The sequence below is a fragment of the Parasteatoda tepidariorum genome, chromosome 1 (genome assembly GCF_982258835.1).
Source record: "Parasteatoda tepidariorum strain Cologne lab strain chromosome 1, Ptep-v5.0, whole genome shotgun sequence".
NCBI classification, from domain to species: domain Eukaryota; kingdom Metazoa; phylum Arthropoda; class Arachnida; order Araneae; family Theridiidae; genus Parasteatoda; species Parasteatoda tepidariorum.
Window position 1 is genome coordinate 61,281,820 of NC_141755.1, and position 131,759 is coordinate 61,413,578.

Below are 131,759 nucleotides of genomic sequence, written 5' to 3' on the forward strand. Positions count from 1 at the left end.
GAAAAAAATAAGTATTTATTTAAAAAAAAAAAAAAAAAAAAAAAAAAAAAAAAAAAAAAAAAGCAGATTTTTACGGCTTTAAATATATTCTTCGTGGAGCCACTACACAATATTTATAAAGCACAGTGTTTCTCAAAGGAAAACTTTTATTTTTATCCTTAAAGAAAAATCCTTTTATATATTTTTTCAACGCATGCTAAAAAATAAAAAAACTATATATGCATGCTTGTTTTATTCTTTGGAGATATAAGCCCCTAACTATGTACCTTATCCCTCAAAATAGAATCACACATACTTGAGACAGCAAATACAAGTTGAAATTAAAACACCCACTCGCAACTGAAACTTGTGGAGAAAGTGGAAAGTAAGGCGCAAGCGCCAGTTACAAATAAAGAAGAATAAAATGTCCAACTATTTAGCGCCCCCTACCGTATTGCGTCGACAGAACGCAGCTTGGAATTGAATATAGTGAGATGCGCTCATGAAACCCGCACAACGGGGTCGAGTTTTGACTTCGGTCTTTCTTTGAAAAGCGAATCGCGAACTATTGATAAGTGATTTGGAAATGTTTTTGAGCATGTTAAAGTTAACAAGAAACATTCATATTTTTGCAACTGATGCCTATTGCATTATGCTTTACAATGCATTAGAATTTATAGAAAAATAAGATAAAATATTATTTATTTAAAACTATAACAAATATTTCTAACTTTGGAATCATAAATATTATTTCTTAACATTATATTATGTCATTTCGATTCGCGGCTAAATTAAAAGTTTAAAAATTTATGAAGAATTTTAAAACAAGTTTAAAATTAGAGTAATGAGATAAAGTTATGTTCTACATACCTGAACGAACTTATCATTCTATCTTGAAATTAAGTAAAGAGCTTAAGAATGTTTCGCTAGATTATTTGCACATGAATGAGGGTATGATGCACAATACAATACGCATGTTTAAATCCAGAAATGTTGCTTAACATTTAAAACTTTATTTATTATTTTTTTTATTTCATTGGTATAAGACTATCAAACCATTATTTGTAGATTAAAATTGTGCTAAGTATATTATATGCATTCAATAAACATTATGTATTTTTGGAGAAAAACTAATTCCATGATGAATTTATTTGTAATTATTCAAATTCAAAGCATTTGAAACCTTAAGATTGGCTCGCTAATGACGCACCGGTATTAATTAAATTTATCTATACGAAAAAACATTTAGATTAACGAATGTCTAGAAACGAAACTTGATAAATGATAAAGACAGATTTATTGCGAGTATGCCAATACAATGGTATAAAAAAATTGAAATATTATGCTAAAATTAATAAATAATTGAAATAAATTATCATGGAGGATTTCATGGAGATGAATGAGACAGTATCTGTTCAGAATGCAACAGAGGAAGTTCCAGAACGTAATGTATTTATTCTACCGTGGTGGCAGCAATTAGTCTGGACTCTAATATTCGGAAGCATGATATTTGTTGCTACAGGTGGTAATGTGATAGTCATGTGGATCGTCCTAGCTCATAAGCGCATGAGAAGCGTCACGAACTATTTCTTAGTCAACTTGAGTTTTGCTGACACAATGGTATCCACGTTGAATGTCATCTTCAACTTTATCTACATGCTAGATGGAGACTGGCCATTCGGAGAGGCTTACTGCAAAATATCTAATTTCATCGCCATAGTGTCCGTTGCGGCATCTGTTTTCACTCTGATGGCCATATCTATAGACAGGTAAGATATAAGACTTCAGTTAAAGAAAAATGTTCCGTTTTGCATGTTTTAATGTCAAATTTTCAGTCAGTGCCTATTCAAAACTATATTCCTTTTTTTTTTTGTTTGATGTTCTTTTATTATAACCTTTACCAACCATATAACCAAATACTTATAGTGTTAATTTAATAGTTCAAATATGAAAGAATTAATTATTCTATGATTATTAAAGCTAGATCAAACAAAGCCAGTTTTTTTAGAAACTAAATGAACATTTCTTTAACCTATGACTAATCAATTGCTCGAGCATTTAGTTATAGGAAGTACTTGCTTAACAACTACATTTAATTTAGCAATAAGAGCAATTCAGAAAAATATTATTCAATTTGCAAGAGCTATCAATTTCAAATGATTGGAATCTCGCTTTAAATTTTTTAGAATCTTTACGAGCTATGGTCAATTACAGTTGTATTCGGTGGCTTAACCAGAGCCACTGAACAGACAATAACAGTAATATATGTTCAATAAACTGCATATCTTCTTAATATGTTCAATAAACTACAATCAGCCGAAGTAATAAATGTATATGAAATATAGTTCATTCATTTCTATTATATCTGTAATTTAGTTATATAAAAAAATATTTTTTCGATAATTAGAGTGATTAACTTTAACTTAATTATAAAATTCCTGAACTTTTCATATTTATTTTGGATTTTCCATTGTGAATTTTAAGTGCTTGTATCTCTTAAAAAGTAAACACTTATAAATCTTATTTTGTCAACTATTGTAAAAATTACAAAAGAACGCAACATTTATATTCATTCTATATACGTACTTGTTTAAAATTGATATGTAACTGCTTCATAAAGTTAGAAAATCGTAAGCGTTAAAAAATGTTTTGTTCGGAATCATTGATGCTCTATGTCATGTTTTCTCATAGAAATGCTTTACTTAGAGTGATTAATGTATATTTCTGTTATATCAAAATACCTAAAAAGACAAGACACTAAAAATGGTCAGATATCTTAGCATTTCTAAAAATTGAAGTGAAAATTTTATTGTAAAAATTTCATTGTTAAATCTTAACTATCCCGTAAGAAATAAATTTTGCACATGAAATACAAACATACAACGATATGTTGTTAATGTTGTTATCAAGGAATAAACTGTTTGTTTTGGATCAAAATTGGGACTTATCGGAACCTTTTTTAAGACCTTTAAAGAAAAATAAATTTTAAGTTAACCTTAATATAATTGGCTGTTTTATTGGTAGAGTGATTCTTATAAACAAATGCAAAATATGGAATTAGTGAGCGAATGCTTTTCAATAAAGATAAGTTACAGATACTTAAATTATTTCGCAGAGCGTAAACTACGAATGTAATTAATGTGAAAAGAATCCTTAATGCTAAAAATCATTAAATTAATGCTTTTGGAGTGGATGTTAAAGAGTCATATTTGTCCGTAGAAATCACAATCTTCACAAAACATTAATTACGTTTTTGAATAAATGTTCCACATTTCTCTGCATAAAATATTATTATTTTATAAAAACCTTTATTTTCCATTTCTTTTACAACAAACACGTTTAACTCTCAACTATATTGGAAATTTTATTCTTGCTTTAATTCTATAGTTACATGTTAGTTGGCGGAAAAAATTTTTAAATTTCAAATTTCAGTTAAAGAGAAAAGTTTTAAAAAATCAAAATATTATTTAAAACATTAATATAAACTAGTGGGCTTCGCCCCCAGCTCGTTAACGCTCGCCAACCCCAGAAAATTGCTACGGAATTTTATATGGTTGGCTTCGCACACCAAGCTCGCTTCGCTCGCTAGTACCTTAGGTATATTGCAAATGCACAAAATTCTAAGAATTCAAAACGATCTTTCAAATCCATATAACAACTCTTTTTTTAAAAAAAAATTACATATTTTTAGTAAATACTAAGTCATTAAAATAAATTTGAATTCAAACATGTAATTCGTTAAACCTATTAGAAATGTGCTATAGTGCGTAAAAGCGTAACAGCACGACTGAGACTAATTTTTCAATGAATAACTAATAACAATAATAAAACAAATAAATTCGTGATATAAATCAAAAATCGTAGAAAAAATTCGATATATATAAATTCATGAAAAAAAGTGCTTTCGACAAAATACTAAAATAGAGATCTATCGACAAAGACTACTCACTTCTGCCTAGCTTAATAGTATGGGATTGCAGCAGCTGATGCTCTCTCAGGTTATTTCAATTTCCGTTTTTAAAAGGGCTATATGTTGAGCCACCTCAGCTAGATTTGGCGGCAATCATTGGTCGATTTTCTAGCGTTGCCATTCGGGGTGGTGTAATGAGGCGTTTTTTTGTCGCCGTGTAAGTAAAATATATATATAGATAGATTTTTACCAACTAAAATTTTGACTGTTTTCAGTAACGAGTTGTAATTACGAGTTGTAATTTCTCATATACACTATATTTACGCACACATTTTTGAATGAATTTTTGCTTTTTATCGTGAACAGTACACTAACACGACACAATTTTTTAAGTATTATGATAATTAAAAGTGCACTTACATAGTTTTGTGTTCCGTTCTAGCGTTAAATTATCATCTTTTTTAATAGGTTTACATAGGTTTGTTGTCTTAAATAATTCTAATTGCTTTTGCATAGTACATATAATATATATATATATATAAAATATTAAAAGATCTTTTTAAGAAATATTTAAAAATTTAAAACAAATAAGTTGAAAAATTAAATAAGGAAAAAATATATTCTCGTCATCAGCTCGCACGATTATATCCGAAAAAATCTATATCTGAAGATCCGAAATATGTTGTATTAAAAAGGCCAAAGTAAAATACATCAATACAATATTGTATTGAATTTTATTTATTTCAAATTCATAAATATTTCTTATGATAATTTTTTAATATTTTTTTCTTTACTTTTTAAAAAATCTTTATATATTTTTCCATCTATTCTCTATATTTTTAACTTATTTTATGAGTTCTATGTACTCGCAGCTTATGCGCAGTAAATAAAACGTATTCCTATATATATATATTTATGTGAGTTCGTGCTTAATTTTGACTCGAAATAATAAACTCAAAAATTTGTCTACATTCTAAAACATATATATTAAATGAAAGAAAAATGGAGGGGAAAAAATAATGTCCAGAACGGAATAGCCAGGCTTTACCCCTGTTCGGGTATTTATAGTGCTCTCTGAATGTATTCCAATATTACCGAAGCGGAAAACATTTGAATACATAAGGGAAAAGTTACGAAAAATAAATAAAATAAAATAACATGAAATATTGAATGACCTAGTAAAAATCTGAATAACTTGCAGCTGTAACACCTATGTAGGAAAGTAAAATGAAGTTATGATCAGCACTGGGGGTGATAAATTTTGGCAATACCAGGTTTTCATGAATATCCTTCGGATTACATGATAAAGTGATCTTTATAATACTGGTAAGACATTTCAGATGAGAAAATATAATTGGTCGCCATGCGGCATAAAATACGCTTTTACGAAAAGTAAAATATCAATCTCTACTCGGCCTTCAGAAATTCAACAAGTTTGATTTAGAGAAGTCACTATTGAACCCTATTAAATTTATAAATTATTAAATTGCATCTGTTTCATATTTTTCTTTTGATAGGGATATCAATAAAGTAAACGGAATGATACTTCTATAGTTCAAACAATTAACCGGACGACTTCATATACTCGCTTTGAACATTTGAAGCCATTTAAATCATAATACTTTACAATTTACAACTATTTTAATACGGTATTTCCTTAAATTTATCCTTTTTAAACTTAATTCCTCCATATTATGAACTTTGAAGAGATTTTGCGATAATTTAATATTTTATCAAATATATAGTTTATTATTTTGTCCAGCAACATGTTTTGATCATCACTTTTTTTAATATATTAGTTACTTACTAAGAAATGTTTTATGGACGCTGAAAAAATATAATTGTAAAAGCAGCACTAGTTAGAAATCATGATCAAGAAATAACAATTTTGGAGTTCAGAATTTTGAAAGGTGGTCTTGGATATCTGTTTGATCTGCATAGATTAAGCATTCTTAAATGTTAGTCTTCATAGATTGGTATGCATAGATTGAGGATTCTTAGATTTGAAAATGCTGGAAACTCCTGCAGCCTGTAATGAACTGTTGATGAATGAGATTCTATAACTCATATGTGTTACTTGTCGACAGTTTTTTGATACAGAAAATATTTTAACACTTCCATTTTCAATCCAATCGTTTTCATACATTTGCATACATATGGATTTTAAATGTTATAAATCATTACAAACGTATGCACAGACCATCAACCAAAACTTAAAACTATACTAAGCCATCACTTATACTTAGGGCGGTCGTAACCAAGTGGTTTGAGGTCCCGGTTCAAAGGAGCCAGAATTCGATTCTCGATCCTTCTAAGACCTACTGATTACACGCAATATACGTGCTCGTGAAATTTGCTGAATCAAAATTCCTAAGGTCGATCGCTGATCAGTACCATAGGTACAGGGATCTGGAGAAAATTTTCTTTCCCTTTTGATCTAAGAAAAAGAAGTAGCTTCGCGATTGAGTGGTGATGCCATTTGTCACCCATGTGGTGCTCTCTTGTCAAGCAAAAGGAAAACTTCGCAACTGGCCAATTTCTGACGACCATAGTTTGTCCAACTGTCATTACAAACAGCAACATTAAAACTTGTACATTGACGACGCAGTTCTAAGAATGTTTTTATTGTTTTTGACTGCCTCGTGTTAGTTTTTTGACCAACTTAATATTTCCTTTGCAAAATTCCGGTAAAGTTTTTAAAAAGAAAAGCTCTGAAATATGTTACAATGCTCTGAGCTGGTTGACATCAAAACGTATAGTATTAGGAAATGTATCGTGGCATTATCGCCAAAATGGATCCATCAGCAAAATAAGTGTTTCCTGATAGTTAAAAAAAATTCTTAGTTATTCTGACACGGAACAAAACTTACGTTATTATGATTTATAAGACTCTTAAAACAATTATAAACTATTAAAAATCATCCAGAAGATTGTGAAATTACTGAGTTTTAGTTCATTTCTTACATTGAGAAAAAAGTATGGCTAAAACTGCCAGAATGTTGTAAACTTTATTGTGTTTCTGGTTCTATGGGGGCACCAAAAAGCTCGGTAATTTTTATCAAAGTGCTTTAATAATTTTAGAAAAATTAACAATAAAATAAGATTTTATAATATGCGATAAAATTCGGTGAAAGCTGAAAAATTTGGTAATTTTAATCATGATACCGTAGAGCATGGCATAAAACCTTTATTCAGTTAAATTTACTTTCACTTTTTGTATTTACTAAATGCATGGTAAAAAGAACTGTAATTTTGAACTCTATAATTGCCGATGAACCGTTATCGTATGATTGAAAAAATTGCTAAAAGAAAGGTTTCAATACCGTATAGTTCGGTTTTGATTACCATAATTATGGTTTGTTTTACCAGAAATGTTGTTACTATTCAGAATGTTAATTTTACCAATTTTTTTTTCTCTGCCTACATTTCAATAATCATTTTGTTATGAAATCTGAATTGCTTTTACACGCGTGTGTAAGGCACCACATTCTGAGAGTGATCTAACACTTTTTAATCTAATTTTAAAGGTATTTTTAATAAGTGGTGGGATGGAATTGGGTTTAGAACGCTCGCTTGTAATGCAGATTTACTTTTAATTTCTATTCCCGACTCAGATTTCTACCCATTATTTCCCATTTATATTCTCTATGATTATGTTTTCTAATCAATTTTGTCGAGGTGTTGTATTAACATAACGATGGTACGAAATTCGTATCATTAAACAGGCGAATATAACAACTTCCACAGTTTGAGGAAACGTTCGCTTTAAAATATTTTGCGAAAAGCAGTAATATATCTATAAAAAAGAAAATTTTTCAAACTTGAAGTACCCATTTTCTTACGGTGTATATTTATGGTTTACATTTAAAAAACTAAATACGGTTCCTAATATGTTCTTAAGGAAAAGTGAGTGAACCGTCATGCGTTTGCACTAGAGGATAACTTCCTAAGAACGCGTTTTTCCACTCCATTATAATTTGAGAAAAATATGATTTTTGTGTGGGTATTTATGAGGGTATAAATGGAGTTTTCCATACATAAAATCTTTATGTGGTTAATACTGTTGTGTTTTTTTACAGTAAACATAAGGTAAATATAAAATATCTATAAATACTTTTAAAAAAATCAACTTTTGCAGAAGAAAGGCAAAGAATTGTTTCTTACATTACTGTTCGAGACTTTTAAATTTTGATCATTGAAATAGCATAATAATAGATTGTAAAAAAGTTTTAACGCTGGTTTCATTTAAAGATGACGGCAAAAAGACTTCTAGTATTTTTTATTTTTCTGTTTTTTTTTAAAAAAAATTCCGTATTATGTACGGAATGATATACTGAGGAATTTTAAAAAAACTGATTTTAAGTAATGATGCACTGAGCGTTTTCAAAGAAATGTTTCTTGCAAAATTAAAACAATATTTGCTCGCATACATGTGACAGGGCATAAACTTTTTCTTCCAAAATTCCTCTTCTTAGTTCAAAAACTTTTCGACAGATCGAGTTCAAGAAATAAACCTGTGACCGAATAAAAGAAAAGCAAATAAAAAAAACAACAAAAAAAATTCTCGAAATATTTAAGGTTATGAAAATCACATGTTGGTTACATGAACAATTTTTCAAATTTCATCTTAACTAAAAGTAAGGAATTTAGGTGAAAAAAATTACTCCCCTTGTCGGAGAACTTTTTGAGATGTTTTCTTTTAATTTCATCGTAAACCTTCATTGAAATAATAGTACTTATTTTAATATGGAATATTTAAACATTTCCCTTAATTTATAAAAAAATTCTACACTTTTTTAAATAAATTATTTTTAAAATATTAAACTTAGACGTACTTTGTTCCGAGTTTTTAAAATTATTTGCAGGAATTTCAAGGCAAAAGCAAAATTTCATGCTCGTTCTTTCGCGAATAACATTTTCCATTTTGAAAAATCAATGGAATGAGAATTATTCACTTATTAAAGTCTAATTTATTATCAGACAAAAAAACTAGCACTTTTACTGCTAACTGCTTCAGTTGAAGTCTTTCGAGTGAGCAGTTTGCTAAAGGCAATAGCAATCCCTGAGATTTAAGTACTTTTTCCCGCAATAAGTATTTAGCTGTACATTACGGTTAACACATTATAGTATTGTAATCAATCCATTACTATAATTTTGTCCACTTCAGAATGGAACCTAGCATTTTTTTTCTTTTTACTCTCAATATATATTATTTATATTTATCAACTAAGCGAAGTTTCACAGCACCACAATTTGATAGTTATACTGTCTATTTAAGAAAATAAATAAATAAAATAAAACAAGGAACGAGTGACATAAATACTTTATATTTAAATAAAAACTTTCTTTTAAGCAACAAGAACGTTGAGAAAAGTAATAGTTCAGTTGCAAAAAGTACATGTCAAAGCAAGGACCAAATATGTCACAATCAGTATGCAAAAATGTCACCTCTCTGGCAACATTTGAAAGAAATTTAAGACAGAAAATTATTGATAAAATGAAAATAATATTTCACTTTCCTTGTTGCTAAGTAACTTAATATGAGATTTCTTTGAGAATTGGATATAAACGAGACAAACAGTTTCAGTCCATAAACATGAGAAAGCAAGTATACATCCAAATTCATTAGCCGATAGCTTGTTCCAGAAATGCTTATTCGCATATAGGTCACACCATTAGTTTTCGCTTGACGCATGCACCATGGCAGTCAGAGGGTTAAATACTTTCGTGACTGTGTTCAAATGTTTATAGAAGTTGTAATTAAGCTTTATAACCGTTTGCCGAAGATATATATCATAATTGAATTTAAAATGAAGCATTCCCGATACTATTTCTTCACGTAACTTATTTAAATTAATAATTTATCAATATTATTGAAGATTTTCTCAATTTTAATTAATCATATTGTAATTGTTTTATAAAAACATCAAGGTATTGTAAATATTTCCTTTAATTCCTATTAAGTCTTAGTACACAACTGTATAAATTTTACAAACTGAAACTTTATTTTAAAAGAATTCGGATAAAAGTGGAGTCCCTGAAATATTAGACAAGAAATATTGAAACAGAAAAGTCTTGCAAAGAGAAGTTAAAAATATTGTACTTAAAATATTCCGAGGCATTTTATTCTCAAAGCTTAGCAGAAAGGATTTCTTTTTTTTTTCTTATCGTTTGCTACACAATTTTTGCTGTCATGGTCGTATTTTTCACGTGGCATGAAAAATGATGTCATGTTTTGTGGTGAATAATAATCTAAGAGCTTAGTAAGGAACGGGAAAACGTGAAGTATGCATGTTAGCGTTGCATAGAGAAGATTTCCAACAAATGGTATCACGAACAACTAAACTTTGCTGCAGAAGATTTTAATATGTTTCTTTGGTAAAAGTAGTAGTTCAAAGTAATATAAGCGCACGTACATACAGAGCGAAATATATGGAATATATGTTTTGTTATTAAGGAGAACTGCACATTAAAAAAATTGTACACTGTAAAAAAAAGAAAATAAATTTTAATTTCTGTAAAAATGAAAGAAAGCACTTTTTACAGTGAAAAATAATTGTCTAACAATAAAAGTAAGTTATTTCTGTTTTTTTTTTTAATGTTAACCGTAAGCTACAAAAAATCCGTTATTTTACAGACGCTCTCTGTATGTTTGGCTGCTTAAAGCTTTTCTTCACTAAAAAGTTTTTCTCTGTTTTCACCCTAATCATAAGAGGATTAAAACTGTCAACTATAATACTGGTTTTTGTAATGCAGTTTCGCTTTCTGTAAGGAAACTTCATCTTCGTTTCAAATCATTTCACGATTATTTTTTTACTGACTCTTACTTTTAAGCAATTATTTTTTCTAAGTTTCAACATCCTTGTAAGTGTTGTGATTCGACTTTATTATCAAACTGATACTCTACCCATTTGTTATCTATGTTTGGACAAACATTTTTGTTCAATTTAATTGCAAGATATTTTAATAAAGGTGGACCACAATAGTTTAAAACTTATTTGTGCTTACATATGACTTTTAAGATAAAGTCATTTTAAGATTTTTTTTATTAAAAAGCGCAAGAGTGTCCATGCCTCAGAGGTCAATACGCTCACATTCCATTAAGGTGACCCGGGTTTTAATCCCGGCATTGAGTGGTAAAAAACTAAATCGTGCTCTCGGCTTGTTCCACTCACAGTACTTGGCAGCATGGCAATAGTTATTTTACAGAGAGTCTTTTGTTAAAATAACCGATGTTTTATCAAAAAAGTACTCATTTGCTTAAAGAACTGTTTATACCGACACAACAGCTGACACTTTTCCTTTCATGTGAAATTTACAGATTTTTTTACAGTGTGCATCTGTATTGATTTATTTTCTAATTTCCACTCACAGTACTTTGTATCATCGCAATAGCTATTTTACAGCGAGTCTTTTGTTAAAATAACCGAATTTTTATCAAAACATTACTCATTTGCTTAAAAAACTGTTTATACTGACACAACAGCTCACACTTTTCCTTTCATGTGAAATTAACAGATTTTTTTACAGTTCGTATCTGTATTAATTTATTTTCGAATTTAAAGTGTATTTCATTGAGCAAACATGGCGATATGGACATAATTTTATGAAATAAAAGAACAGATTGCGAACTTCTTCAAATATTTCTACCAAAAAATATGAATCGTTCTATGGTAGTAATCTGCAAGTTAGTGAAAGTACGATTAGTTAAAAACCTGAAATTTAAAATCTCAATGTGTGTTTAATTCAGTAATCTTCGTTCAAAGTTTTCCTAATCAAAATTTTCAAATTAAAAATTACCATAATTTTTCTTAAATATGAAGTTCTTGCTTTTTATAAAATGAATTTCAATGAAACTATTTTTTTTATTAATGCTTGTAACTGAATTTTCTTTTATGATAAAATTTTTTCTCAAAATTGGACTTTTTGCGGGTTTTTTCCTCCAAAAATTATAATTAAAAACATAATTAGCAAAACACCATATATTTTACCGAATATGTACAAAATGAACTTTTATAGATCAAATATTCTTTTTCAGCTTTTTACAATTAAAAAATTATATAAAAAAGTTTTCCATATATGTTCTAATAATAATAATAATAATAACAATAATGCATATTTTACTTGGAGACGTTTCGTTTTGTTGCCTATTATAATAATTACTTGAACAAAACAAATAAGATTTTGTCTACAATTTTTTTTTTCTTCATGCAAATATTAAAAAAAAGGTACCAAATTTAGTCGTGTATCGCTAAACTTTAAATGCCCTAATAGTTCGTAAATAAGTATAATCACAATAGCCTGTATATACATGTTCAATAATATATAATTTATAATATATAATAATTAGTTTCATGGATATTTTTTTACAAAAATTCCAATTAATTTAAACAAAAAATATTTTTAACAAAAAAAAATTTCAACATATTTTATAACATTTTTTCAATGAGAATGTCCGTAAAATGAATTATTATATACTAATCATTATATAATAAGAAAATATTTTAAATAATAAGAAAATATTTAAAATGAAAATAAGTATTCAAAATATTTCATTTTGAATAAAAATATCTTTCGTATAAAATAGTTTTAGAAAGTGCTTCAATAATTTTGAATTGGTCTAACTTTCGTTTGATTCTAAGAAATTTCCGATAAAAAGAGATTTTAGAAAAAAGTCATATTGATAAATCAATATTAAAATGGTGAAAGTAATAGATTTATGTTTGTGATAAGTGTTTTCATCAATAACAATTTTTCCTTCCGTTTTCATAGACATTTTAGAAATTTACTGAAAGAAAATGAAACGTAAAATACATTAACGTATCCCTCCTTGCTCAGAAACACGATAACCTTGGATAGGCCATGGCTTTCCAAAGAATTTTCTTCTAGGTTTCTTCATTTTTGTCCATGGTCTTCCAATTAGTCATTCTTAAAATGACGAGATCCCTTTTTAAGCAGTCAGTGTCATCTGAGGTTGGGTCGACCTCAGATGCCTGGCTAAGAATATTTTCCGTGTTGGACGTTCTTTGTTCATTCTAATTACATGAGCAGCCCATTTAATTCTTTCGATTCTAAATTCAAGAGTTTGTGCCATAAACCATCAACTTGTATTTTACCAAATATCTTACATAATTACCAAATATCTATATTACTCTTAGTATCCGCTGCTCAAAGACTCCAACAACATTTTCATCTTTTTGTATCATTGTCCAAGTTCCTGATGAGTATGTGAGTATATGTCTGATTAGAGATTTATAAATTAATAGCTTGGTCTTCCTTTTAATTAAGTTAGATATATCTTAAATCTGTAAAAGCATCTGTTGGCAGCATTGTATCTGCTCTGAATTTCAAATGTGATGTTGTTGTCAAATACTAACCTTGGAGTCCAACTATCTAAAGCTATCAATTTTTGCTAATTTATATGTACCAATTGGTCGATATTATGTCTGGTAAAGATGCGTTGTTATCTCTCTTTTATTCCCTATTCTACCTCAAATGATGAGAGGAGGTAATACTATCTGGGTTAGTATTAGATGAACTCTGATCCTCAATTTGTAAGCTCTCTGCATGAAGTAAATTATTAAAGTGTTCATTCCCCCCCTGGAGAATTTTAGTTTTAATTTTGTCTGTCAAGAAAACTGCCCGGCTGTTTGGGTCGGAACCAGCAGCGTCATATATAATTTAATTAAAAAATGTGGTTTAGTAGAATTGGAAAATAAAAAATACAATAAAAACACATATTCATACATCATTTATACACGTTTAAAATACATCTACAAGTATTTTAAACCTCTTCAAATAAAGGCCAGTCTCATTCTGTTAGAAAATAAATTAAAATAAAAATAAAATTCACAGGTGACGTTCTGATATTGGCGTTGGTTGCACGTTTAAGTATTTCTTAATTTTTCTTACTTTTATCAGTGACGCTATATTTTGTTCTTAAACGTTCTGACAAATACTATGCTAAGTGTATTATAAAATCAATATTGATGTAGCTGATTAAGAAGAAATACTTCACTAAATTATTTCCACAAATACGATTCTAGTAAATTCTCATAAAATATAATGCAAGCATATGAAGAATCTCCTCCGAACATCTTCAACAAAGCATCTTTCTAACAGCACTCCCAAACTTTCCTTCTTTACCTTTAAGCTTTCCTTACAATGCGGAAGCTTTTGTTGACAAAATATGATACTACAAAGTTTATAGTTACTATAATATTTGATACTTTCGGTTTATAATATTCTTAATATCTTGTGAAAAGGTTAAACATGTCATACTTACAATTACTAGATATTTCAAGGTGTAAGTTTTTACAGAAATTTACTGAAGGAAACAAAACCAGGTAATTTTCAAAAGTCTGTTTTAGAAACATCAATAAAAACGCACGCCTTGTAAAACGTGTATCTTTTTCAATATATATTTGTTAAACGCAATTTATTTTCATTTATAGCATTTAGCATTTATAACATTTAGTGTCATTTAAAGCATTAAACATTCTTAAATAATGTTTCTTATTATTTCTTTTTGAAATTGATTTTCAATTCTTAGTAAACATTCGCTGGAACAGAGTTGGCCGTTGATTACAGTAATCGATTACAACTGTAATTGATTACAGATAATTACAACTATGTAATCAATTACTTGTAATCACGATTACAAGTAATCAATTACTTGTAATCGTGATTACAACTTTCAAAAAATTTTGATTAGAGCTGTAATCATGATTACAATTTTGATTACAGTAATCAATTACTTGTAATCACGATTACAAGTAATCAATTACTTGTAATCGTGATTACAACTTTCAAAAAATTTTGATTACAGCTGTAATCATGATTACAATTTTGATTACAGTAATCAATTACTTGTAATCATGATTACAAGTAATTGCGATTACAAGTAATCACAACAAAAACGATTACAAGTAATTATGATTACAAGTAATCAAAATATATGATTACATGTAATCATGATTACATGTAATTTGATTACATGTAATTGTGATTACTTGTAATCAAACTATACGATTACAAGTTATTACGATTGTATACTATAGTCAAATTTTTTATGTAAGTATTCATGTGTTTACATATTTTTATGTACATAGAATGTACGCACGCATGAACGTACAATTTGTGATTCCTATACATACAATGTATGCACAAACGTTGTTTGTACGTACAATATTTATAATTATATTGTAATATACTTAATGCAATGCGCATATGCTTAGTACATATAATTATGCATTTATGATACATGTACGCATGTATGTTAGTTTGTACAAAAAGGCAATGTTTTGTATCTTTGTATACATAGACAATGTATGTATGAACGTATATGAAAATAATGTTTATGCGTTTGCATGCTTTTATGTACTTAAGTGCATATATTGTATAAATTTACGATAATAGCACGTATATACAATGTACGTTTGTATATAAAATTGTACGTATTTGCGTACAATATGTAAAAATGTTATTTAAAGGTACAATATATGCACATAGTTGCGTAAATAAAATGCGTACATGTATACATGCATATTTATATGTACATTAATATATGTGCAAGCAAAGTATGTACTTATGTACAACTTACGTATGTACTTGTATAACTACATACTTTGTTAATACTTATGCGCATGTAATGCATAGATGTACAAAAAAATAGTTATATGCACAATGTATGCATGTGCATACAACGTATACATGAACATAATTACAAGTAATGTACAAATACGTGCGTACATTTAAATATATGTAATTACAATATACACATACATTGTGCATACATTAAAAAAATTTATATGAGTAAAGTTATTAAAATTTGTTTTAAAATTATTCTAAGGTATATGAAACTCGACCTCATATTTTTTAGAAAGCAAACGATAATTTCATTTTGAATTTCTAAATATTAATTCCACACATAAAATTTACCGTTTTTCTTACCATTTAAAAAATTTCTTTGAATCATGCATAATGTTATAAAAAAAATAAATCTGTATTGTCAAACATTTCATGAAAATACCTGAAAATAATTTTTTATTCAGAGAATTTCAAAATGATATAGAACAATTAAAGCTGAAAACTAAATTTAAATATCGTTTGATTTTGTCATTTAACTTGCTTGAGTCATTAAAAGTTAACTTACATGCATTTTATTTATTGCATTGTACACATATTTAGACATAAATGTAATGTACATATGTATACGTGTAATGTATGTACACATGTACAATGTATGTACTTACATTCATGTATTGTACGTGCATATATAGTACATATGGATATGCATACATGGAACATACGTGTATTGTACATGTGTGGATACATTCATTGTAATATATACATTGCACCATATGCATAGATAGAGATAGCATGCATGTGCACATGTAAAATTTGTACGAAAGAATTATGCCCAATATATTTATGCACATACGTACTGTATATGTACACATATATGTACATTATATGAACATTATATGTTCATTTCATCATATGTACATTATATGAATATACATCTGTACGCTATATGTATATACATCTGTACGCTATATGTATATACATCTGTACAATATATGCATCTCAAATGTGTGTACGTACGTTATGCATGTCGAATGCATGTATGAATATATGTGAAATATAAATACGCCCAATGTACGTACAATAGTTCACAAATGTATTATGCATATTTGGATACTTACATTGAGCATGAACATATTATGTACATGCACATAAATACACTGGACATGCATATCATGTACATGTATACATACATATATTGTACATCCTACAGATATACCTATATTGTACATGCATACATATATTGTACTGTTCATAAATAAATTGCACATACATGCATGGGGCATACATTGTACAGACAATGTATGTATGTTCGTACAAACACAAGTACTTCTATATACATGCGTACATGAACATAGATATACATTTTACATACACAAATATTTGCATAAAATGCATATATTCATTGTGTATAAATGTACATGCCTACATTGTTTGCACATACATACGTAATTATTATCTATATACATACGTACATATATTTTATACCTACAATATAAGTGTATGTACATGTGTGTGATACTAAAATGTCTGAACATATGCACTAGATAAAATCATATGTACATACATTTCAGTTACATTCATTTGTACGTATACAAATACGTACAAAATGCAGTGCGTGTTAATACGTGCAAAATGTATCATTATAAAATACATTCTACTATCTACTGTAAAATATAATCATTTATAAGAATACAATAGTCTTGTAATCGTGTAATTAGATTGCATGTAATCATGATTACATGTAATCATATATTTTGATTACTTGTAATCATAATTACTTGTAATCGTTTTTGTTGTGATTACTTGTAATCGCAATTACTTGGAATCATGATTACAAGTAATTGATTACTGTAATCAAAATTGTAATCATGATTACAGCTGTAATCAAAATTTTTTGAAAATTGTAATCATGATTACAAGTAATTGATTATTGTAATCGACTATGTAATCATGATTACAGCTGTAATCAAACTTTGTAATCACGATTACAAGTAATTGATTACTGTAATCAATATTGTAATCATGATTACAGCTGTAATCAAAATTTTTGAAAATTGTAATCATGATTACAAGTAATTGATTACTGTAATCAAAAAATGTAATCGATTGCATTTTTGGCCAACTCTGCGCTGGAACTCAATAAAAAGAATGCTATAAGTGTGCTATAAGAATGAGCCTTATGTCAAAAGCCTCCAAATTTTATTTTATGCAATGTGCAAAATCAAAAAACGGTTTATTATAATAAATAAGATTTTACGTACAGATATGAATTCTTAATGGTCAGATGGATAGAATTAATTTGCATTGACGGCAGTAAGTCCATGGTTTGATCTTCATTAAGATCCCCACCCTTCTACTCACCCACTTTCTATATAATACCATGGGGAATAACTTTATTTATGCAGGAAAACCTATACCATGCAAGGAGAGGTCACGGCATCGGAAAATCTCTTTGCAATGAAACTAGTATATAAGACAGGACATAAAATTTCATTTTCAAAGGTAGAAGCAGGGCAAAAAATTTTGCACGCTGTTTTTTTAAAGATTAATGTGAGAAATTTTTAAACTTTCATCTGATATAGTTTTAGAACTTTTCGCTTGCAAAAACCATAAAAGAATGTAGGATCTGAAAACTGTAGCACAAAATCCTAAACTCTTAAACAAATTTGGGAAACATGTTGAAAATGTTTCATTGAACTTCACCAACATCTGAGCCCATGTTAATTAAATTAATATAAACTTAAATTCTACCCTTTATGATAACATAATATCCACTCATTCATCAAAGAGATTTGGATTTAATTACACGAAGGTTTAATTACACATATTTTAAATAAGGTCCCAAATTTTAGTCGTTTCTGTAGTCGTGGGAAGATGAAAATTGATGAAAATTTTCATAGATTTCAACATATATGATGACATAAATTTCTATCTTTTCATGATGTACATCAATACGCATGTCCGCTTAAAGTCTTAAGAACGTGTCACAATTTTCAATATTTGTCCGCAACAAACTCTGAGAATAATATGGCAGTTTGAAACATACTAATTTACAAGACAAAACTTATTCGCTAGCCTTGAATAATTGATCACCAGTAGCGAGCCAGCGAATTGAAATTCCACACGATGCTTTTAGGGTAATCCATACTCAAAGTAATAGAACGCACTAGCCAGCCAATTTCGAGAAAGATACATTTGAAAATTCAAGCATATGGGCACCTTTACATATCTTTATATATTATAGTTTGGGAATGGCACAGTGGTCTGGTGGCAAGGAATCCAAATAATAACGAGACACTTGAAATTTGAATCGCAAAATGGACTTTTCTTGTTCTCCCTGATAAAACATTTCTTTTTTGTTTACTAAATGTTTTAATATAATTTTGTTTAATGAACTGTAAATTTTAGTCTATTAGATATTTCTTGGTATTTAAATAGCAGTAACTATTTAATCTTTCAATAAAATGATAAGGATAAAATACATTATTTATAAATAATGCTAATAATAGCTAGTTAGATTTTGGCTAGTTAATTTTATTATAATTTTTTTAATGAACAATAGTTTAGATTGCGATTCATGAGAAAGAATTAGAAATAAAAAAAATACATACATCTTGCATAGACTATAAGCAATAATTTTTTGCATGAACAACATTTCATAAAGTTGATTTGCCTAATATCATGCATCATTTACATTTTAAAAGATTAAAAATTGGCGATGGAAAATAAATATGAACTGTCGTTTTGGTTACATTGTTATCTTCTCGAGAATTTTACGCCACAAGTTCGTATCAGAATAGTACTTAATCTGACACTCACTCACTTCCACTTTACAATCTAACTTTTTAATTGTTAAAACCACTCTTCCTAAATATTATTATTTTAACAAATATTTTTTATCGAATTATTGTAGCTTAAATGTCAAGCAATATCTCATAACTAATGGAATGCAAATCCTTAAGTTATGAGATATTCCTTGCATCGAATTAGTTGAAATATAATTCATTCTCGTATTCTTCCTTTACTAAACTTAGATTTATTATTTGTTAATGTATTTTATTGCAGCCAATATAAATATTTTTGTCTTGAGTACCTAGCAACGTTGATGCATAATTTGTTTGTTTATGCTCCACGAGGTTTTGTGCCTGTCTTTGTGCAAAATCTCTGTATACACATATAATGAACGAATTGATATCTTTGAAATAGAATCTCTGTGAAAGAATTTCGAATGTGTCACTTGAGATAATTAATACTTGATGGACATGCCTTACTCGAAATAGAACGGAAAGAACAGTTGCTAACGTAACCAAATGTCACTTTTCAGCAACCATTCAAGATCGCGATGCCCCACTACGTCACTTGCAGGTATCCCATTACATGAACCGCTCCGCAAACGTCTTCACGTTCGCTGCTGCTAACAAACTGCACTATTTGTGAAAATGAGATTTGACTATTTTATTTATGATCATTATTTATTTTTACATAAACTAATAATTTATTTTTACATATAACTAATTTATTTACGACAGTATAGATAAAGCAAAAGAACTGAAGCTGCTTGTTAAGATGTATCAAATGCTCAAAGCTATTTATTCAGGAAAAGTAGAGTTTTTTGTCTGAATTTCTTAACCTAAAATATTGCCTGCTTGAATTAAATTAGTATATAGAGATTATCTCCTCGAATCATTAAGATTAAGTACTAGAAGGTGGAGATCAGATCATTACATCAAAAGTTCATCAAGGTGGTCCGGTTTTTATCTTGTCCGCTATATATTGCTTAAGACACAATAACAAACTTGCAGTTCAACAAGAGCTCAACAAAACTACTTCGAACATTGAATATAAGATAACATATACCTAATTTACCAAGTATTATAGCGTGCAGTTTTTTGTGCACGGTGGTCTCCATTTTCTGTTCAACAAATCATCTACATAAAGTTTGTAGTCTTTCAAAACTAAACGCAGACATGAAACTTTAAAAATTAGTGTTTTTCGCATGATGGTCAAAATGACCATTTTTGTTTCAGGTATTTCTATGATTAACTATAATTGCAAAAAACATAAAGATATCAAAGTCTTATACAGTGTACTTTGACGCAATTTGGGAATGGTAAAAAAACTTGGAGCTTTAAAGCTCAGTTGTACCTTTAAAGCTATCATAAAAAATTAAAGTTAAAAAAGATTAAAACAACCCAAATTGTGCTTCTTGTTTAAAACTATATGACAGAATTGTAGAATCTTCTGAATTTTTAATTTTAAATCTCATAAAAATATAATATATTAAATCAATCTATTCAAACAATATATTTACGTATTAAATTTAAACAAATATAATATATTTCCACCGAAACTTATTTGTAATTATAAACAACTACAACACATTGTCAGCAATTAGCAATTTCGGAATAAAATATATTTATATTTTCTAGCTTTTCGCTTTATTTCATCAAATAAATCCTGAAAAATCAAATACGCATCTGGACCATTGATTTATTTATGCATAACGAAACTTTAATCTAAGGTTGGAAAGACGAACCCTTTCAGACATCGGTGATTAACGGGACATATCCATATCTTTTAACGACCATCCTGTAATTTTGCCTCCGTTTAAAATATTTAATAGAATTGATGAATTTTCTGAACATTTAATTTTAAATCACCGAAGGATTTTAAGAGGCTTATAAAGAATGAAGTTGAACATTTAAAAGTTTTCTCGTAGTGATATAAAAATGACATTTTAATAAAATAAAAAGGACCATTAAAAGTATTTTTGACCACGTTAAATGGATAAGTGAATTCTTTTTCTTAAATTTAATGTAAAGGAGATGTATTAATATGTTCAATTACGATTATACAATAAGGTATGCTACGATTATACAATTTGAGATACAAATACAATAATAATGAAAATTGAAGGCCGGGATAGCCTGATCGGTTGGGCGATGGGTCCATGTCCGAGAGTTCGTGGGTTTGAACCCCGCCGGCCGAAGATTTCCCGTGTAGTTGGTGACTGATGCACGCTAAAATTCTGTCGAGTCGCATAAAATTCTGTCGAGTCGCGAGTTCCCATAACAAATCCATACCTCTGGGATTACTGGATTGGAGATCGATTGTTCTCTGATTCAGGTCAAAATTACGATCCGTGGATGAATGAATGGGTCCGCCTTATAAACAAGTGAGACGTTTGGTGAGGAAGAAGTCGAATTCTTGGCAACAGATGGCGCCACTGAAAAAAAAGAATCACTCTCTCTGTGTTAAATTTACTCGGTTTCACCAAGCAGGCTTGACCGTGTGGCAAGTGGCATTCAAACCAACCAACCATGAAAATTGAAGAGAAAGAGTATACAATATCAAAATATGGAACATATGCAATGGAAAGTATGCAACACCGCCAAGCTGCCATTGTCACAACTGGAAGAATATTTGGACAAAAAATTTAAGATGAAATAAAATAATTGTTTACCTCGGAAGTGAACTAAAAGGATCGCAAAAGCAGAAAAATACTTCCTGCCATGTTTGTCAGTGCATCCACTTTAATTTCATTTAAATATTTTTCCCTTTTTGAAATTCCAGTTGCTAGTTATTTTCAAAAAATCTTATTATATATATGTTTTGACACACACTGTTTAATCTACTAAAAAGAATGTAGTATTTAATAAGTAAATTCGAATATTGAGAGCCAGAGGAAAAGTTGTAGTAAAGAAAAATAGCATCAAAAAATTTCATATTTTTTGTCTGTATGTGCCTGATTAATAAACTTTTTCTCTTCATCGCAATAATTAATAAAATTACTCCGCTAATGCCCCTCTGCTACCAGTTCGTGGACATTTGTGTGCTAAAGAAATTAACACTTCATCCGAGCATTTGATTTTTATTCTGTCACGTTAATAGAATTTTCCATCTCTTACGATTACTGAAAGCTTAAGAGATAGAAGGAATTAAGCAACATTGCATTGTGTAGTAAAATTCCCATAGAGAACTTTGCCAAGCATATTGTAAAAGAACTTGAGGTTGAATTATTAAATTATAAAGGTTCTCCTGAACAATTATTAATACTGAAGTTATTTCACTCTTTGCTGATACTATTATAAATTTGCATGCACAAAATATTATTTCCCTTCACGCACTTATGAAATATGCATTAAAAAGTAATTGAATATAATTTTATGATATTATTAAAAATATATTGATAAAAAATATTTTGATTGCAAACTTATTGCTACTCTGTTTAATTCATATAAATGCAAAACATGCAAGTGAAAAAAATGTTCCTCTGTACAGAGGGTAAAAAAAAACAAAAATTCCTGAATAACTTTTGATCTATTGATTGACTCAATCTAAATTGGGTCCCGCAGTTTTAATATCGTAAATACTCTGCTCCCAGTAGAGCACCGACGTCAAGCATTACTAGCTGTCCAGAAGCACCTCTTTTATCTGCATGTACAAGGACCGCAAGTGCATGGTATCGGCGTCCCACAGTGGACTGATCGTTAAGACACGGTTCCCAGCAAATCACCGAAGTCAAGCATCACTGGCTGCGGTCAGTGTGCGGGTGGATGACCACTTGGATCAGTCTGCGCAGGGACCGAGGGTGTGCGATATTGGTTCTCGTTAAACTGTGCTGCCGTAAAGTGCTCGACTTCACGTGCAGGTCGTTGTGGTGCCTATGTGCTCTGCAGAGGATCAAAGTTGTGATGGTATGTCTTCGGATCATCCTTAAGGATGTTTCCCAGACCGTCGCCAATAGCCTACTGTGCAGCTCTAGTGTGACGTAAATGAACTACAACAAAAACATGGTAACGGCTCTCGTTAAACTGTATTAAAAGTAAAATGCAAAATGCTTGACTCCGCCCGCAGGCCGTAAGGCTACCAAACCGAGGGAGCAATCTCCTCTGCAGAAGATCAAAATTGTGATGACTTGTCTTCAGATTATCTTCAGGGTTGCTTCCCACATCGTCGCAAACAGCCAATTGTGCTGCTCTAGTGCGAAGTAAATCAAGTATGTACGTGCCTACCTGATCTTAATAGGTCTTGCTAATTAATTTCTGCAGAAGATATATTTATGTTACGAAATCAGACACAAAAACGTACCTCCTATGAATAAACATACCTTTTTTCAACCGATTTGGATTTTTGACACTTCAAATATGGTAGTGGATGATACTATAATTGAATAAGCAATATTTATAATTGGGAGAAATGTTTTGATTCGTTTCATCAGATTTGTAGATATGGCGAAATACGATGAAAGGGGATCAAACATTCCAAGGGATCAAACAAAGGCTACTCTCCTGCATAACACTATTGTGTGTATAACCCATATTTTTCAAATTATGGCTATCTGCACTATGTTAAGGGAAGTGTCGAGAATCCAAATCCAGATTCATTTTGAGAAACGTTCTCATTGTGACTGATTTCGTGACTTAAAATACTGCCTTCACTAATCATTTAGCATATTTAAAATAAGGCCCTAGTACCATTAAGAGTAAATCCTAATGCTTGAAAATACGGACACTGGAACAAAAGTTTAATATGTTGTTCACTTTTTTTTTTGTTCATTGTACACTATCCAACGGATTTACATTTAATATCGGGTTCATTTCTCAGCACATTCAAAGCTACTAAATTATTTAAAACTATCATAAATTAAATAAAAACTTTTTATTGTATTTAGCAATTCGCTGCAATTAATTTTTAAAAAGGGAGAAACTATTAATAATTTAACAACTATTTGTGAATACAGATGATCAACATGCTGTAAGTTCGATGTTTTAAAGAATTGAAACGAAAAACTTTTTTATGTACATTGAAAAATAAAAAATCCTACTATTTGTAAATGTTGCTGTCCTTTAACGTTGCACTAGATTAATTGTACGAATCTCTTCACAATTTTCTTTTCAGCTTAGTTTTAATAGGCTTATTCCATTAAGGTAGAAAAACTTCTGGCTAATAAGAAAAAATCTGAAGAATTTTTCATTACGCTTGCCTAAGTATGCTGTCCCGTTAGTATGAGTCTTACATTATGCTGACGCTTTTTTTTTAAATAATGAAAGTTCTTGAGATCTAAAACTAATTATTAATTAACGTGAAGTACAGTGACTCTTTTATATACTTATAATTAATTTTTAATGAATGATGCAACGAAAGATTACTGTAAGAAGATTGTACATGCGGTTAAAAAAAGTAGACTAATGCTTCGACAGAGAAAACTTTACGTTTTTGAATTTAAACATTTCTGTAGAAAATAACATTTTGAGCAATTAGGATTAACTTAAAAATATTAAAAAAAGAGATATATCATAGAAATTACACGTATCTGCTAATAAAATGTATTTGTTTTTTACAATTCATCATTGAATATATGGTTATTTCATAGCAAAGAATAAGGATAGCAGATATAAATTATAAAACAACTTATCTAGTAGTCGAAATAATGAATATGTTTTTATAAATCATGCATTAATGAACATAATTAACTAATTTTAAGAAGGATTTGAAGTGTGGAAAATGTATTATATTTTTTGCGTAAATGAATACGATTTATCAAAATGATCTATGATTTCATTTAATTTAAATATTTGTTGAATCTGGTATTCTTTAAAAGGAATTTAAACTGAAGTTGTTCAATGAAAATAATGTCTCTGAGAGGGTTTTAAGATGCATCGTGTGAGTCTACGCTCCTATAGCTAAAATGTAATCATATATCATAAGTTATAATTCATTCTGTATTTAGAACTTAAACAGAGAACGGATTTAGAGATGTATAAGCTGACTTCACTTCACTTACCTGTCCACTGAGAATTCTTCAATGATCAATCAGTAAGATAGCAACCAATAGGAATACGTTTCAATTAGAATGGGAATGTGTATCGCCCAATAAGAAGGGCGCAAATAGCTAGTTGCCCTTTAAAAGAACAAAATTACGGCAATTGATTGATTTATTCCACTCTAAGATGTAGTTCAGCGTCAGGCTAGGCTAAATTTGAAAAGGGTGAAAATATTTTTAAAGCACATTACATACACAAAATTATTCAAATTATGATCTTAATAGTTAATAGTTAAAATTTTGTATTTTTTGTACAAGTTTCTTCAAATATCTTTTGGTTATCTATATGACTTTTTTTTAATTTCAATATTCTGTGAATACAGCGGATTCACCCGAGATTACAAAAGCTTGATGTTCAACAATAATAAATCATTTGAAAATATTTTAAGATGTATTGTGTGATTCAAAAACTCTATTACTAAAGCATAATATTTTACAATTTATTTTTTATTCGATGATTAGATTTCAAACAAAAAAAAATATGCAACATTTAAAAAGAAAATATATTTTTGAAATCTGTCAAATATAAATGCACTTAAAAGTTTGAAAATTGATGGGTGATTTTCAATAATATATTTATTAATATTTAGTATGTTAGATACTTGTTTAATATCGAATTCAGATATGAGCTTAAGTCTTTGTTTAATACAACGTGTTTCGCCGCTGAAGTGTGCATATTTTTAATACATGAGTTGTTGATATTTGTACCCTTTTCACGTCGTTTCAGTTTGTTTCACAGTATTCTTTGTCAATAAAATATAGGCCATGCAAAAGCAAGTAGCTCAACGAAAACGATAACTTTGAAAGTGTTTTAAGATGTATCATGTGAGTCAACGTTTCCCTGAAATAGTTCCTTGTTCCGGAACTGCATATTTTCACTTAGATGAACACAGGCAGCCTAGATAAATACCAGGACGTTATTAAGAAACTTTAATGTGACAATAACGGGGGATGTACCCTCTTCTCGTTCGCATGAGGTGGCTGCTGTGTGTAAAGAAAAATATATGAGCTGTGCGAGTTTTCTCTGCAAACAAATACTGGGTTCTGAAAGGGAAAGATAATTTTGGACATGCAAATGAAGTAGAATAGGAAAAGTATTTCTTCAGGCAGAAATGCAGATTTTAGGATTCTTAAAAGCACATGTGGCAGTGCGCTTATTTAAAGTAATACATTCTGGAAAAAAAGTTATTTTATGGAATTTTTTATTTATTTATAATAAAGATCAGAAAAGAAAGATTATACAAAGAAAAATATAGTTTAACAGTTATCTTAGAAAACAGAAGGCGTACGTAATGTCTCTGTTTGTCTTTTTCATTCAAATGAAACGTTCTACTCCCACTACCCATCTTATGCAAAATTTAGCGAATAAAGTATTAAGGGGAACAAAATTTCACAAAAAAGTATCACTTAAATTGGGCCCCTGAATTACTTTGTAACGTAGAAATACGTGATATTGATAAAGTGATAATAAATGTTATTTTTGAATTAATATAATGTGCAGGAAATTCTACTATAAATAAAATTGTAAACTACTATAAATAACACATTTGTCAAAAAGTATTTTAAGTGAGAAACCAAAAGAAAAAGAAAACAAAAACTTTTTAATTGCGAAATTTGATTTTATTCACCAATATCTATTTAAAAAACATTACATTCAATCAAAATTTTCTCTAACATTTCTTATTATCTTTTGTTCTCCTTTGAGATTTGCAAACAAGTAATAGTTGCTAGGGAAATCAGAAAGTAAGCTGGTGGGATAAATATCAGAAGCTCCGTTTTTGAAGTTTTAATAAAACACTGTCTTAATGAAATAGCACTTTATTCTTGCTGCGTAGAACTTCATTTTTCCTTGATTTCTCTCTTCAATTTGTTGTTTCCTGTTTCTATGTAGTGGATTAATGTTTTATCATACAATAGTAAAAAATTATTTGGCGCAACTTTTTCAGCTGTGTTTTTGACTACTTTTGATTGGCCCCCTGACCGATGATTATGACCTGACCTCATGCATTACTACAGATCGAATTCAAATGTCTTGCTTATTCCTCCTAATAACATCAAATAGTACTCTTATTCATCAATACGCTGTTGTTTTTGTTCTTCTTTGAACAAACTCAGAACCGATTCGAAAACTTACCTCCAAAAACATACCACCGTTATAGCGTTGAGTTAGTATTAATGGACGAGGCAAAACCACTGTTACTGCAAGCAATCTGTGATTCTATTCTGCTACACTAGAGAGAATATTGCACAGCAACTCATTTTATGACTATAACACAACAAACTGTGCGCTGCCTGTGAAAATACCGCCAGATGAAGACAATAACAATTTTTAGGGCAAGATATATATACAAATTATATCTACACAAAAATATCTACACGTTAAATACTGCCTTCTAGAATTCCCTTTCAGAGTTCTAGTACACACAAGATCTTTCGCGCCATCTTAAATAGAATGTGTTTACTGTACTTGGTTATTTTTTATCACTATGTTTATAACTTTGATATACTGGCTTGAAGCTCAGTACTTCACTGATGATGCAAAAGCACTGTAACAAGCTGGTTAAATACACATTCGGCTTATTTGTGTGCATAAGGCATTAATACACAAATAGTCAGTAAGATGCAATTGAAAGTGCTTGAATGCACTCGTACTTGATGCCTACGTTAAAAAATGGAGGAAAAATATACACTTCAGTTTGCAAATAAGGAACTATTACATTTATGCGGGGTTTTTTATTAACTGCGATACGTAGGTTAGTATTAGAATCACCCTTATATTTCTTTAACATCCTTTAGAAGCCCTATTGAGCTTGAAAGGTATTTTTCGCTATCAATTGATGTGTTAAATCAACTCTCACTATTTGATTTAATTCAATGTTCTCTCACCACTCTTTATTTCTCTTCAAAACTTTTCTCCGAAACATCGATACCTCAATAAATAATGGTCAAGATGTCATGAAATTTTGGTAGACGTCTCTCGATAGTCTGTACTATTCAAGAAGAAAAAGAAAAGGAAAAAATAATGTAAAAAAGCTGTTTTGTAAATCCATTAAAATATTTTCTAGTTTTTCAACATGACATTGTTTGGATTAAAAAATAGGCTCATTACTTAATTATCTTTTAACTTTCATGCAATGCTCAAAAATAAGTTCTTGTGGGAATAGTGATACTGTTTCATAATCTTTTTTTGGTGCAGGTATATTTTTTTTGTTTTAGCTCAGCTGTAAATTTTGAAATTGCACTAAAACATAACATCATTTCGCCCCCTCCAATGATTTTACATCACTTTATTTATAAAAACATACTTCACTAGAACTATTTTCATTTAATAATGGTTATTCACAGGTGTCGCAATACTAATATTGTAACAGCTATATTTTACCACAATCATAATTTTTGCTTTTCAACAGAATAATTAATGGCACTATTATTTCTAGAATAATTTTTCATCACAATGTTTGACAAATCTTTTTTTTTCTGTTTCTCAAAGCCCTGTTTTAAATTATATCGTTGTAATTGGCACTTAGTGCGAAATTCCGATGCTTTCTTTATGATTTACTGTTTTTTCCGTAATAATTTATCTTTCAATTCTTCAGAATAAGGATAAATTCTCCAAGAAAAGGTAACTACACACATTATTGGGGAACTTTTGCATAAGGTTTGTCTTACGTTACACGTATCGCTAACTATGTTTTCTACAGCCTAGCGTTACTACCCATTCTAATAAATAATATTTTGCATCGCCAGATTGCATAGAAACGTTGCTTTTAGCGTTTGGGGGGACAAAAGAATGTCGATCGTATATAACCAACGAGGTATTTATTTTCTTCTCCGAGAAGGTATAGCTTCGGATAATTGTGAACATCTTAAGGGGGGAGTTTATTGACTATGTCAAACTTCATCTAAAAAAGGAGTTCAAGATAGAATCAAGTTAACTTGTCTAATATACTAGTGAATTATATAGGGGAGAGTCGGGTACCCCGCCCAATTAAGGAGTATTGCTTATATTTCTGTATAATATTGAGCAATAATTTTTGCATGTTTCTATTGTTTTATCATCTAATTAAATAATGTAAAAAGAATAAACCAAAAAAAGAATAGTTTAACTTAAAAAAATAGAAATTTAAAAAAACATGTTTTTCAGCTCTTTTCAAAATGTGTCGGGTAGCCCCACCCAGTTACAAAAATTATGTTTTTTTACTGTTTTTTCAAGTGTAAATGAAATTGACCAATGTATTGACAATAGATAAACCTCGTTTATCAGTTTTATCACAAAATTATTTTATTTATTACATTATTTTAGTGAATTCTATCATTTAATAACAATCATTTCATAACAATAATATTTGCTGTTAAAAATGCATAAAACATTCAAATTTGAAGCAATAAAATAATAATCTTTGCAACCGTACATTTTATGACGAAATAAAATTGGGCTGTGATACCCGACATGCATGTGAGCGGGGCTACCCGAAATCCAATTATTTTGTAAATTTGTAATTACTCGAACAATTTTTCACGTACAAACTTCTTTCTTTGTGCAAATTAAATTTAAGACTACATATTTTAATACCGTATGCATAGAAAAAATTATTTTTTTTTAGTATTAAAATGAAGTTTAATCGAAACATTCAACCAATTTTTCTAAATTTCTTGACTACTGTATTCAACATATTTTCAAAACTATTGTTTACCATGCATAAATACTTGAAACTTTGAAAATAATGTTTTTTTAATATAACAATTAATGTCCGATGGCCCATTGACTTGAAAAAGTATTCTATACATATGAAATTAACAGTGGTATACTCCCCTAATTTTAATATATAATTTTGACACTCCCGACACTCCCCTAATTTTAATATATAATTTTGTATTTAATATTTATAGTGGTAGTTACGCTACACTCCTCTTCTAGAATTTTATCTGTGATAGAATTCGATGAACGAATACCACTTGCTGATTAATGCTATTTATTAATTTTTTTCACTCATTATTTTCTTTTTCCTCACTTATGCCCGGGAGAATTTTTTTTAACTTCACTAGATTCTTGAGCGCCATTTTGTTGGCACCGTTTAATGTGGACCATCTTTTAATCTTGGCGAGTTCATATCACGTCCGGGTCACCAATAAGGGGAAAGTTTATTAACCATGTAATCCTTCATCTATCAAAATGTACCTTAAGATGGAATCAAGTCAGCGTCTTATATACTAATGAATTGGTATTTAATAGTTTTAATGTTAGTTACGCCATAATCTAAAGCCTCTTAAGGATGCGCATGCAAATGTAACCAAGGCTACTGAATTCAATTTTCAATACGAATTATACAGCACCACGTTGAACTACCTTTAAATCAAATCAAAGCTTAATACCGTCTCGCCCCCCTCAGGGGGCATCCGGAGAATACTGTAGGCTCTAAGTGCGCATACGTGACCTCTCAGCAAAAGAAAAAGAGGATTCAAAAAGGTAGGCTTGGTGGCGATCCATGGCAGCGCCAGAGTTTGAGTGTTCAAACATAATAGGCAAGACATCAATTTAAAAAAAAAAATTAAAAAAAAAAAAAAAAAAAAAAAAAAAAAAAACATTGAAAAAAGGTAACAAGCATATTGTGATGATGGAAAAATACCAGAATTTGCCCAAAGCCCATGAAAACTGATAAAATTTAAAAAAAAAGAGTTACGGCGAGGCAGCCGTAAAGAAAAATCTACAAAAAAGAGGAAACTCAAACATAAATAGTTAGAAAATTTGACAAAATTTTGAACCATAAATTAAATGAAAATTCGAAAATCATTTCTGAAGAACACAAATACAGTATTTGCGAAGGTTACAAGATAAAAATTAAATAAGTAAAAAATAATAATAAATGTATTTAAAAAAATAAATAAATATATTTAAAAAAAAGTAAATGATAATAATAATAATGTTATTAGCATTCAGAAAATTGTTAACAGTGAGATACAATCAATGCCCTACATGAAATGTAGAGCTCGTTAATTGTAAAGCACACATTTGTTGACGCCGTCTAGTCAAGTTCCCTTGTAAGGAAAAGGCGTTCCATTATTATAATGACTCCCTGTTTGACTTTCTTCTGCTTCCAAAAAAATTAAATCGGGTGTAATTTAAATGTTCAGGAAAAAATTTTTGTCGAAGGTCTTGAAATTTACTGCAATTTATTAAAATATGTTCCAGATTTTCAAAAGTATTGCAGGAGTCACAGAGTGCTTCCTTGCCAAAAACCTTTAAATCAAATATAGAAAAGAAGACAAACTCGAATCTGAGAAGTGAGAGCTTAACTCTTATATTTTATTGTCAACATTACCTACTTCTGATGATTCTTTCCTGAATTCGAAATTAATTCAATCAGAAATTATAATAATAAATAAAAATATATTGGAGTTATTTTAGTTTTATTAATTTTGTTGGTATATAATCTTTCAGTTTTGTGCTTGATTTTGTACTGCTGCTCAGTACTAATTAATTGAATATTTTCTTCTTTTTCACCCCGTATGTAGACTGGATAATCAGCTAGTTATTTATATTTAAAAGAAATTACTAAACTAGAGAAAAATGCTTTGGAAAACGTAAACAAATGGCTTTCTTCTTATTATCAATCTCCTGTAATTCTACAGCCCTTTGAAGGCTCTGGCTTGTTCTACACTGTTTCACATAGCCCTCAAACACCTCAAATATTAATGTGTGTTAATACGATATGATATCTATACACATTAATATTTGAGGCCTCTGAGAAATAACGTTAAGGGTTAGGTTTGGTGAGAATATTAATGTGTGATCGGCCAACTTGTGATTATCAATATTTTTCTACACCTATGCAATTTCTCCCGTATTTCGTTAATAAACTTTATATTAATTAGATTTTTAGAATCACGTTTAGGGCCATAATTCTAAGCAATATAAATAAGGGGTTTTAAATAGTGGTCAAAATACCGTTCTGGTGACGTTATTTCCGCGTGGCTCAAATATTTACTTATGTTCGCTTAATATAGGAAACTAAATATAAAATGTTTTCCTGAAAATTAAAATCATGCAATTAACTCTCCGTAAAACTCATTTTTGTTTCAAAAAAAGCTATAAGCTAGCTGAAGTCATGAATAAATTATTTTAAATAAGCGAAACAGTTATAAATATAATTGCAACAATGCACAATAGTAGCTGGGAAATTCGCCTCTCAAGCATCCCTCTCAAATGATACAGAGTTGAATGCTTAAGTGTTGACAATGACCTTCCTTGTGTATCACACCATTGGTGTGCTAATAAATGTTACTGCAGTCGAATAAATGGTGCAAAAGTTTTACCCGGTACAGAGAGGCAAATACATATGGAATGCATTCATATTAATCATATAGTTAGAAGATTTTATATACGTCTCTCATAAAGTTAAAAATCCTGCATTGTTTACAATACCGAAAATCGATTATGCACAGAGTGATCAAATATTTCAAACATAGCCTAGTGATTGTACAATGACAAACCGGGTACAATGCCCGATGATAAACCTGGAAATTCAGAAAGATGGTCATTCCCTATCTATAATTAGCATGATTATAATTTATTAGTATTAATTTAAAGTAATTCTCGTGTATCTGTGCCACACGTAGTTATGCTTTCTTTATCTTTTACAATTATGTTTAGAAATCCTTATGTATTTTTAATAATAGTTTTATTAAATAAGACTCAAGGTGAAATGAATGAACGAAGTCATCTCAAATAGCCAACGTAAACAGTTCCTGGATAAGGGGAGTGATTGCGAAATTTAAACTGAGCCTCCATGTTTTATGAATTCCAGAATGTGAGAAGAAACAAATATTGTCTATATAGTTTATTTATTGCTCAAAAGCTTCCTACTGACGAAACATTTAATGCTGACATTTATTCAAATTATTAACGTTTTAACGGTTGCAATCTTGGTGCCTCAAACTGAGGACAAAAGTTGTAGTTGATTGGTTATTTAAACAATGCGCATAAAATTTCAAATAGCTAACGTAAACAGTTCCTGGATTAGGGGAGCGACTCCGAAATTGAAACTGAGCCTCCATGTTTTATGAATTCCAGAATGTAAGAGGAAGCAAATATTGTCTATATAGTTTATTTATTGTTTAAAAGCTTCCTACACACGAAACATTTAATGCTAACATTTATTTGAATTATTAAAGTTTTAACGGTTGCAATCTTGGTGCCTCAAACTGAGGAAAGAAGTTGTAGTTGATTGGTTATTTAAACAATGCCCATAAAACTTTCATGCAGCTTCAACGCATATTAAAAACTATTACTTAGTATGTACTACTAAGGTCCAGTGTCTGGATGCCGCTAAAAATGCACAACTCTATTTTAAAGAAACGGCGATAATCTAACTATTAGTAGTAATATAACTTACGAATACCATTAATATTATAGTTCTGATTAATAAAAAAACTGAAGGACCAGCTATAAATTTCCAATAATTACACACCCTACGCCGATGATCCTTAATATATCCAAAATGCCACTGTACACTGAGGTGATTTTTACGTAGAGGTATTGAATTGTATAGCCGCAGTGATAAAATATCAGTTCAGCTATTTTCTCTGGAAAAATTAAAGATTTCATTATGCCATTTTTCGGGAGGGGGAAAAACAATTTTTGTCATTAAACTTTTCCACATTGCAATCATTCAGTCATATCAGAAAAAAACATCTAAAAATAAGATTAGTGTCCTTTTGACTCTATAGTTAACTCAAAGAACCGTGAAATTTGGGCATACATTTAACAGATGTGTTTTACCTATTTTTTTAACAAATTTTTAATTTTTTTTTAAACAAATGTGTTTGAATGCATATTTGATTATTTAGTTTTTGAACATGCGCATTAGATACACCAAACCCACCTTAGATACATTAAAGCAAAAAGTGAAAGAGAAAAATAAAGCTAAAATTTTGAATAATTAATGTGTGCTAAAATTTATTATTGAATTACAACTTCAAGAACAAATGAAAGGTTAATAATGGTTATTCATTTCTTGTTTATCTCAATTAAAAATTTAAGTCGCGTTAAATAATTAGTTATGTGTTAAGCATTTATTTAATTTCATTTCGTAAGGTTGTCTTTAGTAATGATTTAAGCAGCGTTAAATAATTAGTTACACTTTATGAATTTGCTTAGATTCATTTTGTTAAGATGTCTTAAGTAATAATCTAAGTGGAGTTAAATAACTAATTTCACGTTAAGCATACTTAAACAAAAATTCTGTGTTTTTATATAAATAAAAACTTATTTACGAAGAAATTTAGATTTATTTTTAATTCTTTTATTAAACGGCTATGGAACTTTTAAACATAAACATTACTATGGTGCCACATATTGTGTCATATCGATTATTGATGACGGAGCTTGTCTTTTTAATGTTATGCAATAGTTATGTGTTGGTTCTAGAGGTTCCTGACGAATTAGTGCAAGTAATTTAACATTGGGAGGAGTTTTCTTATCTTATCTCACGTTAGTGACGGAAATAATTTTAATATTTGAGCAAAAAAATTTATTATCCACAACTTCAAAACACAACAGGGATCTTTCTCTCTCACTTTATGTCAGATTTAGTTTATGATGCTGTTTAATTTCTTTACCTTGAGTACGTATTCATAGATCACGAAATTCTGTAAGTACGTTTCAGAAGAAATCAAACCTATGGCAGAAAATAGCGTATAGTTTCAGAAATATTTATGATAGTTGAAATTGTTAAAGTTTAATTTAAATCGAAAACGGAATAGTTCTGGGACTTTTTTAAAAAACATTTGTGATTTGTTACCATAAAACTACTGTTGAGTTATTTCAGGGTTCTTTTGGGCTTTTTTTTTTTGTTATATCTAATGTGTATGGATTTTGTCATTTTATCGTTCATGATTAATAGCTGATTTCGACTCTTTTGTCATTAAGCTATTCGCTTATTTAATCATTATAACATATCATATATTTCATTTTATTTTGGAGTGTTTGTATTAAAAAATAACTAAATTTGGTAAATAAATAAAACTAAAGGAAATTGTTTTATTTTTTCTAATCTTTAGTTGTGTAAAATAAGGAATCTGCTAAAACGTTTAAGCTCAGCAATTCGTCCCCATATACAACTACCAAACTAGCAAAGTGTTGTGTCCATATGTCAAGAGCTGAATGAATTTCGACTGTTTCTATCTCTTTCTTTTTAGTTCCAAATGTCACTACTAATATCTCTGAAAACTATCTCAAGGCATGTTTCAGCACCATATATGGTGCTGAAACGTGATGACATAGAAAATTAAACGGCCGGAAACCTGAAGTGTTTCAAAATAAATGAAGGAATCAGCCTCGTGATCTATAACAACAAGTGTTTATAAACCATTCGGGAAAATTTGCAATCTGTCAAAAAGAACACGATTAAAATCGTTGCACCCGTTGGTAGAGAATGCTCATACAGACGGACTTCTATGCGTAGAAAGATTTAAACTATTATGTATTTCTAGTATAAAGGAACACACTTTTTCTTTTCAAACAAAAGATATGGATGACGATATAATAAATTTATTGTGTACTAAAATTGCGATTTAAAAAAAAATTACTGTATATATATATTACTTAGAATAAGTATAGCATTGTAATGGATTAAATTTAAGAAGATTTGTAAATAAAAAAGATTAAATTTGAGATTGGTTAAATGCAGATTAGATGTATATGTAGATTAAATTTAAGAAGATTTATAAATAAAAATTATCGGGAATTGTTTATCTTCGTATATAGAAGCTTTGTCTTTTTGCTTAACTGCGTCACACTTAACTCTTTCCGTCAGTAATTAAGTTTCTAAGACATCTTAAAGCCTTGTTTGACTCCCGTTGACACGTCAGTTAAGTCTTCCAGACGATGAAAAGATGTTTCGAATGAGAAAGTGGGGATGATATATTACCGTTAAATGGTGAGTTTAGACATGTTAATTACCCAAAGGTAACTTGACCTTACGCTAATGATCTTAATGATGAAGATTTACTTTCAACTCATTAAAAAATTGTTTAATTTCAATACATTACTGTTTTCATTCTTAAGAGCTTTTTTTCAGAAAGAGAAGGGTATAATTTATTGATGACCATCCATGCGTTTAAGTAGCTTAATAATAAAATATATTATTAAAATTATTTATCATTAAAAGAGATTATTAGAATTAAAATTACAATTACATTTACATATTGAAAGTAAAATTAATTTTTTCTAAGTAAAAATAAAGATTGAAACTAAAAATATTCACAAATATTTCACTGTAGAATCAAAACTACTGCAGAAGAAAATTAACCGGGGTAAAATAATTCGCTTATTTATATTTTGTAAAATTCGACGTTTAGTGATCAAATGATTAGTTAAGTAAAAAAAAGACAATTGTACATGTTTTGGCATTAAAGGGTCTACACTAAGAAAAAAGTACTGTAAAAACTACCAGAATATGGTAAAATTTTCCGTATTTCTGGATCTATATGAATCCGTGTCTGGATCTATATGAAAACGAAAATGTTACGTAACTGAGGTTATACTGAAACGCATCAGTAATGATTTTGATAAAATTCGAAATGAAATATGGTTTTACTATATACTTTTTAAATGTTGTTATATACTTTGGTAAATGTGGTAAATTTCGTTACTATTTTATCATGATACTTCAGAGCATGGCAAAAAGAAAACAATGTATTTGGCTACAATTACTTCTTAGTTTTATATTTTTTACAAACGTTTGGTAATACAGTACATTATTTTGTCAGAGTTTTTTTTTCATTCCAATTCACGTCATTTGCAGGCTATTAGTGCAGCATTCCTTCTTTTTATGTATTTACATAGACATTTGAACATTTTACACATTTGCTAAAGCACTCTATTTCATTTTAGAAACAAAAAAGTTTTTTTTAATAACAAAAATTGTATGTTCTAAATGCTTCAAAAGTGTGATATTCCTGTTGCACTATATAATTCTACTACATTAAATAAACTTAGTTAAAATTTAAAATTTTACTTTAACGCTTCTCAACAATTTAAAATTTAAAACATCGATTCTAGGCATAAAATATAAATATCAATTAAAATAGTAAGAATACATTTAAGCTCATTAAGGAAAGATATAAACTTAATATTATATTATAAAATATATTATTTTTTATTATTTAGATGATTGGTTAATTATTAATTATTTATATGATCAGTTTATTTATAATTTAAAAGTAATAATATATGGATTAGAATATTAATATTTTTTTTATTAAATATTATGTTTCATTCCTGAACAAAAAACTCATATCTTATATTTTTCAGGAAAAAAAAATACAATGAAAGTCTAATAGTATTACAGTATTGTTTTTAAAATTTAAAACGTTTTTCGAAAGCAAAATGAGGCCAAACTATTTCTTTGAGCGAAGTAATTAAGAAAAATATGAATTAATGACTTAAATCAAATTTGTGGACGTCTCGTTTTTCTTTCTGTTCTAATAATACTATAATTCCCTGAAACTCTTAGCTTTTTTGCTCATTAAAAAGGCAATCTGAGTAAGAGTTTCAAGCAGTAAATTAAAATTTCGCCGGGTCTTATATTTGAATTGAATATTTTACTTTTGTAAAAACCATGCATTTCAATAATTGTTAATTTATTTAACATTAGAAAGATCACGATATAGAATTCATTTGAATAAAAAAAATGAATAAACTTACAATAATATGATAGAAATGGTTGATTTATAATTTAAATTTACTTTTAAAGAAAATACAAGATTTCAAAATGTTAAAAAGAAAATTCAGTATTTACTACAACAAAATTAATGTAAAATCATCTATCTTTGAAATATATAGAATTAGCTGACCACCAGATTTCCATAAATGGTGAAACAATAAAAAAAAATCAATACTATAAAGCCCTATGAAATCACACCCAAAACTTAAAGACAAATACAGACACAAATAAAAACTTAAATAATATCAATGTCTTCTTAATTAATTATTATTCGTTGCCCTTTGTGGTGACTTAATGTTATTAGATTTAACAAGACTCATTTTTAGTTTATTCAAGAATCATTTATAGTTGTTTTCAAGATTCATTTATAGTTGCTTTCAAGATTGATTCATCCAGCATCTCTGGTAAATTGCTGTTGCTCTAGTCCTGCTCATGATATTTCTAATTTACAACAATCAAGCAGTTTTCTTTTATCCTTATACCTTTTATCCTGAGGCGTAATAAATCTATTTCCATAGTATCTACAATAGATATGAACAGATTTTGTTCAGTTTTGATTGACACCAAATTTACTCATAAAATACTTTGTATATCCATATTAGTATATTTTAGATCTAATCAAATAAAGTATCTAAAATTAAAATATTATGTTATTTAATGTTTTTCTCGTTACTACAAATATACTATATTCATTAAAAAAAATTTGTTCAGTTTGATATAATGACTTCTACAACTTTTGTTCTAGTCGCAGAATTTACTCTATAGTTTCATACTAGCTATAATAACTACAAATGAAACTGTATTATGTTTTCACAATTTACACGAAAATATCTTATGTCCAACGCCAATAAACAAACGTATTGTTTGTTTGCAATTTATTTCAATTAGAATGGCTGAGTAAAAATTTGGAGTCTCTTTATCTCACGTTATCTGAAAATCGAGTCTCGTTTATCGAAGAATTGGGTCACAAAAAAGAATATATTGAATGTAAAAATAGCACTAATTGCAATCACAGTATCCTTTAATTCATAATGCTTCTAAACCATAAAATCTATAAAAATGAGGCATTAAATATTAAAGTAATAGAAAATTTTGAGAGTATTTAAAAAAACTAGGTGTTTTTTAGGGGAAATATTTTTAAAACATTCACTGTATCCGGATTTTTCTTAAATTAAGTTAAATAGAGTTAATTATTTATAAAATAAGCTTTAGCTCTCATGCGCACATTTTAATGTAAAGTCCATTACGGTGAACAATGCAGCCTCTCTTAATTGCTTTTCTCTCAAACAAATCTGTTAAAATCACACACAGGAGCAATAATGGTTCTAAGCAACAAAAAAAATCTGTTAGCGTTCACAAAAATGTGATAAAATGTTTCCCATAAAACCTTTTTTTTTCTTTCTTACAGAATAAGACAATACTTGTCTTTTACTTCCATTAACGTAATGGAAAGTTGGTAATGAACAGTAATAAAGATAGGTTCGATACATAGGATTAATTAAGTAATATGTATAGTTTTATTTGGGAATAATTATTAGTACACACATTCTCAGCATTTGAATTAAAAAAAAATATATATATATATACATATAATATTTTGAGGTTACATGTTTATTTATATAGGTTGAAAGGTAATCGCCGTTGTTAATTTGTAATGTACCTGACTAATTGTAAAAATAGTCAGTATTTTTAATGAATCCTGACACTTTTTGGTTTATTGTAATAGGTGAATATATATTTAGGCTAATTATTAAACATATAATTCGTTGATCAATTAGCCTTGTTTATTTCAGCAAGATTGCAATACGTCATAAGTAGTGACGACGTATTGTAATGAAATTATAGGTTTATTGCAATCAGCCTAAGCAAATTTTGTCTGATTGAATAATTCATCACAGATTCGCTATTTGAAATATTGGCTGATTTTAATCAGACTAAAATTATCAGACAGATAAAAAACATTTCAATGACTTTTTATATTAACCATTTCAAAATGCTAAAGATTTTGCATAATTTTTGAAATAGCTCTATGATATTTTAATTAGCTAACGACATATATACAATCATAAGGAATAGAATAATATAAGGGAGGATTAATATGTGCGATAGTCGTTCTTTTTATTTATTTTTTATCAGAATATGCTTGAACATTTTTAGAGCTTTTATATATTGGGCGTGGGGATAAAAAAAAGAAGAATAACCTCTTTGCTTCAGTGGAAGAAAAATGATTAAAAAATCATATTTCAAAAGCAAAAATTTGTGTTTCGAAAAAGAAGAGACCTTTCTAAGCTGTAGAGAGTTAAAGGTAAATGTTTTAAAGACATTTAGAAACTTCCTATACGGCCTATTCCTATTATGGCTTAGTTGTTCAAAAAATGGCAAATACAATATGCTTCAAGCGAGCTGTATTCGAAAGTTTCAAAATATTTTGAAAACATTTTTACAGAACTCTCTGAAGTTGTAAGGTCCGTGCCATTCTACAGCACAAATTAAAAATTTTATATTTTTGAAATAGGATTAGAAAATAGAATTCTTTTTACTTTATTTTCAGATATTATATATAGAAGCTCTAAAAATGTCAACCATACTAGTGAGACCAATAGCTTTATATGACAGTGAATTCTGGGCAATTAACAAAGCAGACGAAGAGAAATTGATGACTTTCGACAGAAAAATATTAAGAAAAATTTTTGGTGCAGTACGAGGAAAGGAAACCTGGAAAATTCGCTACAATCATGAATTGCAATCAAAATACAAAGAACCCAACATAAGAAATGATAAAGGTTTCTCAAATAAGATGGCTAGGACATGTATTTAAATATATTGATGAAAATCCCGTTAAAAAAATAACCTTCCTAATACCAGGCGGTAAAATAAAAAAAAGGAAGACCTAGAACATGACTGTTAAATGGAGCAGTGAGCTGTTCAGAGGATTTGGGAGTTAATAGATGGATAACAATAGCAGCAAATAAATCTAGATGGGGCAAACTGACTGAGACGGCCTTGGCCGATAACCGGCTGTAGTGCCTAAGAAAAAAAAATGTCCACGCTCATTCTTTCGAAATTTGGTTAACAAATATTTCACTAAGATCGATTAACCAATAATTCCATTATCAAATATTGTTATAGGATATAAACTGCCTGGAAAAAAATTCGATAAAAATGTGCTCATATGGAATAATTCCCAGCAAAAAAATGTCCTCATTGGATTGGTATTTTTTTTTCTTAAATAAAATACTATTTGTTTTTAATGTTTATTTACATAAGTTGGAAACCAAAGATTGCAAACATTATAAAATTGCAAACATAAAATAAAAAATTAAATTACGCTAATTTTTAATTAAATAAATAACATTTTCACATTTCTCATATTCTTCCGAGATGATTCTTCTGGGAATCATGAAAAAATTTTGTAACATTCGGTGATTCAATTCCTGCTTATGTTCACAATGTGTATTTTTGTTATAAAATTAAAGAAAAAAAATTCAAACAAATGGATTGCTTTTAAGTGAATAGAATATTTTTAAAGGTCTGGGCATGACATACAGAAAATATTTTTCTTCTTAATGTGTTCTTCTTTTTCCTGTTTTAAGCATAATTCCCAGGGCTAACTGAGGGAAACTTCAGTTTTAGGTCTTCTACCTTGAATCATATTGTTATTGAGATTATGTATGATTATATGCTTCTTTGACCATATCGCTATACTCAATAGGTCAATAAATAGGGTTCTCAAATTCCACTATACATATTTTGCAGTTCTTTTGACACAATGTTTCACAATTTTGAGAAACTTTCTTGTTCTGCTTACGATAGTACGCTGCAACGCGAACATTGGTTTCCGGATCACATGGCTATTTCTCTATGTAAAAAATAGATTATATACATTTTTAAATGTATTTTCTACTTATTTACGCCTCATCTATTAAAATATTTCGAAATTAAAGGATCAAAATTAAACAAACAGTTAGACGAAGCTGAAACATTCTAACTGAAATATCTCATAAAATATTTGAAACGCAGTAAAAACTTTATGAATTTAGGATTTAATGTTAGAAGCAAACGAAACACTAGCAAAGAGAGATTTTGTGCTCTGTTTCAGGATGATTAGAATTATTTATTAAAACGTAAACGTATTTTTTAGTGCTGCACGATCCTTAACTACGAACGTAATTTCATGAAATATATTCTTACTATAGAACGTATTAGAAGAACAAAGCAGTTGAATCAAAAATCCCCTTGAAAATGAATTGTATCCCTATGAAAGCTTTTCCTTTTAATATAAGACCGTTTCATTTTTTTAAACTATAAATTGCAGTTGGTCTTACTCTTTCTCAAAGGATCATAAATATTCCATTTGCAATTAAAAAATATTCTTAAAACTAATGGGAAATCATTCTTATAACTATTAGACGTTTAAAATATATTACCTTCAAAAAATATGGCGTCATGTAATGGATCCATCAAGATATTTAAATTTTTCCTTATTTTTACATTCATGTTACAATTACTTAAACAAAAACTTTTTAGCAAGTTTCCTACATACGTTTCTGGAATATAGCAGCGAGGCAAGCAAAGTTGCGTAGCTTTCTTCTGATACTAGCTGTTAAAATATATTTCAAACTGTGCCCAGTCTTTAACCCTTCACCGGAGGGAAAACCCCACAGTTTGTTAGTATAAAACTATAGTTTCATTTATTGCGCATAAGCTGCAAGTAAACAGAACTCATTAGATAAGTTCAAAATGAAGATAAAACAAAGGAAAATTATAGACATGTGAAAAAGGGGGGGAAAGAAAAATAATAATGAAAAAAATAACAAACAACTGGAAAAAGAAAAAGGATGAAATTTTTTTAAAAAATCCGGAAAATAAAAGATATAATCTTTTCATCAGCCCACACGATTATATCCACAATGCAGTAAGAACGACGCTTTGAAGCAAAACTCCTCTAGTTACGGTCAATTTGCGCTATTGTTTTCATATTTTGCAATCTGGCAATCTTGTTACAAAAATATTTTTTTAATCATTCTCGAAAAATTTCCCGTTCATGTAGTTGCATCTGGGTTCGCTACTCTCTTTATAGATTTTGTTTTGTTCTGTTTTTTCTTTTTATTTTATTTTATTTTCTGTTTTTACGTGTTATTTTTGCTTATTGTGTTCTATTTTATTTGTTGCAGTTTTCGTAAAAAAATTTTTAAGTTCTCCTCACACTTTTGTATTAATATATTTTTTTGCTTTGACTACATTGATACAATATCAGAAAGCACTCTTTTTTGCGGATATAATCGTGTGGGCTGATGAAAAGATTATATCTTTTATTTTCCAGATTTTTTGAAAAAATTTCATCCTTTTTTTTTCCAGTTGTTTGTTATTTTTTTTCATTATTATTTTTCTTCCCCCCCCCCTTTTTCCATATGTCTATAATTTTCCTTTGTTTTATCTTCATTTTGAATTTATATATATATATATATATATATATATATATATATATATATATATATTAATTATAATATTCAGTCTTCCAAATTTATCAATAACGAGAAGGAGTTTTCTTCGGGTATTGAGTGCCTTAAAATAGTCATGTATTACTACTGATTCGCATGAATGTATTCGGAAATCGGAAACTTTTAAATATTTATCTTACTTAAATCCACTGTTCAAACTTGTAAGAAGGTCTCTTTGTTCTTAGAAGAAGGAAACTAAAAATAGAATATCTGTTTAAACTTTTAGTTTCATGCCATTACTTTCTACAGATTAATTTGCTTCTATTTTATTTTCAATTGTTGACGAACATAAGAAGGGAACTCTTGTTTTATCTGCAGATAAAAGTTTGTGATTCCTAATTCATTTATTCTCAAGTTTTCCAGTATTTTACAGAAGCACGACATTTTGAGAACTATATCTTGTGATATGTTTACTTGCTTTGTTTATGGCACACGCAGCATTTATAAATTAAATTTGTAACATTGTTTTTTCTTATGTTATTGAAAAAGGTAAGAAATAGAATTTTAAAGTATTATTTCTAGAAGCAAATTTCAATTTTTGCTGAGAATTATTTATTATTATTTTCGTTTAAAAGCTAATTTTTATTTCCATATTATATTAATTATATTACATAGATTAATTGTTTCTTTATTTTCATTTTTTGATTGCTTCAATAATTTTAATGCACTATTCTAATTTTTTTAAAGCATACTTTACACTTTATTTTATTAGAAGACGAGCGATTTATTTCTATAAATGAAAAATACTATTTCAAAATGTTTTACAAAATGTGAGTTTTTCAAGACATTATTTCGACACAATTGATATGACGATCAAAATTAGAAGTTTAATTTGAGCTAAATTATATTCTCGAATTCAGATATTATTTGATTTATACTGAACATAAATTTATAGTTAAAAAATTGCTATTGATGTTTTTTTAAATAAAAATTAAACTTTTTAAATTTAAAATAAATAACCGAATACAATTTACAATCCATATAAAATATTTAAAATAATATTCATATGTATATTGTTGTTTTTTCTAGACTAGACATCTCTATGATGGTCAAGTTTTGAGTTTAGGTTCTATTGTAATATATGTTGACTTAATATGAAATTTAAATTATGAAGAAAACATTTTAAATATGATCTATCATAATTATGAAACTATGCAGCATTTCTTTGCGATATGTTTAACAAAAATTAGAAACCGAGCTATTTATTTATATATACATATATAAGTTCATATATACATATATAAGTTATTTATATATACATAATATTTCAAGTATTATTTAAAATTTTGTTTAATTTCTAGACTAGACAATTTTATGTTTGTCAAGCTTTGAGTTTAGGTTCTAATGTAAAATATATTGAGTGGATATAAAACTTAATTTTAAAAAAGTCATAAAAGGAAAAAATATAAAATATGATCTCTTTTTAATTATGGAACTAAGCAGCATTTCTTTGCTGTACAATGTTTTAGCGAAAATATGAAACCAAACTATTTCTTTATATTCCGGAAAAAAATTTAAGAGCTGCATTAAAAATTTTGTTAATTACATGAAATCGAAAATTAAGATATTTCAATGATCTTACAGTTTTGCCAATATCAGTTTATTCTAACCATAAATTTAAGCTGACATTATAAGTTTATACAAACTTTCTTGCGTTTGTGCTAACAAACAGGTTACACAGTGAAAAAAATTATCGTGAAATTACCTTATTATATATTAATGACATTTCCGTTATAAAAAAAAAGCACATAATTTAGATTAATGAAACCAAAATATTATTTTGGTTAATTTTTCCACTCATATGGTAACAGTGTACCGGAAATTCTAGTAATCAAAATTATTGTTCTTATTACCACACATTTAAAGAAACATATAGCAATTTAATCGAATAAATGGTTTTTATGCCATCCTCTAAGGTATCATGATAAAATTACCGAAGTTTACCACATTATAAGATTCAAATTATAATATTCAGATTATAAATCCATACTTTGTTAATTTTATACAATCATTACCAAAGTGCTTCGGTAAAAATATTCGAGTATTTTGATTTTTCCATAGAACAGTAAACACAATAAATTTTAGCATATTCTGGTAGCTTTGACCATGCCTTTTTTCCTTGAGAAAAGTCTAACAATATTTTAAGCTGCAGTTGATATTTTTACAGAATCTTTTACAAAATAAAATTCCTTAAATCGTTCGAAATAAAGTATGAAGCTCTAACTCATTCTGGACAAATGATATAAGTTATACCATTATCTCTCGGCAAATAAATAAATAGAGAAAATACTTTATTCCTGCTTGAAACTTCAAACTGCCCATAATATTTCAGGAAATGTTATAAATGTGCTGCTTTTAAGAACATTCCCCCGTAAAATATGTTTTCTTCGCACTTAGTGGCCATGCGTCGTCCATAACTTATTTTTTCCAAGATATTCGCCGAATTGTTCGTTAGGAGGCTATCGGCCTATAAAAACTGCCTCATTCTTTAACAATCCTTTACCAAAGCGAGACAAAAAATCGGCTATTTTATAGCAGTTTTTATTTATTTGTTTTTTATTGCGACTCCTTTTCTTCCTAAGTTAGATCAGCAAAGGTTTATAACGTATAAGGGGAGTCGTAAAATTTGAAATGAATGGGTCGTTTCTACAAATTGCTTATTTCCGTTATCATAATTGTTTTTCCATCTCATTAAAAATATAGATACAATGACAATAAGACGTAAAATGTACTAATAAAAAATATACCCGAAATGTCACTTGACAATCAGGCTTAATCTTTTCGTATAGGTAGTTATTTATTTTTTTTCAGTTAAAAGCATTAGTATAAAATGTATTTTTTATATATTTCAAAATGATAATGAAAAATGAATGCATCCAAAACTACAATTTTTATCTTAAATACAGGTCACTAAATTTCATTCTTGTTGAAGAGAAATTAAGCGGGGACCGTAAAAGGCACCATAAAAAAACTAAACTAATCAGTAAACGCAGAACTAACTTAAATCAACAAGTTTCATAAAGGATAAAGATCTCTTTAAAATGGATTGGTAAAATTTTGTTCGTCAATAACGTCAGTTGCACTGTAAAAAATAAATAACCAAATTTTACGAAACTTTCTTCGTTTTTGACGAACCCGTTTTCTGGTATATGCTCCAAGCAAACATTTCGTCAAAGTTACGAAATAACTATTGTCACTTCTTCAAGGAAACGATTTTCGTCAATAGTAGCGAAATAATTCGTCATTCCATTTTTTTTTCATTCAAATCTGGTATTGACTAATATATCTAACTTTCCTAAAAATCACTTTATTCTACGAACCTTATAGCTAAGCCAACCTTAATAGCACAAGAAAGACAAATTAAACAGAAAGATAACTCACCCATGCCTGAAACAGGATTCGAAGCAGGGATCTTCCTGGTAAGAGGCTAACTCCTTGACTACCATACAACCCGGTGGGTTAATTTCGTTTCTTTATTTTCGATCGTCAATTCTTCATCCTAGTTTCGTCATTCTAGTTAACAATTTCCCACAATACACTACGATGAGGTTTCGAGTCAAAGAACCATTTTTGTCATACATTTGAAAGTTCTCGTTTCGTCACAATTCACGCGATTTCATGACAAAATAATTCACATAATTAATAAAATATAGCTCAAGGACTACCATCAAAAGTGATAGTTTTATTTCTGAAAGTGTGAGAGCATAGGTTTAAAAAAAAACTCAACACTTGAGAATTTTTCAATTACCCTTCTTCTTAGTTGCCCATTTTTTTGGCAAAACAAGTTTTTGTAGCACTTTTTCCTTAGACTCAATCTCACATGATACATTAATTTTCGAAAAATTAGTAAATAATAGAAACTGTTTGCTCTCGTTTTCTATGTCGCAATTACATTATGGGAATGTTTTTTTTAATGTAACCAAAACTATAGTTTGTCTGTTTTTGCGATACTCTTTGTTTTTATGATGTTTAAGTTATTCTGTTTTTATGCTAGTCTAATTTTAATTGAATTTTACGTTAATGTGGGTCATATGAGGTTACAGAAAATTTGCAACTCAAAAGCTACATGATATTAATCGAGTTAATTAAGGAATGTTGACTGCGCATGAAATGATGTGTGTTCTTCTGTAAATAAAATTATTATGTTTGCCAAGTCAATCGGTTTTCTATTAAAAAAATAACATACGATTAAAGTCAGGGGCTGATCCAGAAATTTTTCCTGGGGGGGGGTCATAGACTCAGTCCCCCCCCCCACAATTGATTTCTTTTATAAAGAAAATATTTTTTTAAATATTTAAAAAAAAAACTGGGGTTTTAAATACTAGTTTTGTCATTTATTTTTTTTATAATGAACAGTAGAACAATACATAAATAATTCAAGTATTCAAAATCTTTAAATAAGAAATGTAATGCGTTTTTTAGACACTTTGGCAAATACAATCTTTGGTTAAACCTGTTGTAGAGCGCTTCAACATTGTTAACGTTTACAATGAAACTATGACGTATTTCGTTATAATCTTTTGGATTATGATTTTTGAAACAGTGAAGAGCATAATTAGATGAAAAAAAAAATCGATTTTTCCGACCTACCTACCTGTATATGCCCCCTTAATTAATTTCTAAAATATTTTATTTCTTTTGTAAACTATTAAAAAAAATTATTTTTTTTTTAAATTTTGGGGTGGGGTCATGACTCCTATGACCCCCCGCTTGATCCGCCACTGATTAAAGTGAGTCTACTAATTTAACGTAAATAGAAAATGATATTTTGATGAATAAATAAGCTCATTCAATTGAATTTTGCATTAAGTATTAGCACTTGACATAGCGGAATTACTTGACAACATTTCATATTAAGAATGATAAATTACCCCCAAGATAGACTTTTAATATTCTACGCACCCTCGAGCTAAAATGTCGAACATATCTCAGAAATTCCATCCTTCATAGGCAATATATAATCTTCTCATTCGTTGCTTAAAAATAAGTAGAAACCATGAAACGTGCAAAATTAATCTCTCGAGTACTCTTCCTTTCAAGCTTACAGAAACTGATTAATTGATGTTTACCATACACACTTAGCCGCAGATTACTTCTTTAACACTTCTGCCCACATTTCCTTCTGAATTTCTCAAATTTATCTCGAAGATTTTCATTCATCTGGGACAAAGGCATAAATTTGTCCTTCACTTTGTCTTCTTCCAGGGAAAAATTTAGTCAACGGTTGTTTATTAATGCCGCGTCTGAATTGTAGGAGGCAAAAGAATTTCATAAAGCCGCAAGATATATAAAAGATTACGCTTCTCCTAACACTTGTAGAATATAAATGTAATTAGAAGTTTCAAATCCACCCTTGGGCGCTGGAGTTGCTGTTGCATTCTTATCTGCGGTTAAAACTGGAAATACTTTTTCAATATTAACTGTTGATAGAATGATGACAAAATTATTCGGGACAAAATTAATATTCAGGACAAAATTTAAATAAGTGTTATGATGTTATTCCATAAATAAAAATTCGCACTTCTAGTATAAATGAACGAGCGGTTATACAAATTTTAAAGCTCAATAAGAAACAGCTTATCAAAGGTTCACTTGGTGGAATAAAATACAGTATGGGTTTGGAAATTTAAAAAAAAAATTCATTAAAAACTGATTTTGAATATCCTCTATTTGTAAAATTATTTGGCTCTGAATCAAATATATAGAATTATTATTTAGAAAAGAAGAAGCATTTCCCTGGTTAAAAGTCAAAATAGTTGAACAATCTGATGAAATTTCATGCTTTTAAAGCATTTATAAAGCTTATATTTGTCAATATTTCAATATTTTTTGTTGTTGGTCTAGTATATGAGTAAATAAAGTTTATACAGATTGCTTTTGCGTGCACTAGCAGCAATATATATAATTTTTAAAGACTATTTTTTGTTCTGCGAAAGTGAAGTATTTCTAATATTTTGTTTATCAATCTAAATTTAAAAACTTAGAGTCCCATCGTAGCTGAAGTTTTGAGTATTTAATTGAACGTTACATTTTGTTTTACTGCGTAAAAAGTATAAGGCTTAGAAATCTGAAATTATGAATGTCTGCTAAAAATTTTGCAGGGAGTATGATGAGATAAAAGAAATTAAAGTTTGATTATTAGTTCGAGAGAATTATTAACTGTTAAATTTGAAGTTAAAGATACCATGTAGGCTAATCAACGGCCCACTGAAATGCAAACTATAGAGTTCGTTTGTGAACTTAACGTGAACAAATTCCAATTTGTTCGAAAGTTATTTCAGTTTTAAGTGCTTTTTCATCAAATTTTTTTCACTTTTCTGAACGACTTATAATGCATTCTTTAGAACGAAAAATATGCATTTGTCTCTCTTGAGATCTTCATTTTATGAATTGCACTTGACTTGGCGGCAAAAACAACCACAAAAAATGAATAAATAAAATAAAAATAAAACAGAAAAATATAATATGTTGCAGGATTAAATAAAAAATATAAAAGACCTAAGAGAGTTAAAAGTGATTTCCAATTCTCATTAATATACAATCTATGGTAATCGTTATAGATTGTTAACAAGTAAAGTTATTACTCGTAACAAGTAAAGTTTTCATTTATTACTTCCTGTGGAGCACATTTTGTAATTCTGTATTCAGACGTTTAGTTTTGTTTCAAGTACAGTTTATTATTTTTTCGTATCCAATTAATCATATATCTCGTTACGATTAGCAGTTTAAGAAAATTAACTTTAAAATATATATATTTACTCTTAAGGAAAAAGAATTATTAGAATAAAAGACAACTACGGGAGTTGGTGAGTGAAGCCTACTAGCGACATAAATTAAGGTTATTCATCTTAATTAAGATGATGCTTTATTGGGCATTTCAAACCATTTTTTCAACTTTGAACATTCCACTTATAAACATTTCGCATAACGTTTTAAATCATTCGAAAGAGGATATAGTTTTGTCAAATAAACTCTCAGACTATCAAAATAAAATGTTAGGACTATTAAATTTCGACACCTCCCTCTTTTAGCTTCTGATCAAAGTTCTACGATAGCAAAAGCTGCACGTGACATTTGTACGGGGTTTGGAAAGGGTGCCTTTTAGTTTCAATTACTTTCCACTCTTTTTTATCGTTTTTAAATTTCAAGAGCGAAGTTTTGTTCAATAATGGGGCAGAATTGAGAATTAGGTCAAATAATTTTTCGAGTAAAAAACAAGCATTTCTTAAATTGAGAAAAAAGTATGGTTTCAACTACCAAAATATGGTAAAATTTGCCATGTTTCTGACTAAATAGGTAATTTGTTCCGAGATGCTTTGAAAGTCATTTACGGGAAAATTAATAATGAAATATCGATTATATGATAAAATTTGTTAAATAAGGTAAAATTCATTAATTTTATCATGGTACCTTAGAGACTGGCATATAAACCATTTAAGTGAGGTAAATTGAATTTTCAGTTTATTATTTTTTTATTAGATGTGTGATAATAAGAGCTATAGATTTGAAAACTAGAATTTCCGGTAAACCGTTACCATATGAGCGGCAAAATTTTTTACCATATGAGCGGCAAAATTTTTTTACCAGAAATGTTATTAACATACGGTTGCATTAATGTTCCAATTTTTTTTCTCCGTGTATCAATGAGGAATAAAAAATCTTGTTGAGTTTCAAGAAGAAAACAAAAGATAACACAATATTTATTAATTATTTGTGAATTATTATTCAATAATTATCTCTCTAAAAAAAGTAAAAAAAAGAAGTGAGACAAGCTACGGAATAAGTAAGTCCCGGTGTATTGGCAAGAAATACTTGTTGCAGAGGAGAATGAACTGAAACTAAGATTGAAATATTACTTGAGTTGCGAGCTTTTTAATGAGGCAGTTACAATTTGTTCACATGCGTGTTCAGAATTAGATTTTAAAAAAAAAGAAGCACAATTATAAAATAAGAGATATATCTAGATCGAATTTTCCCATGCATAATAAAAACGTTAAAACCAGTCATCAAAAAATTCTTTTAGCAAATTTTGAACTGGGCAGTTTTAATTATAGAATTTTAATTAGAGAATTTTAATTAAAAACCTTACAAAAACATGAGTCAGACGTTTATCTAGAATGACCTTGCAATATTTAATGTATAATATCCAATTATTAAAACATTTCTGCAAATATACACTTTGAATTATTTTCAAACACGAGCTGTTAACTCATTTAAACATGCAGCTGTGCTATCTATGCAAATTAAATAGCCTAGGAATGAAATGAGAAACATTGAAAATGCGTTTATCTAAGGGAAAAATAGTTTACGATTTCATTTGTGTGTAGATTATGTTTTCAATTTAAAAGTCAATCTCAACACATTCTAAAGGAAAACAATGGAAGATTCCTTCAAAAATCCAACATTTGTTCTTTTTCTTTAAATTTTTACAAAAAAATTCTATCTTAAGCTTGAAAAAGATTGCAACATGTAATGAAACATTCCTCATGAGGCTCAAAATAAGGAAACTAATGAAAAAGTGAAAAGCATTAAAATGTTTATTTTTAGTCGCTTGAAATCACTAGGTTGTACCCAGCTGAAAAAATAGAGAAACATGCAGAAGTTTGATAGAGAGTCTTGCCAAAAACCATTCTGAAATTTAAAACAATATATGATGTGTAAACCGAAATAGCAGAGTATTTTGAATTTCCGTATAGGGGTGGTAAATAACGAGTATACTTCTTTAAAAGAAAACTTATATGTATAAAAACCTTAATAAAACCTTAATCTTATCTCAAATTTCTAAACTTTAAACATATATAAATCCTTAATCTCTGAACCTTAAATATATAAAAATAGCTCTATGGAACAAAGCTTAACTACAGACTTCTCTTAGGTTTAATATAAAATGTTAATTAGGAGAAAAAAGGAAACATTCCTATCCGTCATAATAATTTCGAAAGTTGAGTCAAAATTAAAGCAGTAAAAATATCTACAACAAACATTATTAAACTGGTTTCTACATTACTCCTGTGGATTTCGCACTGCTTAATCTTTAATGTTTGAAGGCAGCACAATAAATTCCTTTCAAATTAAATAAATAAATGAGCAATTAAATATTAGACAATAACACTAGAAGGAAGAATTTTTTATTCCTCTGTAAATCAAAAAATAACTTACGGAAAGGGTTTAGTATTTTTGAATTTTTATAATTTCATCAAATTTAAGTGTTTATTTAATCATTCACGTGTTAGCCTTAAAAAACGCATACATAGATTCTTACACCTAGAAAGACGGGGTGGGTCACAGTGGCCCCTTATGCATTTTAATAAGTATTCCTAGACCTCTGGAAGTTTTAGGCTTGAGGCACTTTTTGGTATATCTAGTACTCTAGTTTCATTAAGAAAGCAAGAGTTTTTCACCAAATCTAGAATTATTGTTTATAGATAATAGGTAACTCAGTTGTCTCAAAAATGAATGCTTATGTGTAAATAAAAAGGCTTTGTTCCGTTCAGTTAAATATATTAGTTAACCAAATCGAAAAAAGTACCATAGAATTTAGATGATCAAGTCTATATTTTTTATTAAATTATGATTATATTTAAACATTCTGAATATCTGATTGATCTGCACACACACCATCTGAGACGAGCCAAACTGATATTTTCAGTGTTTTGAGGTATACAGCAATGTTTAGTCATTCCAGTGTTAAACTGGCTATTTGAGACGATGATTCTACTATTATGAATGAACATCTTCTCCAAAATTTTCTAACCATTATTCTTGCCTTTTCATACATGTTTTTTTTTTGTCTCTAATTCGAACATACTGCTTTTCAAATTTGAGGGTGTTTTCTTGGCCATTTAATGTCACGCGAATACCAATTTAAGGAATTATATTTTAAGTTAATGCCAATTTTTGAGCTAAATAGAACTATTTGAAACGGTTGATTCTCATCATAATTTTTGTTCATAGTTTTATTCATGTTAACTTTCGGTCTACTTATAGTACCGAGTAACATCTGTTCGTACGATTTGGTGTTGTTCTAAATCATTGTATGGCTCTTCTAAGTATGGTCTTCATCTCCACTCAAAAAGAATGTACAGATAATATGTATTAACAACTTCCCTTTTTAAACAGACAGCATAATTATTTTTAAGCTTCGTGCCATTTGAAACAAAAAAATTTCAGCAGATTTTGATTATCTTAATTTTTAGTAGTATCTTATTGTGAATCTTTGTTTCCATTCTTAAAAAAGTTACTCTGGAATTTTGCATTTTCTTATTTTATTATTTTGACTTTGGTTTCCTTTTTCAGAAAATAAGTTTTAAACAAAAACTTATTCAAGCCCTAAAGTATTCAAGCCCTACTTGAATACTGGCTGGTGAAATATATTTTTCCCCTTCTAGTTTTGCTGGAATTGCCTGAAATAAGTATGCTATCATCAACAGAATTAAAATACCTTTGATGTTTTTCATTTTTCTAATTTCTTTTTACTCGGCTTTAATGTCTTAATTATTAATTCCAAAACAGAAGTTAATAATTTAGAAATTATATGTTAATAATTTAGATAATAGTGTGGGAAAACGTCTGTTGTAGAATTTCAATACATCTCTATACATGGCTTAAATTGAAAATCTTTATTTGTTCCAATACTGCACTAATGTGTGATTATATCGAGTATCTAAAAATAGTCAATGATTTGAAGGAAAAAGGTAAAGGAAAATGGGAGAAAAACAAAGGTATTCTGCTTAGTTACCCAGTTTCTATTTTCCAAAAGTTTAAATATCAATTACATATAGCTCGAAACAGATGACGCAGCTTATTGAAAACAGCAAACGATTGACGCTGGCGATTATAAGACAAGTACAAAAAAATTCTGTTGGAGTGGTCCAACTTGCAACTGAAAATATTATTTTTTAACTATTCCCGAACTTAGCGCTATCTATTCACTGATTTTTGTTCATTGTAGACACAACTGGTGGAATAAACCATAAACCATTTTGCATAACATTTTTGATACATAACATTTTTTGCTACATAAGTGTCATCAGACTGCTTCATGCAGCAGCTGTTGATGATGTTAGTTTTAAAACCAGAAAAGATCGTTTTGTAGTTTTTCTCAGTTATCAGCAAATATAGTTCTAATTTTAGAACATAAATAATTCCCTAATTTAGAAAACCAATACCTAGTTTCCTAAGCAGAACTTGGTATACCGTACCTTCCTATCTTCTTTAGTTTTTCTTCAATAGATTTTTCAAATCATCCGTCATTTTTGGGACATCCGGTATAAAACAGATGATAAAACTAAAGTACTTTTAAGTTTTGTTTAAAATACTTATTTTTAAATTACTTTTATAAAACAAAAATACACTTGAGGAATACTGCTAAAAAAGGTTTAAAAAATCTTCCTCGCGTAAATATATAGTATTAAAAAGTTACACTTTAAGTTTAAAAAAAAGTTTTAGATTTTCTTCTACAATTACTAAATGCATCAAGAATGCATAATATAAAACTTCGTTTCCCAGACTGTTTTTTCTGTACTTTTATGTCATGTTAATATTTGATGACATTTAAATTATAGTTTCGTAAGTTTAACTCACAAGTAAAATTTTCATTTCAAAGTTCTCAAGAAAAACAGAACATTTGTAATCACAACTAATTAACTATGTTCTCATAAATTAAACTAATTATGAATGCATTTCTAAAAATATGAGATCTCATGTTTCTTCTTATTGCTTTGTGCAAGCAGAATCAAAATAATCCTATTTTGTGTTAAGAAATATAAGTTTATAAAAAACCATTTCATGAGATAAATCCTCTTTAAATCTCATTTTATCTGCTGCATTGAATAAGTTTATATTTTTCATGCGTGAGTAGTTTTTTTAGAAAGGAGTAGAATAAAAGGTATTTCAAAATGAAGTCTTAATGCATTTTTTTAACTCAAAACAAGTGCTATTTGAAGACAAGCTTGCTATTTGAAAGCTTGCTATTTAAAAAAAAAAAAACACTTTGTAAAAAGGGGTAAATAAAAATATTACTCAATTTATTTTATACGAAATAGAACTTCCTAATTTTAAATGCAATGTAAGTTGAATTCTCGGAAACAAAATTTCCTTGCATTCAAAATTAAATTATGTGTAAAATATTTTTAAATTCGAATGCTATAATTTATTTAGGTAAAAATACAATATAAAATTTAAAAGTTTCCTATTAACGTTTAAAATATTGCTAGTTGCTGGAATGTACTACAAGATCTCCAATAACATGCAAATTATGAATCAAAATAATCTTCTACAAAGGTGCCTTTTTAAAGTAGGTATAAAATTTATTTTGAGACATTTTTTCTGTTCAGTAAAATGAGGTTTCATTTTGAACATAAAAAATACATTTTTTATCAGTCGAATAAAACGATATGAAATGAATGACGAGGATTTGGAAATAATTTTTGAATCATTCTTCAGAAAATAAAAAAAGACTCAGTTGACCTCATTTGATTACACTTTTATATCATATACGGATTATTTTCAAAATTTAATAGAGTTTAGTTTAATGCAATGTTAATTTATACAAATAATTGTTACGTTATTCCTCCTCTGACGTAAATAGATAACTTCGCTTTCTTATTCATTACTGCAAAAAAGAATGAAACTTTAAGTAGACTTATGTGAAAAGCACCGCAAAACATAGATCAAGTAAAGAAAAGGGCATACTATAGTTTCGGTTCTCTGGGCAAAAACCTTCCTCAGTGTCTAAACACCTTATAATGACAACTTTGAGATTAAAAAAATACCTAAAAGCTATGACTATTGACCAGGGACAAACTGAACGTTCTCTCAAGCTTTGACTTGAAAATCATGAAAGGTATTTCAAAAATCAGGATTTGAAATGATCATCCATTGTCATAGATGATCAGAGTTTGAATATTAAATTTTTGGGTCTATCAAATGTTTTGTTAATCAAGTGCTTGAGATTTCTCCTGTTAAAATTATTCAGCACTGCTATTCATCTACCAAACTAGACTACTGGGAATCACTCTATATTTTTAAAAGTTCTAATAATTTAGTTAATGATATTTCTAATAACCAATTTTACCCGTTTCTGAAAATCTATTCTAATTTAATCTCTTGCCATCTGGGATTCCTGACAAACACTCTCACACATGTTTCTTTTACCCCTTCTTTTTATTATCTTGTTCAAGCTTGTTGTTCTATCTTGATTGGTTAAGCTGCTTGGCACGTGTTTATATTTTAACATTTCTAACGTCATTTGGTGTTTAGATAGTGAGAAATGCTCTTGTCTTGTGAACCGAAACAACAGTATATTCATTGATGTACTTTGATTTGTGCTTTATTAACGTTATTTCTAGAAACAGTGTTTTATGAAAAGATAATATTATCTTCATTTATATTCCTCATGTATGTTTTACCTTTGTTGAAAAAAAAGTCTGAAAGATCTTAAGGATTATCTTTCATATTTTCGATGTATGTTTTGTTATCACTTTTATTTCTCGAAACAAAGTACTTTTAATAAAATATGAAATTATTAAGTTAATAAGATAACATCATAGTCTTTCATATCACCAATATCCTTCACTCAAAGATTTATTATGCATTTTTTTATCGAAATTCCCTTGTTCACAAAAATCACTTTTTCACCGTATTTTTTATAAACAAAATATATTCAAAGCGAATGATATTCTGTCAGTCTTTGTAAAGAACTGACTGCATACTGCTGACAGTGATAGATGATTTCTTTCATCAAATTACTAAATAGCCTTACATTATAAATTACAGTTTTCTTAACATCCACTGTCCATTATGCATTTTTCATTTTTTTTAACCCATGTTTAATATTCTTTTAAAGAATTTATTTTGCGTACGAGCACAAAGCAATTCGAGAAATTATTTTTAAACTTTAATAACTTATTTCATACACATTTTAAATGAATTTGTTGCCTGGGGACAAAATTATAGAAAAGGAAAGAAATGTTCAGCGTACAAAACAAATGGACCATCCTGAATAACTTTTGATCTATTGATCGGATCTTCACGTTCTGGGATTCAATCTCAATGGCTCAAAGAGGTAACCCCAAATATGTTAATTAATAAGTGAGGACGATATTTTAAGTTTTATAATCTGACCCAAAAACGTACTTTCTCTGAATAAACGTAGCTTTTTTACGTTGGATTTGGATTTCTGACCATAACGTATAGAGGATAGTGGCAATCTGGGAAATATCAACCTAATAGTTTGGTTAGGAGAGCGCTTCAGAGTTTGGATCCCTTAATGTTAATTTTTCTTTCTGGGTATTTAGCTATATCTCAAAGAAATTTTAAGCGAATTGAAAATTTTTTGTGCAAAATTATAAAATTTGCTTATCTAAAGATAATTCCACTTAAAAAATTACTTTTAGTAAATATTAATTGTTTTTATCATTTTATTTAAGAATGGTCAACAAAAATTTCGAATTATTATGTATAATTTTTGCATCATTTTTAGAAAAATAATTTTATGAGGCAAATTATCTGTTAAATAGTTCCTGAGGAATGGAATTTCTAAAAAGAAGATATTTAAAATTCGATTTTTCAGGAATTATTCAACTTATTGGCTCAAATTTTGTATTTTGCCATGTAAAATTACTTTGAAATAATACTTTAAAATAATACTTTAAAATAATGTAAAACATTGTATGTCTTCCTATTCAAAATTTTTTCCAATACTATTTAATGACAGAATAAAAATTAGTAAATCTTTGCGAAAATTTATTTTTTAAATGGGATTGCCTTTGGGTAAACGAATCTGATAATTTCATGCAAACACTTTTCAATTCGCTCAAAAAGTTCTTGAGATAGAGAGAAATACGCAAAAAGTAAAATTTCCTCCTCTCCCCCTCTATTTTGGGGTCTTATTTTGGGTATTTATTTCGAGTAGTTTAATGAAACATCTACCCTCATTCCATAGAACAAGTAGTTCAAGAGTAAAGTTTCTGTATTTGCTATACAATAGATACATACAGTAAAAAGATTCATATGCATTCTGCTCTGGTTGAAATGTCGGATCATTTTATCACTAAACTTTGATACAATTTTAATACCCTGAAAAATTAACCATATTACCCTACTTTTTGGTCTTTAATACCCAATTCCATTGTTCAGTTAGAACGAAAACATGATCCAATTTAACAACTTATTAACATTGTTCCGTATTAAGATGCATGGTACTGATAATAGGGTTGAAAGTTGATCAGATTTTTTAAGCGATTATTATAAACTAATTAAACTGTATAATTCGATTATTTGGATGTAAATTTATAGACTTTTTTCTGCATGTCAAGAGATAACTAGATATTCTTTTAATTAACGAATTTCTTACGTTTAAAGGAACACAAATATACATTTTTTTTTAAATTTTATATTTACTTATTATCAAATAAAATGTTCTTTATCCTTTTTAGTTACTTAGAGAGCCATTTTAAACCAATGGTCAAAGAAGCCGTCTTCAACCCGGAGAAACCGAGTACATGCAATATTCGTGTTTATAAAATCTAAAGAATTGAAAGTCCTGTGGTTGGTCTCTGAGTCGAACCATGGGTACAAGGTTCGACTCAGAAATCTGAAGGGGAAGGAAATTTCCTTCCCCTTCAGATTTATGTCTAAATTGTAGCAGAGTCCTCACGAATGAGAGGTGCTGCTATCTATCCGGGAGATGTCTGACCAGAAATTTACTTTCACCCTTGCAGCGTTTGCTTGCCAAATGAAAGGTGCACATTCCGGACTTAATTCGCAAAAGACTAATGGCTGGTGAGCTAGGATTGCCCAAGTGCCATTAGAAGCAACAAATTAGTTAAATTTTATAATATAAGTCTATAAATATAAGTCTTATTTCTTGTTTTTCATAAAGAAAATATAAAATTAATGTATTAAATGATCGTAATAAATCGCGTACAATAATACGAAGGACTTCTTCAACTTAAGAGTAAAAGTTTTTTGATGGTCACTCATTCCAAAGTGAGAAAGACACATCATTGATATAAATCAAGATCGGAGACAAATGTGGAAAATAGTTATTTTATGACAGAGAGATATCTTTTGAGAGATGTTAGTAGCAGATCCATTTCTAAGAACGTCGGGAAGCTAAAATAGCGAAAAGAGTTCTCTAGCTTATTTATTTTATCCATCCAAGCGATAAAGCCGCAGCATAGAATAAATACATTAATATTTAAAAGTCATGCATTCGAATATTTTTTTAATATTTCATATAAAGGAAACTAAAAGGCGGTGTTGCAGTTCAGAAGCGGATTTAATTTATGAATTCTATAAATATTTAAAAAAAAAGTTAAGAGTTGTCATGACTTTTTCCATAATTAGGTAAAAAAATATATTCCGAGCTAACATTTAAATATATTGTCGCCTTTTTAAAAGTAGTAAATACAATTTTAGAAGCATTAATAATTGGAAAATCTTTGTGAAAAGACGTCAGCAGTTTGCATATTGTTGAGTCAGATAATGAGATTCTATGATATATGAGCAATTCTACAAGTAAACGCTAATAAGGCGTCCAAAAAAATTTAAAAAATTGTTTAGGGGGCACACTATTTCTACATGAATTTTCTTCTTTTTTACACCCTAAAAAGGCAAGAAAAAATCGTGAACATGAAATTTTTTCTTTGTGACATACTTTAAATGTGACATACTCTTTCTGACATACTCAGATAAATCTGAGCCATTTATTCAGATAAAACGATTTTTACATAAATATAATATTATTATACTCTCTAAAGTGTATTTATAGAGATTTCATACTATAAGATTATATTTTAGTATAAAAATTGGCGTTTATTTGTAGAATTGCTCATATCGTCGCTTCGAAACTAAACCGTGGTAACTTAAAACAGCAAGTTTTTCAGAAGAGCAATTTCTAACTTTCCGCGCTAATGCTAATCGCGCCAATGCGATGACGATTTATCTGCTCTCTAAATTAATTTTATGGAACTATGAAGATAACACTTTGTTTCTCTAAAAGGGTGATTTTTTTTTTTACACAAAATTACACAAATATCTTATTTTTCGATTTTTTTGAGTTACTACGGTTTAGTTTCAAAGCGACGATATGAGCAATTCTACAAATAACCGCAAATTAGGCGGCCAAACAAAAATGAAAAATTTTTTTCGGGGGGGGGGGGGCACGCTATTTCTACATGAATTTTCTTCTTTTTTACACCCTAAAAAAGCAAGAAAAAATATTAAACATGAAATTTTTTCGTTGTGACATACTTTAAATGACAAAATACCAATTTAAAATTTTTCCCGATTTTTTCAATTTAGGAACGTTGATTAATTTTTTTTTATTTTTGATTTTTATGCTAAAATATAATCTTATAGTGCAAAATCTCTATAAATACATGTTAGAGAGACATTATAATAATATTATATTTATGTAAAAATCGTTTTATCTGAATAAATGGCTCAGATTTATCTGAGTATGTCAGAAAGAGTATGTCACATTTAAAGTATGTCACAAAGAAAAAATTTCATGTTCACGATTTTTTCTTGCCTTTTTAGGGTGTAAAAAAGAAGAAAATTCATGTAGAAATAGTGTGTCCCCCAAACAATATTTTAAATTTTTTTGGACGCCTAATTGGTGTTTATTTGTAGAATTGCTGATATGCAAATCACGTAACTTAAGACCTGGTACATATTTAATTAAATGTAATTGGAGTAATGAAGGTATAGTAAACAATAAAAAGATTCGATCTAGCTTACGAATAGCGATGCCTTAATGTAATATCGCATTGGCTCAATGGTTTACTTGAAATGTCACTGCGAAGAACTGGAGTTCGATTCTCAGTGGTATCTTGAAGCCAACCCAGCTTAAAATCGATAAGTGTTAGCTCGTCTGGAAGTAAATGCAACTTCTAAGCAATGTTGAGCACAATGCCACAACTACGGCATTGGTTACGAAATTGTGGAGTCTTTAAATCCTTGATACCTCTAGTTTGCAATGAGCTGTCCCATAGATGTTTTAATATAATGTCTTAATACTTAAAAAAATTAATACTTACAAAAATAGTACTAAATTCCACTGGTTCAAAGCGCACAAAGGATATGAGGGCAATGAGGAAGCTGATGGACAGGCCAAATTAGCTTGCCAAAAATCAACAATAGATCTATATGACATACCATCAAAACAGACAACAAGAATAGAACTTACGAAGAATAACCCTTTAACATGGCAGCTAAGATGGGACAGTGATGATACAAAAGGCCGACACACTTGCCAATTTATCCCAAAAGTCAGTAATCGAAAAATCTACTCTAACTTCTATATCAATAAATTTCTAACTAACCATGGAGCCCTAGGTAGTTATCAGTCAAAATTGTTCGGAAAAGACCCGAACTGTAAAGTTTGTAAAACTTATGAAGATATCGAACACATACTTACTGTCTGTCCAGTTTATGATGATTTAAGAATTAAATTTTCCCCAAGAAATGTGAACTTTGATACCATTAAAGAAAACTGGAACCAAAGGAAACCAAACAAAGGAATTGAAGAGATTTTTAAAAGACTTTTTGGAAACAGAATTTAGGATCTGGCCTAAACCGATCCTTCAGCAGTATTCGCTGGATACCCCGAAATGGGGGCGAGACAGGGTAAAGCCGAACTAATACAATGTCTCAAAATAATGTTCAAATTTCTGTTGTTACGGAATTTAATAAACGGAATTTATAAAGCGAGAAATATATTTGCTAGAAAAAGAGATATTAAGAAAATAAATTAAATACCGAAACTCATATGAATGAGCATTGCAATTAAAACAGTGACAGAGAAACACATAAATGTTGAACAGAAGAAAGAAATTAAAAAAATAAAATTATATAGGATAAATCAAAAGGTATTCTTGATAATAAGAAAATTTTACTTCAAAATTATGGGTAAGAAGTCGACATGCTGTAAGCGCTCTAAAATAAGCATATATTCTCAAGAATCATAAGTTTATTATAGTAATTATAATTAAGTTTATTATCGTAAGTTTACTGACCATTTTTAACTAGTTAAAGTGCTCAAAATTTAGCAAAAGCTTTCTAGTATAAGTTTCAATCTTCTCCAAGTTTCAAGCAGAACATATGGCCATATTATCATCAGAAAGAAGTTATCATTAATCAAAACTGCAACCATTTTCCCACATGAAAGAAACTAAGAAACACAAAAATTAGAAAACAAATAATAAGATGAAAATTTTCCAAGCTACTTTTTAAAAATTTGAGAAAATATTTTTTTTTATTAAAATTCAAACGAAAAATGAAGCAAACATCACAAATGTTACAAACTTTCATCACCACTGAACATTTCCTATAAATACTTCGAAAGTACTGCACTCACGGTTTTCATTTTTGGGTAACAAAAATATAATTCTTTTCTCTTTTTTTAAATTCTCTCTCAAAACATGTTTTTACTTATTGTTTATAAATTTTTTATTGTTATTAAATATGAATATTTGCTTTTATTACTTTATTTTTTGATTTTTTTATTATGTGTTACATTTATTACTTTTTTGAATGATATGCTGTTTAAAACGAGGACATTATATTAACGTTTAAAAGTTAATCTTTATTTTCTGGGTTATTCAAGCTTTATCTAGAGATATATATTGCTAAAATAAATGAACGGCGTGTAACGACAATTTAATTCCATGTGAAAGTCAAGCGTTTAATTAATTTATACTGAGAGTTGTACTTTCCCCGAGCAACAAAATGAGCTGATGAGTTTGTAAATTCACTTAATGTTTCGAAGGCTGTGATGCATTAAAACAGAATGAGTTCTCAACTTTTAATTTTTTAACTACCTTTCTCTGCGAGAGAGCTATGAAAACCACTTTCATCAGCGAAGATTAAATTCTTCTCGCTCAAATGATTTTAACCCTTTTCCTTTCAATTGGAGGAGCCTTATAAAATAAAATACACGAATCTTCATTAAGATATTAGATTATCGCCCTGCTGAATATTAACTTCAAGTCTCGTCTTTATCGAAATAAGCCTGAAGTGCAACCAAATTTTCTTTGATCTTTTTAGTGCTTCTTTATTCCAGCAAAAGGAGGAAATAGAGTGCAGTAAGTTTCAGCAACGCATATGTTTAACTTTGTCTCAAAATGTGAATAACATTTTTTATTTTTAAATTTTCTTAATTGAATTAAATTCTTTTGGATCAAAGTTAAATTTCAAATTTAAAAACATTTACTAGATAGTTCAGGGTTAATAATTAAACTTATATTCGTTGGGTAAAACTTTTTCTCACTTAAAATAAATAAAATAAAATATGAAAAACTGAACATTTTAAATCTAATTTTTTATTCGATATTTTTTTTCGAACAACATATGGTATGAATGCATGATGAAGTGCAAGCAAAGCTTAAAATCAAGCAATCAAGGTGAAGTTTGCACCACCTTCCGTGGTTAAAAATAAACTCGTTGACTGAGGTACCAGCTCAAGAACCCTCCACCATTCCTGAAAGATGATGAGCCTTCCATGGATTTCATTTCTTGGCTCTTAAAATATAAATCCCTGAAAAAGAGCTCTTGATAGTTGACCTAGTTTAGTGGTTTGCTTGTACATGTAAAACTTTGATGAGAACTACATAAAGAGTTAAAAACTAACGTCCCAGAAGGTCGGAACTCTGCTGCATGAGAATTGCCACAGCTCTAGAATTGCCACAGTTATGAGAGTAGTGAAGTACAATACAAAGTACCATATAACTAATTTAATGAGCTATTCGTGGTTTCACTTTAAATATGGCATGTACTTCGACAAGACTTAATCTTTGAGGCAAGCATATGACTATCGGTTGGATCAACCAGGCAGCTTTCACGTTCAGAGAACGTTCGAACCACTTCGAATCCTAAAAATTTGCACAACAGCAAAAAACGCGGATGCTGGACACTGCACAGGTAGTAAAGTATAATACAAAGTACCATATAACTAATTTAATGAGCTATTCGTGGTTTCACTTTAAATATGGCATGTACTTCGACAAGGCTTAATCTTTGAGGCAAGCATATGACTATCGGTTGGATCAACCAGGTAGCTTTCACGTTCAGAGAACGTTCGAACCACTTCGAATCCTAAAAATTTGCACAACAGCAAAAAACGTGGATGCTGGACACTGCACAGGTAGTAAAGTATAATACAAAGTACCATATAACTAATTTAATGAGCTATTCGTGGTTTCACTTTAAATATGGCATGTACTTCGACAAGGCTTAATCTTTGAGGCAAGCATATGACTATCGGTTGGATCAACCAGGTAGCTTTCACGTTCAGAGAACGTTCAAACCACTTCGTATCCTAAAAATTTGTACAACAGCAAAAACGTGGACGCTAGACACCGCACTAAGGCCAAGTACTGGTACATAAAGAGATAGTAGAATAGATATGGTAAATTACATAAAAAAGATATTTTTATTTTTTCATTTTTGGTCAACTAAATAAAATATTTCAGATTGCCGTTCACATTTATAGCGCTTATAAAATCATTAGTGATTAAATAAATAATCTTTATCTCTGCGACTTTTATGGTGTGTAGTCTGCCACGCAATTGAAAAAAAAACTTAAGTGATTCTTGATAGATTTTGAGAAAAGTGGAATTGCTAATGCTATCAGCAATCAAGTAGAATTTCAGATAAACTGATAAAAGAATAAACTTTTGAAAAAAAATCTTTTTTCAACACAAGATGTAGCTTAAGCGAAAAAAAAATTCATATGAAAATATATATATATATATATATATATATATATATCAATTTTGATTTTGAATTTGTCACTTACATTAATATTTATATTGCATGGCAGTAATTTAGGTTTTTTTCATGCTGAAGTAGATGCACATAATCTTAATAAAAGGAAAAGTTTGCCTGTGTGTCCATATGTCTAAATCTGACACTGTTTTACTGCAACTTTTGTGCTAAGGTGTTTGAACAGCTGGTTCAAGGAGTAATTTTATCTCCCGATTTAAAATCCTTTTGAATTTTCTGAGGAACTTCGCGAATATAAATTATTTTCATAAATTTCTCGTCAGGTACTGTACGAATTTAAACTTCAAAAAAATCTGTTTATTCAAATAGTTAAAAGATAACATCAATAATGTTTGATGACTCATATCACAACTCTATTTTATCAAAAATGGAATTTATTACAAATTTTTTAAAATTTTTTTTAATTCCTTATCAGAAAAGCTCGATGATTAAAGTGACTTGCATGTGAAAGCCAACTGATCACCGAATTAGAATTTCTAAGTTTATTTGAAACTACTTTTTCGGTTTATAACAGGACAACTGAAACGTGTTTCTGTGAGATTAAATAATTTGAAATCAATGCTAATTGAAATGCAGAATAATTAGTCATTTATTAAACAGCAAGCTTAATATAGAAGAGTTTTCGCTGGATTGTAGACTCTATTACTAACGCCAACGATTACTGATTAATTTTTGGTAATAGGTATTACTGTTATTGTGGTAATGGATACTATTTTAATTTGTAAATAAATTTCTAACATAAAAGATATCATAAAAGACATGCGAAACCTATAATAACACAACTATATTGCCGTTTTTGGTTTCTGTAACTAATTCCAGAAAGGGATAAGTAATGGAGAAAGTTTCTCGATTTGGGACACTTTGATTGACATAAATAGGTTGATAGCAATAGCCTCAAACCAAATGTGGCTGAATATAATATTTCTTTCGATTGGATGAAATTTATAAAAATACTCTTGTTTTGCATAATATAGTATCTGGAAGTCACCAGGAAAATAAAAATAAAATAATACAATAATAAATAAATTTTTAAAAAATGTTAGCTGTATCAATTGCACCACTTATATTTTCCCTTTTGTGCATGCTTTCGAAGTGTTGATTAATGTCAATTTATTAATTATTTTTGCCGTGCATCAGCAGGTATTCAGCTACTTTTATTTAAAAAAACAGATAATAGTTTATTTATATTCGTTGTGTATTGAATGAAAAAATAACTCGATAAAATTTATTGCAAATGCAGTGGACAAAATAAACTTTTGTTTTCTCAAATCCAGAATTGAGTGAACATCTCACGATCTCCAAAGTGCGCCATTTTAGTTTCAAGAAAGAGCAAACTACACTGAGTACGTAAATTGCATTTGTGTTATGTGCTTGGATATACTGTTTGTTGACATAAAGGGCTTCTGCAGAAAGTTTGTTGGTGGCCGCATCTTCTCTTCTGTTTCTTTATCTAAAAATAAAAGCATTACCAAGTTTAGTGTATTATTGTCCAAATGTAGTTAGAAAACAAAGGAATAATAGAAATTGAGAACGAAAACAGCATCCATTGATGTTCGAATTATTTATGTATTTCAAATATAGGGTATTTATATGATGCTAGTAATAAAAAAAAACAATATATAACATGAATTATTTTTAGAAATTTAAAAAGAATATATCAATCTCGATAATCTCAATATCATCTTCACTGTTTATATTAAACAAAACTTTCTAAACTTGGGGAATAAATGTATGTGTTTTTTAAAAAAAATGTATTTTTTGAAACTAGCAAGATATTTATTTTTAATTATTATTATACGTGGACTTTAAACGCTTGTTTTAAGAAAAAAGTCCAAAGTAAACAGTCGTTCCTTATATGTAATATTGAAGTACTGAACAAAACGTAAAAATAATAGGAAACTAAATAATAATTTTACGCACTTCAGGAAAAAGATAGGATGAAAGATGAAAAAATGTTAGGAAACAAAAACCATGTTTGAGTTATGAAAAAAAACTAGTTTAAATTTTTGAACAAAAAAAAAAGAGAGAAAATGTTAATTTTCAATTAACTAAGAAGTAGAGTCACAAGTAAAGTAGAGTCAGAAATCATTTATACTTTACCCTACCTTAACTAACATTTTCGATAATATTGGTTAAAGTGTAATGGATTCCCTATTATAATTTAACTAAATTTGAAGATGAATTAGTTATTCGCTGAAAAGGGCTAGTAATCATTTATAAATTAGTTACTGAGGAAGATCGAAATTACTGTCGATGTTGTCCTGTAAATGTCGTTAATCACATAGGAACTTTGGTATACGTTAAATCCCTCAGAATATCTGTTAAATATTTCTCACAGTCACCAGCATATATAAAAAATCAACATGTACTGAAGACTTGAATATTGAAGAATTTGTTTCTCTTTCTCTTTACATTCATATATATATATATATATATATATATATATATATATATATATATATATATATATATATATATATATATATATATATATATATATATATATATATATATATATATATATAGCGCAGTAAGAACAAAACCGAACTAAAGACGGAAACAAAAAGAAAACGAAAGTATATATCTTTTACTTAATGTTCAGTTTTTTGAGTGCTCCTCACACTATTGTACTGATATATTTTGCTTTGGCTATACTAATACAAGATTAGAAAGCACTCCCTTTTGCGGATATAATCGTGTGGGCTGATGAAGAGATTATATCTTTTCTTTGTTTATTTTTCTGGATTTTTAATGTATATATATATATTTTTTTTTATTATTATTTTTCTTAAGATATCAGAAATTATATTTTTTAAATACTTTTGAATAATATTTTTAATAATTTTCCATATTTTCTCATTATTCAGCTTATTTCATGAGTTCTATATACTAGCAGCTTATGTACAGTTAATAAAACTTATTAATTTTCCTCGTTTTTCTCTTTGTTTTTATTGTGCTATATATATATATATATATATATATATATTTTTTTTTTTTGACAGTTTAGCCTTTTAAAAATATTGTACTAAAATATGGATTTGATTTTCGCAAAAATATAAAAATTACAACATAATATGTTGAACGAGCTGGACGCGCTGCGTGACCAGACGAACTTTGGCGATCAATTAAATAATGGATTTCCTCACTCCTATCAAAACATTTTTGCAAAAACGTTTATTATAACTATTTCATTGAAATATTTTTTTTAAAAATTTTCGTATGGAAAGGAATTCATGGTACTTTCAATAATAATAGTAGAAATTGCAGCTTATATAGCCATAACAGTTAATAATGAAGGTTGCAAAGGGTTATTGACAGATTTTTGAACAATTAGAAATAAATGTAAGCCCAGCAGCCACAGAATTTGTTTGTAATGAAGATCACTGCAAAATTTCCAATGCTATTCTAGAAACCTGTGAGGTGACACATAAAGGTAGATAGACGAGAAAAAAGGCTAGAGTATCACTTTTGACTGTTGAAAATGGTAGAGAAGATACATCTCGTTAACTCCTCACTTAGTTGCAATTTGCCTTTATAGTTAGTTGCAAAATTCTATATATTTATATGGATTATTGATCAAAAACTTTATATACAACTATGTTATTTTTACATGCTGTATATCTAACTTGTACAGTTTTGAATCACTTAAAATTTAGACGAGGTGTTCACAATAAATAATTCGTTGCATATAGTGATTTTTTAATTGGAATGACTGGTTTTGAGTAATCCACGGAAATATAACTTATTTTATGCAATTTTTTACTTTTTTTTCAAAACTCTTCTCTTTTATTTCTTCTTAAAAAAATATACTACTTGCAACCGAAACTACATTTATGTAGTTCAAAAAAATCATTACCGGAATTAAGTTTGGATTTTTTTTTCAACTTTGACTACAGCAATTATGAAAAATTTTAAACATTTGTTTGAAACATTTTTTCTTTCAAATTTGACTACAGCAAGTTACGGATAATTTAAAAAATTTGTTCAAAACATTTTTTTTTCAGCTTTGACTACAGCAAGTTACGGATAATTTAAAAAATTAGTTTGTAACATTATATTGAATAAGCTCTAATTTTTCAAGCTTTCGTGAAATAGTTGTAGTATGTGAAATGATTAAAATATGTACAATACAGTAAAAGAAATGTATAAAGCTAAGCTAATAACTATCGTTGCAAAATTCATTAAAATTCCGTTTTTTACAGTCGTCTATGTTGTTCTTTCTTAAGTAAAGTCAAACAAAAGAAGAAAAAAAAAGGATAAAAAGAAATGGAATATTATATGCTAGCTATTACTTTTGTAATTATTTCCTTAAACCTTTGCACAATATTCCCTTTAAATATTTAAAAAGACAAATTTTAGAAATAATGTTTAAAACCGATCATGTCAAACGGTTTCTAAATATCTAAGTATTTGATGTTTTAAGCACGGATAAAAAGTGAAGAATTTCTTTCTTTCTTTCAAAACGAGGTTACTTTTTTTTAAATTTTATTTTACTCTCTTCACTTTTCTCTTTTTTCTTATACTAAAAGCCCCTTACTATCATAATAATTGAAAAGCAGAAAGGGAAAAAAATGAATTTTTAACGGAATTTCAAGTATTTTTCAATCATAGAATCTTTGCTTTGCTAGCGTCCATTAATACCTTTTATGGAACTTGTTCGCTTTTTTTAGTAAAAAAAAAGATATTTAATTTCTTAATAAGTATTGTTCAACAAATTCCTTTCTGACAATTCTTTAAAGTTTTCTTGTTTCACACTTTTTTAATGATTTTGCTAATGCAATTTTCTTTTTAGGAAAAGAAAACATTTTTTTCCAACCTAACAGTAATATATGTAGAAATCATTTGTAGAACTATTTGAACCATAACGTAAGATTTTTAATTTAAATTGTAGAAGTATTTCTCTTCTTTAAGTCTTTCACGTACATTTAAAAATTTTTACCAGCATACTTTTTTGTGAAATTTAAACTTTTTGCTAATGTTTATTGTTTGTTAATTTGATACGTTACACAGATTAATTATCAAATTATTCAAAGTAAGAAAAGCAATGATAATACTACTTTTACCTTCTTAATGATAGATCCGTCTTTTTCCGAACTTTCAGATGCAGATTTCTACTGCATAAGACGAAAATTACTGCTAATTTTACACGAGAGCTCACCGTTTAGCAGAAGAACTCTTTAAAAATATGGTGCTGTTTTTAAATCGGATCAATTCGGAAATAAATATCTAATCCTCTTGGAAGTAAAAGAATATAGTCCGTCTGTGAGTTTTTAAATCTAGACACAGCCTGAAATGTCTATATTTGAAAAAGTACACAGAATTAAATGCACGTTTACGAAAAAAGGCACAGCTCGAAAAGCGTGTTTACGAAAACTGAAAAATTTCGAAATATGTGTTTATGAAAATGGTAGAGCAAAATATGTGTCTTTTCAGTTTTCAACCCAAATTTAACAACTATGATCGAGGAATAACGAGCGTAGCCTATACAAAAATTATTGCAAGGAGAAGAAGTCCAGCTCTTAGAATACGTAATTAAAGCTAGGAACTTCTCGGTGCGATATGCTATACCAGAAAAACAACTTACGGGGTGAGCAAGATACTTATATTTAGCAGAGCTTTAATATATTGAATTCATTATGCTATAACAGACTGAATTAAATTGGTCATTAAATTCAACTGTTAAAATAGTTTTTTTTCTTGATGCTTTTTTACAATTATATTTTTCTTTGCTTTTTCTTCTTGAGCTTTTCCCCCAGAGTCTTTTTCCTGGTGTTCTAGAATTAAGTGTCACTCATTGCAGAGATATGCACAAACTCTAAATGTTTAAGACAAAAATATGTAGAAGTTGTATCCAATGCCAACAAAATTTCATAAATATTAAGAAAAATTAAAAAAAAATTAGTGCATTGTAATTAATAAAATTTAAACGGTACTCCATTGAAATTAATAAAATTTAAAGAGTATTCTATGAAAAATTTACGGTAATCTAAGAAGTTTAGATTTTTTTAAATTTTTAAGAAACTTGACATGCTTGAGCCAAACGGTTTTCGCAATTGGAATAAACATTAGCAAACTACGTTAGCAAAAAGTAAACACAATGCTGGATATCTATACCTCGTTCATCAGTCTACAGTTCTTTTGTTTACATACTATAGGACTATTTCTTTTCGGGGCAAAACAATATATTGGAATAGATTAAAATTTATTTATTTTGCTAAAATTTGGCCAACCTCCGATGTCACATGCAGATCCTTAAAGAATTTGGCAGAAGATTTAAGGTGAAAAAGTTATTAAATTAAAGTGAATCTAATAACGGTTATGCTATTGTTTCATGTGATTGAAGATATGTAGATTGAAAATAGATTTTCATACTCAGTTTAAAGTGACCTTTAATTATAATTAGTTATTCATTTTCATTGCAATTACCTGTTAGCTGTTACATTTATTGAGAAGAGAAATATTTGTATTCGATTTATATAAAATTAAATAAAAATTAATTAACTGAAAGACATGAAGAATGATTAAATATAAATATAAATTTATGATTCAAATAAGATTTAAAAGCTAGGAAGTGTGTAGTACCTATAATGGCATGATAAGAAAAGAAAACTTTCACAAAACAAAAAAAGAAACATTTATTAACAATTACTATAAGTCAAATATTGTTTTAAATTTGTTTCTTATAAAAATATTGCCTAAATCTTATTTGTAACTATAAGTTACCATAAAACTATGCTTATTTCTGTTGCTGCCAAAAAGGTGAAATAAAAATTATATTGAGATAAAAAAGTAATTTATGATGGCATTTAAAATATATTACAGCATCTAATAACGATAACATTACCGCATCTATTTTCAAGGTAATATTAAAGACAATATTTTATTTTGTATTACCTCTTTTTTCGATGAAAAGGTGAGGGCTTATATGCAAGCACATTATGTCCAATTTGTTGCAACAGAGCATAAACACAGTTTACGATTGAGATACCTTTTAGAACTTTTAATTTGGAACTGATAACTTATCAGTTCATCTTTGGTTGGTATCTGATGTCTTCTTGGAGAGGAACTAATATTTGCACTCGGGGGAAGAATCTCTTCAATCGATTTTTGGCGCGTAAAGAATTCTAAATTGAGATCTTTAGAAGATAGAATTACGTTTCAGCCGTGATTAGGGAGTAGGGAGAGGCGACTAAAAGTGAGGTGCTTTGATGCTGAGGAGTACCGAACGATATTCTTCTCGCTTCTTCAGTTTTCCTATTTCTTTTCATCATATAACTCTCAAATACAAGCACACAGAAGCGATAATGTTTGTAAAGAAGAAGAAATAAATGAAGAAAAAAGAATAAATACGAGAATTAAAGGAGTGAAGCTGTTTCCACTGGAATACCTTTCTATAAATCTGTTGAGACTTGATTTCAACAAACAAATAATTCTTTTTGTTTAGAAAACTCATGCCATTTGAAATGTTGGGATTGTAAAAAAAAAATCAATAATATAAACGCAGCGTTCTTTATATTTTGCTTTCAAATTCGCAATCATGGTATATAAATCAAGGGGAATTCATTTACAAATGGTGCAGAATTAATATGATATAAAGAAAAAGAAATTAAAAAAATTTGCAAAATCCCGAAGAAAATACTTCATTCAGTAAAAATAATAAAACAATATTTGATTATTTGATCTATTACAATCTAAAATGCAATAAAAATATTAACACATTGATAAAAATCAAACTTCGTTATTTTACAATCTACATCTACAACTTTTATTCGCGTGATTTAGAATTAAATGATCCACAAACTTTTATCACTCAAACTTGACAGTGATATTATAAGCTAAAACATCTACATCTATAAACAATCTACATCTACAACTTTTATTCGCGTGATTTAGAATTAAATGATCCACAAACTTTTATCACTCAAACTTGACAGTGATATTATAAGCTAAAACATCTACATCTATAAACAAGCTACATCTACAACTTTTATTCGCGTGATTTAGAATTAAATGATCCACAAACTTTTATCACTCAAACTTGACAGTGATATTATAAGCTAAAACATAAATTAAAGGCTACATTTTAAGGGCCTTACATTTGAGGAAAGCTACAATATCATTTGAGGAACTATCTATATCATTTTGCTGTAATATATTATTTTGAATTTAGAACAGACAAATTACATAACACTGGGAAGAACAGACAGATTGCTATATGCCTGAAAAGACTAAAGGGTCCTTCCCAGGTTATTTGTTTTTAGACAAAGTACGTAACTAAAATCTTGAAATATAATCATAATTAATTTTTAAAAAAATATATTATAGACTTAATTATCGAAATTTTATGGTATTTTATACGATGTGGTAAGCGACTACATTTGATTAAAGGGAACACTGGCTTATCAAATGTGCATTAATTTCATAGATATTTAAATTTTCCTTTCTCTATGAATAATATAGATATGTTGAAATACTCTTGTTTTTTTTTAATGAAACTGCAGTACCTTACCTTTTCTAAATAGTGCCTATATACCCAAAAATACCAGGAGTTATGAGATACCTACCAAAATAAGGGGCCACTCTCTCCATTCCTCTCATAATAGGTTTTAGGTTCTACATATACGGTTCTATGATGCTAATACCTGAATGATAAAATAAGCACTTAAATTGGAAGAAATTATGAAAAATCAAAAATACTTAATATATTTAATAAATTATTTTTCAAATTACATGATAACAAAAAACGGGAGATGCCAAATTGGACCTATCCGTCTTTCGAGTGTTAAATATTTAAATAGCAATAATTCGTTAAAAAAAATTTTAAAAAATTGATCTTGCGAGAGCTTTCCACTCAAAGTCACTAAATAATTTTTAACTTATGCAAATATTTATGAATGCAGAAAATTCAACTTTTTAAGTAGAAAGCTTAGGTCACAAACACTTTTCATTTCCCAAAACTACACTGCAAAAGAAAAAAAATCCCGAGACGTTACTGAATATATGAGGCAGCTACGGTGCGTGCAGTTTTTAAAAAATTTCTTAATATTTCGGAAACCTTTTGTGGGGCTAGGATACTAACAATGTCAATCGTCATTTGTCAAAAAGTATCTGAAGATGACATCTATTTAACATGTCTTATACATTAGTGAATTAGACTTCAATAGTTGTAGTGAGCTAGTATTTTATCGGTGATAGAATTCGATGAATGGATTTGCTGTTTTGCTAGATTAAGATCCCCGAACTTTCAGTGCTGGTCATGAGAGCTGTATTAGGATCACGGTTGCGGCCTTGGTCTCTCCTGTATCTAAATTAGCAATCAAGTGTGTACAGGCCCTCGTTATGTGTTATCGAGACCGAGTAGCAACAGCGTGAGGAGGACAATGTCGCAGACGCAAATAGCAAGTTAACTGATCACTGTGAGCCATACATCTAACTAGGTATGTTCAAATCGAAGTGAGCGTTCCAATTGAGAAAGGCGTGTTGGGCGAGGCAAGTGTGTTCCCATCCACGGACCACCCATGTGAGACTAGGCTACCAGCAATGTCAACCGTCACCTATCAAAAGGTACCTCCTAATAGAATCGAGTTAACATGATTTATACACTAGTGAATTGGATTGTACTAATAGTTGTAATGCGCTTTGCACTCTGAAACTGAGTCGGTGTCAATGTGATTCAGTTTTCCACTCTTGAAAATAAAATATATGCTTTTCAATTGATCGGAAACATGATATTAAATTAAGTTCTCTGAGACTGTCAGGTCAAAATTAGTTTCTGAAATTTTTTGAAACGTATGACTTTCTTTAATTTTGACGTCTTGCGCAATTTTCAAAATTAGTTGTCTAAATATATATTAAACTTGATCCAACAGTTGCAAGATCACAGCTATTTTGAAAATAGTTTATTATTCGCCAAAAATCGTTAATTCCTGTGACTACACTGTAAAACGTCTCAGGTCAAATTACAGTAAGAAAGTACTTGCACCATGATTACAGCATCCGCAATGTAAAATCCACTTTCACCGTTATTTTTACTGTAACGCAGTGAAATTAATGAGATTGTTTCAGTGATTTTTCGGTAAATATTACAGAAAAAGTACGATATTTTCAATTTTTAATTCCGTGGAATTTTACGGTAAAAGTGGATTTTAAGGAGAGAGAAAAGTACTGTTACCCTGAGTGCCTGTACTTCTTACCGCAGCAATTTTATCAGCAATATATTGCTGCGTGCAGCTGGAAAAAAATTGAAGCATTTATGAAAACATTCTCCGATATTTTGTTTTTTTAAAAATAGTCCTATGAATAAATACAAATAACAGAAAAATATTCTGGAATTGCGTATTTTTACTGTAAAATCCTCAAAGTTGATTGCAGAATCTGGATTATTATGTTTTCATCTCATCTTTTATAATCGAAACCTGTTTCTGGAAGCGAATGCCAAGATTTTTTTGTTAATCCTTCCAGCACTGCAAAAAATGGATACTTAAATATCACGAAGTATTCAAAAATTTCGTCAAAGTGAAGAACTAACTAACGTCACTTGTTCCAAAATACGAATTTCGTAAAAAGTAAAGAAGAATTTCGCCATTCCATTTATTTCCAAAAAAATTTATATATAAATAAAACATTTGGCACTCGTAATGTCTAGTGTTTCTTCGAGCGATATTGTTGATCACTTTTTCGCTAACACTATACTGGTAGATCAACGTCGCCCCAACAATGCAAGCAGGACATACAAAACTGGCAGTTAAATCGCATCCATGCCCGCAGTGGGACTCGTACCCGGGATCTACCTGGTATGGGGTCAACTCCTTGAACACAATACAGAAAGGTCTCCTTATTTCGTCATTCTAGTTTCGATAGTCCAGCATTCATTTCAGTTTACAATCTCCCATAATGTACTGCAATGTGGTTCCATGTTGAGCAAAATAATTTTCGTCTTATATTTAGTGGTTCGCGTTTTGCCCCAAACCACGTGATTTCGTGACGAAATGATTCTCAAAATTAGTAAAATGAAAGTTCAAGGATTACTGAATCGTCAAAAGTGAGAATTTAATTTCTGAGAGTGAGTAAATAAAACTCTCTAAGAGTGTTGAAAAAGTGTATACATTTTGTTAACTACCCTGAAGCGAGCCGGATACTGATGATTAAACGGTAAAAATTGTCAGAGATAGACAAAAGAAGTGAATACAAAATTGATTTTTTTAATGCATCACCTCTTTCGTAAATGGATAATTTAGCTATTTTCATATTGTAAAATTATCAAAAGTTAAAGAATTAGCAAGATTACTGAAATTTTTTGCAACTTCTGATGCAGGTCCCATGACTCCGATTGATGTTGCGACCTACAGTTTAAAAAGATCTGGTTTAGAAATTTTTTTTCTTCTCAATATTGAAAATTCATTTAAACTGTATTTAACTATAACACCACACGTACTAATTGTTGATGTATACATTTATTGAAAACTAAATTATTTAAAATGCTAAATTAATAAAACATATTCCATCATAATCTTATGATTCAATGTATTAAAATACATGCAATACGCAAAATTAGAAAAAAAAACAATACCAAATACAATAGTTCGTCATGCGTTAGTATCAAATATTTATTTTACTTAATACTTAGGGAAACGATTATGTGAAAATTGTTTTTCGTCCTCTCAAATATTATAAAAGAAATCAGAAGTGCAATTAAACTGAATTTCAATAGAATGTTTGCCCTCTAATAAAGAACAAAAACTATATTCTACGATTTTAATGTTTTCTTAAAGAAACAAAAAAAAAACTTGATTCCAAAGTTTAAACCCAAGTTTTATTTTTTTTTACTTCGAACAAAAAAATAGGCATTTAAGAGCAAGTAAAATGCATGCATAGATTCTTTGAAAAAAAGAAAAAACAAATATTACTTTAACGTTAAAAGCTTTAAAAATTATTAAGTAATTAAAAAAAAAAGATGTGGTTTTTGTCATTCTTGGAACTTTTTTTTTCATTTTATCATAAAAATTAGCTCCTCTGAAATTACTAGTACATTTTTCCGTTAATAAATTTAAAGCATAGATTATAAAAAAAAAATTCTTTAATGCAGGTTCTCTTTCGTAACATTTTTGCTTGGTTTTTATAATATTTTAAAAAGAAAAATTTGCGAACCAATGTGATAACTTTTTATTTTACTTCCTTAAATGGATTTTAATGTTTAATTAACTTTTTATTACATTTTAAATGGTGAATGAGCTTTTCTTTTTTACAAATATATTTTATTAGCAATAATATTTGTTTTAGACAGTAGTATTAAATAAATCATACAAAGTATACTTTTCGTGAAATTGTTTTGTTTTAATATGCGTCTTATGAAATTATAAATATTAAATAATTTTCAATTACTTATTCAGAACGAATTTTAAATGTTGTAGAAATTTTATCTGGTGCTTAAAATCACAAAACCGTGAGAAATTGTTACTGAAATTCAGTTCAAAATGAAGAATAAAACAAAGGAAAATTATAGACATAAGAAAAAAAAAAGGGGGGGGGGAATAATAAGTAAAAAAATAACAAACAACAGTTTATATATATATATATATATATATATATATATATATATATATATATATATATATATATATATATATATATATATATATATATATATATATATATATATATATAGAAAAAAAAGAATGAAATTTTATTTAAAAAACCGGAAAAAAAGATATAATCTTTTCTTCAGCCCACACGATTATTTCTGATATTGTATCAATAAAGCCAAAGCAAAATATATTGATACAATAGTGTGAGGAGCACTCAAAATTTTTTTTATAAAAATAATAATAAATAAAATAGATCACAAAAAGTAAAAATAAGTAAAAATAACATGTAAAAACAGAAAATAAAATGAAATAAAAAGAAAAAACATTAAAAAGGGGCTAGAAAGCGAGTAGCAAAATCAGATCAACTTACATGGACGAAAAATTTTTCAAGAATGATTTAAAAATGTTTTCGCAGAAAGATTGCCAGATTACAAAATATGAAAACAAAAGATGAAAACAAAAGCGCAAATTGAGTGTAACAAGAGAGTTTTAAAGTGTCGTTCTTATTGCACTGCTGAAGTGATTTGTTATTCTGAAATTTGATTTGTTAGTTACCAAGGATGGGCCCGAAATGGATGTGCGCAAGGTAATATTATACTGGATAATTTTAAAAATTGATCATAAATAGTTTTAGAAGATAGATGTTTATTTAAGAAAAAATATAAAATAGAAAAGATATATAAATTGCCTGTTTTGCAAATAATTTTAGCCGCTGATTATTAATTATTGAAACTTATTGTTTTTCTTAACTTTCTTCGTGTTTTCTTGTATTTATTTATGTATTATATATATATATATATATATATATATATATATATATATATATATATATATATAGATATATATATATATATATATATATATATATATATATATATATATATATATATATATATATATATATATATATAGATATAGATATAGATATAGATATAGATATAGATATAGATATAGATAGATAGATAGATAGATGGATGGATATAGATGTTTATAATCGTACACCAAATGGTTTCGTCATATAAACATATTTGACATTTCAGTTTTCTTCCAATCGGACGAGGTATGATGCTCACTTTAATTTGTGATTTTTAATGATTTTAGCGACATGTGATTCCTTAGGGTTCCATTTTAGCTGTGAATTCGTTATTGAATGCCAAATATCATCCTTTTGTATTCCTTTTAGAATACCTAGAAGTATTTTTCTTTCCAAAATGGCGTAATCTTTCTGATTCTGTAATCTTTCAGAGTTAAGCACTTATAAATCATTTACATTGTTTTTCTACCAATCTGTTATGATCTTAAATGTTTCTTCAAACCATAAAACATTTATTTTATGCAATGTAGGATTTTTCGCTTCTCAGACATGTAAGATCATCACGGATTAGAAACATCAATGTCGATTTCTGTTACCATAGATTAAACTATAAGTTTTCATAAGCTCCAATCACTATTAAAGTATCATTTTCGGATCTATTTTTAATGAAATAATATGTCATTAATGACATTATAATTACATTATTAATGGCATTTAATTAATGACATTTAATGATATTATAATTATGCATGCTAAATTAGCTCACTATAATACCATAGTTAAACTTTTTTTTCGTTAAATGATCTTTTAGGTCAGACAAAAATGAAATTATTTTATTTTTTATAAGTCTATAATTGACGTAGTTTTGAAATAATTATTGTTTTCATTATATATCTAACTTGGTGTAATAGTTGAAATTCGAATATATGATTTGAAACCACTATTTATCGTCCTGGAATTTACCATTCTAAATACCCATGATAATTTGGTTCATTACAATGCAGTAATTTAATACTATAACCATTATTCAGTCATTGCTGGTCTGATAAAAAAAATTTACTCTCTTTAAGTCTTCCTAATTTTTTTAAATTTTTGTTTTATTATCGATCTTTTTATCCCATAAATGTATTAATTGAAACTCGAATGTATGATTTGAAATCTTTATTTACAATCCAGGAATTTAGCATTCTAAATATCGACGTTATGTTAGTTCATTATAATACAAAAGTTAAACTATACAACCGTCAATCAATCGTTGTAGGTTTGATAAGAGTAAAAATATTTTCTCTTTTATTAGTCTAGTTATTGCAGTTTTAATTTTTTTTTCTTTTTACATCTTACGTGAATGTAATAATTGAACCTTGAATGAATGATTTGAAATCACTATTTACAGTCCTGGAATTTATCATTCTAAATATCGTTGTCAAATAAACTCATCATAATGCAGTAATTAAACTCTATAATCGTTAAGCAATCGTTGTTAGTCTGCAAAAAAATATTAACTCTCTATTAGTGTTTTTAACGTAATTTCTGAAATTTTTGCTCTATTTTGCATCTTTTTATCACACGAATGTACGATTTGAAACTCGAATGTAGGATTTAAAATCTTTTTTTACAGTCCTGTAATTTCGCATTCTTAAAACCGACTTTAAGTAAGTTCATTGCGATACAGTAAATAAATTCTAAAACCATCAAGCAATCGTTGTCGGTCTAATAAGAATAGAAGTATTTTCTCCTTATTAGTTTGCTTAACGTAGTCATGAAATCATTTTCTCATTATACATTTTATTTGAATCTATTAATTGAAACTCGAATGTATGATTTGAAATCACTGAAATTTAGCATTCTAAACATGGAATGTATTAATTGAAACTTGAATGTATAATTTGAAATCATTGGAATCTAGCATTCTAAACATGGAATGTATTAATTGAAACTCGAATGTATAATTTGAAATCATTGGAATTTAGCATTCTAAACATGGAATGTATTAATTGAAACTTGAATGTATAATTTGAAATCATTGGAATTTAGCATTCTAAACATGGAATGTTTTTTTTGAAACTCGAATGTATAATTTGAAATCATTGGAATTTAGCATTCTAAACATAGAATGTATTAATTGAAACTTGAATGTATTAATTGAAACTTGAATGTATAATTTGAAATCATTGGAATTTAGCATTCTAAACATGGAATGTATTAATTGAAACTCGAATGTATAATTTGAAATCATTGGAATTTAGCATTCTAAACATGGAATGTATTAATTGAAACTTGAATGTATAATTTGAAATCATTGGAATTTAGCATTCTAAACATGGAATGTATTAATTGAAACTCGAATGTATAATTTGAAATCATTGGAATTTAGCATTCTAAACATGGAATGTATTAATTGAAACTTGAATGTATAATTTGAAATCATTGGAATTTAGCATTCTAAACATGGAATGTATTAATTGAAACTCGAATGTATAATTTGAAATCACTGGAATTTAGCATTCTGAACATGGAATGAATTAATTGAAACTCGAATGTATAATTTGAAATCACTGAAATTTAGCATTCTAAACATGGATGTTAAATTAGTTCGATATAATACAGTAATTAAACTCTATAACCATTAAAAAATCGTTGTTGGTCGTCTTTTAAAAATATAAATCTTCCCCCTTGTTTAGTCTACTGAACGTAGTTTTAAAAAATGTTATTTCATTTTGCCTCTTTTTATGAAACGAATGTATTTATATTTATTGAAACTTGGATTTATGATTTGAAATCACTATTTGCAGCCATTTGTATTAGCATTCCGTCTATTGATGTTAAAACAGCTCATTATAATATTGCAATTAAACTCCATGTCGGACTACGCCCTCTGCGCAAAAATCATAGTTCCATTAATTATAGCATCACGAAACAAATAAAATGCTAAACACACGCGAAAACATCATTCCCTTTGATTGATGATGCATTTACATAAAAGCCACAAATGTTTAGTTATAAACCTCAAAAATAAGAATTTCATTTTTCTAAAGAAATGAGTGGATATAAAATTCATTTCAGTAGTTTAATGAAACCGTTAATATCTAAGTTTATCAATAAAGCAGGGTCTCGTCAAAATTATATACCGACATCCATTAGTATGATTCTCATTTGCATAAGAAAGTCCTGTTTGCCGAGTGAATTTGAATAAACAATTCATCGTTTGTTGAGTTCGATCATAACTAAAATGTTTCACTTTCTATGACAAAAACATATTCATATTAGAAGCTTTTGTGGAATTGTTTTATTCAAATGGCTATTTATGCGTTTCATTCTTCCTCCATGATTGAGTATTTGTAAAACCATAGGAAATACTTTTATCCCTCGATTATGATAAACATCTTATTGAAATTTATGTAAGAATATTATTTTCATAAACAATTACAATGGAATGAGATAAAAGTTAGCATCATACACTGTATAAAAAAAATCCAGATTGCACTTTGTGAGCATCATCCATTTAATGTTATACCGTAAATTTTACAGTATTATTCATTTATTCAGAAGGATTCAGCGATTTTACGGTAGTTAATACTGTCAAAATTACGTAAATGTAAAATTAAGGTAACTGTAAAATGACGTTAACTGTAAAATTACGTTAACTGTAAAATTACGATAACTGTAAAATTACTATAAAAACAGTGGTTTTACAGTGAAAAGTATCGGCACGTTGAGTAACTTTTTTTATCAGAATTTGATTTGGAAATTTTTACAATGTAGATTGTATTTTTTTTTTCAACTCTTAAAGCATAAAAATAAAGTTTCATCTGTTTAGAGACGGTTGATTCCATTTTATTTGTCGATGTCTAACATAAATCATGTCACAGAAATGTTTTATATGTTCTTAAGAAAGAACGCATAAACATTTAAAACACCGGAAGCTTTAACTGTATCTAAAATGACTAAAGTTTATTTACAACAAAATAAATACAGAACGCATATGTTTTATGTTGCAATAAATTTTTTCAAACAACTCCAAGAAATGATACAGAAAATATTGAATGTTATTGTCTTTTTTGTATTCACAATAGATTGGTTATTGGATATTGCTGAAGACTTAATAATATTTCAGAGTAAAAAATAAAATTGAAAGACACTAAATTCAAACATTTGAAAGCATTTCTTTACATGGGAGGATTGTGAAAAATAAGTTTTTGTTTTTGATAAATGGTATTGTAGAAAAAGGTGTCGATAAACGTGCAAAGTTCAAATGAATTTAGATACAAAATAGTTATATATAGCTAGTTGGACAAGAAATATTTTATTTTCAGCTTGTTGCGCTGACTCTTCCAAGACACGTTAGTGCTATCTTTACTTTTATGAGTTGATTATTAAGATTATGCAATTATTTGCACGTATGCAATTTAAAATGCTGAAATACTTTGGAAATCCACGTTGAAATCTCTTAGAAATTAGATTCCTGTCACACTTGGTGGAAACAATAACTTCGGAAACTGATTCAGATTTGTGTCTTTTTTTAAATAGCGAATCAATTTTAAAAAGATACATTTTAATAAAAGCAAATGATTTAAATATAATCCTTCTATACAAAGCACAAAGCGAATTCCATATTGCATGAAAACTATTCTTACTAGTTTGCCGAAATGTTTATTATGCGACAAAAACGGCAATTTTTTAACTCAATGTTATTCGTAAAAGAACCAAACGAACAGTTTTCGGAAATCAATACCAGAATACTTTTTGGATTTAAATGACTTGGGCAAATTCAGTTACCTTTTAAGTTACCTACGTATTTAAAAATACACTAATGCTGAAATATAATTTTCCTTTTAATATTTTGAATCAAGTAAAAAAGGCTGAACTCATACTGGTTATCATTAAAAATGTTGATGCTTTGAATGTAAAATGGCAGAAAAACAGAAGTAGATAGTACAATTTTTTAAACCTTAATTACTATTTGCATGCAATTCAACATAGGGAACTAGAAATTTATTTCCCCTAAGTTTCGAAATCAGTCTTTAATACCGTCGCTAGTTAACGGAAGTTGAAAAAAAATACTTATTGCTATAAAATTAAAAAAAAAAAAAAAATAAGCAATTTTAATTGAAATATGTGCTGGGGCATTTGTTAACTCTGTTTTCTGCCTACGCTGCGTTTTTGTTGAAAATGGTTGTTTTCAGCTGGCAGCGCCATCTGTTGATTAACCCTTTAGTTAATTTTTTAACTTAGTAGGAATAAATTTTTTGAGTACTTAAGCAAAATGTAATTTTCATTTCAATGGTTTTTAAAGACTTCCGGTAAAATTTTTGTAATACTGTGTATCCCAAGCACCCTTTTTTCGAATATTGAAAAACTGTTTCTCTCTTTCCAGATACATGGCCATTATGCATCCTCTGAAGCCAAGGATGTCAAGAGCAACAACCCTAAACATCACTGTCTGGATATGGATTTTGAGTGTGATTCTCTCCTTTCCGAATCTCCTCTACTCCGTCACTCGAATCGAGACTTTCGTAAATGGAGACCATCGAGTGATATGCTACATGGAATGGCCAGATGGACCCTCCACTCAAAGTGACGACGAATACATGTAAGTTTACATTTTCAAAAACACAAAAAAAGAATTTTTTTTTCATTACTTGGAAGTTGAAATTTTTGGTTTAATTTATTAATTCTAGCAGTCTCAAAAATGACTGACAATTTGAGAAGAGAAAAAAAAAGACTAGACTAAAGGAGAAAAAAAACATGATTTTTCTGTCTTTAAAATTTAATAATCAGTTGCGAATTTCATGAACATATGAAAAACTGCTATCAGCAACATTTTATTTTATATTATAACCGGCCTTGAACAGCCAACCCAATTCTGAGTTAACGACCATCATAGTTCAACTTCATAGCCTTGTGATTTTGAACACATTCCTGAAGATAAGGGAACTCTTAGATCAAACATTGGGAGAAACAAGTATTCTCTGAGGACTTTTTGATGGAATTGACCCTCATTTGCGTTATATTGGGTTAAAATCCATGGGAACCCCTATGGTTAGTCGCACAGCGAGGGGATTCTAACCTATGATCCGTCTAACACAGAGGATGTTTTACGTCAGCACAGAGTGCGGTGCGAGCAAGATGCTGAATTTATATCAACCAGCCATCTCTAAAATTTGAACCTTGGTCATCTCATGGGGAGTTGAACGGTCAATCACTTGTGCTACCGCGACGTAACTAACTGCAAGATTTTATATTTTATAACAATCGTTAAAAAGCCGATTCAATTATGATCAAACGACTACCAATTTTCGATTCCGTAGCCTTAATATTTCAAACTTCTACAAAAGACAAGGGAACTCCTGTATCAAGTGTTTGGGAAAATTTGCTTTCGCGGAAGACTTTTAGATGGAGCTAACTTACAGTTGCTTTGCATGGTGAGGACAGTCATTAAAAACTCCCACGGTTAGCCTGATGGCAAGAAAACTTTCACCCATTATCCGTCTGGGGCATGAGGGTATTTTACGTCAGCATTCTGGTCGGTGAGAGCCAGGTGCGAAATCAACGTCGACTGGGATTAGAACCCGGATCTTCTAATTGGGAGGCGAGCGCTACATCCCCTGAACCATCATGGCTCTTACTGCAACATTTATAAAATAAGTACGGGAAAAACTATTTTAACTGAAATATGTTCCCCGATGTTTTAATAGGCAATCTTGTCCTAAGGCGTCACTACGATGTTGCTTCAAATAGTAGTTATATTTAAACGTTTTATTTTTTTCCAGTCGAAAGCACCATCTACTAGTGAACTTGATAACCATTTATGAAATTTGCTGGAAATAAATAACTTGCTTCCTAAGCTGATGGCAGAAAACCGTAAAGTTTTATCGTATTCTTCAATTCTATAATTAATTATTCAAATTTTCGAACCTTTTGGAACACTCAATTTGTTGATTTCTACTGCTTTTATGAGAAAATTAGATGCACCTTCCTAATTGAAGAATCTGCTTCCTAAATTTATTATAATTATTAGTTTCTTTCTCTGTTGCGTTGAAATAAGCTAGAGACGTCCCCATTTTTTATATACTTTCAGATTATGAGGAATGTTTGAACAGCAATAAACTAATGTTTTTAAAATTATTAACTTAAAATAAACAAAGCATAATATCTCAGAAGAGGAATAATCAAACTACAAACATCATATTTAACTTGTTTACATCTCAAAAGTTTATTTGCGATGAAACATTTTTAAATACATTTTCAGCAGTTCAGACATCTGCTTAAATTTACGAAACATATTTATGATTATCACCTCTGAAGTAAACAACATGAATACAAAAGAGCTAAAAAAGAAGGCATTCCTTAACAGAAAGAATAATGCCAAAGTATGTCCGTAATTTGACTTCAAAATTAATTAACTTTGAAGACAAACACTTCAAAGTGATAATGTCCACAGTATTTCAAGGAGATTCCATTAAAAGTGTTAAAATTCCATTTCCCAATTGTTTATTTGCTGTTTCTTCAAACAAACAATACGCTTTGTTGAGAGATATTACAAACAATGCTTTCTTTTCATGTTAAAAATGCAATTAGATTTCATTAATTAGCTAATTACATTAAATACATTCGCATTTTTTTAAATTAATCAATGATATTTCAGACACTCTCATTATTTTATATTAATATTTCATTTGAAAAATGTGAAAATATGCAAAACGCTAGGCTGATTAGAAAAGTCTCCAATCTTTCACATTCAAGCTGGCATTTTTAAATTTGTTACACTTTACTCATACGCAATAAATCTAACAAAAAATACACGAAAATTACTCAAAAACCTGAATTTGGTGAGGCTTATTGCAAAGACCCTTTTAGGCAAATGACTTGAAAACAATCAATATCATTGAGCAATCAATGTTGAATTTTCTAATTAGTATAAAGGAAAGTAACTTCACTATAATAACTCTAATCAACGAACTGGTTTGCTCACTGAAGCGCTAAACCGTCAATCAAGTTGATTAGAAGATACCTCAAAACTATTTCGGATAGCCTGACGTAACAAGTGCAAGAACCATGAGCATTTCGAGGAAGGTTCGATTCGATAGTTTGTGTATATATATGGGTGATTCTCAGGAAAGATCAAATTCCAAAAAATTTCAAATTCAAAATCTTCAAAATAATCTAAATTTTTTTTGTATGCTTCTTTAGCTACACTTATTAATATCTTATAGACAGCAGTATAGTTTACTGACATTTGCTCGAGAAAAAAAATAAAATAGAAATTCATCAAATCTTTAATGCCAGGAAAATGACATATTACCTTAGAAGTTTAAAAAACAGTAATTTTAAGTTAATAGTAAGTAACTCAACTTAAGCCTTTATGTTAGATGGACCATACATTGCTTAAATTAATTCTTTTTATCCACTGTAGAAAGAAACAAAAAAATTTTTGTTGCTGATATGTACAGAATAAAATTGTGTATAATAATCAATCATTAAGTAAATAAATAACCTTGATTACATCCAAGCATATTACAATCATGCATAAACTTAGTATTAGGTTAATATTTGATTTCCCTCTTTACTGTATTAGCAGTTAAAAAGACTTTCTGGTAACACTTCAATGTCCTGGCATTCATTACCCGGGAAAATGACAGTCAGGACAATGACAAATTCGCCATTTTATAGCATATAACTTTGCTTTAATTTAATATTTGGCCGAAGACGTTTATATTTTGCAGAAAACAACAGTATTTCTTAAAATAACTCTGATAAATCTATGTAGTTTTTGTTATTAATGATTTCAAGAAGCCAGGAAAATGACAGCTTAAAACCCTACTCACCTTAAAAAATTTTTTGAAATAGATTTTGAGAAAGAAAATTGGTTCTTTATTCATGCAACTAGACATGTTCAGATAGGAGGGTATCTAATCAATCTATTAACATAAGATATTGATTCCTGGCGCTATCTATTTCGGTTATAAATAAAGCCCGGAATTTCAGGCAATAAAAAATGCAAAAATGGGCAGGCAAAAAGGCATTTAAAAAGCTTGAAATAGGCACTTAAAAAAGGCACTTAAAATTGGAGCAAAATGGTAGTCGGTAATGCCTAAAAGCCCATATAGGTATCCAAGGTATAAAAAAAGTTGCTAGAAGTATCCGGTATACCTACATATTCATTTCACTCGACTGTCGTAGCAATAGTACAAAAGAAGTGGACATAATTGCACAAAAAAAAAACCTCAACTGCGTAGGTGCGAAATAAAAATTGAAAACTCGTACTTACAATAATATTGTATGCAGATTTATTCTGATGATTAGTTGTTGTTGCACATCACAACTAGATGCTTTTTCAAATTTTCGAAAGAGAAATTTTGTCTTCTGTCAGTCAATATAGTTTTAAACAAAGAGAAGGATCTTTCTACTTCGACAGAAGTTATGGGCGCGTACCTAAAACAACTTGCCATGGTAGGAGATATGGTAAGTTCAACTGTAGTATCACCAGAAAGTACTATTGCAATGTCCTTGATGCATTCAAAGTCTGTATTTGCAGATATGACGTTTTCACATTTCTTCCTTATTATGTCACCAGATGGTCCAGGCACAGACATTAGTTCTTCAATGGTATTGTCGAAAATCTTTAGTGACTCCGACAAAGACATATTTCTTTTTTCCATGTGTTCAATAGCTCCAGGGAGCTTCCCAAAATAAGTTGAAATAAAAGTCAGTTCATTTTTAATTTTAGAACTGCTAAGCAGATTTTTACTTTTTCTTATGGATATTGCTTCTTCATTCGAAAAGCTGGTAAGGACTCGAGTAACTTCCTCAAAATTTGTGCAGTAGTATGAGACTGCTGAAATCCATGTTCCCCATCTCGTAAGGATCGGTTTAGGAGGTAATTGAATGTCTGGTGCAATTTCTTTGAACACTTGAACTCTTGAAGGGGCTTTCACAAATAATTTTTTCACACTAGAAACAAGCGAGTCTACCTCAGGATAGAAACCTCTTACTTCCTCTGCTATCCTGTGCAATGCATGAGCAAGGCACGTTAGATGGATCATATTAGGAAATAAAACTTTTAAGGCATTTCCAGCTTTTTTCATGTAGGAGGCTGCATCTGTAAGAAATAATAGCACTCTTTCATGCTCAGTACCATTTGGCCAAAGTAAAGCCAGTGCATTAGTGAACAACTGTGCAATTGTAGTACTGTTAGTCTTTTGCAACTGTTCAGATGTCAACAAAAAGATTTTATGTTTTTCAAATGGGTCCATAACACCAACAATAACATTCGCAACATATCGTCCAGTTACATCTGTCGTTTCATCTATAGATAGCCATATGTTTTTCGTTCCAATTTCATTTTGAATAGTTTTAAGAACTTCGGTATAACAGTCATCTAAATAAGTTTTCCTTAAAGTTGATTCACAGGGCACACTTTGATTCGTATATTTTTGCAAAAAAGCTCGTATACTTTTATTTTCAAGTTTCCACAGCGGAATGCCGGCATCTACAAATGATCTGCATAAATCCATTGCAAATTCCGATTTGCGAGAAGATAATTGAAAACAGGTGGAAATCAGAGTCGATGTTTTCCCATCTTTTTTATCTTTTGCTGTTTTATGCTTAGATGTCTCCAAGTGCTGAGATATAAAATACCTCTTCTCAAAATTTACTGACTTCTCGCATGCCTTACAAAACAGAATGCTCCCATCAGTAGAAAACACATCCGACCCAAATTCTTTCACAAAACTGTCCAGTTTTTTGCTTGTGCAGGCTTTTACTTTAGGCATTTTAGAAATAACTAGTATACTAGAAAACTTTTTCGTGCTCCTGCTACAATGTGCTCAACCAGCTTGGTGAATTCGTTTTGTAGATAAGAGAGCATACGAGTTATTCGATGGTGTAGGCTATATGGGCCGTAAGTAAGAATAAATTCTATTGACTGTAAGTAAAAATAACTCCAATCTTTTCACTCCCTTTCTCTCTCTCCTTGCAAAGCGCATCGGGCGAAGGTGACGCCACGTTTTCTGACGCCACGACGAAGGTGACACCACGAAGAGACGGAGAGAAAATATTAATAAGACAAAAGGAATAAAGTCCTAATTTCTATAAATGCATTACAATACGTCGGATGACAGTCAACCATTTCTGTACTTCAAAATTTCTTCATTTTGCTTTTATGCTCGGTCAAAAGCACAAAAAGCTTTGCAGAAAAATTTTAAATTAGACAGAAATAGGCATTTATGAACAAAAGGAACGAAAAAGGCATTTTCAGAAGAAAACGTTTAAAAAAGGCAGAAAAGGGCATTTATGGCATTTTGCCTGAACTTCCGGGCTCTAGTTATAAATCACTAAATAAAAGTAGCCAGGAAAATGACAGATTTTCATGGGACAAATAAATTATTGACAGAAAAAAATTATTTTAAACGAAGTTTTAGTAAACAATACCCTCTGGGTATCTTCTAGAAATGCCTACATAGGATAAGATAAAAAAAATTGGATTTTGAAAAATGTATGGGAAGTTTTGAAGCTAGTTATTATTGGAAATATTGTTCGGGACATGCCAGGAAAATGACATTTTGATATTCAATTAAATTTCTTAAGTATACAAAACAGTCAATGCTAGTGCAAAGTCATTTTAAAATGCTAATTGCTTGGAGCAAGGGACAGTGAATTGTCATGTTTCGTGAGAATCACCCATGTACGAATTTTCCAAATTCAGTTTTTTTTAAACGATATTTTTATTTTTATTTTTTTTAAGTTCCTTTCATTTTTTTAAGTTGAGTAAGTTACATTTATCTGAAATGAATTAAATATGCAATTTAATAATTTTTTTAGCAAATATATGAATTCAAAAATATACTAAAAATAGAAAAATATCTATGTTTATTTAATGTGTATCCATATCTATGTCTATTTTATACCACTTATGAAGGGAAAGTATTTCAGTAAGTTTAAAGTTGTAGTTTTTTCTGTGATTATTAGATTTTGATTTTGAGTTTTAATCCCTATAACAATCCCTTATTGTTCTGTGTCAATTTCTTTTAAGGCAATAGTTGAGATGCTTATTTTTATTATTATTTTATAAAATCTGCAAGAATTTTTTATGCGGATAGTTAGATTTAATTTATAAATTTCAACAATATATAAATGAATAAAAATAGGATGAAAAATTCAATTAAATTTTAAGACTGAGGCTTCTGTAGAAGATATTATTCTAATGTTACACAACATATCAAAATTAGCTTCACTTTAAAAAAATTGAGATTTGAAATTGCGATAAGTCAATTTTGAAAAACTTGGTAACAATTTGAAAAACTTCCAGTAGTGCATTTATTAAATAAATTTAGAAAGTAATCATCGAGAATTATTATTTATTATGGATAAATTAAAAACAAGTACAGTACGAAATATAAAGATAAAAAGAGAAGAAAGACGATATATTTTCGAATTATTAATTTTCAAAAATATTACCTCTTAAGTAAATTAAAATATTGGGTGAGTTTAAATTTAAGCTCACAACATTTAATGATCTGCAAAAATAGCAATTAGGGAATTTAAATTAAAATTACAAAGATTAGTCAGGATGATGGCTTTGATTAACAGCCAAAGTTTAGATAGTACAAATTTGTAAAAAAAAGTTTTTTTACAAATTTCAAGTAGTTTAATTATCTTCCACTTACGAAAATAACATAGAAGTTCATTCAGGCGGATTTTGGAAGATAAGGTTTAGCTGGAACAATAATTGCTACCTCTTAAGTAAATTAAAATATTGGGTGAGTTTAAATTTAAGCTCACAACATTTAATGATCTGCAAAAATAGCAATTAGGGAATTTAAATTAAAATTACAAAGATTAGTCAGGATGATGGCTTTGATTAACAGCCAAAGTTTAGATAGTACAAATTTGTAAAAAAAAGTTTTTTTACAAATTTCAAGTAGTTTAATTATCTTCCACTTACGAAAATAACATAGAAGTTCATTCAGGCGGATTTTGGAAGATAAGTTTTAGCTGGAACAATAATTGCTACCTCTTAAGTAAATTAAAATATTGGGTGAGTTTAAATTTAAGCTCACAACATTTAATGATCTGCAAAAATAGCAATTAGGGAATTTAAATTAAAATTACAAAGATTAGTCAGGATGATGGCTTTGATTAACAGGCAAAGTTTAGATAGTACAAATTTGTAAAAAAAAGTTTTTTTACAAATTTCAAGTAGTTTAATTATCTTCCACTTACAAAAATAACATAGAAGTTCATTCAGGCGGATTTTGGAAGATAAGTTTTAGCTGGAACAATAATTGCTTAAGTTACCATTTTTCTAATTAAAATGCTTCCCTTTTCCCACATATCACTGTAATTTTTCTTGCACATTTTATCGGTAAACTCGAAATTTTCTTTCAATTTCCTAAGGTCCAAAATGGAAGGCCTAAAAACCTTTTTTTTTTTTTGGTAGATATTTTCACATTTTTCTGAAACTGTCACTGTTAATTAATTGGATACTGCTTCATATTGTACCAAGGACAGGAGTTTGTTTTGATTTTAGATGAATAAAACAGTCCTTAAGACTCCAGAAATTTACTAGTAGAATCTTTCAGAAGATGCAACGATTTCCAGCACTCAATATCAGTGCAACACACAAAAGATACAGGCTTCGCAATATCAGACTGGTCAATGAACTCACTAAAGACTCGCAGACCAGAACAATATTGCAGTCTCAAGCAGACAAATATTCCCTCCTCCATCCTCTCTGCGAGACACACACCTATTTACATATTCTTGGAGACGAAACCCCAAAACCTTCGACATTATTCTTAACAATTCTCGTGTAAATATTAGTCCTGATTGTTTCGAAACTCGAATTTTCCAGAACTTAAATTTTATTGCCGAATTTGTCATCAAGTATCGCCGAAATCATCTCCTAGTCATCAAAAATCTCGCCAAACTAAGTCTTTCATAAAAAGTTCATTAGGCATTATTTTTTTCTCTAAATTATGTTAGAATTACGCGGCTTTCTTGTAAATTTTCAGTCTCAGATATTTAGCCTTATAACGAAAGGTTATTCACAAACCCTCTTTATTACAAAATCTCTGGCAATCCCTGTTAATTTGAAAATTTAACATTCCGAAAAAATTATTTGTTTAAAAAAGTTCATTTTTGCATCTTTTTACGAAACCTGAAATATCGTTTACAGGAATTCAATAGCATATTTAAGTTTAGAATCTGGAACCAATGAAAATGTAAAGTCGTCGTAAAAATCTGATTGTTAAATTTATGTTTATTATGATAAATTAATTGTTATTGTTAAATTATGTTATTGATTTTTAAAAATAATTTAATTTTAATTTTTATTTTATTTTGCTTACTTCTTTTTTTAGAATTTTAAAATTAACCTCCTACTTTAAGTTAAATGTAGAGTAATTCTCATTTAACGATCGTTTCCTTCATCATATGACTTACATTATATGGCTACATTATTTGATAAAAATAATAAAAAAGTAACAGAGGTTCCAATAAAAATGCCTAAGAAAAATCATCTGTTCCTCGCAATCCGTACAGATTTGTATAAAAACTGTTATTTTTTGACCAAGCTTATTTACTTTATTTGATATAACAATAACTATTTCTTACTTATTATTTCAAGAATATAAATATATCTAACATTCATAAGCATTTTAAATTTTATCAAACGTAATTGAAATTTATCGAAATATATAATAAATTAGAAATATTCTTGAACATAATTTTACAACGAATTTCTAACACAATTTTGCGATAGTTTATTAGAAATATTATTTAGTTACAAGCCAAATATTTTATATTTGGGTAGTTTTATATACAAATTACAGTTTTTGATACAACAAATAAAAGACAGTGACTAGTGACACTCGTTTTATTAATTTGTCACGTTTAGCGCTTATTGATCAATGTACACGGAGAAACTAATTCCAGTAAAACTACCGCTCTGTTTAGTAACAGAATCCCGAGTAAAAAAGAAAAATAAATATAACCTTCATTATTAAAACCAAAACTTGCGGAATTGAATCTATTCATTTTTTTGATAAATTGGACGTATATCAGAAAAAAAGACAAAGAATGGCTCAGAGAAAATAATTATGAAATGATTAAAATTATGAATACATATTGCTAAGATAAAAAAATACTAAATATTTTTAAAATAAAAATATTGAAAGAACCTTTGTTTCAATAAATAAAGACTTTATATTTTTGACTAGGCAAAGAAAACGCATTATTAATAAATAAAAAAAAATCGTTTTAAATTTACTTTGTTCTTTTTATCACCGCATTGTTCTTCTAATAAATGGGAAATAATGCTTGCTATTATTCAGATTTTCTAAATTCTTTGTGTTAACAAAACTTAAATATATATTTTAGCATCTAACACACGTTTAATTAAAAAATATATATAATTATAATAAACATACTCTTTATGTAAATAAATATAATCATTATGTTTATAAATATAATCATGTTAGTAACTACACTAATAATTTATTTCAGAATTGCTAATATTCAGTAATAAGCTATTTGAATTCTATATTCCAAACTGCTTTGCCTTAGCACACTCATTAGGTGGGGTAATACAGGGTAGCAAAGATTCAAAATATCTTTAGGAGCTAAACTGCTTGACATAGAAAAAATTTCAGATTTAACCAAGATATTCATTGTTTATTTGTGTACAATATATTATTCTCGGAAAAACATTAATATACTATTTTATTTATAAGAAAAAATTTCTATCAAAATACAAAGCTTGAAAACAAAAGTACAATGTATAATAGAGATAATAAAACAAACTTACCTACTCAGACCCTACGAATTCAACTACAACAAAGCGTCAATATGGGAGTTTCTTCTGGACTAGCGGAATACATTTGTAAATTAGAAATCAGAACCTCTTCCTTATTGGCACTACTTTACAGAGAGAGCCGCAGTCAGCAGTGCAATATTTCTCAAGACAGTTCTGTCCCTGACATTGATCTTCCAGTTGGAGATCTTCAAAGTTTTTAAATCATTCAAGACATCACCCATTCATCTTTTCTTTGATCTGACTCTTGGCCTATTGCATATGTGCTTGCAGCGCAAGACCTTTACCAATCGGATGTCAAGTGATTTCTCAATGTGAATAAGCCATGAAAATCTCTGTGCTTTGGTGAATTTTGCAATGTTGCCATGCTTGATAAGAAATCAGAACTAATTTCTCAATTTTACCCCACTCTTTATATATATATATATTTACGTTGGCATCAAAGAATTGAAATACCAAGCGTTAGTTAGCTGTCATAAGCATGAAAACGTAAAGGTACATTTTACAGATTTCTGATATGAAATTCATTTCACGTGTGGACAACGAAAAGTTTAAACTAACTGAGTTATATGTTGAGGATAATTTGAAGGTTAAAATCGAGTATTTTATATCAACAAACAAAGTGAACATTATGAATTAACATTATGAAAACTACATTATGAATTAATAACAGCGTTATTTATTCAATAATAATTAAAAAAATATTAATTAATATTATTATTCATTAAAAAATGATTATTTGTCATGTATTGCACTCTTGAAGCATAGTAAAAAATGGGTTTGGAGAGCTGGAAAAAGCATTGATGACAGTTATATAGGACGTAAAATTGAAGGAATGCGTACATGATTTAACTGTTGATGTAGGTTTTGGTCATGGACAACTTTCTGTTAGCCTCTCAAGAATTAGTTCATTTAACAGCCTTACAATGATAACTACATGTGCCTAAATTCATAATTGTGTTTTTAAAAATGTTCTTAATCTTAAATAGTGATTATTCTTAAGGCATAATTAATTTTTAGTTTCTGTAAGTTTTTCTATTACACGTTTTTTACTTAAATTTAAATTTCTCTTTTCCAAAAACTCATTATTGACTAAAAATCTTAATTTTAAAAAAAAAGTTTTTCATCAGTTAAAAATTTTAATAATTTATTTAAATTTTTACTCTAGAACACATTTTAAGTGGATTTAAATCAGTAGTCAGCGAACCGAGCATGGTTCGCAAAACAAATCAGATTACATATCAATTGCATAGCAATCTTCGAGCTGCAGGAAGTCTCATTGTACTGGGAGGGGGAGCCCACAAGTTATCATTATTGTTATAAATATCTGTAGCATCAAAGTTATTCTCAAATTCACTTCACGCATATTGCGCTAAGTTGCTTTAATTTTATAAATATATTTCTTTTTAATCGGATTATTTTTTGTATCACCATGCTATATTTTATTTTTTGTACTTATCCATTTAATAAACCTATCACATTCCATTTCAAATATTTTTTTTTATTTTCCAGCTTAATTAATAATCTGCATGTTCAGTAGATCAAGCTACATTTTTTTTTTTTGGATTTTTGCTGAATTTCGCTAAAAGCAAATTTTTTTTTACGAAGCCACGATCACTCAGAGCAAAGTTGATGAAAGCAGCAGACTCGTCGAAACTATATAAAAACACTTAAGAGGTAATTTATTGAATTTTGCAAGTTTTTTTTTGTTTCGGTTTTTCCGAAGTTAGTACCTAATTCCTTATAATTTTAATGCATAGTTTCAGACCGAACAATATGAACTTACGAAACAGCGAGTCAGTAGGGATTAAAGCTGGTCGCCAAGGGCTTATGGATTATAAATTAAGATAAATTGCCGTGTATTTGCTTTTGACTAACATGTTTTACTCGTTATCTACTTTTAATTTTAAATTCGTAATAAAAGTAGATTTAAATTGTAATTATCTCAGGTATCTTTTGCATTTGATAAAATAACCAGTACCTTAGAACTTTGTTTTTAATTTTTGCTTATAAATATAAATTAATAAAAAAAATACATTTTTTTTAAATACAGGACCTAATGTTAAAATATATATTCTATGTATTATCCCCAACATATGCATTTTCTACCTACATTTTGTAACTTCATTATCGAACTAACATTGTTCAGTGATTCATTTGAGAAGGAACTTTCTTTTAGCCATACAATCTAAACACATTGCTTTTATTTTCTTTTTATACTCTGATATGTCCTGCTGAACTGATTGTCTCCAGATACAACGTCGTCATCCTGGTCGTGACTTACGTCTTGCCCATCTCCTCCATGACGTTCACTTATTTCCGAGTAGGACGTGAACTGTGGGGAAGTCAGAGCATCGGCGAATGCACCCAGAAGCAGATTGAAAGCGTCAAGTCCAAGAGGAAGGTAAACACTTTCTCTCTTCCAGATCCTCTTTCTTCTTATTATTAGATTTCCTTCCGGACATTCAAATCGAGATTATCTTTCTCCTCCATCTCTGTATGGAAGACAATTCCCAAAGAATCAACGCAGAAGATTCTCTCTGGGAAATAATTTATAAATCAGATAGTGGAAGTAGTCATCCTCCGTAGCATTTTACTCGTAGGTAATGGGTTAGCAGAAAGTGCTCTAACTCTAATGGAATAATTTTTTCGCCATCGTTTGTTGGCTGATATTGCCTTCCTAAGAAAATATATCAATCCCTAGAAACATGAATGCATCAATCCTCAAAAGTTAATGAATTAATATTTAGAAAATATTTAAATATTTTTTTTTTAGAAATGTAGAACTTTTTTAAAAGATTATATAAAAAAAAAAACTTTATGCTCTAATAACACGTGCAAATGCCACCGACGAAAATTAGAGCAGATATATATATATATATATATACATATATATATATATATATATATATATATATATATATATATATATATATATTATGCATATTAGCCAGCAGATATATATATATATATATAATAATCAAAAGTGTTATTGCCCGTCATTAGCAATTAACAACAATAATACATACCTTTAAAAGCAAAAGGTGTCGGGTTTCGTTATAGCAACGCGGTGAACAGCAAAAACAGTACAGTAGTCATGTTATTGTTATCCAATAGCAATATGACCTACAGCTTTTGCTGTTAACCGCTTTGCATAAATAAACTCGACACTTTTTTTCAATCAAAGATATGTTGTTATTAATTACCGATGATTTATTTTTGATTATATTTATATTTTTTATATATTTTTGTTATAATATATATATATATATATATATATATATATATATATATATATATATATATATATATATATATATATATATATATATATATATATATATATATATATATATATATGTATTCATATATATATTAAATAAATAGATGGATATATTATATTTTACACACATTTTATTATATTTTATATTCTCTTCTCTTGATTTTTTATTCTTTCTTTATTGCAATATGATTTCAAATTTTCTTTCAATAAAACTGAACTACTGAACTTTGGTATAAATTCTTTGAAGTTTCGTAGCATGCTAACATCAATTAAAATAGTAAATATTGCTCAAAAAAAGATGTTGAATTTTATAAAAATCACGGAATTAAAATAATGGTGTATTTATAATGAGACTTTTAATAATTATTATTTTAAAGTTATTCAGTTTTAATATGTTGTTACAATGTGTAGTGCATCTATTTTTTGGTAAATTTGAAAGCAACAGGGCAATTAAAGTTAAACGTTGAAAAAACTTTTCCCACTTCCCAGTATTACGGTTTAATTTCAAATTTTATAAAATGGCAACTTTATTCTCTTCTCCCCCCATGTGGTGTTTTGATTTGTATTTTGATTTGTAGGTTAACGAATAAACTTGGTTTATTTTTTTGACGCTCCTCACACTATTGTAATGATATTTTGCTTATGTAATATAAATACATTCAATATAACCGAACAGAAGCTTTTTGTACCACTCTTTAAGATATCGTCTAAAAATTACAAAATTTTACCACACTTATCAAATTTTATCACACATTATAAAGCTTTATCTTACTCTTAATTTTACCAAAATCATTATCAAAGAGCTTCAGTAAAAATTTTCGAGATTTCTGATGAACCCATAGAGTTATAAACGCGATAAATTCCACCATATTCCGGTTGTTTTTACAATACTTTTTTCTCAGTGAAATAGCCGTGTGCATTAAATAACGACCCTCAAATTCCGCTGTCGCAGCCGTACGACTAGCTTCCAAGACTCGATTTCAAAGTGTAGAAATGCCACCTAAGGAAACCCTTATCGCGTGCGTTATACTGCATTGGGTTTCACCACTCCCCTAATTGGTCGATACCCCTCTAAAATATTAATTCAGTAGCAGCATGTAATATTCATAGTTTTAGCTTATTCCAACAAAAACTCAAAGTCAAAGCTGTAAGTCAATTTTCACTTCTTATCCAAAACCTGTATTTGACAACGTCACAGGAAAAAAAAAAGCGTATTCCCTACTTTGGGTATGTTTTTTTTTTCTTTAATAAGTTGCTTAAAAGTTGCCAATTGTATCGTTGTTTCAACGTTTCATACTGAATTCTCCAAATTGTTTTAAGTTGTATTACGTATCTGTGTTTTTATTTTTACAGATAGTGAAAATGATGATCGTTGTGGTTGTAATATTTGCCGTTTGTTGGTTACCTTACCACGTCTACTTCTTATTGGCACATCACATCCCGTGGATAATAACATTTTCGCATGTTCAACACACTTATTTGTCCATTTATTGGTTAGCTATGTCCAATTCCATGTATAACCCGATAATATATTGTTGGATGAATAGCAGGTAACTTTAAGTATCTTTTTTTAATTTTAAGTTAAATAAATTATGTTCATTTTTGCAAAGCTCTGCGTCTTAAGTCATTTTAAAACTATTCTTCAAAGGCATTGATGTTATATGTTAGCAAATAATAAGTTATTTTTTCAACATTTCTTATTTTGTAACTTTTATATATCATGCATGACAATACTTGCATTTTCGCTACAAGTAACGGAAGTACTTTACTAATATAATTGCTAAAGTTAATTAAGTTATTTTCATTGCAAGTAAAAATTATGTGCTTACACTTCATTAGCTTTCAAATTTAGTACTTTTACTTATAGTTTAATTAATTTTTAGAGAAAAAGAACAAGCAAAAAAGTCGTAAGATATCGCTAATTTTTTCCGAAATTTTAAGCAGATTTTCTCAAAAAAAATTTCTGACATTTTTGACACTAAATACTTTTTTTCTAAATTTATATGTTTATTACCTAAATAACTTTAACTAATAACTATAACTTCATAACTCATTTTTAATTAAATGCATCTGCCGAATTCAATTTCAGTAAATAAATACAACAAAATAAGGACTCATTCAGCAGGCGAAGACATCACTGCTGAATGAGCCATTGATTGATTGATAGAGTAGTAATATGCACTATATAGTTTCTATGAATGTAATGATTCTTTGAAACGGGAAGAAAAAGAATTGTTCTTATCAAAAGGATTTGAAGAAAGAATTTGGAAATGAAAAAAAAAGAACTTTTTTGACACTTAAAATTAATTAACGAGTCATTTAATAAACTACTAATAAAGTATTGGGTTGATGCACAAGTTCCCGCATTTTTTTTTATTCAAAAAATTTGCTTTGAAAATGAAATGTTTCGGCATAATCTTTTGTGTTATTCGAAAGAGAATGTTTCGCTCTACAAAATAGTGTATTTCACTTTTTTGTTGACTTTAATTTTTGTTACTTTTTAGAGCGTTCAAATGGAGTGTCAAGTCGACAAAAACGAGCATTTCCGACACCACCTTCTTTTTGCGTTTAATCGAGGTGCCAAAGACACAGAAGCTGCTAGAGAGACTTGTGCGGTGCGATTTCAATTGCTTTACGCAGTGTTTAGTTCAATAATGGCGTCGAATTACAGGCTTAGCTGGACGACTTTTTCGAGACTCTTAAGGGTGATTTCGGCCGAAGAGGCATCGAAAAACTCGTTGAACGTTGGGAGGAAGTCGTAATCAACAACAGAGAGTACATTATTGATTAAATTGTTGTTATTTAATGTCAAAAATAAAGTTATAAATTTTTTTTTAAAAAAAGCGAGGGAACTTATGCATCAATCCAATATTAAACAAACATTTTGAGTGATTATATAAACTGTATTATTTTTTTCGTTCTTTTTTTACAGATTTCGCCATGGATTTAAAAAGGTGTTCTGCTGCTGCAAATGGAAGGAAGAGCACGTGAATCCCTTTGAAAAGAGAAATTTTGCAACAGTGCGTCACAGTTACTCAGAGCCCTACACCGATACCCGTGTCACAATTAACGGTAGCGCAAATTTGGCTTTGCACACTGTTACAGAATCCCTGAACGGAAGTCACACCTCGAGCACACCCTTCCTCACCCCCAGAACCCCGAGAACGGACAGATTCTCGAATGTCTAAAGCGCGATTGTAATCGATCGTCATATTTCATCCCTAGTAATAATACAGACTCACTATTTGATTTATTCATTATATTTGAATGCCTGTATATTTATTTATCGCCGAAAATTTATATTCTAAGCTGTACATAAAACTGTATTTATAACTGTAACGTCACCAGAAAGTATGGATGTAAGTGAGATTCTATGAAAAGGGGAAGTTGTATAAAAACAGCCATTTTGATTGTGATAGATTTATGTCGTATCCTGCGTCGCAAAGTTATAGACATAAATAAACCACATCTAAACTAAATTATATTCGTCGCACTCTTTCAATTTGGTTTAATGTGGATAATTTATTTTTAGTGCTTAGTGTAAAAATAATATATGTTCTAGATAAATAAAACTAACAACATAGTTTTCACAATGTATGTAATATTTCAGATTATAAAAGACATTTATGACTGTAGTATTAATATCTTAACACGGTTCAAATGCTTTGATTATACTGAAAAGATATATTCGGGAGACAAGAGAATAATGTCATTTCTATGTGCCAAGATAATGTTTTTATTATTTTTTAGCTCATTCTGTGCTTTGAAATCGTACAATAAACATTTTAAGGTAAAAGAAAGTTCTATGTATTTATATAAATAATAAGGAACTCTATTTTCTTTCTCAACTTTATTTCTTTTTCATTAAAATTTTAGATGAACTGAGCTACAAGGCACCTAAATAGGTACTATGAGGCAAAAAACGATATCACAGGGATTAACTTTTACTCTATATAATGGATTTTCACGTTAAATTTCAACTTTAAAGCTTTTTACAGTTAACTTCAAATATCATGATTAATTATTGATAATATTTAGTTAAAGGACGAAACAAAAAATACTTTCCCTAAATAAACATACATTTTTTTAATCGATTTGTGTTTTTGATTATTAAAGTGGCGGTGGGGGAGGAGCCTCTATATTTCAAGCAAAGTTTCAATAATTAAGCCAGTTACGGTTGAAAACGTTGATCCCTTACTGTTAATTTAAATATTTACTTATTTCAACATTTGAGAGCATCAAAAACTTTTTGAATTTAAGTATAAAACTCATTTATAAAAAAGATTGTTTCTTGGAAAAATATGTTTTTAATATTTTTATTATTATTTAAAATGTTACTTAATAATGACCAAAACGTTTTTTTAAAAACTGCAAATCTCAACATAATTTTAAACTAGGTATTTATGAAGGAAAAAAATATTAAAATTTGGATGAGGTTCGTCTGTCTAATAGTTTCCGAGTAATAAAATTAAAGGAAAAAAATGCATTTTTAAGTCCTCGTTTCGGAAGATCTGTTTGAATGATTTTGATTAAATATTGCATTTCAATTTTTTTTAGGAAAAATTAACTTAAGTACTATATGGTAATAGCTTTTCGATTACCCGCTATATTTCGATAGTAAAAAACTTAAATCTGTCAAAAGTTTATTTGCCAAAATTATTTTTTGTGTCTGAATTTGTAGCTTAACTTTATTAATTTTAAAACTTAATAAAACTACATTATTTTCGAGTCACTCTAATAGTTTTTCAATCTTTCAATGCAACTGAAGGACTATTTAAAATTAATTTTGCTTACTTTCCAACAGATTTATTTACTTGTATTGTTGCCAGATGTTAGATGTTTGCTGTATTAAAATTTTATACTTCTTTGAGTGATTTTATAAAGTAAAAATTCAATTCAGGCGTGTAAAATGTTGTATTAAAATGTCAAGCAATTTTTTCTCACTGTCTTCTTTTAAATGATTCAAACAGCTCTCTTCGCAAATAACGGCAGCTGTGATTCACTCCATTTTGTTGTCACATATATGTATATTTAATGTTAAATGTTATGTGTGAACTAATATTGTATTTTTTCAAACATTATTCAACTTTATCGTGCTATTACGTGTTTCTAAAAAAATAATAATCTTGAAATATAAACCTTATGCTTGCAATTTATATGCATTCAATAAATTTTAAAGTTCTCTTATCCAAAATATTTACATTTATTACAATTTAAAAAAAAGTTAGCAAAAATCCGAGTTTAAAAAAATAATAATTTAAGACTGTGATTTTACCCTTTGAAAAATTTATTACGTTGTATTTCATATTTAAGATGTATATTTTAAAATTTAAAGTATGTATAAACATGAGTTATAAAAATTTTTTGATGTGTTATTTTGAATTTTTTAATCCCTTTATAAACTTTTAAATCAATATTAAAACACATCATTAAATACTTTAACACAGGTTTGAATGCATGTATCGAATTGCTTTTCTTAATTTTGTAATGAAAAAAAAATGTTATTCAGATAAAATAATTACTTAAAGTTCTAGCAAATGTAAATGTTCTACTTCTAATTAATAAGATAAATGTCATAATAAAATATTTATAATGGTAATAATAAAACAAATGTTCTACTCTAAGTAAATAAAAAGTCAAAAATAATTTCAAAAGATTTATGGCACATTAATGTAATAAATACTGATCTTATCAATGCTAATTTATAAAATACGTTTAGGTTTAGAAGAACAAAATATCAGCAAATATTGAATGAACAGAAATAGAAAAGACACTATATACAAGTGACACAATAACTGTTATCTCAAACTATGGAACTAATTCCGTAAGTACAACGGTAAACTAAACAGTTTTTTGTCGTTTTTCGATAAAACATAAATTTTTAGATTTCATTATATTAAATCAATCATTTGAAACTTAAGAAAAAGGAAAGGATAGTCATTACTATCCCTTCCTTTTTTCAGGGCTTTTCATATTACTAAATTGAATATTTAAACTCTACTTACATAATTGGAAATTCTTTTTCTTGTTAAATTTTTTTAAATAATAGAAAATAATACTTTTATTCAGAAAAAGTCGTTAATCAACGTTTACATTTTTTTTCTATTTGCAACAGATTTTTCTGTTGTGAATTGTAAGTCAGCAATTATAGCTATACTTCTACAATTCTTTTTGAAATTAAAAACAAAATCACGAAAATCAATTTATTTTAAGGTATTTTAGTAATTTTTTATGCCACCATGCTCTTTTCCTGTTCTAAAATTGAAATATGACTGTTACAACTACTTTTTTCTTCATTACATCCAGAAAGTCGAGTTATAGTATTTAGCCAAATAGTCCATTGTACAATACCCATTTTATCAATGTCCTGAATAAAAATATATTCCTTTAAAAATAATAATTAGAGATTTATTTTTTCAAAAATCAGGTACTTGTTTCCACCTGTGACGAACCATCTTATATTTTACTCTTAAAATTTTCTTCTTAAAATTTTCTGCTTCATAGTTAAGCAGATTCCACTTTATGCAAACTAAATTAATAGTAGTTACAACTAGGTTTGTTGGAGTTTCTGTTTCTGTTTTCTCAATCTGAACTGTCTGTTGCGGAATTCCACTTCATACAGTGTCGTCTTTGGCAGACAAAATAGAACCTTGGTTTTAAAAAACCTAACTAATAAAGCTTATAAAAGCAGAATAATTTAATTATATTAAATATGAATAACACAATTGTAATAATAACACACATAAAATAATAGAATATTTCATAAATTCACAAAGCATTTTAAAAATGTAATCAAGCACATAGTTATTTGAAATAATTTAAAATTGTGAAATATGTAAAATTTAGGAATATTTAAAGCAATTTTAATGAGAATGACAATTGTTAATAATCACACATATACAATAATAGAACATTTCAAAAATCCACAATGCATTTTATAAATGTAACTAAATATGTAGTTATTTGAAATGATTTTAAAATTATATTCAAAACTTGTGGAAAGTTTGAAAAATCGTTCCAACTAGTAGATTGTTTACACTACAAGTCTAATAGGAATTCATGTTCCACTTATATATGGCAGTTTTTGAGTTTAAGTTACTGTAAAGCCGGAAGTCTGGTAAAGGCTTAGTTTTGCTGGTAAAACTTAAGATTTACTAAACTGCCTTGGTGGAAGTCCGAAGTATACTTTAATTTGGTCTATCTTTTATCTTATCTATATTTTAATCTGATTTATCTTACATAATCTTAAATCATACCTTATTCCGATTATTTTTGCAATTTATTTTTTCAATTTTAAAAAAAAAAAAGTTTGTTATAATCTTTCTGAGCTTTAACCGTTTGTTTTACCCTTAACCGATGAGGTGCTAAATGGTGGTAAATTTATTTTACTCAATTCAAACACCAACCATAATAAATAATCAGTAATAATCTTTGTTTATTATGTATAATAATCTGATTAATTAAAGAATCTGAGATCCATTGCCCGATTTACCCAACACAAATGTTTTTTTTTTATGGTTAAGTTCCATTGCTTCGTACTCCCAATAATGACCGTTGAAGTGAAGGATTGCTTTTGTGGTCACGAATTTGAAAATTTTTTTTATGGCTTTCATTAACGGAACAGTACTAAATATATCTACGAATGGAAAATTCCATGGTAAGTTACCACTTGTGCCGGACAGGACCCCGGTAATAATACAAACTACGGACTTTCACCAAGCCATTTTAGTAAGTCCTATGTTTTACCGGTAAAGCCTAAGATTTACCATACTTCTGATTTTTACAATAACAATTATACTTAACCTCATATCGGACATCCGCTATCACTAAAATTGCCCTTGGTGTTAATAGATAAAGCTATAATATGGTGCTTCTAAATTCATTAAGTTTCTTTAGATATTTTTGTTATTTTGAATGAGTGATATTTTTTCTTTCATTTGGTATCTTCTCGCGCTTATGTATAGTAAAAAAATCCGTAAGAATTAAATAAAATAAATCCCCAATAGAGTATTTTTTATGCGATGTCACCAAAATGATATTGATATAAATATTAAATTAAAACAAAAAAAATTTAGAGATAATATAAAAGAATGTTGGAAAACACTAAATATGATAAAAATACTTCACTTTGGATCAAAATAACTTGTGACTTTCCAGGGGCAAAATAAAAAAGAACATTAAATTTCTAAACTTTATTTAACAATTTTTCATTGTTAGAAAAATTGCACACCTATAAAAAAAGTAAAGTAACAGCACATTAAAGTTCTTAGGTGAAACTTTTCAAAAGTAATTTGGTACAACTAATTTGAAGTATTTTTTTACCTCGATAAAATGCATTTTGTATTTTTAAACGAAAGAAAAAGGCTTGTATGAATGTGATATATTTATTCGAAAAGTTTAAGTATATAGTGCCAAATATAATTTAGAACATTTTAAACTTATAAATTGAAAGTAAAGAAAACTCTGCATTCAATCTGCCTGTTTCTCTTTAACGCTAAGTCATTTCTTTAATGTGAATTTTAGTTTTAAAAACATACATTTCTCTTCATGTATAAAGAGTGTTTCAATTTTAAGCTTCAGATAAAATTGAAGTTTGTGTCTATAAAACTTCTTTTTATCTTTATTGTTCTGGTGCTTTATGTCTGGGTTTATTAATTTACTTTTAATAAAGATTTAGTTCTTTCGCATTTTGCAAATTTTAAGATGTTTTGTTTCATTTTTCTCTCTTTCTCACTCTCTTTAATAAGACGAGGTTAGATATTTATTATTTTAGAAATCAAAGTATCGAAAAGAAACAACAATCAATTCAAAATAAAATCTTTGTGAATGAAAAGTGATGACTTACACGTTTACAATTCCCAAATTAAATATCCAATAAATGGAGATGAGTGGACTGTAAAGAAGTAGCAACCGTTTTAATCACATGATTGCAGCAGCATTGTTAACATTTCAAAAAAGTTTTTTTTTATATACCGATTGGATATGGCTAATTTTAGAACAAGTTTTTTTTTTAGTTTTTAAATTTAAAGCAGTTACATAGTCATCAATGCAGTACAAAGAACGTGCCTTGTTAAATTTCTTAGAATCAATGTAAGTTTTTAATCCATTGAAAAAACGTAAATGAATTTAGTCAATTAAAAATCAACAATATTTAAAATATTTTCTAATTTCACTCAAGTAATTTTTCAGTACAAGTACAATTAAAGATTTTTATTTAGACAAAATGCAGAAATATTTCTTAGAACATTTTTGAAGGTCTTATTTGCATAGTTGAACCAACAGGGCCTGGTGGTTAAATCACTGAACTGTCACTGTAAAGAACTCAGGTTCGATCCCCAGTGGTGGCTTAAATCCCTCACAGCTGCAGATCGATGGATGCCATCTCGTCTGGGAAGTAAAGACAGCTTGAGCGAAATGCTGACCGCATTACCAAAATCAAGTTTGTTACTAAATTGTGGAATCTTAACCTCCATGACCCCTTTGACCCACAATGGGCTGTTGCGGGAATGCTTTATTTGGCTAGTCAAACTCGAATTATTAAAAATCATAACTTGCATAATCATTCAAGAACACGATATTTAGAACTAATGCAGGGCTGACTTACTTTTTTTGCCAAACAGAAATCACTAAAGAAAAGACAATACAGCGAAAACATTGAGCTGAATATAACAGTGAACTTTGGAAACTAATAGTAGGTGCTACAAGCTAAACAGAGAGTGTTTAACGTGTCCCTTTCACTTCAGAATATGCTAATCCTTAGCAATTACTTCAGTTGATTGTTTGGGTGTCTTATAAATTGAACAACCTTACGATTCTACGATTTACACGATGTCTAAACCAAATGATGGAATGGGAGACATCAACAGAAATCTGGAGGGCTTGTCACATATCCAGATACAAGCGTGCGAGATTAACCCTGCTCTCCCGCAATAATGCCACTTGAAATACAACGCTGTTGAAAATTGTTTTCGAAGAAAATGTCAATCAAGTTTAGTGTATTCTGATTGGCCAAACAATACGTTCGCCAAGGTATTCTGTATATAAACCTCTATCACTCAGCAATAGTAGTCTTATTAGATATAATAAATTTATTAATAAAATACAAGAAAATAGGTCATTTACTACATTTTGTTTGATAGATACTTACAAAAGAATTTAAATTCTTCAGTAAAATTCAATTAAAATTTTATAAACGAGAAAATAAGTAAGTGTTATTTATATTCAAGAACGATAAATCTGTTTTTGCTTAATAAGAAACTACTTCCTACATAAAACTCTAAAAAAAGATTAAAATATATAAAATCTATTTGATAAAGTATCATTCATATCTACCACTTAAATGTAGCCTAACGTAAACACATAAGTTAGCTAGGTAATGAAATAACAGAACTATTTTAAAACTTCTATATAAATAAAAATACGGAATCACTTTTGGTTTTCCAATGAAATACCCGCAACTTAAAAATAAAAATGAAAGAATCTAGGAAATATGTATTTTTCGCTAAAACTTCTAAATGGAATAATGTAGAAATTTTTAGAGAAGTTAAGTGTTTTGATATCTTGTAAACTCAAAGAGTTACTTTTTTACATAGTTAAAAGAAGAAGAATTTTACTGTCATCCGCATTTAGAAAATTAAAAAAAAGTTCATATTAAATATATTCTACATGCGACAAAAAGAGTTCATCTATCTCAGTGGTTACCAACTGGCGTCCCGCGGGCCGCATCCGGCCAGCGAAGCCTTTTTTTGAGGCCCGAGAGCTAAAATATATTAGTTTTCATTTATTGTGGACAATCTTCGTAAAAAATCGATATGGGTTTTAAATACTTTTAAGTTTCGTATCTTGACAATTTGATGTCTGTTGCACATTAGTTGTTCAATACGTAGGTGCACATTAAAGTTATTGTAGCCGGAAGTTTTTAATATGCAATTAAATAGTTTTAAAAATCTACTTCTTATTTTAATTTGTAATTCAATACTTTTGTTTTGTACAACTTGATAAAAATCTGACAGTGATATTTAATGTTCCTTCAAACATAAAAGAGTCCTATATAAAATTTTGATAAAGTTGCGGCCCGCCATTTGACTGGTGTTTTAATTGCGGCCTCCGGCCTCATGTAAGTTGGAGACCTCTGATCTATCTACGCAAATATAATGCTTAAGGATTTAACGTTGATCAATGTTTTGAACAGCATCAGCGTATATCAAGGTTTTTCGGCAGCATTGTCAAGGACATTAGCCTATCGGAGAGTTTCAAGTCCTTCTAGTGCTCGGTACTTACCGACTCTTTAAAATTGAGTTATATAAATCGAAAATCAACGTAAACATTTTGTTCATTCTCATCTGTCACAAATTTACCTATTCACAGCTCCAGAATAACTTCCGTCATTACGAACTTCCATTTTCCGCTCTTCATGGTTCTAAGAAGCTTTTAGAAAATTAAAAGTTCGTAATTTAATAATAGGTTTTGAAGTTAATTCCAAAAATTAAGTATAATAATGTAATTATTGTTTTATATATATTATTATATAAAATGTGCAACTAATTGCAAAATTTTTATTAATAATTTGCGTAACAAATTTTGAAATTAATATTCTTCTGTTCGTACTTTCATACAGAAATTATATTTCGTCTCTCATTTTCTCTAAAGTTAAAGTTTCTATCTATAAAATATTCTTTAAGAAACCAAAATGTAATTGTTTTTAAAATAGTATAACTAAATAAATAAAAGTAAAGTACACTCAATCGAGCAGAGACTCTATTTGAAGGCGTTGTTTTCCGTGTGTAGAAACAAGGCAGAAACCCTAATCAAAATTGTCAAATATTATCCCAATCAAAAAATTTCCCAATTTTTCATTAAGATTTTACAGAAGCATGTAATTTTTTTCGTTAAACTATTATTGATTTCAAATTATCTATGCTTATAGAACTATGGTCTTTATCATTCAAGAAATAATAACTACGAAAGCCAAGCACGTGGTTTTAAGTAATTTTTAAACTATTAATTAGGTGGCATCACCTCACGTTGATTTGTCCAATGCTTACATTGCATAATTAACAAAGTTAAAAATTATTGAACGTGGACTCAAACTTGGTTTAGATTAAACAGAGCTTTAAGCTAGCAAACATCACATGTAAATAAATTTAAATCACACAGATTAAAAAACCGATCCATCTCACAATTTAAATTACAACAATATCTAATTTTTTTTTCTGTCTTATGCCTGTTTAGGCAGTGAGGGTGCGATTGCTCCTGTTTTACAGTGGCGCCATCTATGGCCAGGAATTCGACTTCTGCTACGCCATTCACTCAACCACAACCCGTTTATAGGGCGGGTCACATTCATACACATTCACACACAAAGAAGAAAGGACATAGAACACACAGAGAGAGAACAATATCTAATGTTAAGCAAATGAAAAAAAAAAACACTTTCAGAAGTCCCTCCCGATCATTAAAAAAACATTTTTGAAAGATTTTTAAGATTTTGTGCTAAACTTGCATATTTTAATCTATATCGAAATTTCGAACCAAGTATTGACTGTTGAGTTATATAGACACCGTGTACGATAGACAAACACACTATTTATTCCTTTTCTTACATATGGGAAAATAAAATTAAAAGAAAAAAATTCTAAGCATAAATAAATGATAGCTTAAAATTCCGCATCGAAATGTATTTATCTAAAAGAGAAAGGTTTGAATTTCAAATTTTAGAAAAAGAAGGATTTGTATATTGGTACGAAATCTTCAACCTTCACGTCAGAATATTTTCGTAGTATACTGAGTGCAGAGCAAATCAACCACAAAACGTTCCCTGAAAATGGAAGAATGGAATTGTAACTTTCTCCAAAATAGCGTATTTGTCTTTATAAAATCTTGAACAAAGCATACAGACCTAAAATTGGCGTAGTATATACAGTTTATTACCTTAAGGCGCTATGAATGTTTGATTTTTTAAAGTATACCATAGAAGATATGTTCAGTGCAATATAAGATAATGTATAGAGAAAGTTGAGATTTTTAATAATATGGTTTATCTTTGGAAGATAGTTTTGTTACGCATGATTTATTAAATGCATTTATTTTTACTAGCTGAATGCTGATTATGAATACCTTGCGTTGAATAATAGTGTAAACAAAATTGAAAATAACAATTAAAACAGTATTATTTAAAACCACGCATTAATGTACAAAACTGAATTCAGCATAAACTGACATAATAATTGGAAAAAATAAAAAAATAAAATAAAATTTGGATTATTATTTGTTGTGTTTCTCAGTTGCTTCACATTATACAAGATTATCAAAAGAAGATTTATACATCAAAAAATGAAATGTAATCAGTCTATTGCACCAGGATAATGTATTTGAAAGTAAATAACGCGTGGTAAGCATGATTTACAATAATTAGGCAATGATTCGAACAACTTTGCACTACAAGACATAATATCCTTTTATTTCAATATCTATTAATCATTCCTTTTTTTGTGATTTATAAAAAAGTGTTTCAAAAGCGTAACTATAAAAAAAATAGACATCCTGTTACAGATAGTTACCTAATATTTAATTCAGTATGATAGATTTTGTCTATACTTACTCCAAGCTGTGATGACTCACGGGATAGAGCGTTTGCCTTCCAATGAGGTGAACCGGGTTCGAATCCCAGCGATGGCTGGTCGATACGAATTCCGCCTCCGGCTTGCACTGGCCACAGTGCTGACGTAAAACATCCTCAGAAGTAGATGGATCATGGGTTAGAGTCCCCTTGCCATCACGCTAACCGTGGGAGGTTTTCGTGGTTTTCTTCTCTATGTAGCGCAAATGCAGGTTAGTTCCATCAAAAAGTTCTTCACGATGGTAAAATTTCTCTCATTACTTGATCCAGGAGTTTCTTTGTCTTCTGGATTGGGTTTAAAATTACAAGGCTACGGAGCTGAGCATTACTACTCGTAAACCCAAAAGATTGGGACAACTGTTCAACGACGGTTACAGAATAAAATACACTTACTTTACAAAATCTTTGAATGATAAACTACTGCAAAAGACAGCGCAAAGAATTATCCTTGGAACTCTTTTTTAATTAAACAGAGCTGTAAGCTAGCAAACATAATTAATATTATCTATGAAAGAATTGAATAAACCTAATTGTTAGAAATTGTTTATTTACAGCTATGCTTAATGCTAAATCTAAAAGAAAATTTCATTTCTGAAACGTCCCTCCCGTATGGACCAATTAAAATTTTTTTAACGTTTTTTAGGATCTAGATTCGAAACTGCGCTTTGCTCTCACTTTCCAAATTTCAGCATCCTAGGAGAAAAAAAAAGCGGTTCTGGAGTTATAAGACAAACACACGGACACATCCACAAATTTCTTTTCCTTATCATAAACTGGCTGAATTCACGTTCTTCGTAAGGAGTGAAAAAAGAGTAAACAATCATTAAATCAATATTTATTAACACTATGAAATTCAGAAAAAATTGAACCCTTAAAACAGCACAATTAATAAAGTTAAAATAATTTCAATTTATTATTATTATTATTAATAGCTTTCAGAATGCTTTGTGTTATTAGATTAAGGCAAACACGTTCTTATAAGTTTGTCCCATTAAAACAAAGATTATATGTATTCAGAATCTTTTAACATGATGCTGTTGCTCGTGGAAAATTCATGATAGTCAAACTTATCATAATTAAACAATTTCTTCTGTTAATTATCCCTTTCGGTAGACCACATACGAAACATGTTTCCACTGTAGTTATAAATATCTTGGTATGTATATCAGTATCTTTAGTACCTACTGAAATAGCGCCAATTACCATGATACAGCAGTACGAAGTAAAATTAGCTTCATTGATGTCAATTATAGTATTGCGATTTTTAGCTGTAGTCCATTATTTTGTTTTTTATTACATAAGTAAGTTGCTTTTTTTATTGCCGTTTATTTCAAGTTAGTTTAATTTTATAGAAAATTTTATAGTTCAATTTTATATAGATGCTTTCAAAGTGAAACTAAATACAAAATAAACACGTAGTTTTATATAACCCCTCAATCTTAAACGTCATCCATATTAATCAGTAAGCTTGTAAAAAATAATTTAACATTAAAGAACGTGTAATAAATTCTGTTTGTGATTATATAAAGTAGCAAACTAACAAATTAAATTGGCATAAACAATTACGACGACGAGAAAATGTCCTTTTTCAAGCTTTGAACCGTTTCCAAAATTTTCAACCATTTCCCTGTATATGTCCTGAACAAAAATTTTGCCAAAGGGATTAAATAACTATAGTCACTTCTTCAAGGAAAAGAATCTCATTAAAATTAAAGAAACATTTAGCCATTCTATTTTAATAATAAAACTATATTAAATTAGCAGCGCTTACTGATTCAACTTTTCTAACAATTACTTTGACATTGGCACTAGATAAGTGGTTCACTATTGTACCAACAACACAAAGACAGAGAGATAAACTATATCCATACCCGAAGAGGGAATCGAACCCGGGATCTTCCTAGAACGAAGGCAGCTTCTTGGCAACCATACAGGCCGAACGTCTTTGATTGTTACTTTATTTTCAATCGTCTAGTCTTCCATCTAGTTAACTATCTCCCACAATGCACTCCGGTAGAGGAAACATTTTCGTCAATAAATTTGAGAGTTTACATTTCATCAGAAAGCACGTGATTTTGTGACGAAGTAATTCTCAAAACAAAATACAGCTCAAGAATTGCTGAATCGTTAAAAGTGAGAGCTTTATTTTTGTGAACGTTCTAATGTTTTTAATAACATTATTTTAAACTTGATGTAAACCAATTTGGTGCTTTATGGTTTCATTATTCACAAAACAGATGATAATCCAAATGAAACACAATTATTATTCTTCTTGATTCTTTGAATAATTGTTTCATTAATGTAACATTTATTTTTTTATTAGTATTTTTGTGATTAGTATTTTTTGAAAGCTGCAGCTGAATTTAAATAATCTTTATTTACTTGAAGTAGATAGTAAAGTAGATACTAAAGTTGAAATGGAATTTTATCGCCTCTTATAAAAAAACACAAAGTATCCGCTGTTCATAACATGCTATAAGTATATTACGCAAAAATAACTCTTATATTATTATTCAATTTTTTTATACATGTTGTATAAGCTATTTCTTACTTTCAAATGGAGTTTAGTGCATGAAAAGCAAATGTCATAAAATTTTCGACGATATTATTTGCTTTTGTAACATATTATTCTATTCTTGAGAAATAAACATCTAATATCATTCTATAAAAATTCAGAAAAACCATCTTCATCATACTTGGATCTAGTAACGTATAAAAAGGGAAATAAAAAAAATTCAATACAGCTGCATCTTTTTTTTGGAGCAGTAAAACTAACGTTCAACTGTGAGCGAATGCAATAAAATAGTCAATAAAATGCTCCCTTCTTACTGCTTTATTTGTAAATACATGAGAAAGTTTCCTTTTTGGTCCGAAAGTTTTTGCTTTTACACCAATTAACTTGATATTAGATTTTGATATTTAATAAAAGTAAACGTTATTTTACAAAATTGATTAAATGCTTTACTCTCTTTTTAGTTATTATTTCTAAAAGCTGCAACGTTAAAAATTTCTCTGAAAAAAATGGTTAAACAACAAATATCGATGATATTAAAACTGTAAACTGAAAGAAAAATCATTTAATGACTGTTTTCGCCTAATAAGGTTAAGAAACCAGAATGTTACCCACGTCAACTAAGTCCACCTTATGAAGCCACTTAGTTCCTGGCAGTTGGATAGATACTATCACATGTGTGGGCATCCACTTTAAGAAGTAGATATTGAAATGGATATTGGATATTCAAATACGTGTGTATCCACTTCAAGAAGTGGATACCCACACATGTGACCTATGACGTCAGGGTTATATAATAGCTTATAAGCGAAATGGCATGTTGAATTCAAGCTAAGTTTCTCTCCATAACTTAGAATGTTAATTTACGTAAAGTTAATTAAATACAAAATCTCACCGCAAGTCGAATTTGTTGAAATACAGAGTGTTTATAAAGTCCCGGACCCATTCTGAAGTTTAATGACTCATAAAATAATAAGGATAGATTAAAATTAATAACATAAATGGTTGGATAGACTCAAAAAGTTCCATGACCCTTGTCAATGAACTTCCACGTGTGCCCCCTTCGTCGCACGGAGAATATCAACGATGATACCCCAATGAGGTGGTGCACCATCTTGTTGCAAAAAGATATGTGGCTGGAGCTCTTCTAGTTGTGGAAATACGAAGGTATCATCGAATACGAAGGTATATGTGGGTATCATCGTTTATAGTTCCTTGAATGACCATTTTCCAGGAAGATGGATTGGGCGAGGAGGTCCAATTCCTTGGCTACCCAGATCACCTGATATAACCCCGCTGGACTTTTTTCTTTGGAGATTTATAAAGGACAATGTTTACAGGAGGATCGTGTCGAGCATTGATGACCTAAAAGCCAGAATTACAACCGCAATAGCCTCTGTGGACGCCGACGTGCTTGCCGCTACCTGGCGTGAAATTGACTATCGACTTGATATTCTCCGTGCGACGAAGGGGACACACGTGGAAGTTCATTGACAAGGTTCATGAAACTTTTTAAGTCTATCTAAGCATATATGGTATTTATTTTACTTTATCTTTAATTTTTTATGAGTTATTAAAAATCAAAATGGGTCCGGGACTTTATAAACACCCTGTATAATTATTTCTCTTCTGCGTCTTTTACTTGAGTTAGATCTATTATTTGTTTATGTATTTTATTGTAACCGTGATATATTTTTGCTTTATGTACCTGACAACTTCAATACATAATTAGTTTGTTTATGTTATGCATGGCGTTGTGCCTGTCTTTGTGTTGATTGAGAAATATACAGTGAAAGACATAAAATCTTTGTGAGAGCATATGGAATGCCTCACTAGAACGAATCACTTAAGAGAATTGATACTTGATGAGTTTGGATTACTCAAAAGAGAATTTAAATAACAGTTGCTAACGTAAACAAAAGCCAAGATGCAACTACTAATCAGGATTGAAATGCCCACACTACGTCACTCGCAGGTATCCTATTTAAATAATCCCATTTGTTCCATTCGTTGTATCATTTCTCTATTCTTGTAATTAGCTTATTTTTTATTTGAATATAAGTACCTGTTACTAAGTTAAAAGTGTTACAGAATGAGCTAGGAATAAAAGGATATTTCAACAACTAATATTTAAGATTAAGCTTATTACTACATAACATACTGAATGTTAATTAACGTATGTTAATTGTATTTACTAACTTATGTTTCTTAATTTTCATTCTAATGTTTGTCACAATTCATATACATTAATATGTTAAATAAAAGTAAATTAAAATAAGAATAAATAAATAATTTTGAAAAATATCTCTCTCTCCATATCTTCAAATATAATAGTGTCTCTCTGGTATATTTCATGGATCACAAGTATCTCTTTTGCCGAAACTGCGACAAATTTTGCCATCTAATTCCTCATTCTTTACACCACTGTATACAGTCAATCACAACGAATTTAATATGTGCTTATAAAATAAAATTTAAAAGGAGAAAAAAGATTTCGGAATACAAACAGAACGCAATTCAATCAATACGCACATTACAATTTGAGACTTTTGATAAATAGCGTTAAGGATTTGCAAACGTAAAATGCATTATATATACATACGAGAGGCATACGTTACTTATTTATTTATTTTGATAATTCTCGCGTATGCACTGAGAATCTTGAACAGCGTTGTAACTAGCATAACGTAAACGTAATGCAAAAACACTCTCTAATATCTTTTATCTTTCATTAAAATGTTTACGTTACGTTATAAGTTAAATTTTTTTGGCTCAAGAAGATCCAAAATATCTTTATAGTCAATCATAATAACAATAAAGCAACATTATGAAATTTAAGTTTGTTGGTATACTAAAATCCATGAGTACATTATAGGGGCTGTTAACCACCAACAGGTTACTTTATTTGTATGAGAACTGGTAACCATTCGACTATCAAAACTGCGCAGAAACGAACGAAAATTCATGAATACATTATAGGAGCTGGTAACCATCAACAGGTTACTTTATTTGTATGGGAACTGGTAATCATTCGACTATCAAAACTGAGCAGAAACGAACGAAAATCCATGAGTACATTATAGGGGCTGTTAACCACCAACAGGTTACTTTATTTGTATGAGAACTGGTAACCATTCGACTATCAAAACTGCGCAGAAACGAACGAAAATTCATGAATACATTATAGGAGCTGGTAACCATCAACAGGTTACTTTATTTGTATGAGAACTGGTAACCATTCGACTATCAAAACTGAGCAGAAACGAACGAAAATCCATGAATACATTATAGGAGCTGGTAACCACCAACAGGTTACTTTATTTGTATGAGAACTGGTAACCATTCGACTATCAAAACTGAGCAGAAACGAACGAAAATCCATGAATACATTATAGGACCTGGTAACCATCAACAGGTTACTTTATTTGTATGAGAACTGGTAACCATTCAACTATCAAAACTGAGCAGAAACGAACATAAGCTTTGAAAATATTTTGTTAGAACCATTTAGATAATCTACTTGGTCCTACAAACTATAATATAGTTTCAATCCGTTTCTGTGGCTTATATCTATGTTTAAGGCAAATGTTTGTAAAATGGAAAAGAATCTAACGGTGAATGAAGAAAAAACTATCCACATTCAATACGCAAAATCTATAATTTTTTATGAAAATAAAAGTTGTTTTTTATCAGGTACTTCGACCATAGCTGTTGTGCATTGAATTAAATGCCGAGAAAGAAAAAGCAAAAAATTCAACAAACACAACAAAAATTTAAATATATTTTATTCAGTTCAAATAAATGCGTTTTTTTCATAGATTTACATATTTTCAACAGACCGCCCTGACATAATACCTAAATTGCCTGGATATCTATGTTCTCGATTCAATATGTTCATTGTATTTGCTCTTTTCTTTATTTGCATACTTGTTTTATTTTACATGTAGAAACTTTTAACATCAAAATTAAATATGGATGTGTTATATAAAATTTTGTGAACTTTAAATTGCAGCTTCTTTTAGAATAAATGTTAATCATTGCTATGTTGCACCAATTATTAAACACATGTTATGGAACGGAGAAAAAACATAAAAAAACTTTACTTTAATTGTTACTGTCTAAACTAATATAATTCAAAAGAAAGATTTCATGCAAAAAGAGTTCACATGATAAAATAGTTTTATTTCATTCTCCAACGTGTTTGAATTCTTTATATAACATTAAACATTTTGTAAAGTTTTATCATTAAATGCAATAGATTTTTTTTCTTCATTTCCATCGCTCAAATAGTGATCGATCGAATTGTAAAATATTATTGTGCGTCCAAAAATATAACTACATAAAATCACCTTTCTCTTCTGTCGGAAAGAAAAAACTCTTCAACAAATTCTGCGAAGCAATTCGTTTTGCAACCGATAGACATCGTCCGATAGACATCTATTCATGTCATGTCTAGGCACTTACAATTTACGAAACTTCTCCCCACCACATGAACGCACCCATATTTCTTTTCTTTAGCGGTTCCGAAAGGAAATATATTTGAGAGATATATCCTTCCGGTGATATCGTAGATCAACCTACACACACAACACACTCTTGGATATTTCTAAAGGATAAAGGTGTATTTTCCGGAAAGGACATTTCTGCTCCGCTTATTTATTTTATTCGCGTTCAGAATAGATTTTTAATTATGTAACCGATACACAATGTAACCATTACGATATGTTTCATTGTGAAACGGTTATCTCATAATGAGAACTCATTATCTTATAATGAACGGACATTTCTGCTCCACTTATCTATTTTATTCATGTTCAGGACAGATTTTTAATTATGTAACCAATATGAAATATAACCATTACGTTAAATTTCATCAAGAGACGGTTATCTCATAATGCAAACTCATTACCTCATAATGAAAATACATTTATGCTCCGCTTACCTATTTTATTCACGTTCAGAAAAGATTTTAAATTATGTAACCATTACGCAAAGTAACCATTACAATATGTTTCATTATGAAATGGTTATCTCATAATGAGAACTCATTATCTCATAATGAACGGACATTTCTGCTCCACTTACCTATTTTATTCCCGTTCAGAATAGATTTTTAATTATGTAACCATTACACAATCTAACCATTACGTTAAATTTCATTATGAAACGGTTATTTCATAATACAAACTCATTACCTCATAATGAAAATACATTTCTGCTCCGCTTACCTATTGTATTCGCGTTCAGAATAGATTTTTAATTATACAACCTCTACACAATATAACCATTACGTTTTGTTTCATTTATGAAACGGTTATCTTAAACATACATCCAAGCACTTAGTTCCGTTTCGTAGGGTTCTATCTTTTAACAGAGATGGTAAGAATGTCACCTTATTTCGGCCCTGGTCGAACGACGTAGACTGTACCAGAGCTAGTCTGTGCCAGAGCTATACCGTGCCAGAGCTAGATCGACGCTGACTGTGCCAGAGCTAGTACCCCTATCTCCAACCTTCTACACCACAATCAAACAGAGGACTTGCAGCCAAAGCAGAATAAACGAGCACCTTTCTTTGGGTTCACATTTTCGCCTGCAGTTAAATCGGCTGCCAGGATCGTACTCACAACCACCAGGTTTCCACCGACGTCTAAACCTAATACGCTACCAGAACTCTTGTGATTTTAACATTTTTGACAATTTTTTTTGGTATCTGATATTTTTCTAATTTTTAATACAAAAAAATTCACTTTTTTATAAACAGAAATGAAAAAAAAATGTTTTGAATTGAGAAATAATTCATCTTATTAAATTTGTTTACTGCATAATTTTGTTCAAAAAGTGGAAGAAAAATATGAACAGCCTAGAAAAAAGAAATTTTTAGATGCACCTATTTTGTTACTACAATTTTCATATATAAAGATTGGATTAGGTAGACTGATTCACAGATTCAAATTTGTTACTTTCTTCTTTCTGCTCCACACCTACGTTGCGTTTTAGAGGTAGAGTGTAAATGAAAATTGCAGTGAAAGTATCCAAAAAAAATATTTCAGAAAAAAGTATTATATTAATTTTATTTACAAAAAGCATAAATTGAGTGTCTCTACAATTAAACTCTACTGTATCATTATATTCATTTCTTTCCATTGTGACACTTGTCAAGCAATGCTAAAACACTCACAAAATATGAGTAGCTGCTCCTTAAACCAGTTGTTTAGACACTCGCTAAGCAATTGTTAAAAACCGTCTTATCCCTACATTTCAAGTTTTCTGAAGATGAAGAAATTACGTAAAATCAGATCTGGTCTACATTATGGATAGTTCTGGACTTCCCATTCAAAGCACTTATTAACACACTTAATGGACACAGTAATTTCACATTTTACCACTGCAGTAATTAACTACAATAATTTCGCAAACCGTACATGGTTATGGTTAAGCCTTGTTACTGTAGATATACCGTCTACTGGTATGCCGCCATAGAAATGCAGTACTTGAGTTCCTTCACTTGAGAGTTTCACAAACCAAATAAAACTTATAGTCTGACAATAACTAATTCAAGTTTTACATAACCTTAAGCAAAATAACGGAAAGTTCATCTTGTGACTCCTAAATAGTAGATGTTCCTCTTGAGATACTTTCATTACGTGCCTTTATCTGAAGTGGAATGAATGGTCTCGAAAAGTGCTCAGTTATTGTCCATTTATTATTGCTTTAATAACAGCTAACACATCCTAGAAAATAAAACGCGTTTGAATCCTTTTTGTCACGACAAAGCAAAAATAATTCAGACTAGCATTCATTTTTTTCCCTTCTAAATATCATAGTTTTCCTTTAATGACTACTGTCTAATTAATTATTAAATACATCTTATATTTGCTAGCCTTATATTTCAAGAAATGTCTTAAATATTTTGGTTTATGGGATTCAAAATGTCACAGAAATTCCATCAACAGCTCTCTTGAAACTGCCATTATTATATACATATTTCTCTAAAAGGGCTGAAAATGATCAATTGGATTTTTTATGTTTTTTTATTATCTGAGAATACTTTTGCAAAAACTTTTATTAAATTTTCAGTCAAACTTATTTCCAACGTTTCTTTACTACATGAATGTAAAAACGGTTAATTATTCTAATTTAATAACAATCTAATTTAAGTACAAAAACCTAATTTAATAACTACTACTAAATATTTTTGCAATAACTGAAGTAAATGCAAATTAGTATACTTCATACATATGGTTATATTCTCTATCTCTGTAATTTTATTAGAATTTAAGAAAAAGTACCCTGAAATGTGAATGAAATTGTTTTGTGATGTAAGAAACAATGTAAAAATTATTCAATTATGCAAATCCTATAAAATTATCATCTAAATCATAATAAATCATGACGGAAATAAATTTAATAAATTAGTAACTTTAGATTTTATTTTATGTATACGAAAACATTAATTACTTAAATTTAGTCATTAATAAAGTAATTCCGAAATTAGAAGGATATAAATGTTAAAACATACAATTGCTGTCATTTAAATAAAACACTCTTAATTAAGAAAGTTCTCACTTTAAAAAGATAAATTGAAATGTGTAAACAAATTTTTATAATCATTTTCAGATTTAAACAATGAAAGTTCATTACGCAAACTATTACTAACTAGCTTTAGATAAATATATATTTACGTTTCTTACTAAATAGTACTCCTAAAACAAAATATTTGCTGTTTTGAAAATAATAGCTTCACTTCGCTAAATTTGAAAATGTATGAAGTCAATAATGGGAAACAATATTAAAAATAAGAATCACTGTATTTTTGTTAGCATTAAAACATTAGTTAGAAACTTAGACTGGCTTTATTACACAAAATAAATAAAGCTTACACTGAATAAAAATATCTGTAACAAACAAGCATTTCATAAAAAAATATATTAAAACGCATTTTTACTGAGTTTGTTTATTAATGAGTACATCTGTTTTATTGATGACTCTGAAAAAAGTGTTTACTATTGTTGGAAACCTTAATTTTACATTGGTAAATAATCGAATAATAACATTTTTGAATAAATTAATAATTCAACTAAACAATTTCGAATAATAACATTTTTTATTATTCGAAAAGGTTAATAATAAAAAAGAAGTGATGCTAAGAATAGGAAAAACAATATTATATCATTGTAAACATTAAAACACAGATTCGGAACTATAATTGGCTTCGTAACACGAAAATCAACTACAGAATTAATACTGGAAAAAAATATTCAAAGTAAATTCTTCCTAACATTTATTTGAACTTTTCATCATCCATTTTTAAAATCAAGCATTGAATATATAGAATAATATAATAAATAACATTGAATGTGGCGTCATTTTATTCAAATATATAAAAAAATGTGTTTATATTAAGAAAATAGCTTTTCTCCAAAAGTTCAAGTGGAAGTAAATATTTATTACACATTTTATTATGTGATAAAAAATGAAGTATGCATTTGTCATTATTATTATTCAACATGAATAGTATAAAAAGTAGTTAAGCTATATCCCAATTATGTAGCTTCTTGCAACTGACCAAACAAATTAAATTTTATCAATTGTCGTCTCCTTTCTATTTTTTGTGTAGTTTTAGGCTTTTGCATGGAACAGCTAAACGCAAATTGTAACTATGTTGCAGGAGAAAGCTTTGAATATCATCATCATCATCAGTGTTTTCTGCGTTTGCGCAGAGAATTCAATATCTTTAACTTTGTTATCATCATCCACTAATGAGCAAACTCTGAAGCATTCAGATACTAAACCAAGAATACAAATCATATTTATGACAATCTGTTATAATTATAATGATTTCATTTGCTCTTCCTGTTTTAATCCTAATCTGGATATTGTTGAAAAATCAAAATATTATTTATTATAAATCATATAAAAAGTTTTCAAAAACAAATATATAAAACTTCTTTGAACATTTCACATATCTAAAATTCACATTAACTGTCGCGAATATTTAAAGAGATTACTCTCCATGTATTTGCATAAATAGCTTATTTGACTTATCCAAATGCACAAAATGACTTAAAAATTCTGCCTCATCTGTCGAAGTATTTATGAATTATGAAACGAACATAATACTATTGGAGAATTCTATTGCTTATGGTTTACTAGTATTAGTATTATACGCCTAAGTATAACAAAATTTCTCAGTGGATTCAAGTTTATGTATAAATAAATTAGGAAACACCTTTCATTTGTTTAATTAAATTATTTAATCACCATGTATTAATATGCGGACTTAATGATTCGAAGGGATAATTTTAAGTTGAATTAACAATATTCAAACAATTAACAATGTTCAAGCAATATTTGTAGTTTAGAAATCAGGCACAAGAACGTGCTTTTTTTATCGACAGAATCGGATTCTCGACTTATGTAATTAATGTAATTAATTACATAAGTCTCGACTTATGTAATTAATTTTACATTAATAAATTATTTATAGGAAAAAAATAAATTTTTTCATTCATAATATACTATCAAAACTTGCTACATTCACTAACGTTTCCTATAGACTATCTACGTTTTTTTTAAATGTATTACGAACCAGACAAACGCAACAGCTGTTGCCATTCCTAACTTACAAATATGTGCTCTTACATATCAAAATATAAGGGGTTGTGCAATCTGGAAAAAATGGTTCTAAAACGTCAGTCAGAAAGGTAGATAATTTGGTCTCCTTATGCATATACACATTTTTATGAATACCGATTGGATAAAACTATCTCTGCTCAAAATGTATATAGTTTTTTCTAATTATTTATTATTCTTCATTATTAATTTTAAGAATGATCAAGGATTTTGATTTGTATGGTGAACAAATTCTAACATAATTTCAAACTATACAGTTTTAAATGACAAATTCAAAATTGCGCAGAATCGATCACATAGTGTCTAAGTGTTGGAAAAAAAGGCAGATTTTTAAATTTTCTTTTCTCACTGACAGTTCTATCAATTCAGGGCAAAATTTAATGTTTGCCATTTACAATTGCATTATTTAAAACATTGTAGAACTTTTTATAGTTACAATATGAAAAATCACTAATAAAAAAATAATAATTCTTTTTTTAAAAATTATATTTTATTTGGGTTTTTTACTATTAGTTTCGGAATCAAATACTGATATTTAGTAATTTCATATCTTTCTAAAATTCTCTATCTTGTAAGGGAAATATTATATAATATAAATTATTCAAATATTTTGTTATGAAATCTGAATCACCTCTAAAAGCCTTTTAGTAATATTTGTAAAGTATAGGTTTATTTTTAGAATTCCAGAGAGTTAAAAATGTATACTTTTTCGCTAACACAACTAAATATTTTACATTTTTTGCTTCATTAGACTGATTACTTCAGCGCGAATTAATGTTGAGAGACTTAATAAAATTATTCTGCATAGTATGAAATTTTGATTCGAAATATATAATCCGGCTAGTAATTAATTTTCGAATAAATCGCTCTTTGAATCCCGTTTCCTCAATTATTTATCCCTCATACCTTCTCTGAAAGATCTAATACCTCTTATACAATATTCAGCAAAATATCTGTAGCAAAATCTAAAAAAATTGCATTTTAAACAAAATTTAAATTAAAAATTTGTTTCATATTCTTCTGGGATGTTATATATATAAGAGAATACCGTAGACTTACATTTAAAGAATCATAATTAATATTACATTACTCTTTTGGCGTTTCATTGTGGCTTACATACAAAATCGGCTCAAAATATATTTATTCGCCATTTACTTTTTCTTATAGGAGCCAAATTTTAAATTAAAAATATATTTATGTAGTGCAGTTTCTGTACTTTCCCACTATTATTTCATTTTATCTTGGGAATAGTATCGATGAAACTATTAAAATTTTTGAGAGGATTTTCATATAAATTACATTTTGATATAAATTTATTCACTCATTTAATTTAAGTAAGCAATTTTACTTTATGCATTTACTCTTAGCGCAAGCGTATTTTAAAGCGTCTTCTTGTCTAGTTGCAACTTTTGTAAAATTGCTGTTTTTTCGCAATCTATTTATGACATATTCTAAATTAATTGGATTTGACAATTTCTCAGAAACTACATTCCCGAGTTACCTTCCTTTCGTTAAAAAAAAAAAGTTAATCCGTTCTTCGGATTGCTCGCCATTTCGCATAATGGTTTTCAGACTCGGGAATTACTTTAACGGCTACAAATTGGAATGATACTTTACGGCAGTGAAAAGATCTTTCTCCATTAAATGAAGACGAAAAAGAGTGAGAGGGGAGATTAAATTTGATTCGGAAACGGAAAAAGGAATCAACTAATTATGTTTTATTTCCTTTTTTCCTGAAAAAAAAGTATAATGATGCTTGGGAATCCACAGAGATTCTACATTTTTGTATTGCAGCACGGCAATTAAGTTTAGCAAGTAGTGCTTTCTATTAAATCTTTGCAATTAATATAAAAACTTCAAATTGCTTGCCGATAAAGATTTATAATTGATATAGTTTTTGAAAAATAAAAATTATATAAAGACAACCAAATATATAAAGTGTTTTTATTTAATCATCTCGAGAAATATGATAATTATTTAGCTAAGTTGAAGATATTTATAAGGTAGTTAATTGATTAGTTTCCAAGGTATACCGGCATAGATGTCCTTAATCTTTGAATTTGCTTTATAAAATTTGTAAACAATCCCTTTTTTACATTAAAATTTTTCTTAAGTTAACTTTAAAGTGTGAGCTTTTTTGTGACTCTACAGGCGGTGTAAATTTCTACAGACAACGCGGATGCATCCAACATGAATGCATCCTGAATGCAACATGAATCCAACATAAATTGTCTGAGGAAATTAATCCAAATGTAAAATTTGAAAATCATGCAAAATAAACTCTAATGACCATATAGAGAGTAAAAAAAACTCCCTAAAATCTTGGTGGCAAATTAATATTTAGTGACAAAATACAAAAAGTGTCTGTAAATGTTAATTGATGTCTTAATTAAAATGAATATATTCATTGACATTTTAATTAAAATTATAAATTATTGATTTATTTTTGTTGAGAAGGATTTGAATGCATTTGATTTTTTTGTGAAAAACTTCCATGAAGATTCCTTTATAAATAAACTATTTTTAAATGATTGTTATCAATCTTTTGTTGTTCTTAAACTCGATAATAATTCGTTAACATTTGGATAAGTTTTTTTTAACTTATTAAATGTTAATTAACAGCCCATTTAGTGCGTATTTTTATATTCATTTCATTGCAAGATTTCTAAAAGTATATAAAAGTGACAATTCTGTTCCACATCAAACTGTAAAAAAACCATGTATATGAACACCAAAAATGGTGGCAACAACTATACCCCTAAGCAGTCTTCCAACAAGTGTTCCACTACGCCAAGAACCAAGGATAGTAATTGTAGCAGTAAACACCTTGAATGCTATTTTACATTAGTTGGTGTTAAATGGCAGCAACCACGTTTATTATTCAGCAATCTTAAAATTTATAATTACAATAAGATATGTTATGCATGATAATCAGTAAAGTTACTTTTGAAATACCTCATAAAGCGAGAATCGTACATTTAGGATGCATTTGTACAATATTCATTAAAATTAAACTAGCTTGTAAATAAAACATACACGCAGAGCATAGAGCGAATATTAATATAAATTTAAACAATAGACAATAATCTGAAGCAGACATGAATTAAATATTGTAATAAATATTGTATATATATTGTATATTGTATTAAATATTGTATATATAGTTAAAATTGAAATATAAATATACTTATAAGACAACTAAAACCAGACATTCATATTTTAACGGAAAACTTCTGTTTCAGTAGATATTGCTTAGCGGAATTGAAAAAAATAACTAACTCACGCCAACTCAAACTCAATGTAAACAAACTTATTCTGGCGATATCCAAAATGAGCTTAGTTTGAGCTCATTTTGGAATGAGCTCAATGAGCCAAATGAACCAATGAGCCAAAATGAGCTTAGTTTTTTCGAACGCGAAAGTAATTCAATCCGTCTGACCTAGGTGTAAGCTAAGCCTAATGTAAGAAGTTAAATTAACTTCTGTATGAACACTAGAATCCTTATTTATTTGAAATAACTTTATTATAAAACCGAAATTCTTTGTTTACTTGAAATAATTTTAGAATATTTTAACAACCAATTCGGATAGGTATTACACCGCAGTTTATGTGGTGTATAGATGTATGATTTGCTTAATGGACAAGGATGTGAAATTTATGTTCAGTTTAATGAGATCACGTTTATTTTATGATAAAGAATTTTTTAATGCACATTAAGTGAGATTGGCTATTTTGTTAAATGCAATTAAGTGTGTCACATATTCATTGTACAGTAAAAAATAAAAAATAAAAATATAAAAATTAGGAAAAACACTATTGAACATTTTTGTAAGATGAAGACAAATTTCATGGATGTTCTTTTAAAATGTTAGAGTTATTTTTAATTTAAAAAATTAAGAGACAATTCAAAAATAACTGGAAACTAGTGATATGATTAAGAGGTATTGATGACTTAAATTAGTACAAAAATTTGCAATATAATTTTTTAAATATTTTTTATTTAATTTTTGTATAATTTTCATTAAAATATAAATAAGTGTTCTTAAATTAATTACCGAAGAACAATACTATTTAAGCTTTTAATAATTTATCACAGTCCCTCCTTTAATCAAAGCTCTTTAAAACACGATCAAACTTCTTCAATTCTTGACCAAAATGCTATTCTATCTGACCTTTGAAATTATTTAAAAATTTACAAATCACGAATTATAAAAAATGCCTATTTAGTCATAATGTATGAAGAATTTAGAAATAAAATGAAAGCTATAAATTAAGCTATAGTTTCTCTTACAAAAATTCTGTCATCCCTGTTCAAATACATTCTCTTTTTTTTTATCAAGAAACAGTCATTTTAAGTCATAAAGATAATTTTCTTTCCCCTTAAATCAACTTTGCAGACAAAGATAAATCTTTAGGCATCTTTCACTTAACCATTACCGAAGTTCTCAAAACTAAGATTAAGTTATCTTAAGAGTTGCCGGATGTTCAAGTACGTATAAGTAGACTTCCTTGAGAAGTTAATCTGTTTTCTTTGGGTCTCCATGAACATTTTTGTTGACCTTTTGAAATATGACTTCTAAGAGAACTAATTCGAGCATAATGAAAAATTAACGAGCTTAAAGTTAGTCATTTTAACATTCAGGAGCAGTTTCTTTTTTTTTCATTTCTGTTTGACCCATTTTTATAAAAATTTCGTAATCAAAAAAAAATTTAATTTCAGCTGGCATCATATTTAGAGATTTATATCAAAAATATTTAAAATATGTGTAATAATTTTATAATCTAGTAAAAGTATTAAATATTTATGTATAAACTTGAAAATAAAAGTTCAGCAAACTATTTCGTAAATGGAATTATTATTATATTTTGGCGTGCCTTAAAACTCATTAAATTTTCTGGTAGATTCGACCATACATTTTTTTCTCAATGCTACCATAATTTTTTTCCTCTATTGCGTAGGGAAAAACAAAGAAAAAATAGTGAAAAAATAGCAGAAAAACAGTGTGAAAATAAAACTAATTTTGTACATCAAGCATAAAATAAAATTTATTTTAAGTTTAAAAATGCTTATACGGAATTTAATTCTTCTTTTTCTTTCAAATCTTCATTTCTAGCCTAGCGAGATAAGGTCCATGAGTTTGTTCACTTTCAAAAAGTCTAAAACAAGTAAGGGTCTTTCTATAAGGTCTTGTTTTAAAAGACCGAGACGGTCCACTAGATATTCAGGGGATGCCTGGGCCGAAGAGCACTTGGTACATAAGGCAAAACACTTTTCTCCCCCAGAGTACCTCAGTGATTTCAGGTGTCAACAGCGGAGACGAGTGATGGCGGTTTGAGACTGACGGTCTTTGTCAGCTGCCAAACAGCTACCCGGTCTGGTACCCTGGTACCAATTGTGACTGGGTGGAGTGAGCCATGCTTATTTATTTTTGGCTTTAGCACTGGAAAAGAGCTCTAAGGAGGTAAGAGACACTGGAGACGCAGCGGCCTCTGCTACACCTGCCTTGGATAGACTATATGCCATTTCATTGCCTGATATATCTACGTGTGAGGAATTTAATTTAAAACTATGAGTGTTATGACAAAAGTTATAAAACGTACAAATGTCTGAGAATAAAGTCCTTAATAGGAAAAAAAAGTTTTATAAACTTACATTTACAACACACATATTATTAAAATATGTGATCCGTAACTTCACTAAAACGAGGAATTCGTAGCATAAGAATTTGGTTTCAAATTTAAAACAGACTTATTACAAGTTCACCTTTCGAAATTCACTTCAGAAGAATCAGAAGAAGGCTTAAATTGCCTTAATGGCTCATGTTAATCTGGAGGACTGAAAAACAAACAAATTATTTTATGCAAATTTATAGAATTAAATTATTTTATGTAAGTACATAACTGTAACTACAAAAATTTTTGGAAGACCAGGAGAAACAATTTTTGGAAAGAACAGAACACATTTAATGCTGCCATTTTTTAAATTCATTGATTTTCAGTAAAACATTCAGAATATAATATGTAACTCAATTCTCTTAGTGGTTCATAAAAATAAATACTCATAGCTTGGAACAAAAATTTAGTTTTCTGATTCCGCTCTTAATTTTCAGTTCAAACTTTCCATTTTTTCTTTAAATTCCATTTTTTTTCTTCTTTTTTTAGAAACTTTAAATTAAAAATTGATATTGGAACAAAAATTTTGCTTTTTGATTCCGTTCTTAATTTTCAATTCAAATTTTCCATTTTTTTTATAAAAATTCCATTTATTTTTTCCTCTTTTTATAGAAAATTTAACTCAAAAATTGATATTTTTTTAAACTAAATTTTATTATATGCTTTGCATAAAGGATAATATAAAGAGTAACTCATGAAATCAGCTAAATTTAATAATGTCTTATGTATCAGTTAAATTTAATAATGTCTAATCTGATATACTTAAACAATTAAGATTATGATTTATTTTATTTTTTGTTGTCATATTATGATAAACTGTATATTTTTTAACTAAACCTCAATGAATTAAACCAGCATAAAATGAAATTTGCAGTTAAAAGCAAATATTATTACTAGTAATAAATTATAGTGTGAAGTTCAAGGACTGTGGGTGAAAAATTTTATTTCAATCTACACAGTATTTGTTTTGAAAATTTAAGTACGTGCATGCATAAAAAACCACGTTTTGAGAAATATCAATTAAAACCATGTTCAGTATTATTATAATCGTCATACATTACAAAAAGACGTTTTCACAAGAGACTTTAAATATCGTGCCTGTTCTATTATTTTTCACAATTTAAATGAAAAGTAAGATTAGGCATTCCTTAATGCTATTATTCAAACAAATATTTACTTCGAAAAATTACTTTCAAATAAAAAAAATCAAGTATCAGGCTTATTTATCATTCTGTTATAATAAATCAAGTTAAATCTTAAATTTCGTTTGCACATTTAAGTCGAACTAAAAATTTCCATAATTCTCCATAACTTTGAAGTTTGAAGAATGACTTTTTTTCGGAAGAAACTACTTAGTTTAAACTAAAATTTTGATACAATGCTTATTTACAAATTAAATAACGTTGCTGGAATGTATCTGGTCTTTTATAATTGATGACAAAAACGTCAATCCATTTTCATAAAGTTAAACCTAAACATATTCCCGACCAAGATTGAAAATGCCAACGTCTCTACTATTTGCCATCAAAAGTTTTTGATATTTGTCGAGTGTGATGAAAGAAAATATATTGAATATATGATGGAATCATAAAACTATAGTTTGACATGGTTGAAATGGAAAATCTATCTACCGTGAGAATGTGAAAATGTCATCTAATGTAGTTTTTTATGTCTTGCTGTCAGAAATGCCAACGAAATGTGTGATATTTTTACGATGTGGTACTTTTCCCCGAAATTAAATGAGAATTAAAGCTGCAATAGAAAACCAAACGTGTCCTTTATTAGGAATAATTACTTTAAAGAGATTGACATGGTTGAAATGGAAAATATATCTACCGTAAGAATGTGAAAATGTTATCTAATGTAGTTTTTTATGCCTTGCTGTCAGAAATGCCAACGAAATGTGTCATATTTTTACAATGTGGTATTTTTTCCCGAAATTAAATGAGAATTAAAGCTGCAATAGAAAACCAAACGTGTCTTTTATTAAGAATAATAACTTGAATGAGATTGACATGTTGAAATGGAAAATCTATCTGCCATGAGAGTGTGAAAATGTTATCTAATGTAGTTTTTTATGTCTTCCTGTCAGAAATGTCACCGAAAAGCATGATATTTTTGCAATGTGGTATTTTTTCCCGAAATTAAATGAAAATTAAAGCTGCAATAGAAAACCGAACGTGTCTTTTATTAGGAATAATTACTTTAATGAGATTAACATGGTTGAAATGGAAAGTCTATCTAATGTGAAAGTGTGAAAATGTTATCTAATGTAGTTTTTTATGTCTTGCTGTCAGAAATGCCAACGAAATGTGTGATATTTTTACAATGTGGTATGTTTTCCCGAAATTAAATGAGAATTAAAGCTGCAATAGAAAACCAAACGTGTCTTTTATTAAGAATATTTACTTTAATGAGATTGACATGGTTGAAATGGAAAATATATCTACCGTGAAAGTGTGAAAATGTTATCTAATGTAGTTTTTATGTCTTCCTGTCAGAAATGCCAACG

The 131,759-nt window shown here is 28.8% G+C and overlaps 1 protein-coding gene across 1 annotated transcript; it reads left to right on the forward strand.

Annotated features, from left to right (window-relative positions):
* The first annotated feature begins 443 nt into the window (after nucleotides 1-443).
* On the forward strand, nucleotides 444-103,165 carry LOC107441932 (tachykinin-like peptides receptor 99D). The gene is made up of 5 exons (XM_016055355.4): nucleotides 444-1,748; nucleotides 84,092-84,307; nucleotides 96,782-96,932; nucleotides 99,165-99,361; nucleotides 100,744-103,165. The coding sequence occupies exons 1-5, from the start codon at nucleotides 1,357-1,359 to the stop codon at nucleotides 100,997-100,999; spliced, it is 1,212 nt and encodes a 403-aa protein (XP_015910841.1). The 5' UTR covers nucleotides 444-1,356; the 3' UTR covers nucleotides 101,000-103,165.
* Nucleotides 103,166-131,759: the final 28,594 nt, after the last annotated feature.

Coding starts and splice junctions, on each gene's coding strand:
- LOC107441932 (XM_016055355.4), top strand. CDS start 1,357: ATGGAGGATTTCATGGAGATGAATGAGACAGTATCTGTTCAGAATGCA. Junction 84,308..96,781: donor CAAAGTGACGACGAATACAT/GTAAGTTTACAT, acceptor GATTGTCTCCAG/ATACAACGTCGTCATCCTGG. Junction 99,362..100,743: donor TATTGTTGGATGAATAGCAG/GTAACTTTAAGT, acceptor CTTTTTTTACAG/ATTTCGCCATGGATTTAAAA.